The following is a 139,386-nucleotide window of genomic DNA, read 5'->3' on the forward strand; positions in this document are numbered from 1 at the left end:
AGCTGCGGGAGCTGGGCTCAGCCCCGGCGGGCAGCCCGCTGCGGCCGCTGACGCACAAGCTGCATCTTAACTCTTCCCCCGAGGAACGTCCCGGAGTTTGGAAAGAGCCCTGCCGGGAGATTTATAGGCTGGTGGATGCCTCCGCGCACACAGGCTCACGCAGGCACTCGGAGCCCCGCTCGGGGCCGGGGGGAGCCGCAGGGCACGGCTCGATGACTCGGCGGGCACAGGGGCTGCTCCTCGCTGCTGGCTGCGGGTTTGTTCAGGCTACCGACAGCGAGAGACTCCCGGAGTCATCTCTTTCCTGTTCGTTCCTAGCTGGGGTTATCGCTGGGAGCAGTGGGCAGAGAAGCGAATGCAGGTCGGTGAGGGATGCGGAGGGAGTTTGCCCCGTTAAGGAAGCAGCAGGGCTGGGACTCGCCAGGAGCCCCAGGGTCACCCCGCTTTGATTCAAGCTTAGCAGATGACAGAGATGTCCCTTTATGGGGGTGGCTGGGAGGGGACCTGGTGGCCACACACGTCCCTGGGTCAGCAGCTGTCCCCGTTATAGATGAAGCCACTTGCTGGGCTGGGCACTGCCGCAAGGACTGGAGCTTGTCACAGCCCACAGGGACTCTGCCCATGGCCCCACCACTGACCTGAGCTGGCAGTGCCCAACCAGGGTTATGTCAGGAGAAAGCTGTGCTTCCTCCGCTGTGTCCATGTGTCTGTCCCCAGGGAGGGGAAATGGCTGTAGCATCTGAAAGCCATATCCTGCAGTGTATGTGAAGATGTGTTTCCCTACAACATCCCACACAGTCACGATGCCAGGGGACAACTGAGTTATTGCAGTACACAGAGACACCTGGCCAGCTGGAGGGGCTGCTTGCAACGCCTGTCCCATCTTCCTCACGCCTTGCTCAGAACCAGCATGGGTGGCCATGTGTGACCTGCAGCAGGGCTCGCTGCTCTCGTCCCCCCATGCTACAGTGCCCCAGGTAAGCAAGGTGCTGGCCTCCCTGTGCCTCACCAGATTTAGGTTCACCACAGGCAGGTTTGGAACCAGAATCTGGCTCTTCAGTTGCATGAAGAGGAGCACCAAGGCCAAACTCCCACTCCTGAGCTGGCAAGGGCACAGAGATGGAGTGCAGAGAGGGAAGACAGTCGCACAGCAGCAGCAGGTCACTGCTTCTCATCCCCACAGCTCTGACTGGGACAAGAACTGAGGATCCCAGACCCATAACTCATGTCTGGCTGCACCCAGCTGCCCCAGAGACCTGCTGTGCAGTACAAGAGCAGACCAGGAGCTCAGGGAGGCACAGAGCTGAGTCTGGAGCAGGGATAATGCCCAGGTGCTGAGCTGGTGTGCTATATCAATACAGCCTCATCCTGCTGGGAGCCTCCAACAAAAGACCCCTTTGTATATTTGTCTCTCTCATAAAGCAACTTGAGATGCTGTGGGACCTGGGGAGCTGCTGAGACGTGTGCCAGAAGGGTATTTCCATCCATTCCCCACCCAGCAGGTGGGATGATGGTTGTGCCAGTGAGGAGACAGGGAAAATGCAGCTGAGACGTCTCTGGCCCCACTGCAGCACTGCTGGAGGGGATCCCTCAGTGCAGAGAGCAGCAGCACCCCGTGAACCAGCAGGGCTGGGTATCCTGTGGGGGGCTGTGCTGTGCTCTGGATGGCACTGGGTGGCAGGGTTGCTCCCATAGCCCTCTGATTTTCCAGGCTGCCTGTTGTAGGGGTCTAACCAGCTCAGCTTCACCTTCCAGCACCAGGTCACCCCAAAACACCAGCCACCTCTCCGCAGGTGCTGGGCAAAGTGCCGTCCCCAGTTTGCCAGTCCTGGAGACACCCCTGTTTCGTGTTCATCATTGGATACAAGCGTGTCAGCTCCAGGGCCAGAGGCAGGGCTGTGCTTCACGCTGCACTGGGGGGCAGACACTGGTGCTGCCTCCCTCCACTCAGCCCCAGATATCAAATCTCTCATTAGCAAGGCTGGTAAAGGCAGTTTCGTTCCCAGCAGATTAAAAAGGCAGACGGGGACATGCTGCAGTGATCTTAACTGGGCAGACTGGGAGGTGCAGCCGCTGCCAAGTGCACACTGAGGTAAGGACACTGTGGCTGTGCTGTAGAGAGGGTGGCTTTTAATGATCTATTATTTCACAAAAGACAGAGCCCTGAGCAGCAAATACTCATCCAACACTGTGAACTGCAAAGCTTTTAATTTGGGACTTTTTTCTGAGTTTTTGTCTCCCTGGGGGCTGGGGGAGAGTGAACCCACCACAGCTCCCTCTGCCACACAGCAGCTGATCCTCTGCGCAGAGGCAAGGCGAGGGTTTTGTCTTGGGTGCAGATTGAAAGCACTGCTTAATCAGCACTCCGCGAGACAATCCAAATTCCAGGAACTGGAAGGGGTTTGTGTCTCTGCCAGGCGTAATATCCTGCAGCCCAGACTGACCTGGCTGCCAAAGCACACGGTATCTGCAGCGAGGACCTTGCTGGGAGCCAAGAAGCACATGCATTCAGCTGGATACAGCAGCAGCCGGCAAATTCCCCATTTTAATGAGCATCAGGGGGAACAAAGAAGATAAATCACTGGGTTCAAGCATTCTCTTGGCAGAGACACCCTCTGATGCTTTTATGACCAACAGACAGCAGCTCGCTCCAGAATAAGACATAATGGGACTTGCAGGATTTCTCTGTCATGTTTATTTCTCCCATCTGTTGGCTTTGGTCATCACCCATCACCCACATTCCAAGGTGGCAGACGGTGACATGAGCCCATACAGGACTGAGCAGGGCTCTGCCTTCTGCTGATGTCACGATCTGCTGTGGTCCCTGAGCTTCCTGATGCCTTGAGCAGGTTGATGTGGATTTCCATAGCAGGAGCCTTCTCTTTACTGAGATAAAATAAAATGAAACCAAGGTCCTGTGTGAACAAAATTTTTCCCTGGGCAATGCACAAACCCTGTTGCTGGAGTAAAACATTCCCCTCCTATCAACTGACAGAAAGGCTCATTTTCCATCTTTGCTGAAAGATGTTCCTTTCCCCAAGTGCCACCCCAAAACATCAACAAGAGCTCCAGCTACCTTGGTGCCCACCCTGGAAGGGAAGTGGGGCTTTTGGTGGATTTTTGTGTTTCTGGAGCTCTGTAGAGGTCCAGCACATCCAGAGCTTGGTTCCGCCTAACACATCAGGAAGAGAGATCTTCTTTCTGACTTGGAGTTTGGAAGATTTGATCTCCACGTCTTGTGACTTGAGTAAACCCAGGCTGAGCTCCTGTATGTTCTTTTGTGATTTCCCAGGAGTGAAACGCCTATTGAGGAGTAACACAACTGAGATCAGTCCTGAAGTCTAAAGACTCCAAAGTCATCCTTCTTCCTACTTAGGAGCAGTTCCTTCTAAATGCTGTATCCCTTACTGAGCTAAGCTGAACCTTGGAGGAATAGCTACTGTGAAATCTCATACTGAAGGTGACCATCAACAGGGACAGGAGTGCTGGAGCCTTTCATACAACGCCCAGCACATCCCTCTGCTTCAGGTGCAGTGTCCTCTCATAACCCACAGCTTCTGTTTGTGTATTTGCTAAGGTGAAAAAACCTTTTCCATTTTATATATAGTGATGATGTAGGGAGCCAGCAGTCGAGAGTGTGGGTAGGAGCCTGCACGTGTGGGTCTGACCACCCAGGCTGGGCTCAGCAGGGCAGCACAGAGCAGCCTTGCCCTCAGTCTGGCTCCTGACCCCTCTCCAAAAGTGACCTGGGCACTGCAATTAGCTCCTTTTAGTTGTGCAACTAGCCAGGACTAATGCTTTCTAGTCCTGAAGTAAAAACCACTTGTTTTGGGGTATTAACTAGGGTGTCCCTCAAGGCTGACACAGTCCTCCATGAACTCCTTGAGGAAGAGGTGGGTGTTAGCCCCTCATCTCTCCCCACAACACCTGTGGCACTGTCAGAGCTGTGGCCCCACCACCAGCCAGCGACTGCCTGCGAGGAAACTCTGATGGCCAAAGGCTCCAGCCAGCACCAAGATATATTTGGAACCTTTGAAAGGTGAGAAATTTTTCCACTAGATCTAGAAATAAACATCTCTGAAGTCAAGCTCTGTGGACAGTAGTTGCTCGCAAAGGTATTTTTTTTAGAGTAACTGGACTAAGTTTAGAAATTCACTTAAATAACACGGAAGCTCCTCTCAGCACAATTTGGAAGATAGTTAATTTTCTGCTTGCTAGTAAATGGTTGCTTTGCCTGGTGCTGTGGGTGTGTGATGGTCCCACTGCACACTGCCAAGATGAGAAGAAACTCTCAGCTCAGTGGGAAGAGGGACCCATCACACCCTGAGCCAGCTGAGACCATGACAGACCCAAACCTTGGAGCTGAACCTCAGCTGTGACCTCCTCAGCAGCCACAGCCAGGCTGGGTCCTGAGACCCCCTGCCCCACAGCAGTGCTGTGCCCACCACCCCATCCCCACTGCACACCCACACAGGTGCAGCCCACATCCAGCTGTGCCCATGGCCACGTGCCAGAACCAACAGCCCTGGAAACATGGTGCTGGTGGGGTTTTTACTGTGCTGCTGCCAGCTTTCTGCATGGTTGTTTTCCAGGCTCAGTGGTGGGAAACCCATTGCTCACACCCAGAAGTCCTGGTGGGAATTTCCCATCTCACCAGCCTGCAAAAAATTAATCATCTGGGGTGAGCTGAGATCATGTCTTTCCTCATCATCTGACACAGTAAGTGCTACCTGTGAAATGGCTGGGAGTGCTGTGGTTCCAGGAAAGGGCTGGATCAGCTGCTGGGCTGGGACTAGTGGATCCCAGCCTCGAAAGCCCAGACCCAGGGAAGTGAAGTCAGGACATTCTGGCAGCCTCACCGTGTAATTTTCTTGCTTGGACGGGGGTGTGTCACAGTTTGACTGCAACCCCTGTGTATTCACTCCATTCCCTTTTTTTCCAAGACCAAAACTAAGATAGAAACTGAGCACCTGGCACTGGTTCACAGGCAGGTTTTCTGTGGCTGCACAGGGAGGTCTTGTTCCCATTGCTCCTCTTCTTGGGGTGGCCCCATTGCTCACATGCCCAGAACTCCACTGGGGCACCAGCAAACACCCTCTGACCATCCCACCAGTGCGAGCTTCCTTGTCTCCAGCTGAAAAATGCTTTCACTGTAGAAAAATGCTGCCAGTGTTTGTTTGGCTCAGATTAAATGACTGGGGCTAAAAGAGATGCTGCTTTTCCTCCCTGCCTCTGAAGGAAGAGGGCGATGTTTGCAGTGTTTTTTTGTGCCATGGGATGTTGGGATGGGTGTAAATTCTCCCTGGGGCAGGAAGGAGGAGATGCAGCTTAGGTGGGTGATGATCATTCAAAGTCTGGGGGGATTTAAAAGCAGGCTCTGGTGAGAACAGGAAGGTGGTGCCTAACGAAAGATGGAGCACAGGAGCTCTCAGGGGCATCCAGAAGTGATTAAGGAACTTTGGGCAGGAAGGACGTGCCTACAGAGGCTCTGGGTATATTAAAATTTATTCACAAGGCTAGGAGCCAGAAGTTCAGCTCTCCCCAGCAGTGCTGAAGCAGAGCGAGCACCTGACAGGTGACACGGGGATGAAATCTGGGAGCTTTTAATCTCCTGAGTGACACTGAGCAAACCACTTTCCATACCTATTTCCCTGCCCAAACTCTCCCATCTTGATTGATCACATCTACCAGAGGGCTCTGAGGGGTGCCTGTGCCCTGTCCTGCATCAGAGCCAGTCCTGCCTTTTCAGGTGAGCAGGGCAGGGCAATGCAGGATTTCTGCAACATCTGCCAGTTCCTGGCATTGAAGCTGAAAGGAGCCTGTGATATTTTTCCTCACTTTTAAAATCTCTTGCTGTACCTGCACATCTTGGGGCTTCCCAACTTCTGCCTATGGAAAGTGAGAATTTTGATGGACATTTTGTATTTCCCCTCCACTCTCCCATAAAGATATATTGTGAATCTTTGCCAAGAAATTTCCCTTTTCTTGTGGGATTTCCAAGCTTTCCCACATCCAGATGGCTGGGTCCAAGCCATTGGATTTCTCTCTCTTAGACGTGAAATTTCTCAGGTTCAACCATGGAGGCTGAGAAGTTTGCAGCAACCACTTTGCTCAAAGCTAGAAAAAACCTGGAAGAGCAGAATTTGAGAACTCTTGGGATGCTCTGCAAAATGGGATGATTATCTCTACATCTCTCTCAGAAGGGAGATATTTCTCAGGGTCCTTCCTTCCTTACCAGGGGACATGCTGACATGTGAATCCCAGGAAACTCTGGAAGTGGGACACCTCATCTGAGGATAACTGCTCTGAAGTTAGTGTGAGTGCTGGCAGCTCCACTGTCCGTGTGTCCAGCCTTTGAAGGACAGAAGGAGCAGCCCGTGTCCTTCAAAGACACCTTCAGGGGTTTGCATATTCCCAGCTGGACCCTGTTACGGCCCCTACACTTCCTTTTGTGTTTTTTAACATCCAGTTGAAGGTTTCTGGCTGAGAGAAAGGAAGGTATTGCCCCAGGGGCCATGTCAGAGCAGTGAAGGTGCAAGGTCAGGTTTGGGCAGGGAGGTGAGGAATTAGCTTAGCCCCATCCATCTGCATTCATCTCATCTGGTGCTCAGCTGTTTCTACTTTTCCCCTTCCCTTTTTCTTATTTAAGCTGCATTTTCATGCTGTGCTGATAAGCAAGAGGAAGCCTTGGAGCATCGGTGGTGGTTTGGTGTTTGCATCTCCCCCTCCACTGGCTGCTGCAGTACAGACATCATGGACAGAGTGGTCCAGCATAGCCCTCTTTCAAAAACAAACACCCTGACTCCCACTGCAATGGCTTGCTGGGACGTCAGAAGCCTGAAGTTGATAAATTCATGGAAGTATGAAATAAATTCATGGAACTATGATGGTGTGCCTCCTGGAATAGTTGACTCACAGTGTTCATGGCTGAACCTGCAGCAGCAGGTGGGATGTACAATGTGCTCTGTGAGCAGCTGATGCCCATCTGGAGTAACTGGTATCAGTGAAGCTGCTACAAAGCTACAGCAGCAGGGCTGGTCTTCTCCCCAGACAAGAAAAGAATCTTCCCCTCTGCCTGCACCAGTGATGGAAAGGATGAGGTGTGTGCAGGAGTTCATGGGCCGTGCTCTGCAGTGTTTTGTGTCTGCCCACCTTCCCAAGTGGTTCAGTAAATCAACAAGGCTCCCCTCTGTGCCTGCTGAAACCCCTCCAGCTGTCTCGCACAGATGCCCGTTGAGGTGATCAGGGGGGTTAATTGACTCTGACAAATATTTACCTGTTTTTCTGGGTTTACAGAAACCTCTCTCCAGCCCCAGCTTTGAAGTGCAGTTCAAAGCCCCAGCAGTGCTGACGTCTTGGGAGGATCCAGCTCTCCCCAGCGTGCAAAAACTTTCCTCTGAAAAGAGGGAAACTGCATCCCCCCATCCTCCTCCTTGGGCACCAGGTGCAGTCCTGGCATTTTCCATTACCTCACAGGGTCCTGCTCATCTTCCCACCCCAGAGCAAGATCTGCTTTGCCAGTTGTCTGGGGACTACATTAATTTATCAGCCCAAAGAAAGGCCTTGTTCCAGCAAAGAGGCAGAACATGTTACACATGTATTTTTGTTCCTAACCTCTGAGTGGTGTCAACAGAGATTGGGCTGAGCTGCACATCTGTGGTGGGCTTATATTTTTAAAAAAATATCTTATTTGAACTGTACAAATAAACACTTGTGAAAAGAATCCTGTTTCTTTAAGTGAAGTTGGTAAATGCTCTGATTTAATTAAAGCACTAGGATTTGGCTTTAATTTTATTTTTTTTCACCAGAATTAAAGCTAGAGGAGGAAAAAAAGTTGTTTATTCTCAGAACAGGTAGAGTTGTAGTAGGAGGAGCACAACATTCATCACCTACCTCCTCCTCCTTGGCTGTTGGTGACGGGCTGGTCTCTGTGCATTGTTCACCACCTTCCTTCCACTTGGTAAGGTGCAGGCTGAGTTGCTGTATTTTGGGAGATGCTGTGTGCCTGGCAGACTGGGATGTGATTCCTTGGTGGAAGCCAAGAGCAGCCAGGCTGGTCCCCCTCACACTGAAAATCAGGGCCAGACTGTAATGACCCAGTAATGGTCCTGCAGCCCCTCGTGCCTGACAGTAAAATGCCAGGAGATGCCTTGGAGAAGGTTCAGAAGCTCAAGAACAGAAATTTCAAGCTCAATCTGATCTTTGGGAGCATTTAAGCCTACTGGTAGTTCTTCTGTTCACGGGGCTCCAAAAATCCTGCAGATGATAAAGGTAAGAGTCCTGGATGGGAAAAAGTGTGGAAAACTGGAGCCCAGGCATCAGAACAGCTCTGAGCTTCTTCTTGAGGCAAATTCATTCCTTCCCTGCCCTCCCCCTGGGCATTGCTCAGCACCCTCACACTGACACATCCTCTGGCCTCGGTGCCTTCCTGCCCCTCTTGTCTTTCAGATGCCACCCATGGTTGTTGACCATGCCAATAAATTCCATGGTCTGGGGCATCCGGGTTTCTTCTGCCAAAGGTTGAGATGTGGGGCAGCCCTGTGGTGAAAGAGCATGGCAAGGTTAGCAGAGATGTTGAGCCCACTGAACACAGGGAATGCATGGGTAAAAAAAATGAACAAATAACTTTTAAAAATAATAATTTGTAATATTTGTAATAAAAATAATAATATTGTAATATTAATTTGGGCATCCAAATTAAGCCCGTGACAGAATTGAGTGCACTGGCTCTTCAGCACACCCTTTGAACATCTTTGTAATTATTATTTTTTTGTCTGCAGAGCATTTCAATGGTCATTGTGGTCAGGAAAAATCCAAATTTCCAGCCAACACTTTTATCATTATCCAAGCCAATAAAGCACAGATTAAATATTATGTATGTATATATTTTCGATTTATACTTAAATATTTGTAATTATATATTGGACTGAAATAGCTCATGTTTTGTGGCTGGCTGTACCTGGTATCCGGTCAAGGAACCAGGACTGTGAACTGTGGTCCTGCAGCTAATCAACACAAAGTCACTTCCAGATTTTACACTCTGATTCTTTCCTCCAAATATATAAGCTAAAAATGCACCAGTGAAGTTTGAAAAGTTCATATTTCTGAATTTGAATTAATAAGCATGGACCATTTCCTTCCCATATTTGATCAGTTGCAATAAATGGTAGTTTCTCAATCTAAAAATAAAAATAAAAATTAGAAAAAAACAAACAAAAAAACCCAAAACAAAACAAAACAAAATACACCAATGTTTTGGTACAGTAGCTCAAGGCCTACCCAACAAATGGTTTCACGGAAGTTGTCGTTGAGTTTTGTGTGGTCTTTAGTCTATTCTTGATAATCCTTATAGAAAGAATAAATGGGAACAAGAAATAATGCTTTTAGTGCATGGCTAACAGGAAGGTTAATTGGTCTGGGCAGGAGTTAACTCCCAGTAGCTGCTGCTGGGAGAGCACTGCCCACTCAGCCTACAGGGAAAAACTCCTCAGCAGCTATCCCTGAAAGACAACACATCCAGAATCAAATTAATTCAAATGCACAGGTGTGGGGTTCTTTGGCAAACACGGAAGGTTTGAATTATGTGTTTTGGGAAAAAAAGGGGAGTATTTCATCAAGGAGCTGCAAGTGCAGCCATCACAGCTGCTCAAGGAAGTCAGGGAATTAGAGATAAACACGAGTAATTACAACCATTTTATGTCCAAGTGCATGTACCCTTAATCACATAAATTATATACATTTTCACATGTGATCTCACCCCCACTTCATCTGCTAATGGGGTCCTTAATCTGTATTCTAGGTAGAGTAGCTATTTTACATCTTTGTGAACTCTGCTAATTGTTAAGATCTTCAGACTATTATCACAGCCCTCTGCAACCTCACCATTTTCTCTGAAAGACATTTAGGAAGGAGAAGACCAAAATCTCTCCCTTCCTCTGCTCAGGGTGTGGGGACACAGAGCCTAAGGGTCTGTGGCTGGGGAGGGAGTTTGTCAGAGCCACAAATTAAACTCAGCTCCTCATGCTTGTCACAAGACCATTCTCTCCTGTAAATCACACCCTGTCATTAGTCTGCTCTGCTGTGATCTGGCTGTGCCAAACAAGAAATGTAAATATTTTGTAGCATGAGGTATTAATTTTTAGCATTAATAAATTTTGCACCACTGAAAACTGAATTGGTTCTTTCTTATGCTTTGCCCCATATACCAAAATATTTTGATCTTTGGATGTAACCACCAAACCTGCTGCAAATTCCCTACAGCTCAGATCATACCCTTCCTATTCACTTGAGGAGAGTTGGGGGGAAAATGTGTGACCTGCAGAGGTTTTCAGGCTGGGTCTTTCTGGGCTCAGTCTGACTAAATTCCCTGGGGTCAATTTCCACACCTTCTTCTAAAACTCCTGGGGTTTCAGGACAAGGAAACACCTTTCCCATTTATTTGGGTGGCCACACCAAAGGTGATGTGTTACCAACACATCACCTCCCTTCTGATCCCAGCCCAGCATCTCCACTGTAAACAGCACATCATCCCCTCCCAGGTCAGCCTTGGCTCTGCCTGGACCGATGGCAAACCTGGGGCTGGTAGGAAGAGCATCCCTTCCCATCAGAGACGGGCAGCAAAGATCCAGGCCAGTGTGAGAGAAATGCTGCTATGCCTCCACCCTGGGCTTCATTTCAAAGGCATCACTGACACAAGGGAACAAAGCCCGATATTCTTTTAATCTCCTTTCCTAAGCCAGCAGTGAATAGAGGAGGCTTCGGAGCTCAAAGCACTGAGGTTGATGGACAGTGTCTCAGCAAAGGGCCAAAACTATCTTAACTTCAAGCTTAAGCTCCCATTAGGCAAAGAAAATACAGCCCAAATTATGCTTATGTAGCACCTCTCATGCAAACATCCCAGGACACTCCGGGATCAAACTCAAACACAATCAATCATGGAGATGTGAGCAGTGCTCACCAAGGAAAACAGAGAGCAGGGGAGGCTGGGCAGGAATGAGCACCTGGCTCCCCCAGGGAAGGGGCCCCGGGCAGGCAGGGATGGCTAAGCAGGTGCTGGCAGGCTGTGGGAATTGCTGGGAGGGGGAGGATGAGCTGGGAAGGTGTCCCAGATCCAAAGGGGCTGTTACGCCGGGGTAACTCATCCCCAGCGAGTGTGTGGACACAGGATGGTGGCTGTGCCAGCCCCGGCAGGCTGGATGCTTGGATGGGCACCCACCATCTGCTCCTGGTGCCCCTGGAGCACACCTTCCCTCTGGGGCTGACTGGGCTGTGAGAACCCACCTTACCCCAAACATAGGTCAGAGAAGAACCATTGCTTGAGTTTGGTAAAAAAAGTTGTGTAGTTGTCCCTCCTTCTCCTCACAGCATCCTTCTTGGGCCACAGCACAGAGCAGTGAACCCAGAAATCTCATAAAGTGATTCCTATTTAGCACAGTCAGGAGTTTAGTTTGACTGTTTGAGCTGAGATTTCAGTTCAAATGTCTTGGTCCTGTTCCACAGCAAACCTCCCAACCTTTGCCAATTTTTTTAAAATGTCAGGACACGTCCTGGCTGGGACACTCACCACGGCTGAACATCCTGCAGAGCTTTGTCAAAGGACTGAATAATTGAACTCTGGTAACTCATCCTGTGATGGCTTTAAGGCATAATCAGCTTTTCAGTAACAATCTTGCCACTTTCTAGCCTGTAATATTTTTAAAAGGCCAGCAGGAAGAACTTGTGAGCAGGGATCTTGTGACACTGAGGAGTGAGGCTGGGACCCCACTGCAGCATCATTTTCTCAGCATCGAGGTCACAACAGATCACAAATACAGCACCTGAGCAAAATGCCATTGTCTTTCAAGAAGGTCTGAATTTCTCCACAGCTCATTTTAAGCATGCAAATTAGGTGAACAGTTGCCCTGGGCTCCTGGAAAGGGCTGCTAAGACTGTCTTTCCACTGACTATGTTGAAACTGGGGTGTCTGCTCCCAGACAATGAACCTCAGTTCTGCAGAAGCTATCCACAACGAGACAGACTTCTTTGCACTCAAAATGATTAACAGATAATTAACAGAATCACCAAAACAAGACAAATAAAGTTTCCAAGCCACCTAATTATTTAAAATAATTCCTAGCGTGATTGTTCTTTCTCTAATTAATAGTTGATACCTCGTGAACTCTATGAACAGGAAAGATTTCCCCCCAGCCTGCTGCAGCTCATAAGTGAGGATGCTTTTTTCAGCTCTGTTGGATCCTGTTTCAAATCTCTGCTCAAGGAGCTGGGACCTCCCCATTACCTGTCCAAAGAAGTGTCCTGAGGTCTGGGTGACTGGGCATGAAGGGACAAGGCTTACCAACCCCTCTTCAGATCTGGAAGTTGTTTTACAGCTCCTAATGATTCTGTCCCTGTGCATTTTAGAGGCAGAATGGGATTTCTCAAAGAGAAGCAACTTGTTGGAGGCCTTAGTTCAAATTAAACCAGAAAAAGGAATTACTCACAAACCAGTTTTTAAAATCAAATAGTCTGATAAATTTCAGCTTCAATCAGGCAGGGATTTGGTAAGGTTAAGGAAGAAGTTAAGGCAAAAGCCACATCTACTCTATCTGACAAGTTAATTCAGTTTAGTATGGTTTATACCTGTCACGCCTTGACCAAGTATCCATAGAGCTTTTTAGGACCCTTCTGCAATTCCCTTAGAACAAACCTTAGTCCTTGATTATGAATGAAAGCTTTATCTGCTGCTTTGAAAGACCCAAATTCCACTTCTCTGATTCTTTTACAGAGGTATGGCAGTCGGCTCCTCAGAAGGTCTACTGGACTTGGCTTGGTGCTCATGGCAGCAAATACACAGCCTGAAAGTGGAGATTTTCTCTAAATCTGCAGAACACCTGGACCCAGCTGAGCTTTGCTCATTGCACTTGAGAGAATCCATGATTTACAGAGATAATCCTCAGACATTTCAAGCTGGGCTGAGGATAGACAACATTTCCAGCCCATGCCATCAACTGCATTCATCTGGAGCAGGTGCCAAGCTTACGAAATCCCCCTGCGTGTGGCAGGCACCACAGCACGCTTCATTAGCAGCCAGCCCAGCAGCTCCCACCTCCAACGCTGCCACTGCAAACAGTCTGCAGATCACAGCCCCAAACCTGGGCAGCAGGGGAGGCGAGGTTTCAAAGGCAGAGGGGATTTAGGCAGACAATGAGGGACTCTGTGGAACCTGCTCCCAGCCCCTCTCATCCTCACTCGTTTGAGTGAGCGCAGCTGCCTGTCGTTTCTAATTCGGGGTGCAGTGCTGGGGCTGGGAGTGCTAGACGTGGCCGTGGCAGTCTTACTAAAAACAACAGCTAATCAATTGCCAAATGCCATTTACCCTGGATAACCTCCTTAGCCCAAACCCTCCATATCTTCCGGGGGTGCTTTGATGTGTTGTTCTGCTCTCTCAGCCCAGATGTTGTCATAGATTTGCTGACGATGACGGCAAAACAACTTTGAAATGCTCTGGAAAGAAATACTTTCCCATCCTGTCTCAGATAAGGTCTGCTTCTCCTCCCCCCCACCACTCTCACATTTTTCTTACTGAGGCCATTGGGATGAATAAAGGCTCTTTATTCATTGAGCTGTTTCTCTTCTCGCTGATGCATTTTTTATATTTTAAAAACTAAGCTGGAATGACAGCAGCAGCTGTTCAATAGATGAAATAGGTCTCAAATACCACAGTGACAGCCAGTGTTTGGACACCACTTTCAGCCATAAACGTGGATAGTGAAAAGGCATAGGAGCCTTAACAGCTCCAGAAATAATTTCTCCCTCCCTCTAAAGCACCATGAAAAATTAAAGCCCAGATTTTTTCATTAATATCACAGTAAGACCCTCTTTTTAGATGTGCTGGTACCCTACTTTGCCTACTTGCTCTTCTGTAGGGCAAGAGAAAACAGCCTCAAGTTGCACCAGGGGAGGTTTAGATCGGAGATTAGGGAAAATTTCTTCACCACAAGTGTTACAAGCACTGGCAGAGGGTGCCCCAAGAATGTGGAGGGGTCATAATCCCTAGAGGGATTTAAAAGATGTGTAGATGTGGCCCTTGGGGACATGGTTTTGTACAGGGCCAATGTCCTCGGGCACATGGTGTGACTCTCAGAGCTGTGCTGTGCAGGGTTGAGAGCTGAAATCAGTGATCCTTATGGATCCTTCCAACTCAGAATATTCAGTGTTTATAAGAGTCTATGATTCCATGGCACTGGTGCTGCAGCCCATGAGCCCTTGGAGCATCTCTTCTGTCACCGTGCTCTGGGAGCATCCTGCTCATCTGGGGGGAGATACAAAAGCCCATCTGTGCTCTCATTTGGACAGGCAGGGCTGGGAAATGGATGTTTCTGAGCACAGCTTTATTCCTGTGACATGGACACACTGCAAGGTGCCGCAGATGGACCCATGTAGATAGATTTGTGTGGATGGGTCTGTTGGGAGGGGTCTGTGTGGATCCGTGTGGATCCACATGGATGGGTCTGCATGGATGGATCCGCATGGATGGATTCATGTGGATGGGTTTGTGTGTGGATCCATGTGGACAGATCTGTAATGCATCATGGATGGATCTGTGGGAATGGGTCCATGGGGATGGATCTGTGGGCATGGATCCTTGTACATAGATCTGTATGGTTCCATGTGAAACCAGGCATGTGGATCCTTGTTAATGGCTCTGTGTGGATGGATCCATGGGCATCTGTGAGGATGGATCCGCGTGGATCTGTGTGGATGGATCTATGCAGATAGATCCATGCGGATGGATCCGCGTGGATCTGTGTGGTTGGATCTGCGTGGATGCATCTGTGTAGATCCATGCGGATGGCTCCATGCAGATAGATCCATATGTATTGGTGTGGATGATGGATCATTGCAGATCCCTGTGGATGGATCCCTGTGAATGTATTCCTGTGAATGTATCACTGTGGATAGATCAGTGTGGATGGATCCGTGTGGATTACTGTGTGAGGATGGATCCCTGTCAATAGATCGCTGAGGATGCATCCCTGTGAATGTATCCCTGTGGATGGATCGCTGAGGATAGATCTCTGTCAATAGGTCCCTGTCAATAGAACCCTGAGGATGTATCCCTATCAATAGCTTCCTGTGGATGGATCCTTGTGAATGGATCCCTATCAATAGCTTCCTGTGGATGGATCCCTGTCAATAGATCCCTGAGGGTGGCTCCCTGTCAATAGATCCCTATCAGAAGATCCCTATCAATGGATCCCTGTGGATGGATCCCTGAGGATGACTCCCTGTTAATAGATCCCTATCAATAGTTCCCTGTGGCTGGATCCCTGAGGATGGCTCCTTATCAATAGATCCCTATCAATAGATCCCTGTGGATGGATCCCTGAGGATGGCTCCCTGTCAATAGATTCCTGTCATTGGATCCCTATCAATAGATCCCTATAAATGGATCCCTGAGGATGACTCCCTATCAACAGATCCCTGAGGATGGCTCCCTGTCAATAGATCCCTATCAATAGATCACTGTCATTGGATCCCTATCAATAGATCCCTGTGGATGGATCCCTGCCATTGGATCCCTGTCAATAGATCCCTATCAATAGATCCCTGTCATTGGATCCCTATCAATAGATCCCTGTGGATGGATCCCTGCCATTGGATCCCTGTCAATAGATCCCTATCAATAGATCCCTGTGGATGGATCCCTGCCATTGGATCCCTATCAATAGATCCCTATCAATAGATCCCTGTGGATGGATCCCTGCCATTGGATCCCTGTCAATAGATCCCTATCAATAGATCCCTGTGGATGGATCCCTGCGGGCGGTTGCGCGCTCAAGGCCCCTCCGCGCGGCGGGCGCGCTCCCGCGGGCTCCCAGCAGGGGGCGCGGGGCCGCGCTGTGGGGGCGGTGCCGGCGGTGTCCGCGCGGGGGCGCGCTCCCGCGGGCGGGGCCGCGCCGTGGGCCGGGCCGGGCCGGGCCGGGCCGGGCCGGGCCGGGCGCTGTGGCCGCGGCCATGGAGCGGCTGGAGCGCAGCGGGCGCTGGCTGAGGGCCGCGCTGGCCCGCGGGCGGATGCGCCGCCGCCTGCCCGTGCTGCTGCTCGCCATCGCCGTGCTCGGCTCCGCGCTCAAGGACAGCGACCTGGTGCCCGACACGCCGCTGCAGAACAAGCGCAACCCGCTCAACGTGTGAGCAGGGGCGGGGGGGACCGGACCGGGCCGGGCTGGGCTGGGCTGGGCTGGACGGACCGGGCTGAGCTGGGCCGGGCCGGGCTGGGCTGGACGGACCGGGCCGGGGGCCTGTGCTGGCCGCGTGTGCCGCGCTGGGCCGGGGACTGCTGCTTCAAATGATGAGATTTCCTGTTCCCGACTCAAAGGTCTCAAAATATCGGGAGTTTGTTGCTCAGTCTTCATTGGAGGAAGAAAAAAGGGTTGTTGTTTTTCTTTTCCTTCTTAAGCTCGCAGATAATTCCTCGTGTTTGAATAAACTGACTATTTCACTTTCTCTGGCAGCTACTGACAGGACCCGAGGGCATGACCTGAAGCTGTGTCAGGGAGGTTTAGGCTGGATATTAGCAAAAGGTAGCTGAGCACTGAACAGGCTCCCCAGGGCAGTGCTAACAGCACCAAAGCCGACAGAGTTCAGCATTTTGACATTTTGGCAGCATTTTTTCAGTGCTCTCAGGCACATGGTGTGACTCCTGGGCTGTCCTGTGCAGGTCCAGGAGTTGAACTCTGTGATCCTTGTGGGTTCCTTCCAACTCAGCATATTCTGTGATGTTTGTGATAGTTACTGAGCTGATGTAAAACCCAGCTGATGGAAATAGGTCTTTTAGCGTCTTTCCTAAAAGCAGAGCAGCTGCCATCCTTTCCTAGCACTTGGGCAATGATCTAACTGCCGTAGTCATTCTGTGAAACTAGTTTGAGCATTTTGAAGGAAGCAATGAGCTGGGATGAAGCTCATGTGCTGTACATCTGCAGGTCTGAAGGTGAAACTGAAATTGCTGTTTTCATCTGTGACTTGGGAAACTCTGGACTTTACTGATTCAAATTTGTGATTTGCTGACATGTGAGAGGAGCTGCTTTTAGTGTGATTGGAAGAGCATTGACGGGAAACACTTAGAGAGAAATTTATCTTACAGTAAAAGCATAGTCCAGTTCTGCCTTTTAAATAGAGGAAGGTCATCTGTACTGACAGTTCCTGAAGCAAGTATTTTTCCCTGCAAATTACTTAACCTCCTGGTTTGTCAGCAGTAACCTTGGTAGCCTTTTTTGTTCTTAAACAAAATGGGGGCTTTATTTTCAATTACTGTTCCACTAAAGCAGCTGTAGTTGCCACACAGGCATCACTTCTGTAAAATTAAAGAGTGAAGGAGGTACTCCTCAAAATCCTGGGCAAGGCCCTGACAGATTTGTTAGGGTCATAAGGAAGATGTAGAACTCTGGTTTGGCTTTGCCTTTGATGGTCAGGTGAGGATTAAATTATGACTGTGTGTCTATCCATAGCTCAGCCACAGAGCAGAATTCAGCTGCTCTGTTTTCAAACTGGACTCTGGGTAACCAAGGGACTGCACAATTCCCTCTCCCACCAGCTGATTGAAGGTGCTGATGGGAGAAGCAAGATCCTGGACTGTGGCCTCCTTAACTCATTAATAAATTCACTTACACATGCTTCAGTTTAAGATGTGAAAAGAGAACGAGTTACAGAATACTATCCTCTGTTAAACAAGATATCAACACATCATCAGCTGTGTTTCAAGATTTTGTAGGCATCACAGCAGAAGTTTTCAGGGCAGAGAGTGAATTTAGAGATGGAAGGATTTGTGTATGCTAAAAGAAGGCTCTCATCAATTGAGAGGACAACAAAGGAACAGACACATGGTGCTGCTTCATTTCTTTAGAAGGCCTTGAGAGAGGAAAAGCTTCACAGGCTGATGAGGGGAAAGAGCCAGCCCTTCTGGCTGCCTTAAGAGGTTGATCTTATGAAAGGCTTTGTAAGCAAGGATAATTGGGATGGTGGAAGAGTCAGAGAAGGGGTTACTGTGGTCAGGGTTGCAAGCTAAAAATACATTCTTTGCAGCTGCATTTTGAGTAGGGCAGAGTTGAGCTGGTTTGTAGGGTAAAAGCGATTACAAAACTGAACTGCAAGTCTGCTGCAATGAATGAGGGCTCTGGGTCCAAGGCAACGCTGCCTCGGGAACAAGTACCTGGCTGAGGAAGTATTCAGGTTTTGGGCTTGAGGGAAGTCCTGGGAAGAGGGTTAAGATTGTAGCTAAGCTGTGTTTTGAGGGGAGGGCACAAATCTCTAATTCAGATCGTTCTGAGCACTGACCTTGAGCACTTACTCCAGCGCTCGCCCCACTGCTGCGGCGTTTCACACGTGCTCATGTCTCCTTTGCCTTTCCTCTGGCAGATACTTCGTGAAGGTGGCCTGGGCTTGGACGCTGTGGCTGCTGCTGCCCTTCATCACCCTCACCACGTACGAGCTGGCCCGGAGCAAGTTCCTGTACGGCCGCACCAAGAGCGCGCTGCTGGTGCTGCGGCGCCTGGGCGCGCTGCTGGTGGGCACAGCCGTGTGGTACCTGTGCACGGGGCTCTTCCTCTACGTGGAGAACCTCACTGGGGAGTGCTCCCTCCAGGCCAAACCCGGCCAGCCCCCCCGGCTCTACGCCTCCAAGCAGGAGTGCCGCCAGGACAGCGGCGTCTGGAACGGCTTCGACATCTCGGGGCACTGCTTCCTGCTCTCCTACTGTGCCATGATGATCCTGGAGGAGGTGGCTGTGCTGGAAGCACTGTCCGTAGACCACAAGTCCAAGCTGCGTGTGGTGATCAACGTCCTGCTCGTTTCCCTGTGTTTCCTCGTTGTGATCTGGGTGTTCATGTTCCTCTGTACTGCCCTGTATTTCCATGACTTCAGCCAAAAGCTTCTCGGTGTGCTGATAGGTCTGTCAGCTTGGTACGGGACATACAGGTTTTGGTATTTAAAGCCCTTTTCTCCTGGACTACCTCTTCCAAATATACCTTTGAGTTCAAAGAAATACAGCTATAGCAGATAAAATAAGGTTTGGAATGTTTTAGATTTTGCTTTCAGTACTGGAGTAGTTGAATGTAGGAACGGTTACTGTATTTCCACTGTAAGGAACAAGGTGATGGGTTGGAGGAAACCAGACTTGTACTAGCCATTGGCTGACAGGTGGTAATGAGCTTCTTCCCTGGTAGAAGAAAAAAAATTGGTGTTGGAAGAGGTTTGCTCTTGTTTAGGAGCTGACAACTGGGACTGCCAGCAAGGAAATCAGAATCTGTTTCTCTTACTAATGAATGGAGAAGCAGACCTAAGGCTAAAAGAAGCCTTTGATCTTTAGGAGTGTGATTTATCTCAGTTAATTCTTTCTCTTCTTTTTTGAATTATGTCAAGATATTGTGGATGATCCAAACCTCATGCTTTTTTTAATGTTCCTATTTGTATTGCCTTATGGGCAAGCTCTAATAATCACAGTGCTGCAAAGCATTGCAAAAATATCAATTCTTGTGAAAGCAGTTCTCTTGTGAAACTGGAACATCTCATGTTCTCAAATGTTAAAAACACTAACTTGCCAGACATGCTTCTGCATAGCTGCCTGCACCTTCTGCAATAGAGAGTAAATCTGAAATGCAATGTCTTAAGCAGACTGTGACTCTAAATTCATGCCTGCCTCCAAAAAGGAAACTCTTGAAAAAACAAGCCTTAACTTTCTCCTTAGGTGAAGTAGATGTAATAATATTTTGTCATTTTATTCTTAACACTAAAAAACCCAAACTCTTTTCTGTTTTGCTACGAAGTCTAGTGTGAGGAGTGGGGTTTTAATTTTTAAAAAATGTAATCCATTGCACACTTCACAACAACAAATTCTTTGTATTTGTTCTTTCTTCTAGAACAACAGTGGAATTCTGGTGTTCTGAACAAGCTAGCTTATCCTGCCATTTTCCAAATAGTCTGCTTGGTAATGAGTGAAATGCATTGTTTATCCTGGGAGCTGCAAAGCAGAGTGTGCTTGAAGCAATATTTGTTCTTGCAATACCAAGAAGCTATTTAATTTTGATTGCACATAAAGCTGTGGTCACTTTTGATGTGGCTGGAAACCCACTACTGAATAAAACACTGATATTAGATAATGAATAGGGGTGAGGTGGGTTTGCTCCTCTTATCAGTCAGATGTTTAGCATAGTTTTTATCTCAAAAAGCTTTTTATTATTTCATGAAGGCTCATTCATGATGCTGTTGCATGAAGTGTGTTTGACAGTGATGACAGGACAGCCAGGAAGGTCTGTGGGCAGGGCTGTGGGTCACCTCCACTGACCCCACAGTGGGGTCACACACTCAGAGTGACTTTTTCTGGATACAGGCTGTGATGCTCCATCAGGTAATCTTGGCACGTTTTGCCAGCTCAACCAGAGGCCAGTTCTGAGAAGAGCTAAATTCACTGGAATTCCCACTGAATTTGGTGGCAGGTGGAGCTGTGTGTATCCTTAGAAAGAACAAATCACCTCTCAGAAAGAAGCTGTCCAGGGGGTTATGTATTTTCTGTCAAGCTCCTCTTGGTTTTGTATTAAATTGCCTTTTAAGCTGACTCTTTGAAAATTGCACTGATTAACTCATATTGGGTTTAACTAAATTTGTTTAAACAATGCAAATTTATTTGCAGAAACTCTTTTGATGTAATTTAAGACTACTCCCAATAGAGCTAAGCTAGACCGCAAGCTACTTTCACCATGATAAAGGATTATATACCCAGAAGGTTTTATGATAAATTTCATTAAGTTACTATTTTAGGTTATCTTTATGTAACTTTGCTATACAGACAAGCCCTTGGAACAGGAAATGCTGTTTACCTAAACCAACTGACTTGCTGAAATGATGTTCATTTTCACAAATGTTTTGTGCAATCACTGTGGATATTTCTGTCCACTTTAACCCGTGTCACGCAGATTATTTTTTTTATGGAAATAATATAGGATACGGTTATTCTCTTACTTAAACAGTGAAAGAAAAACATTTGAAAACTTTATCAGTGTTTGTGTCTTTGAGAATCTGTTCCTGATGTCTATAAAGATGCTGTTGTTGCTCTTCACTTCCTGGATGACCCAGTCCCCCAGAGTTTGTGTGACTCCTGAGGTGCCTGATCAAACTGGCACTGGAAGTTCTGTACTGTTTGAAAGGGTTAACAGAGCATGGGTTCTCAGGAATACAGGGTTTTAAAAAGAAACAAAACAAAACCCATGGCTGACTAAAGCAAGTTTCCCAATGTGTGCCTGTTGCACCAAGCAGTTCATTTTGTGGACATGGACATTGGTTTATTGTAGCAGAGGGAAAGCCTAATCCATTGAAATGTATAGGAGAACTCCCATGGGCTGTAATACTGCTTGGAAATTTGGAAAACTTGGGGTCTTTCTCAGTGCCCAGACACCATGGGCCAGCTCTTGGCTCAGAAGGTTCTCTTGTGCTCCAGACCTTTATTTGTGCTTTTTGACTCTACTCCAGAGTAGGGATCTGTGTCCTTGTACTTCACCTGGAAACTAAGGGCTGCAAATTTCTTATTCACATATTTGCTATCACATTTATCTGATTTCTTTCTCTCTCACAAATTTTATCATTAAAATAAAAGTTGCAGCCTCTCCAGAACAGATTTGCAGCCAAAGTGAAACTGGTGGGAGCAGCAATATTTGGTATCCTGTGCCAAAGGCACAAATCAGCTGTCAACAGGTATTACTGGTTTGTTTCAAGTGTTGGGGTGGGGATTTTTTTGCTTTTTCTGCATTAAAGTATTCCTTTTGTTCTCACAGAGCTGTCTTTCTGTCTGTAGAATTACCTAGGGAATTTGTGTCTCCAACATCTTACTAGCATATTTCAACATCTGTCTGCTAATCCTTCATTGCCTGTGTTTGGCCTGTTTTGTGTGCCCTGTTTCACAGTTCTTCACAGAAGCAGCATTTGACCTGACTGTGTCGCCAAGGCAGCTCTTGGTGCCTTAAACATTTTCCTCTGCTGGGAACAGGTAGAGCACATTGGGAAGAGAAAGGGCCTTAGGATTCATTTCACTCTTCACTTTCCTGGGACTCTTTCAAATGTTTGTGTCACTGGAGGCAAGATCAGGCAAACAGGAAAGTTGAGGTCTTTCATAAGAGCCATGTGAGCAGTTCAGACTTTAAACATGTCTGAACCTAGGGTTTGATTCTTCCTCAAAGTTTGTTCAAAGCAAATGTGATCCATGAATGCTTCACTGGTGCTAAATGATATTCCTGGTTTCCCAACTGATTTGTGTGAGCTGAAACTTTGAGTTGTGGGTGGCTGCAAAAAAAGAATCCTGTTTTCTGTTTTGGTGTGTGGCAGTTGGTGACAAAGTGAGAAGCACCCAGTTAGGCCCTGGGATGCACTTTAATGGAAGAAACTGCTGTGATACATTAAATATTTTGGGAAATCAGTCTTTAGTTGTGAACACAAGTCTACGGTCACTTCACCTAATTTTTCCTCTGTAGCTTAATGTCCCTCAAACCAGGACACTTAAGGTAGCTCCCTGCAGCTTCCCTGCAATCGACCTTTTCCAGCTCTTTGATCACCTTGTGTTACCTCCTTTCACTCAGAAATCTCTTTCCTGGGATTATTTCTTTTCATAGCTTCATCTCTCCTCCTGGAGCACAGATTAGTAATAAATGCTCTTCACCTCTCCTGGATGTGCGCTCGCTCTCTCAGTATTTTGCCTTCCCTTCTTTGAGGCATTTTGCAAAGCTTAAGTTGAAAGTAATTAATAGACACAAAAAGGCTGTTGTGACTCTGAACTGCTGTTTAACTGTTGTTAAACAGAGCTGCTCTGTCAATGTACTGGTGGAAAACCTGGAGAAAAGCACATGGTTTATTCATTGAAGCAGAACTGGACCTGCTACGTTTGAGTTCATGGAAGGAAAAAGGGTGATGTGACAGCAGAGCTTGATGCATTAGGGGAGTTACCTTTGTCCTTCTCTTGGGGACCAGGTGCTCTCTTCAGTGGAGAGTACTTGCACCCAGGTGCTTAGCAGGAAATAATTAATTTAGATATGGGAAGAGTGCCTTAGTGCATAAATGAAGTACGGAATGAGAGCATAAAGTTTAAAAGCTGAAAAAGCAGACATGGAAATGGCTGTCAAGATTGAGTGCAGTCCATGAAATCTCAGGCAATTATGTAATTGTAATATTTAGTCTGAAAGGTTAGTTATTTTTAAACTACCCCCTGTCCATCACAAAAAAAAGACAATGCCATGTGTTTGTAACAAGCCAAATAACTCCTCTAGAAAGCTTTGGGGCTGAATGATGAGCCAGAAAATGAGCAGTAGGGGAAGAGCTTTACCAGCCTTTCAGGAGGGTTGGATATCACGGGAAAGCATCACTTGGAAAAATGCCCTTTCCCTGTTGTGCTCTTCCTGACAGTGTGTGCAGTGGCAGGAGATCTGTGGCAGAGCTGAGGATCTCCCCACGGTGAAGGCTGAGGAAAGGAAAATGTGCAACAAGAATAAATGCTAACAATTACTTTTTTCTCGCATCTCCAAAGCCTTTTTCGATGTCCAGCCTGGGTTAGCTCTGCAGGTCCAGGCTGTGTATTCCCTCAGTCACAGTTGATGTCAGAGCAGGAACGAGGCATATCCTCAGTGTAAATGTCAGCTCTTCTGAAATGCCTTCCCTGGGTCCTGCCCTGCCTGCAGAGCTCCCCATCCCATGGGGACTGTGCCGAGAGCTCACACATGGTGTGACCATCTCTGTGACAGGCTGAACGCCGTGACTCAACCCGAGGAAAATCCAGCTCAGGCTGTGCCTCACAACACGCGACTGTGATGGAGAAAGCCGTGCAAAAGCAGTGGAAAATAAGGATGATGCTCAGCCCACAGAGCCTGTTGGCCTTATCCAGATGTGTGAATTGTTCCCACACATAACAGAAATGTGCTGTTGGGAATGGCACCCTGCCCTCTGCAGGTTTTGCAGGTGATGGGAGCGAGCACGGGTCTGCTCTGGGCTTGGTACAGCATCACTCTAGACCACAGCTCTGTTGCTTCAGCTTTGTCAGAGCCTGACCTGATCCAGTTTTTAGAAGAATGAGAGTGATAGAGGTTTGAGGTTTTTAATGATATTTTTTCCCATTGATTGTCATAGTTTGGAAGTTAGGAGGAAAAATCCATACTGGTGGTTTTCTTGGTTTATTTTGTTTACCAGAGATTTTTCTTTGTTGTTTTCAGAGATTTTGTTGTGTTTTGTTTTTTTTTCTTGTGGGCAAGAAGAAAAAAAACAACAACTTGCTATTGTGTAGTGCTTGGATCCAAGGGTATGGAATGGAAAGAAATTGCTTGTGGTAAGCAAAAATAGAAGAGTGTTCAGGAGGCTGGTGGTGGAGTGACATGACCTTGTGATGTAAAGAGCATGTACAAAACAGCACTTAACTATGCAGGATACTTGGTTCTGTGTCAAGAACTGCCTGCAGCATTACACAGCACCCTCAAACCTGGTTACACTGTTCTGATTGCAAAGTAGCTTTATTTGGATAACTCTCCTGGAGCTAAAAAGGATTTAGGTCGCTGGAGAGATGAGGTGCTGGTAGGAAAGAGCTGAGAAGGGAGGCAATGCAAGTAGGGGGATGGATGCTGTTATTTTTAAAGGAATGTTTTAGAAGTCATTGATCTGTGCTTTTTGTTAAGAGGTTTTTAGCAAGATTCCATCTCCTTCCTTTCTCAGCCGTTCTTCCTCAGACAGGGGGAACTGGAGGTGATGTGTTCACTGATGCAGAACCTGACAAGCCAGGGACTCCTGACAACAGGAATGTCTCTGGGAGATGGTCATGCATTGCCTGCTGTCTGTGACAGCAGAGTGACACCACAGAGTCCAGGGCAGAGCAAAGGGGTAGGACAGCAGAGAGGGATGAAGAGAAAAAGGGCTGAAAGTAGATATTGTGCAGAGGGAGCAAAAAAGAAAAAAACCCACTGTAAACTCCTGAGAAGTGGGTGGAGGTTGACATTTTGCTTGTTGAAGCTCTTCAGCACTGAAGTGGCGTGAAAATGGAAATAATCTCTCTGCAGGTAGAGCCTGTCCAGCAGCACACAGGTACACAGGTACTGCTGCAGTGATGGACACCTGTGTTCTGACAGAGCAATTCTTCATCCTCATTATTTATGGCAGAGCTGCTATTCCTGCTTCCACTGAGAGCTGCTCAGTGCAGGCTGTTTTCTCTGTTTAATCCTCCAGAGGAAAGCAAGTTAAAAGGAGAGTGAAAGACAACAATAGTGAAATGTCCTTTGGGCACATTTGGGGATCAGCACCAGGGGAAAACCAGGAAATGCATTTGTCATGAATGTGCCTTATCAGACAATCCAAGTCCCTATGTGTTTGTTTTTATTACTGCTTATTACTTTGGATTCAGTAGAAATGGCTGGGTCTGAAACATCTGCAATTTGACCGAGGCCATGCTTTGGGAAATCTTTCAGGTGTACAAAATCTGTTCCTGTTCACTACCTACGGAGATGTTTTCACTCTCATTCACTCCTTAGGCACTGCTGCTGAACTGGGGACTTTATTCTGTCCCACCAGGGCAGAAGGAGCTTTGCTACAGACTTGTGTAGCAAGAGCAGCTTTGCTGTGAATAGAAATTGCCCTTTTGTCCTCAGGTATACCACAAGAAATTGCAAGTTTGGGGTTACAATAGTTAGCTCTTAGCTTGTATGTTATTTCCTGTTTCTTCGGGGTTTTAATTTTTATTCTGATATGATCATATTTTATATTATCTCTAGCCATCTGAAAATACTATATTCATATTATACCATATTATTTTAATCCCATGTATCTTTCATCAACCTGAGGGATTTAGTTGCTGTCATTGCCTGCCTTGTGGATCCAGTCTGGGTGGTTTTGGCTTTGATCCTAATGTTTGGTGAATGCCACCAAACACAACCAGATGTTAAATATTTTCACAAGCTTTGATGTTTTCTGTTTGGTGTTATGTGGGGAAATCTTTAATTGACTTTCATGGCAGAGAGGAAGGAAGGAGCAGCTCTTACCTCTTCCCTCTGTAGCCTGAATTCTGAAACTGCAGTCGGGTAGAAAGGATTTCTTTTTTTTTCATTCAAAAACAGAGGAACACTTGGCAAATAATTTTTGACAGGGCCACCAAATTGTGACTAGATATTCTTAGGATTCTCTTGATCTCAGTTTCTTTGGCAAGCTGTGAGAGTCTCTGTGGTGTGTTCCTTGTCCTCTGGCCAGATTGGTGTTGAAGTCCTTTTTTCTGCATGGAGAGGTCTTCTCCATCCCTTGCCAAGCAAAGGAGAGCACTGCCAGCAGTAAGGCTGATATGTACAGTTTCCATTTTCATAATCGAGTCTTTTGAGCACATCTGGAAGGAGTAAAGAGATTTCAGAAGCTGTAGCTCTGCAAATGTGACCTCTGGGACCCTGTTACACAAGAGGCTTGGGAGGCAGGAGGGAAAGACCCTGTGTCATGAAGCTGCATCTCAGGGGTGCTTGAACTTGACATAAAGCCCCTGATTTTCATCCCTCTGATAATTAAAAGTTCCACACATCCACACAGATACAGATTTTAAAGCACTGAGGTGCCTCAAAGCACATTTGTCTCTAAAGCACAGGGATTTCAAAGGAGAAACATTTGCTTGGGTAAATAAGTACATCTAGAGCAAAGGAGGACCCTGGCTGGGATTGGGTCAGGCACACAGGAGTGTTGGGTGCAGCATGCAGCAGGAGCCATTCCCTCTTGTCTAAAATATAAAATAGCCCCTTTGGTGCCTCACCTTCCAGCCCTTCCCCTTGGGCACTGCTGTTACCCACACCTTGCTGATAGCAAAGAATAAACTCCTGGAGCAAGAAAACAGATTTTTGCCATCATTTTCATATTTCTGTGTACAGAACATGCCCTGGGCAGTGAACAGGCCAGTGTCTGGCTCATGGCCAGGTCGTGCAGTGGGCTCCCCTTTGCAGTGGAACTGGAGCAGAAAAGGTCTGATTAAGCTGAAATCAGTCGGAGCAGGAGCAACTTTTTATGATGACAGCCTGTAATCACCACAGGGCTGCTTATAGCAATGGGCTAATCTGGATTGACTGGGGCTCTGCCATTTGTTCTGAGGCATCTCACACATCAGTCCAGCCTCTGCCTGCCACAGTAATTGTCTTTTATCACTCTCCACGATTGCTTTTCCCTGGAGCAAATTTCTGGTACTTTTTCATTACCAGGGCAGGAAAACAAGGCTTAGTGATAGGGAGTGACACCAATTTTTTTTTTCAATTTTTTAAAATTTGGTCCAGAACAAAGGCTTATTATTGACTATTTCTAGCTGTTAACCTGTACAAAATCCACCATTACAGTATCAGTAGCTTCCCAGCAGCCCACAGTACAGCACTGGTGACAGCTCTTGTCCATGCCTTGTTCCAGCTGCTGGATCTGCCTGGTTTTCTTTCCTAAAACAGCTTTTCCTTTCCTAAAACAGCTGCATTTTAACAGTGTTTTCCAAACAAAACACACACCTATTTTCTCCAGTGTTTAGAGGTCTGATTTACTCCATGACTTTAAATTTATTCTGTGGTTTAAAATACAAAAATAAGTAAAATTAAGGAGCAAAGTAACCAGCAGCAGTCTTGCTAAGCAGCTTCCTTCTGCACCATTGTTGGGCTCAAATCCTAAGAATGGAGGAAGTATTCGCAGTCCTTCCCTCTGGGTTTCTTGGCCTTGTAACCCATTAATGTTCCTTTCTACCCCTGGTGTGTGCATTTCATCAGCTTTTGGAGATCACCAGGGAATGTGGTGGAAAGGGTAAAATCCTGGTAAGGGTTTCATTTTGATGTATCTTTATAAATCTTTTGGGGGGGGGGGGGGGGGGGGTTCATCACCAGCTAATGACCAAAGAGAGGATAACCCATAGTTCATTTTCTTACACCTTTAAGATTCAGCAAAAGGGAGGAGCTCAGGGCACTGTCCTGCCTCCGTCTTCGTAAAGAAAGAAAATAACTACTTCTTCTCAAGTCACCAATTCCACAAAGCAAATACTGAAAGCGTGTGGGAGAATGAGTGTCTGCAAGGTTTCCCTCAGCAGCCTCAGCTGCAGGAGCCAGGTATGCACATGCAGGTGGTGGATTTAGGTTCTCATACACCCATTTTAAGTGCAGCCCCAACCACAGGGGGCTAACAGGGAAAACACAGAGCCTCTGCAGCTACACAGCCTGTTGTATTCCAGAAGCCTGTCAGACCAGCCTTATGACAAGCACCCTATAAATGTGTGCATTTTGCACTCCCTATGTGCTCATCCCTTGTAATTCCTGCTAAATATTCCCAATTCTGTTGCTGCTGGGTCGTATCAAAAGGTCCTGGGGAAGCTTGCTGCTTTCATATACATAAGGATGACATTTGAATCAGAGGCAAATGCAATTCCTATTATTTCAGCCACACTTGGCATATGTTCCTAAGCCCTGAGATGCAGCATGGCTCCCAGGGAATCACTGGATTGCCTGGAAATCCAGCAGGCTGAGCACTGACAGAAATTAGTGGTTGGAAGAGGAATATATATAATTTCTATGCCAGTTTTATACCAGTGCAGTACATGAGCCAATGCACAAACCACCAGCACATCCCACTGCCCTCAGGCATGCCTTGCACTAGGACCAGAAGGACGTGGAACACATTTAGAGATGCAAAGCCATTAGTCCTCCCATATGGTTTATTGAGGATCTCAGTTTCCAAAGCATGAGTAGCAGTGAGGCCTGTTATTCTTTCCAGCATGCAAAAGGCACAAGAAAGTCATCAATGTGATTCTGTGCAAAGTGTTCCTAAGAAAACACACAGCGAGGAAATGACAGAAAAGAGCCCCCAATGGAAGAAAGCCAAGGCGCCTTCGGGAAAGTGCTGAAAAGTTCTGAAAATGGTTGTACTTTTTCAGAGTCCAAATATGCTCAGTTGGTGAAAGATGCTTTGCAAATCCGTGAAAGAAAACTCAAGAGACAGAGCCAAAAGGCTTAAAACAATAATCTCCTTCATGTGCCAGAATTCAGGATGAAAGTCAAAATGATTTATCTCAAGAAAAAAGTGTGGCAGTTAAAGACAGACATGAAATTCCTTAAAAAAAAGCCCACCAAAATCAGACGTAGAAAGTGGATACATTCTAAGAGCAGCTCAATAAAAAATATTCCTTTTAATGAAAATTATTTTTAAAATGGATACTTGAAGAACAGAAATCCACCTTGACTGTGACCAGCTACTGCACCTTGCTCCCAGGAAAGCCTCTGAGCATGACAACACAACGCCTTCTAGAAGAAGAAAGTCCCCACTACCTGCATGTGTGAAATGTGGCCAGTGAACAATTCGGAAACACAAACACACAGGACCAAGTATCCAAGTCCCATTAGTCAACTTGGGTGTCGGGAAGTCTCCTGGGATTGCTGTCTCTCCCCCTGGAGCTGGCTGGTGCTGGAGGCAGTGCCACTTCCCTGTGGGCACGGCTCAGCCCGTGAACCCTTGAGCCTCTCGTTGGAGTTGAATACTTAAACCTAAAAAAGGCATTTACAAGTTGACGCTTTGTTGTTGTTGTTGTTGTTTGTTGTTTTCTTATTTCCTTGCAGTATAGGTTTCTACTTCTAGACTATGGAATGTTACATTAAACAATATAATTATTCATTACCTTGCTTCAAATTTCGTTACAGTTACTGAGGCTTCATCATAACTTCACACAGCACAGAGACACCAAACTAAACACCAAGCAGTCAGCACTAGATGTATTTTTTCTTTAAGTACCAATAAGCAAAATATCCCATTCCCCCCAGAGATCCCATCAGGAAGGAGGCTCCAAGGAAGGAGGGAGGTTTCCGCTTGACCAGCCTGAAGGCATTGGGTACCACTGCAGAGAGGAGCGTGGTGTGTATGTCTCCCAAAACTTTCCTGAAGGCAAAGCGTTTCTGTATCCTGTCAAAGAAGGACTGTAGGTTAGGTCTGCTGCCATCTTCCCAGTATTTCTTAGAGAGTCCCAGAAACTTGAGGCGGTGCAGGGTGGCTCCTAACAAGACATCGGCCAAAGTAAAGACACATCCGCAGAGCCAAAGTTCACACTTCTGCCCTGGAGAGAGAGGAGACAGAGCAAAGGTAAGAATCCCTTGGGTGGACACCTAACACCTTGCCCAAAAGGCACATAGGCAGGAGCATTTGTATTAGATCTGGGGTGTTTGTCCCCAGCTCTCTGATGGAGCTCAGAGCCCATCTACCAGTGACGTGATGGAGGGTAGGGGGTGCCAAAAGCTGGGAATGTGAGACTATAATTTATAGCCCATGTGAATAATCAAATTATTATCAAATCACTGGCTGCAAAGTGGCTCTGCTGCCTCTTCCCCAAGTTAAGAGCAGCAGCAGATGACATCCTCCTGTACCCAGGAAGTCCCTGGAAAAGAGCCCTCTGCCCCCCTTGAAGGATGATGCCGTGTAGTGACCCCTTCCTCTGTGTCAGTGCTCAGGGAGACAGCAGTGTCTGCCCTTGGCTGCACCAGGAGCTGTTTCAGGAGTGTCACGTCAACTTGGCCTATTTTAGGGATGTGAGAAATCCTCAGGAATCAAAACCATTTGCTGGGTGGCCTGGCTGCTCTCCCTTGTGTGCTGCCAGAGAGGTTCTGCCTTTGTTCTCTTTCCTGTAGAGGGACCCTGCTCCAGGACACCAAAACCAGCAGCACATGTGTGCCAAGGCCAGGCTTTTGGGGAGACAGAGCTCAGGGTTGAGACCCCCTGATAATGTGTAATCCTGGAAATAACCCCACTAGAGAGACATCCAAAAATAAACCAAGCTGCTGTTAGGATGGAAAAAGCAGCTTCAGGCCAGGATATTGTTAAGCACTCCCCCAGTGCCCTTTCAATACTGAAGAGCTGGGCTGGGATGGAGCTGAGGGAGATGAAAGAAGGTGCAGGTAAAGGACATCAGAAGGGACACAAAAATCCACTCTCAGTCAGCTTTGCTCCAGTTTCCTAATTCTGGGGCTCTTCATTGTCCTGTGGCTATTGTATCAGGAAAGAGAAGAGAGGCTCTGGTATGGCACCTCAGTACAGGCACTGCTGCTGCAGGGCTGCAGGCAGGACCAGGCTGGGGCAATTACGGGTAATTAGCAACCCTCATTTGTAGCTGCTTGGCAGCCTGCCAAATCGTGCTGGAGGCACTGCCTGAGTGGACAGATTGCCTGTGCCTAATTAGTCAATAAATATTTTCAGTGACTAATGATTTGTGGGGGTGTTGCAGCCAGAGCTTCTTGGGTGCGGTGGGGATCGTGTGGGTGCTTCTGCTCAGAGGAGAGGGGAGCAGGGCTGAGGCAGCTGCCTCAGTCCCAGGCACTGCTGCAGGTGAGGGAGAAAGCACATGTGAGGATGGAGACTTCGGGAGAGAGCTGTGATCCACCCCTACCCCTCCTGGCTCTGGGCTTGCACCCATGCTGAGGGCTGGACCCCAATTTGGGCTGCACCAGTCCCTTGCACCCCTGCCCAGCACCGGGTGGGGTAGAAGCTCAGGCAAAGACAACTCTTCCTCTCTGAATCCATGGCAGCCCCAGCTGGGATCATCCTGTCCCAGCTGAACGGGGTGCCTGTGGCAGGGGTCTCCTCCCACCCCCCTCCCGCCTGTGTCCCCAGCAGCCTGGGCTGCGTGCGAGTAGAGCTGCTGCACTGCAGATCCTGGGAAGCTGCCAAAGTGGTGATCATGCCCACTGCTGAGATCCTGACCAGGCCATGGGCACGCTGTGGGGGTTTGGGGTTCTGGAGCAGAGGGCAGGAGCAGCACACAAGGACTGAAGGCATTGCAGCACCTGGGTGCTGGCAGCAGCAGCAGGGATCCCTCTGCCCAGGCACCTGGGATGTCCTCCCAGGGCACCTCATTAGGCTAAATTCTGCTGTCCCAGTCCTCACACCGATTAATGACTGTGTTTGAGGAAATTAGGGCAAGGCAGGATGCCACTGTGAGCACATCAGGGCTCTTGGTAAAGCCCCAGCCCGATGCCCTGCAGGGCCCGACCTTGGCACCTCCAAGGACCCTCAGTGTGACCTAGAGAGTGACGCACGGCTCCCCAGGGCCGAGGCTGGCCCCGAGGGCAGGGGCAGCTGTGGGACCATCCCCTGAGTAACTGTGTCTGGGCCCTGCTCTGCATCTGGCACCGTGGTGCTGGCAGCCCTCCCGGGGCTGGGGTTCTGAGCCCTGCCAGCAGTGGGGAAGAGAGGAGGAAGGATGGTGTCATCCAGGGGTGATGGCAGGACAAGTGCTGCCCAGCTGTGCCCAGGTACCCCTGACTGCCAGGGCTGCTCTTGGCAAGCTCCCAGCACCGTGTATTTGATGTCAGGGATGGCTGGTGTCCCTCTTTCCCACCTGCTGGCATGTGACGCAGGTTCTATAAAGGCTCTCCCCTCCAGAGCCCCTCACATTCCTGCCCATGCACCTCTGGGATATGCCACAGCCTGGTGATGTGAGGACACTTGGATGTGGCACATATCCCCATCTCTGCACTTTCAGCTCCTCGTGGTGCAAGTGCTTGGGGCCAGCCTGCTCCCTCCTAAACCAGACAGAGCATCAGTCTCTGTCAGTCCCTTGCTGGGTAGAGGGCACCTGCCATCACCTGGGGTGACTTTGGGGCTCCCAAAGAGCACCCATGAGGACCGGGGTCCTGCTATCCCCTGTGACAAGGGGTGCAGAGGTGGTTTGCGAGAGGTTAGTGAGAACATGGCTGCAACAACATGAGTGTACCCAAAACCAGGAGAGCCCAGTGACAGCCTCAGACCCACCAGTGGTTGTTCCATGGGAGATGTTCATCAGGTACAAAGCTTTTGGCTTTTTCTGGTGTTGTACCTCAGCCTCGTGTGGAAAAGCACTCCATAAACACAGCCCAGTGCCTACCTTGGTATTCCAATTTCCTTTTCTCCAGCTCAGCTTCAATCTGGTCTAGCACCATCCCAAGTTCTCCAAGGATCTTCTTCAAGTAGTTCACATTATCGTGCTCCAGGATCTTGGCCTGGGTGGAGAGCAGGGTTAGAATGGGGAATAAATGGATGCAGGGACACAAAGCATCAGGTGCCCATGGCAGGTTTTTGGGTCATGTTCCCCCAGCACCAGAGATGTGTATGGCTTTGACCCACTCACCATGAGCTTCTTCTGCTTGGAGAGGTAAGGCTCAGATAGCTGTGACTCCTCTTCGTGGTCCAGCTTCATCAGATCCGTGGTGGCATTTGCTAAATGTCCTGGGGGGAGACAGAGAGGCTGGGTGATGGGTGCCTGATAGCAAAACACCTCATCCTAGTGTAGCACCAGGAAAAAAAACACCCCAGAGAGCTAAAAAGGGCCAATTTCATGGTTTGCTGCTGCTGAGATCCACGTCTGAGGGCATGTGGCTCTGTCAGCCATCCCATCCACTCACACAGGGCAGCACTGGCTCCAAGGTATGGCCAATCCACCTCCCTGCAGTAGATCCCAGCCTGGGAGTTTCAGAGGGAGTTTCAGCTCTTCATTTCCCCTGCTGGATTCATACTAGAGGTGCTGAAAGTTCTGTCTGTTTCTTACTGTTTTAAGAACAGCCCTGAACTTGCCCATAACCTGGCTCCTGCAGCTCCATCACCAGCAGGCTGAACTTTGGGATGTCTGAGCTGGCTGCCCACACCTGGGTGTACATTCAGAGCACTGGGACAGGGAGGGCACAGGGGAGAGTGCTCCCTCCTGGCTGAAGATGTCCTGCCCTTGGTGTCTGGGGATGCAATTCCATGGTGTGGAGCCCATCATGAGCATGGGAAGAGATGCTCACCCCTCTGCCTCTCTAGGCATAGGGAGGATGGGAAGGGCTTTGTGCAAGGGATTTAAAGTAGGGAAAGGAGCAGAGCAAAAGGAAGAAAGGAATCCTAGAGGCAGAGTAACACCTAAGGGATAGCATAAATTACCCAAAGCTGGGCTAATGTCTTCCTGCCAGGGACCATCTGTCTTTCCCTCCTTGTTCCCTCCAACAAGGGAAACCTTGGCTCTGCCAGTGTGCTGGTGCGGGAGGTGCCAGGGCTGGCTGGGGTGGGAGCCAGCAGCAGGCTGTGCACTGCCATAAAATGCTGAAATTCCCTGTTTTCTTCCACGAGCTTGTTCTTGCTAAGGCTGCCAACCAGCTCTCCTGGGGCTGCAACTCAGATGGAAACCTGGATATTATCCTAATTTCATTCCCCTCGGGAGAGTCTGGAACCTTGGTTCACCCTCTCCTTGGGACACAACCACATCGATTTCCCTTGGCACCCACTGCAACAGGGCAGCTAAGCCACTGGCTGAGTGCAGAAGGTGTGCTGGGGAGGAAGGACACCATCAGCCCATGGACCTGCTTGTACCCCTCCAATGGCTTGGGAAAAATGCCACCAGTGACGAGGTTTGGACAAGGAGATGTGTTTAGGGACCTCGGCAGAGTGCTGGGGAGATGATGTGAGGCAGATGGGGGATGAAGCCATCACAGCAGCACCCTTTGGGGAAGGGATGGGCTCTGACCTACATCAGCCCAAGGTCTGGAGGTGGAGGTGACACTTGGAGACATGGGGAAAGCTCTCTGGGGCGGGTGTTAGCAGAGGCAGGGCAGGCCACAAGCTACACCTCAGCAACTGCCTATTTCTCTTTGTGCACACATGCATCCACCTCAGCAGAACCATCTGGGACCAAGGCAACTGAAGGGATGGGGGTGGGAACAGTGTTTTTTTTTTCTATGGGCTTTGCTTGGAGCCAGAGCCTAAAGGAAGGAAGGTGCCAATACCCTCCTGACAAGGTCGCTTTTCTGGCGAGGAATTCTCTCCAGGAGCAATCCCTGCCATCGAGTTATATTAAGCATCGTCAATGTTTCATGAGAACTTGAAGGTCAGGTACACAGACTTATGCCGATTCATCCACTGCCTGCAGCTCAATCTGGCTGCACTCTCCTGCCTTTGCCCTTAGAGTTATTGGAGGGAGAGGGACAAATTCCTGTGCCCCAGAAAGAGCTGAGGAGAAGCCTATGGGGGCATGGACACCCCCTGAATTACGAAGTCTCTCTAGGATGCCTGCAATTCCCAGATCAGCTGCACTTTGCCATTTCCCATTTCTGTGCCTGCCTGCTTTGGGAGAAAGGGGAGATGAGCAGGAGCACGGTGGCTGGCTGGGCAACGGAGCCTAAAGGAGCCAGGGAACCCTGGGCAGCCCCACTGGAAAGGCAACTTACTGCGGATCTCAGCGGTGGCGTACTTTGGGATCATGGAGTCGGTGGTGAGCTCGGGGTGCAGGATGCAGCCGTGCGTGTAGGCATCCATGGGCAGCGAGTCCAGCAGCTCCCGGTACTGCAGCACCCGAGAGTGCAGCAGGCTGCCCGGCTCGGGGATCAGCTGCGGCACGTTCTCTGCAGGGCAAAGGCAAAGGTGTTAGCAGCACCTGCGAGGGCAAAAGCACTCGTTAGCAGCTCATTAGCCTGCTCTGGACAGCGGTGGGCTGGCTGAGGCAGAGCATTCACTCAAATCTGTCATGCTCTGCCCTCTCCCTCCCTGCTGCCCATCCCGGCCAGGAGTTCAGCCAGCCCATGCCCTGAGATGAGATAAACCCGCAGGGTAACAGGGAAGTGTACAGTTGTCATTACCCAGCCCCACAGCCCCCATGTTCCCTGGGGTCAGTGCAGCCAGCCCCGAGTCTCCACAGCCCCTCTGAATCTGTACACTCTAATTTCACATCTCTTAGAATGGGAGAAAAATCTTCCTTGTCTGCAGAAGAGAGCTAAAAGATAGGGATTTGAGTTTAGGATCTCCTGAGTTACATTTTCTTTACTCCAGTGACAGGAGTACCAGAAGTACCTCATTCTCTTAGGCTTCCTTGAAAATCCCAAAAATGTTCAGTCGGAGTAGATGACCAAAGGAGCCCAGTGTATCATCCCTCCATGCTCAGCCAATGTCTCTCTCAGCTGCAGGAACATCCCTTGCCCTGGCTGGCTCTGCTGCTCCCTACCTTGCTGGGTTTTATTAACTTTCCAAGGATGGCAGTTTGCACTGTGCCTTTTATTACACTTTCAGCTCAAAATACGTGGCAGGTGACAGAAGCGGCAAAACGTTGCTCTTGTCTCCCCCAAGTTTTTTAACTCTCCCAGTTTTTTAAGGGATCATGAATGTTTATAGTGTCTGCAGAAAGCAGCTCACAGGTACTGAGTCAATCCACCACTGGGACTCTGACTCTGCTGCCCACATCCTGTCTGCAACAGTGGGTTCTCCGTGTGCCAGTGTCTCACCTGAGTTAGGTCACACTGGCAGAAGAGTTTTGGCAGATGTGACCAGTGCAGGCCCTTGTTTCAGGGCCTGAAGTGACAGCTGTGCTCTGCCCAGCCCTGCTGGTGGCAGGAGCTGAGCTGCAGGCATGGCAATGCCTGACAGGGAACTTGCCTTGACATTGTCGTGCCTGCTGGTGCCCATGGCTGGAAGAGAGCCAGGCAAATTTTAGTACGTCCTGTACTGGAAATCTCCTCATGGCTCTGACCCGGACTGCCCCAGCTGGAAGGATCCACAGAGCTGTTCCCACTGTAGACATCAGTGTCACTGTCCCCTGAGCAAAGGGAGCTTTTGGTGGCTCCTCCCTGCCATGGGCTGCTTGCTGCCTGGGCTCCAGCTCTCCAAGTGGGGATTTTCCACCCGAGAAAAGTGACCAGATGAATGAAACAATAATCGACCTATAGCTTGTGTGCTCATTCCACAGGGCTCCTGGCCAGCACCCTGGCTGGGGCTGAGGCTGCGAACAGCACATCCAGGGGGACTGCCCCATCCCGCAGGAAGATGCAGCAACCACAATGAAATAGTGGTGTGATGGCCACCAGCCCAGTCCTTCAGCACGTTCCAGGGAGGTTCTTCATTGGGATGGCTTGACTTGCCTTTACATGTCACAGCAACCTACACAGAGGGGCTGCTGTTGCACTCTATGGCTGTGCAAGGGGGTGCAGACATTGCACTCTTGCCTGGAAGAAATATTGCCCTGGTCAATTCATCAGTGTTTTCTAGGCACTGCAGTGTCCTAGTCAGAAGTACCCTCAAATGTGGCTTATTGGCACTATTCACTGGTATTTTGGGGGAAGGAAAACATTTCTCCACACAGCACCTTTTACTGATAGCTGGCTCCCAGTGTATGTAAGCAGCTGATAAAAGCCATGCTCTTAGCCCAGGGGAAAACGTAGCTCAACAAAAATACCTGGTAAAGGCCTTTTCAAACTCTACACATTTCTGCAAGGGGGCTGATTCCCCCTCAGATCAGCACTGCCACATCCTGGTAATGCTTTTGGCAGCTGCATTGCTGGGTGATAGGACGGAGCAGAGCATGGAGCAGGGAGTGATGCCTGCAACCTGGAGCTTCCCCTCTCCATTTCTCAGCAAAGAGGTAAGAAACTGCACCTGGCTGGAAAATGTCAAAGACAGGAGTTTCCCAGCGCTCGGACAGCTCTGTGTCCCCCTCCTGCTGGGGACAGCCTGTTGTCACATATGTCAGACCACCTGCCCTTCGCAGAGACCAGGTGAAGCGGTGCAGGGACTGACACTCCCTGTGTCCCTTGGCGCTGGGGCCGCTGCCAGGCAGGAGAGCAGCTGCCATTCCCTAGGACCTGCTGCTGGTGTAGGACTCTCCTGATGGGGCCATCCCTGCTGCCCCACTGGCGAGGGAGCTGCGTGCCTGCACGGAGCAGCAGCACAGTGGCGGGGCCGGGAGAGGACAGCAGCTGAGCTGGCAAGGCGCCCTTGCTTTGGGAGCTATTTTGAGATGTTTTTGATATCTCTGTTGCAAGGGAATGGATGCTGGGGCGAACATCGTGATGCAAAGCCCGAGATCCCTGCTCAGCTTTGAAGCCTGCCCAGTGGGTGTCCCAGCCCAGCAGCCCCCAGGATTGGGGGAATGAGGGTGAAGCGGTGTAAGGTGCCAGGGAGAGGCTGCTCATGGCAGCTGCCGAGGAAAGCTGACTTTGAGCTCTGTCTCAGCATCTCGGGGTGCTGGGTTCAGCAGGCCACTGCCTGCAGCCCTGCTCTGGGGGGAATATGAGCTTCCCTCTCCTGGCTGTCCCCTCCTCTGGGTTTGTGTCATATCATCCTCCCGTGGTCCTCAGCACCACTGGCTCTTTTTGGCTTTAAGGAGGCTGTTTTCTCTGAGGCACAGCAGCAGCAGGGACAGTAGGGTCCCCTATCCATGGCCCAGGAGCCCTCGAGGAAGCGGGGAGAGGGGCAGCAGCACATGGCTTAAACCCACCTTCTCTCAGCAGAGGCCCTAATAGCCCTTTATGCAATCACCAAAGTACAAATGTGCTGAAAGTCAGAAGTGTTCCCATGGGCTGGGCTCCAGTGGGGCCTCTGGTGAAATGCCACCAGGCACCATGAGGACTGAGAGAAATTTTCTGGTTTGGAAGTGTGACTTCCAGGACAGAAAAAGGGGTATTCAGCTACCACACCTGTCAGAGCCCTCCAGAAGGGAATTTCTACTGGAAATTCCTCCATTTCACAGGAAAACATAGAATTCTGGAGAGGGCTGTTGGTTTGCTGATCTTCTGGGGTGAAGATAAAATGTTAAAGGAAAAGTAGATTCGTTTAGCAAATAGAATCTGGACCAGACACGAACTTCCTCTGAGGCACAGCCCAACCTTGCATTACCTCCCGTGAAGTTCTTCTCCATGTAGTCGATGATCTGGTTGTAGTCGCTGATGATGTTGTCCCTGTGGATGATGACAGGCACCTCCTCGCCCAGGTTGAGCCGCATGAACCAGGGCTCCTTGTGCTCCATCAGGGGCATGCTGACATCCCGCTCCTCACAGGGCAGCCCCTTCTCTGCGATCACCAACCTCACCTGGGGTAAGCAGCCGGGGAGAAAGGGCTCAGCCCCACACATCAAGCTGGTCTCCAGTACCCCCTCCACCCCATCACATCCCAGACCCTTCCCTAAAACTTAAACACAGTGACATGCCGGGATCACCTGCTTGCACTGCAAGAAGCCAAGCAGCTGTTGCTGTAAAATCCAGGCAGCCAAGAAAGAATTTGTTTTCCTGGCAAAGAGGGGATACCCAAACCCATCCTGTCTTCTCAGAATCATGACCCATCTTCCCTGATCTTGGTGGCCTGTGTGAGGGGCAGAGGAGCTGGAGGGCTGAGAGCCAATCCCTCAGCAGTGCGTGGAGGGAGGCAAGAGCTCCCCAGCTGGGGGGGAATGAGTGATGCTGCTGTGGACCCCAGCATAGCCCAGCACATACCTGAGGAAGAAAAGGAGGAGGCAGAGGAGGAAGCAGAGACTGCAGCAGTGTTATGCCTTGCACGTGCACCCAATGAGTCTGGCAGAAGGAGACCTGGACACTGACTCATGTATGTCCCACTCTCAGGACTGGACTCTAGCTTTACCAGCACGTTTTGAGCAGGTGCAGGCTCTGTTCCATGGGAAGTTCCCGGCAGCCCCTGTGACCCTGCACAGCATTCCTCCTCCTCTTCCTCCTCCATATTGACATCAGCTTGAGAGATCACCCAGCACCTTCACACCTCTGTGTCAAACCTGCTGCCTTCCCCTGTCACTGCCCTCCTCCAGCCCTGGGCCAGCCAGCAGCACGGTGGGGGTGGCACCTGCACAGCTCAGGGGTGGGACAGGTGAGTCCAGCCTTGCAGAGGGGCAGGAGTGAGGCTGGATGTGGGACACCATCCCCATCCCCACCCCAATCGTCAGTCCTCAGGGCTGATCCTGCTGCACTGCTCTGTGCATGAGATGGTGTTGAATATGCACTCAGGGAGGGAATTTTAGGCTTCTGGGTTATAAAACTGTTATGAACTAAGTATGTCAAACAGGAAAAAAAAAAAAGCCTGAGGGGTATGTGAGAAAGCCATGATTTACAGAACCACTGAATAAGGGAAAAATACTCATTTTCATACAACTAGCAGCAGCTAAAAATACAATTTACCAATTTAACATATATAAGCATTTCTGTGCGTACTTCAGAGTTCCTGGGGAGTTAGTCATTCATTATTCACAGGACTCGCAAGCTATTTTTTTCTTTTAAAGTCAAACAAGAGAAAGCCTGGTTTCCTCAGCTGCAACCCGTTCCTGGCCTTTTCCTCACAGCTGATAAATAAACCTCAGCCAGTAGCACCGTGGGCTATCCAGCCCCAAGCTCCCTGTGCCTCCTTGTTCTGCTATCAGGAGCTGAAGGCCTGGCAGGAAGGAGACAGCTGCTGGCCATGAGGCTGCCCAGGCTCCCCCGGTGCCTGAGGGCAAGGGGAGCCCCTGCCAGCACCCCAAAAGGGGATCCCAGGCCGGGGTGACGAATCATTCCTGGGGAATTCCGCGGGGAGCCGGGCGCGAGCATCCCCGCCAGTGCGGACCCCGAGCCCGTCAGTCCCGGGCTGCCGGCGGTGGCGGGGCCGACCGTGTGCAGCCACCCTGCTGCATTGGGCATCCTCCCTCCTTTGTGTCTGCACTCAGGAACGGGCACCTCTGCCCCGGCCTTCCCGCTGGGCTCCGGAGCTCGGCGAGGCCCTGGCGCCGGGGAGCTCGGTGTTCGCCACCCACCGCTCCGAACGGCCCCATTCTCCATATGCTATTAATGGCTTAGGGATGATGGGGGGTTTGGGGCCGGGGGAGAAGGGTGGGTTCGGTACGCAGCTGCTGTGCTGAGAAATGAGCACGTACTATTGTCTGGAAAACAGGATTTCTTGCTGGGGTACCCCGGGAATAGAATTTCCAGGGCAGTGCTGCAGTGTGAGGGGTGAATCATCGCTGCGTGCTGGGGTCCGGGATTCTCTCCCGGGCACCAGCTTGGCTCGGGGCTGCCTCTCTTCTCGCAGCACCAGGATGGTCCCGGGGCCCGGCTCTGCCTTTGTCTGCTCTCCCGGCCACGCCAGTGTGGGGCTGGGAGCGAGCACAAAAGCCGAGCAGGTTGCCGGTGCAAGCCGTGATCCCAAAGCAAAGGCAAGATTTGGCTGAGCCCCCCCACCCCGTCCTCATCCCCATGCCTATCCCCATCCCCATCCCTTCCCCAGGCAGGTGCTGTTAATTAAAAGGTACAGAGATGTGCCTGGCCGCGCGTTGCTGCCCCGGCCAGCCACGGGGCTGAGCCCCTCGCTCTCCCCCGAGTGCATCCATCCTCCCCAGGCGAAGGGATGCCCTGGGACCTGGAGGTGATTCTCGCCCGGGAGCCCGGCCGAGCGATTGTTTCCTTTACCTTTTGTGAGCTGAAAGACTGGGTCCAGTGGTACAAAACCAATCTGTCCTGCGATTTGAGAGCGGGGTCTGTCGGGTCGTGATTTTCCTCCCCCTCCGTGGATTTCCCCGCGTTGTTCTCCAGCGCCGAGATGGGCCACCAGCTGCAGTTGGTGGGAGTAACATTATTGGGAGTCGCCATGACAGCGAGCGAGCGAGCGGGAGAGGGACGGGGAGCGAGCGGCGCTAGCCCAGCATCACATGGGCTCCTGCCAGCCCATCGCTCCCGGGGCAGCTCGGGCTGCCCGGCTGGGGCTGGGGCTGGGGCTGGGGCTGGGGCTGGGGCTGGGCTCGCAGCCCGGCCCCGCTCGTGGCGGGGCTCCCACGGAAACGTGCAAGCATCGCTTCAACAGAGGACTCAGCAGAGGAGGTTCCTGCCTGCCTGCCAGCTCGGCAACCCGGGGCAGCTCCAACCCCTGCGGCTCCTCGAGAACGTTTTTCAGCAAAGATTAGGAATTTTTTTTGTCTGCTTTTGATATGGCGGTTGTGTAATAAATAGCCACAGTGATGGACACTTGGCTTTAAAATGCCTAGAAGGTGTCGTGCTTGCCTTGCAACCTTCGCGGAAAGAGTCAGCAATGGCTCTTTAAAGGTATTCAATTATTTTTGGAGAGCACAAATTAATTTCTGTCTATTGGGTGTTATGTAGCCCATACAGAGGCAGAGCCCAGGAGCCTTTGGTGTGCACCAGAGCCCGGGTTGCCTGCCCAAACTGGACAAAGTAGGCACAGCTGGAGGTCACTTCCAGAATTAGCAAGGTGTGTCACAATTCCAAACCGGCCAGGAGACTCGGAGAGCACTGGGGCTTCTGGAACTGCTGCTTCTGCTCTTCCAGTCCCATGAGCATCACCCAGAGGTTTGCAGGCACAGGTGTAGGCAGCTGAATACAGTGACCTGGACAGCTGGACTTGTGCTTTATGACACTTGGCTTTGTCATGCCCCATCTTCAGCAATCTGGGAGCCTGGAGATAATTTCCCACCCTTGGAACAATTGTCAGTGCCAGGGGATACAGCCAGCCCAGTTCAGGGGGTTGTAGGGGCAGGTTCAGGTAAGGATGGGGTGAGAGCTGTGTAGCACAGGGAACCAGCCTGTGTCTCAGGGTGTGTGAGAGCTCTCAGTCTCAACTACTGGGTCTGGTGAGGATAGGAACAGGAAGTTTTGGAAGATCTGGGTCAAGTAGGGAAACTGAGGCATGTTTCACCCAGGACCACTGGGAGGGAGCAGGGCCAAACTGGTTCCCAGCTGCATAAATACAGTGCAAGGAGCAATGTTGTAGGGAGTGGGAGATGAAAATGGGTTATTTGTTTGTTGTGATGTTCTGCTCCTCAGGGTGTGCAGGAAGGTGATGGGAGGGGTGGGAAGTGCTGTGCTCTGCCCTGGCTCCTCCCTGTTCTCTCCCCCCAGGAGGAAACAGCCCCCAAAAACAACTTCTCTCCCCAGCCCCGGTGTTCCCAAGTCTCAGAACTGTCCTCAGGGATACTGATAGAAAGGTTCTTGCTTGGCCTCTGCTTTGGGGCTGCAAAAATGAGGGAATACTGAGCTTTGAAGAGCTGGCGCCTGCAGCACCACCCTACCCTCGGCTCCACAGCTTCCCCTGCTTGCAAGAGTCTTTGGGGGACTCCTTGCACTGGAAGTGGACCCGGTGGGTGTAGAAAAGGCAGGGCGCAGGTTGACCAGGCAGCAGCCGTTCTCCTTAAGTCGCTGTCCAGAAGGCCCCATCTAGTGGTACATGTTGTGATGAATTAATGCTGCGCCGTGGGGAGTTAAACAGGACATGTTGCTGCATCCCTCTGGGTCCTGCAGGTACACGGTGCCTCTGTTGGAACCTGTTTATTTAGCTGGGTTTTGGCTGGCTAAACTGAGCAAGGCTTCAAGGGCATGAGGGGTTCCAGCCCACTTTAGGGGTGCCCTGACCTTGTGTGACCTTGAGATCGTCCGCAGCTCTTCAACACAGCCTCCCTGACTGCCAGAGGGGTCGGTGTGGGGCTGCCCCATGGGATGCTGTGCGCTGGCAGAGCCCTGGTAGAAGGTGCCATCGGAGCAGGATTGTGGCTGCTGACAGTTTGGAAATACTGAATCCAGGGGAAGGTCTCACCTCAGAGCTGATGCAAAGGTTACAGAGATGAGAGAACAGGAGGATGGTGTCGGTCACAGGACTTTGCAGGCACAGAAGAACCTTTCCTGTTTTAGGAGAGGCTGGAAAACAGGCTCTAGAAACGGCTCAATTGATTTTATTTTTTTTTTCCCAGTGGCCTGATTCAGTGTCTGCCAATGTAAAGCTCAGCTTGGATTTATCTGGCTTCTCTAAGGCAAGAAAGAAATGTCATTGATCCAGGGTGCCCTTCTGCATCCTTCTTCAGTTGAACTAGTCCTGAAACTAGAGGGACAAGGACTTGTAAAGTGCTGGGAGTGGGGAAGCTGCTGGAAAACACCCAGGCTGGGTCTGCTGATATAGGAAATAGAGAGTTGGGATCTGATTAGAAGTCCTGGGAGCACTGCAAATCCACTAGTGCTTTCTCAGAACTTTTCAGAAGTATGCTGTAGATTGACTGCAAACAGATCCTAGAGCATCCACACACAGAAAACATCCCCCAGGCTTGTTGGGGCAGGTACAGCAGCAGCTGGGAGCAATAGGGCTGCTGCATTCAGCACTGTTTGTACCAGGGCATCTCTACTCATCAATCAAGCTAGAGGTGCTGTGCAGGCATTCCCGAAGATGCAGTTTTCCAATAAATCCTGAGGTTTCAGGCAGGCAGCAAAAAGAAGTTACTGCATTATCAGAGTGATATGGATGAGCTAAACTGAGAAGGTTTTGATGGAAACAATAAGTTTGGGCTTCTCTTAGGGCCCATCACTCACCCCCAGGGGTTGGTCTGTGCTGTGCAAATGTCAGCAGCAACGTTCCAGTACATTTGCTGCAAACCTCACAATTGCAGTCACAAACCAAAATATCTGCCCTTGCTGTGCCACAGGCAGCACTCAATGTGCTTAAACACTGGCAAGAACAGGGGTTCAGGCAGAAAACAAAATGACTGAGTTATTGTGTTTTTTTCCCTTTTTCCTTCCTCCTTCACTAGCAGTTAGTCCAGTCCTCCACAGGACACCCTGGAAGTGTGCCCTCAGAACCTGCTCTCAGGCTTTTCCCCCCACCTGGCCTTCTGGCAACCTGAATTCACTTCTCTGCCCTCAATTTCAGGCTAGATCTTGTACTAGTTTAACCTCCATTATTTCCCCAGTTCCTCCTCTCCCCTGGACACTGCAGGTCTGTGGCACATTTGCAGCTCCACAAGTGAAAACGTGCCCTTCCAATGCTGTCAATCCATACTGGGTTTATGTAACACCAGTCCAGACACTTCCTGGGGTTCTGCACACTTTATTGAAAGAGCAGCACAACAGAAACTGCCCCAAGGTGACCTTGACCAGGCTGCCACTCCACATTTCTACAGAAGAGCCTCGCTCTGCCCCTTCATAAGGCTCCACATGCAAGAGGAGTGGGGACAACAAATACCAGGCTTAAATAACCATTTTTGTGCATGTGGAAGAGCTGTGCATCAACTTCACGCACATGGACTCTGGATCAGTGCTTGCCAAGAGGCAGGGAAACTGTTAAAAGGGGAAAAACCCTCTGTCTAGCAACAATTCCCATGGTTTTAAAGAGGGCACAGAACCAAAACACGAATAAAAATAGGAGCAGATACCCTCTGCTGAAGCAGAAACAGCCTTCAAAAAATAGCAGCAACAAAGATAACTGGTACTAAATATTTATGTTTAAAAGCAAAGTACATATGATACCAGATTTTCTGTAGGGAGAAAGAAGGGGAAGTGGAGAAAACCCAAAGTGTGTGTGGGTATTGAAGGCTAGTGCTGGAAGAGGGAGGCGACATGAGAAAATGTAGAAATCATTTACATTTGAGTAAGAGCAAATACTGCATGCTGAATATATGCATGAAGCTTAAGAGCAAAATTAGTTTTAGTTGTATTATGTATTTTGATTTATTTGGATTTTAAATCTCAACTTCCTGAACTTGTAAATGTTAAGGATGGTGAGAATAAAATCTACAGTGGTTATCATCTAGAATGTCTGAGCCTTCTACAGCACAGAATACAAGGCCAACTGTCCACATCTGCTTTTCATCTATTTTTATACAACTGCTTGTGACTCCTTGGCTTGCTGACCACTCATTTTTTCAGCATGCAAGTAAAAATTACAGTACTTTACTCAGACATGCTTGTTGAGCATGTACAGCTGACACTGAAACCTGAGTTTTGTTAGTTTTTTTAATCAGAAGGTCTTGTGGGAAGATGAACGTAAGTCAAATTATTCAGACTTTAAGTTGCTGGGTTTTGACAAACATTTATTAATGCAAGTCTCGGCAACAGAATTTTTTATTGCAGTATTTTCAACCAGCAGGAATGTCATAGCTCTACAGCACAAAGCCAGGATGATACACGTCTTGTTCACCCCCTTTCCACACCACTCTGTGTATCAGATGTGCTCAGAAACATCCTGTAGAGATGGTTCCACCTTCTCCACTTCTGAGACTGCACAGCCCAAAAAACCTGGTAGCCTGCTTTACTCCCCCCTAAATTATTCCATCTGTAAAGCACAAGTAACAAAATATATTTTTACTTCTAAGAGCTTCACTTATCTGCAGAAAAATAGAACTGCTTAAAAGTGAGAGAGTTAGATTAAGGAAGGGTCCAAGCACACACCCGCATGTTCTGGACCTCTCAAAAAATTTGTAAGTAATAAGCATTCACAACTTGATCCAACTAAAAAAGGAGTCAGCTAGTGTTTGAGGGAAGGAGATTCATCCTATCCAAAATGCTGAATGCCTTCTCATCCTTCTCTCTAAAGCAGGATAAGGAGGATGGAACTGTATCTGTGAAACTTTTCTCTAAGTACTGAGATATATTAAGAATGAACATTCCAAACACTTCAAAATATCAGCAAAAAAAACCTAAAAAGTTTTTTGGTTTTCTTTTTTTTCCAAAACATAGTGAAAACAGCATACAGAGCTTCAATATCCACAGCACAAACCAAAAACCAAACAGAGCTCATTTGATCTAGAGTGCTTTTGTTAAGGTGTGCAGAGACCTTAGTGCATTCTTTTTAGAACTAAGCTCAGAAACTATATTTATTTTTTCATTTTATTAGAAAACTAAACTGTATGAGGCAAAGAAACATTTAATCAAACACACAACAGTGAAAACATGGCACTGACAAGGCAATTAGCCCAACCATTGTAACAAACTCTGCTTCAGGATTCTCTATTGCTTACAGTCAAGTATACATCATCTCTGCCATGTGAGACATTTTCTTGGGAATATATAAGTAGTATTCCATGTATCCCGAAAGATCTTCAATAGTCACGTCATCCACAAAGGCTCGAGCTTGCTCAGAACAAGACCTGGGAGAGCTTGCTGAGGCTGTCCCAGAGGGAGATCTGTTCTGGAGGGAGTGGGCATGGACCCCCAGGACTGCCTTCTCGCACTCGGACAGGACGCTCCGCAGGCCGGAGAAGGAGTACACCTCCATGGTGCACCACTGCTTGCACTGGCACTTCTTGTCCGTACAAGGGCACTGCCTGCTGTTGCTAAGCATGGATAAGGACTGGAAATCTGAGGTTTGCTTAGAACACAAGCTGTTCTCAAAGGATGAGGAGAGAGCAGGGCAATTCTCCCCTCGCTTCTGCAAAGGCTCTTCGGCAGTGAGAGCTTCCAACGGTTCAGTTCTGTCGTTACTGGCCTCACGGTGAGAATCCTGCCTGTCCTTCGTACCACGTTCTGCTGGGACAAAAACATCTGAGCTGATGACACCCTTCGAAGTGTCTGCCTGGGGTTTGTGTTTCAGCTGGCTGTTGGCTTTCGTGTTGCAATAGGTGAACTTGGGAGGGTGCAGGACCGGAGACTTGGAGCGCCGGCGCCGCGGGACCCTCACCGATCCTCGGGAAGACTTTCTCACACACCTGCGGGGTTCAACAGGTGAGCAAGTGGGTAACTCCAGAATCTACACTACAGCCCAGTAAGTTCTGAAACGTGATTAAAAATATTTTACAAGATTATTTTTCTGCTTGGAAACACAGGATGACCGGTCACTTACAATCTCTGACACAAACTGTGGAGAACTCTGAAGAAATTCGGGTTCCCCAAAGGAAAGATACATACAAGGAACCCTTATCCAAGGTGCTTCCCCCCAAGTCTTCTGCCTTAAGCAAATGATACTCTGTCATCCCAAATTGAACTGTAGTGCAGAACCTGCATCAGTTGGAGCTGCTTGCAGAGTCACACTGAATATCCAGGTACTTCAAAAACAATAAAAGAACCCAAGAGTGAGGTGAGAGGGTTTTGCAAAAGTTTAACACTTGCAGAAAAGTACTACTGATGAAATCAACAGAAAAGAAAGTTTTGGGGACCCTCTCCAAGAGAAGATACAATATGGTTTTAAAATACTTTGATGAAATTTCCTTAAGAACAATGTATCACTTATCATTTTGTGATAGAAAGGAAAGATATCTTGAAGCAACTAATTAACAACAACTGGCACTGAAAGCAGCCTGCAACTGTTCAATGTGTCACATTTTACCCATGCCACGCTTCCTTGGAGCTGACAGTCTGCTGCTTGGCTCCATCCGTGGCTGCTCTTGTCATTGTTCTGAGAATTGTCCCGTCGCCCACGGACAGAGCTGCAATACATCTGGGTAAAAAGGGAAATGACACATCACAGAAATGCTGAACATATGGCTCCAGAGGCCCACATTCAGCCTATGTGCTTTGGATGCTCAGCTAAGCCCATCAAATTTGCTGTACTGACTCCCTCTGTAGACAGCGGGAACAAACAGGACCTTACAGACATTTATCCAACCCCTCTTACTGTACTGGCCTCATCAAGTGGCTAAAGATAGGTGAGATGAAATGAAAGACAGCCAAAATGCCCAGAGGTTGATGTCATGCCCTATTTGTACTAAAATGATGCATTAAAGGAATGTAAACTCAGGTTCCAAACGCTCTTGTCAGACAATAGTCATTAAAGATACTCTCCTACTCCTCTGAAATACAAAGTCAGGCACCTGCAGCAGCAGGCTGAGGGGGAGTCAGTGGAGAATTGGATGAGGTACAACAGGCAGGGACAGATTCTTGATTTATTTAGTTCTTATTACATTTTTGAGATAAGCATGAAGTGAAAAAAGCATCTGACCCTGGAGGTCTAGATGACAAACATAAATGTCTCAGCACATGAATCTGTATTTATAGTTACGATGGCTGCAGGTGTGATTTGGAACATGGGAAATTGTAAGAAATGAGGCTGAAATTCTAGCAAAGAGCCCAAACACTCTGCCCAAAGTCGATCTTAACGGATTAGTCACAAGATTTGAGCTGTTCACAACACATGCCTGCAAAACAAGATCTTTTTATGCCTAAGATGTCATCAGGAATCAACCAGAAGCCCACACAGTCTGCCAGTGGTACTACATCAAAAGTGTTATGATTAATAACCATAGTTCCTTGATAGAGAACAGCTATTTTTTTCCACATTGCTCAAAAGACCTCCTGAAGTAGAGGGAATGAGAAGCAAAGCAAAATATATTTCTGCATGCAGAGGAAGTCCTGAATTCACAGTGTTGATGGCTGTGGGGATGAATTCACTAGGTAACACTGTCAACACAAAACTTCCTCTTGTGTTCATAAATTCCCAAAAGACTTCAAGTGAACGGTCTCAGAGTGTTAGACTGCATAATTTTATCAACTCTTACACTACGTATTATCAGCACACCCAGTATCTTACTGAGTAAGTTTTTAGTGTAAGAATGTCTGCAGACATTTTATTCCACAAAATCCCCTGAAATCAAAAATGCTTAGAGCTCATATTTAGCCTGACTCTTCCCAGTGAGACTGGGCTCCCCAGCACACTCTGACGTGCTGGTGCTGTTGTCCAGATGCCTTCTAAGCAAAATTTTGTGCGCTAAATAAAGGCTTATAATGTGGCTGCAGACACCAGTGTTTACAGGACAAACAAACAAACAAACTCTATATCACACCAGGTGACTACAGCTACAACAGTTAAAAACAGGTTCACTGCTTAAGGTGAGTCTTTTCATGCTTCCATTCAGTCACTGTGTGATTTCAGTTGGATATTAGTCAAAATTACTCCATAATAAACTACTGCTTTGCATATTAGACAGTTATAATAACTGCATTTCATCTGAAGTGATGCAGTTCAGAGAGCAAAGAACCTTTCACCAAATTACTTTTTCATTTTGAAATATAAAATAATAGAAAATAAATACAAATGTGTAATGAAGGCCTGACAAATTACACTGCCTTTTTTGTTGCTCACTTACCCTGCTGCATCCACTCTCAGCTTTTTGAACGCTGTTTGTAGACTCTCCTCCTCTTCATCTTTAGATTCCAAGTCCATTGATGTGCTCTCAGTGGGTAACCAACCGTGCCATATAGAATAAACTGAAACACAGAAACTGGGATTTGACACTGAGGTCTGAACACACGTGGTCTGTACAAAACTGACTGACACCATGACAGGTGCTCGTTCTTTCCGCGGGCAATGCCACTGCCTTCTGACCAGACCTGCTCTGGGCTTTTCACTGTGAACTCCAAGGTCTGAGTTTTTTGGAACAAGCACAGCCTGTGTTAAAAATACCAAAGTGCCTTTTTATCAACGGGTGAATACAAATCCTGGCAACCTATGTAACTTTGAGCTGTGAGCCCGGCACCTGCAGCAAAGCTTCAGAGAGCTTGCAAGAGTCACAGGATGGTTTAGGTTGGCAGTGATTCCTGGAGGTCCTGCTCCCTTGCTCAAGCAGGGTCACCCCAAGCGGTTTCCCAGGACCACGTCCAGGTAGCCTTTGAATAACCCCAAGGAAGAAGACTCCAGAGCCCCCCCGGACAGCACGTGCTCAGGCACCCCGACAGAAGCGTTTCCCTACGCTCAGACAGCGTTTCAGTGCCCAGGCACCAGCGAGCAAAGCTTGACCGTTCTGTGCGCCCACCCTGAGGGCATTTCGCACCTTGCTGAGATCCCTCCCGAGCCTCTTCTCGTCAGCAGCAGCAGAGCGGGGGCGGCCGGGCGCCGCCCGGCGCGGGGCCGGGACCAGGCCCGAGCCCGCCCGAGGCTCCACAGCCGCGGCAGCCCAGCGCTCCGCCACCTGCCCCGGGGCCTCCCCTCGCCGCCCCGCCGGGAACACCCGCGGCGGTCCCTCCGCTCCCCCCCCGGCCCCTCCGCCGCCCACTGGAGCATTCCCCAGCCGCGCAGGGCCGGTCCCGGGGGGTCCCGGGGCCATCACTCACCCACCGCCGCCCGCTCGGGGCGCGCAGCACAACAGGACGTGACGTCACCGCCCGCGGGGGCGCGCCCCGACCCCGCCCGCCCCGCCGGGCGCGCGCGTGCGCGAGCGAGCGAGCGGCGGTTCCGGGGGCGGCGGAGGCGGCGGGCCCGGCCCGCGGAGCGCGGTGAGTGCGGGTCCCGTGTCCGCCTCCAGCCTCGGCCCCGTCCCCACCTCCCTCCTCATCCCAGCCCCCTGCGCGGGCCCCACCTCGCTCCCCCGGGGGGGGCCGGTGGGTGTCCCCGCGGCGGGACCTTCCCGCGCGGTTCCTCCCGCCACCGTCCCCTCGTGAGGGCGGAGGGCGCTGGGGAAGTCACGGCCGAGCTCTGCAGCTCTGGGGCTGCTGGGCGGGAAGGGCTGGGGAGGGAACTCCGAGCGGTTGAAAACGTGGAAAATAAAAATAAAAGTTGCTGTCCCGCGGCCCGTGTGCTGCCCCCCCGGGGCCGCGGCCCGGGTTGGTGCCGGTGCCTCGTCCCGCGCTCAGCTGGGTTTGTAGTGCGCTGTTACCGGGGGAATAGCCGAAAATCAAATAGGAAGGAAAAGGTATGCGTATTTTCCTGGGAGGTAAAAACCGTAAGTTTCGGCGTGTTTTTTGATACGGTAAACTTTGGCTGGTTTTCACAGTAATTCATTTTTTTTTATGTGTGTGCTAGTTGGCTCATGCATCTAAAATGATTAAACTTACACTTTATTATCACCCAGTGAGACTTTTATCTAAATAAATTCCACATTGTTTTGAGGGTTTGCAGTGTTGGTGATGAAGGGCAGCACGATAAAATACTTAGTGTAAAAACTGGTACTCTGTTTTGAGTGATGTACAGTGATTTTAAAACTTTTTGCTTTCATCTTCCTGCTAAGATTATATAATATAGGAGGTTGCTGTTTGAAAGAAAAAAAACAACTTATGTAGCCTGACGTTTTTTACATTTCAAAGAATCATCTGAGGATGACTTGGGGGCTAAGGAATAGAAGTGGAGGCCATCTGTTTGACCAGAGCAGTAATACCTGGTTAAGAGAAACTATTAAATTGTAACTGGCTCAGACAAGCATCATGTTGTCAATGTTTAAGCTTCTTCCTCTCCTGTTTACTCCCCGTCTGACTCATTGGACACCATGTGCCTTGAAATTGTTATGATACATCATCCTTCTGTGTGTGTCATAATAGCTGTCTGCAATCCAGGTGAAATCACAGCACAGTGAGCAGCCAGAAGAGCAGTGGGGAGAGCTGCCACGTCCAGCTGGAATGAGAGGGTGAGGGAACAGAGATTACCCCTGTCCCTCTGCGTAAGGAACTGAGCTGCAGGGCTTCAGCTCTCAGTGAAGAGAGAGTTCTTTTCCTTGCTACAGAAAAAAAAAAAAAAAAGCTTGTACGGGGCTTTGCACTTCCTTTTGCTGGAGTTCATGAGGTTCTTGTTGAGGTCCCACTGGTGTTTCAGGCACTCATCCCAGTTTGGTGACATCAGCAGATGTGGTTGGGGTACCCTCACACATCATCCAGTCAATGGAGATGTTAAACAGGACTGGACAGTCCTGACCTGGGGATACACTGCTAGTGCCTGACCTCCAGCAAACCCAAAGAGCATCAAACTTAGAAAGATTTGGGATCCTTTGTAGCTAGATTAAATGATAGCCAGGGTAGATTAAAAAAAATACATCAGCTATTTTTTTTTTTATTTAAAGCAAGGCTTCTTGATTTTTTTTCTTTTTTTTTTGTATTTGTTTGCATTTATACTTATTCACAAGCTTATAATGGAAATTTTTGACAGCTATTTGTAGCCATAATACCATTTTCTGGTAGGACTGCATAACTCTTGCTGGGACCTAAACATCACAAAGTTTTGTTTGGCTTAAAACTTTATATTGTTTTAAGAAAAATCTATTGGTTTATGTTTTTGAAAAGTTTGTGTGTAACACTGCGTCCCAAATTTGGAAAGAAGGGTTGTAAAAGTTTGACTGTTTCTAATGGTTTTGTTCTTTCTCACTTTCACCTCTTCTACAATTATTCTGATATCACTGTAAGACAAGTGGAAGAGTCTGGCTGGGCTGTAATGTATGTACAAGATGCTGTTGACACCAGATTTGACTTTGAATTGTTAATTCACCTACAGTTGTACAAGAGGCTGTTTGTTTCATTCTTGGGTATCATAAAGCTTGTTCTGAGTCAGCTTTCAAAAATGTTCTGCTAGAATGACCTCAGCTTTGTGTGCTCAGTGTGCTGTTTTGAGTTTATTTTCAAGTATTATGGTGCTGCTGGGCAGCTAATGCTTTTAACAGTGATTTGGCCCTTATTTTCATGTGTCTTTTTTCTGTTTGTAGCAGTACATGGTAATTCTATCACCTTCTGGCCATCCCAATGATGAAATCAGAAGCTAAAGATGGAGAAGAGGAAAGCCTGCAGACAGCATTCAAAAAGCTGAGAGTTGACACAGCTGGGTGAGTAACACCACAGGAAGGCACAGACTTGACATCTTACAAATGGACTCCAAGGGAACACCCTTGCTGTGAAATTTGAGGGAATGAGGTAATTGCAAAAGGTTAGGCACATAAAGCTTTCATTGTAGTTAAACAGACTGAAGTGAATTCACTACCTGCAGAGTGCACTTCTTAAGGAATTGTAAATTGTTTGATTGCTGTCTGCTTGCAGCAGGTTTGAAAGAAACCTCACAATCATGATCAGCTGACAGTGTGCTTGAAATGAATTTTGGCATGAATCTGGTTGCCAGAGGTTACCAGTACTAGAGTCAATAGGACTAGAACTCTGCTGTGGAGTTTAGCATATTGCCATGGTTCTGAAGGCCTGTTATGAGAATAAAATCACATCTTTTCCCAGGAGAGAAACTTTCTTTCCATGTCAGTAAGGGAGGGAATTAGATTCAGTGCAGGATTCCCACACAAACTATTTTCATTGCTGTCACAATTTCTATTTATAACCAAAATCACTACATAGGAAAGAATGCTTTTTGTGTTGTCTTGGTTTGTGGAGATCTGGCACATGGCACTTACCTTCACTGTCCCAGAATACAAGCACCACGTGTCTTCTGTTGGTAATGATAATTTTTACCCAAAATTAAATAAGGGAAGGCTTCCACATAAAGTGTTTTTTTCTCCTGACAGATGTGCACCATTGCACATTACTTGTAGAATCTGGGGTCTCATAAGATGTTGTCAGTGAAATGAAAGGGTAGATAAGGCAGCATCAAGGTGGTAACTAGAATTACCACAGACCTGAGATTATGGGTAGATGAACTTATAAAGTTATCTTTTGTTTAATTAAAGTCATTGGTCATGAATTACCTCTCATTTCTTCAGTATCTCTAGTACCATCCTCCAGCTGGGAATATTTGATTACTTTGGAGTTTTTGCTGGTGGTTTTTGATCTTGTGTTCTGTATAAATTGTCCTTTAATTGGAAATTAGTTTGATTGATAGTTTGGATTATTTTAACCCCATCCCACATCAGTGTGTGGGGACTTATTTTCACTTTTCAGGGAATCCGTCCTGTTTACAAACTAGTTTAGCTTAGGATTTGGAAAATAAATTTCTTGGGATTTCCAGTGTGATATGTGAAGTTACAACTTCACAGAATTGTTCTCGTGAAGAGTCCTTCAAATTGGGAGTGTGGAATGAATTTATAGCGCCAGAAAAATTAGCAAATGTACTAAGGCCCCTGCCTTGAATAGAAGCTGAAGGTCTGACACAACTCTGTGACTCAAATGATTCAACTTGCAGGAGCATGAAGAGTTTTAGCTTATGTTGACAGGCTATGTTACACAGAAGCTTAAGTGTTCTTCAGCTAAACAAAGTCTATTTATGTCCAAAGAACATTTATTTTTAGGAAAGAATGGCTTATTTGTTTCTGGAAAAAGAGACATGTTTCTTCAGTGATGGTGTTTCTGCCCTGCCCTCTCCTGGGAAGCTGAAATTTGGCCATTGTGTGTGTTTGTCACTGACAGTGGGGCTGGCTCTGCCGTGGAGCTGTGAATGGCATCTCTTGGTCAAAGGGTCTGTTATACAGACCTTGGAGGTAGGGTGTGTCAACACTCATCCTTCTGATTTGGGGCTTTGTAGGTAGGTCTTTTAAGATGAGTTCTAAATAATTTGGAGCAATATTTTCTGGGGAAGAAAATGCACAAGGGTTTATTTTCGTAATCATAACGCTAACTAGTGTAGGCTGTTAACTCTTCATTCTGTCTCTCACAGATGTACCACTTCTCTCTCTGTGGGTGATGGGACAAGTCCCAGAGGAGTAGTTAGAACAGTGGCAGATGAAACCAAGCCTAAGAGTGCGTGTGCTTCTAAGGAAACCTGGCATGGGTAAGAGAAGCTTGGGATAGTCAGACTATTTCAAATGATACTGCATTGAAAAGGAATGTTAAGTAGACAGTTTCTAGTTGGTGCCCCTCTAAACAAGGGACCTGAATTGTCTTTACCAAAGAACTTAAAATACTCACACCACCTTTTTCTCTTCATATATGACTGCTTTTCTTTACAGTTACATGAAGTGAAAGGAAATTGGTCACCTATAGGTGGCTAAACATTACAGATCTTTCTCAATGCAAATGTGAGCTGCTTGGTTTTGAATCAGACAATCATGAATGCATCTCTTTCAGTCATTGTTTGACACTGCAGAAGCTGTCATCATGCCTTGGGAGCTAGATTAAAATAAAGAGTTGGTTTCTAGAGTATCTCTGCAGAACTTTATGTTCATCTGAAACAAAATCATCCTTTACCCTTGATTCATTAGTTTTGCACTCCTTTCTTGTGCTTTGTCCTTGTTGTAGAGATGATTTTGTTGTCTCACATGCCTTACTCATTTTCTGACCTTTAAAGCCCACTCTCTATGAGATGCATTTCTGTGGTGTTCCTTTTATATTGTATACAACTGCTTGTCTACAACTAAGTCAAATTCCAAGACAGCAGAATACCCTGAGCAAATACTCCAAACCTAAAGCTCGTGCATGCAATATAAATGCAGGAGAGATTTTTGCCCAGTGTTACTTATAACCCAGCAATAAGTGTTTTGGTGAACCTTCGTTCCCTTTGTGTCTTTCTCTGGCAGGTCTGTGAAGAAGCCCTCGAGAGGAGTTGTGAGAACCCAGCGTCGCAGGCGTTCCAAGTCTCCAATTCTTCATCCTCCCAAGTTTATCCATTGCAGCACGAAGTCACATTCCACATGCAGCCAGCTGGTGCAGAAGAGCCATGCTGATGGCCAGGAGGACAGCAGTGGGTTTGGGATGCCAGTCCCAAAGGAAGCTTGTGCACACGAACGATGCAGCGTCACTCCGGACGTTGGCCAGAAGGGAGCTGATGAGTCTTTGGCAGTTTCTCTTGCACGGTTGACGTCGGAGAACACGCAGGAGAACCCTCCAGCTGCAGCTTCTCCAGGATCCAAAACAAGCCTAAAGACTACAGAGCTTTCTGACTTCCAGTCTATGTCCCAGCTGAACACGGGTGAGCCATGTGCATGTGCAGATAAAGCCTGTCAGTGCAAACTGTGGCAAGATATGGAAGTGTACAAATTCTCTGGCTTGCAGAGCACCCTCCCACTGGCACCTGATAGAACGGTTTCTGAGGATCACTCCCAGCCTGTGCCATCAAGAACTCCCTCAAGTTCTCCACGCTCTTGCTCTGAGCAAGCCAGGGCCTTTGTGGATGATGTGACAATTGAAGATCTTTCAGGATACATGGAGTATTACTTGTATATTCCAAAGAAAATGTCTCACATGGCAGAAATGATGTACACCTGACAGCAACAAGCACTAAAACCAGAAGGGTGGCTGGTTTAAATCTGCCCTCAGGCACATCATGTGAATATGCAACCCGCTCCCTGCTCACTGTGCTTGCAATAAAAACACTTCTTTGCATCTCAGCTGATGTTGATTATTTAAGCTGGACAAACAGTTTTGTTTCAGCATTATAATTTAAGCTTGGAATAGATAGTGTGGTAAATGAAATTAGAGCATACTTGCCTGTACTTAAGAGACTCAACACTTAATTCTACTTTGTTTCCAAAATCATCTTTTTGCTTTGTTGGAGAGGAGTCCCTAGATTGTTTGGTGATTAGAGCTGTTCTTGTGAGACACCTGGTGTCATTCAGCTCCTTTGAAATCACTTTGACCTCAGGTTGTAAGACTCAGGCTTGTGGTTTTGGATGCTTATGCCTCTGATTTTATTTCATAAAGGAACGTGACCATCTCCTACCCTCCCCTAGGTACTGTTACTGGAAAAGTGGAAAGCAAAGCTTTTACTGAATTTCCAGCAGGCCTTAGAGACTTGTCTGCAAGAGAAATCCCCTGCATTCTTCAGGGGAGTTGCTGCTGTGGTTAACCAAAGGAAAAGTGAAGGCATGGCTCTGCTCACTGTATTTGTTATGGTGAGCAAACCAGAATTTGCTCATTTCAGTGGTCTTAATTCATACACTGTCTATCAGTTTTGGGGTTTTTTCAGTTCTTTTCTAGCCTGCTCTATAGGACCATTATATGCCTTCCTTCAGGCATTAAAACCCATAGACTGGAGTGAACAGTTGTCAGTCGTAGGGAAATCTTGAGCTCTGTGTCTGCACTCCAGTCTTGCTAAACCACTGTCACTTCAGGTGCCCTGTCCAGCTTTGCATTCTCCTGGAATTGCTTCAGAAGCAAACATAGTGTGCATCAGCACAGTGTCTTTTCTGAGTGTCTGGCAAAGGAGCATCCCATCCAATAATGTAATTTGTTGAGGGTGAGAAAAGCTGTGTTTGGTTTGTCTTTACTGTATGCAGTACCTCAACTTTCTGATGTGTAAGATGTGGAGAAGAAATGGAGACAAACATTTTCCTGCAAAATCATTGGGTGTTACTCCAAATGGCCATGTGAGTTTACCTGTTTTGCCAGTTCTGAAGTGTCACCTGCACCATGTACAGTGTACCTGGGTCCCACATCTCTTTCCATGCTCTGCAATAGCTGCATTTCTGACACCTGTGTTCTGAGTTCTAGAAAATTTCATTGTGACTGTTGTCTACAAAACTGGGCTACAAAATGCAGAATGACTTTATTTCTCAAATAATTATTCTTACTTGTTCTCAAATGCAAATTCCAACCACAGCACCGTCGTGGAGCTGAAAGTGCCTTTAAAGACTGCACTGCTTTTTATAATTTCATTAATTGGTGACCACAGACCTGTACTGCAGGGTTTAGGATTGCTCTGTCCACTGTTCAGTACTGTGTTCAAGTGGATTGAAATCCAGGAGATGTAAAAATAGTAGAAAAATGTGAGCTGGTGCTGACTGTGAAGGGACACGAGCAGTACCACTAGAGGTCAGCCCGAGGCTGGGGCTGGCTGCTGCAGCAGGCTCAGTCTTTGGGGAGAAAGGGAATTTTTCTGAGTGCAGCTCTGTGTGGTGCCTTTGTGCACGCAGACTGTCAGTGCTTTCTGAAGTGTGTGTGGGTTTGTTGGTGGTCAACAAAAGCTCTTTAAATGCCAAAATCTGCATAAGTTATTAATGTTTAAACAAAGTGTGCAATCAGTTCACAACTGTGCTGTGTAATTAGGAAGAGTTGCTAAGTAAATAATTACACAGTGCTGAACTTGGCATCCTCTTGGGACAGTTACAACATCTTTGGGCTTATAAGTGCTGGAACACAGTGCAATAGAAGACCATGAGTTGCTGCAACCGCTGCCTTAACGCTTTCTCTTCTGTTACCACAAGGTGTTTTCAGATGTTTTGGTCTTCCCAGAAACCATAGAGTAAAACCTTCTGGTTTTGCTTTGAGAAAATGAATTTATGGCCCTTAGTCATGCAGCAGGAACCTTGAAAACTTGCCTAAGCAGTCTAAAAACTACTCAAAAATTCAACTTGAGCCAATTTCAAAATCTGACTTTTTTAAAAGAAGGCTTTAGCAGGCTAGTTCTGCCAAATGGCACTTCTGAGTCATGTTGGGGTCCATTACCAAAGAACTCATTGCTTCCTGTGGCTGAATAAAAGTCAAGCTCTTTGTAATTAATTTTCTGACTTGATCCTTCTCACCTGTGCCTGCAGGTGTTCTGTGTTTATGTGCTGTCCATACACAGAGCTTCTCTTGCAGTCATATATTGTGTGGTTCCTCTATTCCTTTTCTTCCTGGAAATGCCAATGAGGAAGTTGAAAGTTGAAAAACTGAGTCCAAACCCACCACTGTCTGTGGCAGCTTTGCCCCAGAGTCCCATGGGGTTTTGGGATCTCCCGTGGCAGGGCTGATAACACCCCACAGCTCCTGCAGCTTCTCAGCGTGGTGGTCAGTCACAGAGGGTCATTTCTCCGTGGTCTTGCTGGGACGGGCGGTATCTTTAGGAATGGGACGGGTGTGCTGGAAGAAGAGAGGGCTTGGATTAGCCTGTTGCCTGGTCTTTTAGTCCTTGTCCTCTGCCATCTGTATTTGATGACATTATTGCACGCAGGGTGTCCTGTCACTACTCCATGTGTCTATGATCTTTTCCACACAGAATGAATTACGCTGCTGGATGTTAAACAGAAGGAAATTTGGGAAGTTTGTTGTCTGGGAGAGAGGGGTAAATGACTGAACTTCTTTCATTACCGTAAAGCAGCTCTGAAGTCGCTTGGGGAGCAGCAGAGGGGCTGAGTGAGCTGCACTCGGGTGACGGCTGTGCTCTTACTCCGTGTTCTGCCTCCGCCCAGCTACACACGGTGTGAGTGACCTGGCCCCGGGCGCTCCGTCCTCGCATCCCGCGGGGCTCCGGCGGAGCGGGACAGCGGCTGCCGGCCCGGGGGAGCGCGGCGGCCCCTTCCCAGGCTCTATTTTAAGCAGACATTTACTTTCCCAGCCTCTTCTCCGCCTGGATCCCTGCCCGGGGCGGGGAACGGCGGGTTGTGTCTCTCCCCTCTTCATAAAAGGGCCCCGAGGCGGGGGCCGGGCTCCGGGGGGTTATTTTTGGGAGCAGCTCCTGGGATCCGATGGCCTTGTTAGGGCAGCGCTGACCTTTCTCCCGGCGGGGGAGGAGAGCGGGACGGGACGGGACGGGACGGGACCCCCATCCCTTCCTCCACTGCGGGGATCAGGACTGCCAGCCCTTGGCCGCCGCGGGGAGCGGGACCCCCATCCGTCCCTCCGGGAGGGCGGCCCATGCCCGTGCCCGCGGGGCAGGTACCGGCGGCTGTCCCTACGGGGGGGCTGGAGCTCGGCCCGCCCTTCTCCCCTCCCTCTCGTCCAATTTCTCTCTCCTCCCGTGCCCCAGCCCCTCGGCCGGGCCAGTCGAGGCAGGAGCGGCCGCTCTCGGCGCCCAGCCCGGTCCCTCCGGGGATGCGGGAGCCCCGGAGCGCTGCCCCTGGGAGCGCTGCCCGGCTGAGGGGCACCGGAGGGCACCATGAGCGGCGGCAGGTTTGATTTCGATGATGGAGGCGCCTATTGCGGGGGCTGGGAGGGGGGCAAAGCCCACGGGCACGGCATCTGCACCGGCCCCAAGGGCCAGGGCGAGTACTCGGGCTCCTGGAACTACGGCTTCGAGGTGGTGGGCATATACACGTGGCCCAGCGGCAACACCTACGAAGGCTACTGGTCCCAAGGCAAGAGGCACGGCCTGGGAATCGAGACCAAAGGACGGTGGGTTTACAGAGGCGAGTGGACCCATGGCTTTAAGGGACGGTACGGAGCGAGGCAGAGCATGAGCAGCGGAGCCAAGTACGAGGGTACGTGGAACAATGGCCTGCAGGATGGCTACGGCACCGAGACCTACGCTGATGGAGGTAAAAGGGTGGCTCCAGAGGGAGTGGGAGGGGGACGAACAGCGTCACACCCAGCCTGTGACAACGCAGGTTGCATGTTGTCTCTGCTGAAGGGCTGACCTGGTCCTGTTCCCCCTAGTGAGATCTAGACAGGCATAGTGTTCTACAATGGTTCTACAGCGAGCCATTGGGGTGCTTCAGTCAAGAAAGAGAGCTTGGGGTGCTCCATCTCATCAATGTGTGCGTGCCCCGATTTTCCCAGCTGGGCACAGCACACGGCTCACTGTCTGCGGACACGAGGGAGGAGCAGCAGAGCATTGCCCCAAGCTGCCTTGAAGCGTCTGTTTTGGCAGTTAACACCAACCAACTAGACTATGTGTAGTCTTTGACTCCTGGCTCCACAGGGACTGGTTATTGCACCTTCTGGCTGAACCAACCCAGAAATTCCCAGCCGGCGCACAACCACAGCGAGCCGTGCGCTCGCTCACCAGGCAGCCAGTTGTGAATGTTCTCGTGTGGGATATAAGCCAGCCACAGCATCCCAGCACGCTTTTCCTATGCATCAAACACTGCCTGCACGCCTCTGACGGGCTGCCTGCACATCTGTTTTGCCAGAGTTTTGATTGAGTCCATCTAAGCTATTTAGAATATGTAGCCACACACCTTTCCCCAAAATAAATCCATTTGGTTATTTGGAAGGTTTCAACCTCCACTATTATACAACTGCACCTCGTAGTCAGATATTTGTTGCTCTGTAAACATTTGGTCTAATTGTGTTCTTGCATTAGTGGCAATTCTAGGATTAGAAACATTGCGAGAATTTCTGTGCAAGTATTTTTGTAGCTTTTCAGCGTTGTAATGTTCTGGGCTGCCACATTTAGGATAGCTAAATAGAGAGGGTGATTTGAAAGAAATACACTTCAAAATATGGATCAAAATTGCATCTATATTTATCTAGGACTGGCATTAGAGTAGTTTATAAAGTAAAATGACTATAATATAGGAGTTAGTTTATAAAGCAAAATAACTACAATATAAATCTTCAGAATGAAAAGAATCATATTTATAAGCATTAGAATAATGGACTAAGTCAAGACTGGCTTTCAGGGCTGTTTTCATAAATATTACTCAATGACTTGTGTGGGTTTGTGGTTAACTTTAAGATTGGGAATACAGTCTTGAAGTGTACCCACTTTCCTTGTGCCCTTGGATGTTGTAGGTACAGACACAAACTGACACATCTCTCCAGCTCCTTAAATTTTCCCCCTTCTGTCCTGTGGCCATGGAATGGTTTAATGGGTGTAGGTTGCATGCACAGAACCTGCACGTGAGGCCATAAGATGAGCAGGTGACATGGAAGGAGTGCTCCGATGAGTAAAGAGCAGCAATCAGGAAACTCAGCAATGGCTGACATTGGGAATTTCATTCTGGAGACGTCAAGGTCTCCTTTGAATTTGCACAGCTGCTTCCTAAAATCCTAAAATCCTTCTAAGGGAGAAGGGCTACTGGAATTCCAGTTAATGTTCTAGGGGAGGATTTTGAGTGGTAAGACTTGAAATAGGGTTTTTTTAAATATGAGACTGAAAGCTTGGGACAGAAGAGTGGAAAGAGGAGCCAATGCTTTCTCCTGTAAGGATATAGAATATCCTGCTTCTTTCAGCACAACACTCCCTGGGGTGTTGTCCCACATCCAGGAACGTGCCAGCTGCATGATTCCTGGTGCCACTCGAGGCTGGCAGTTTAGCCCTGATCCATGAAGTTGTGCCCTGCCAAAACACTGAGCTCAGCCCCACGAGGCTCACAAGGGTTGTGCTGGGGTGCCCAGTGGCTGCTCCATGGGCTGGGTCATCACACCCTGGCTGATCTGAGCTGTTCATTCAATGCTTGAGCTTCTCTGATGGCACAGAAACATGGATAAAACTGCAGCAAAAGCCAAGGATCACCATCCAGCATCACATCTGAAGGACAGGGGTGGAATGGTCTCACTGACCTGCAGGACCTTTTCCTCTTTTGTCTCCTCACCTGCACACAGCAACTACCTGCAAGATCCAGATGTGGTCAGACTGCTAATGGGACCTGTTAATGTTTGAATTTAAGGTTGCCAAGACAAACATCTGGAAAGGCTTTGGATATCTGCCGTCCCTTGAGTAGGGGACATGATTCCCAAGCCCCTTGGAAGCCAGCCACACAAGGAAAAGGGCTCTGGGAATGTGCAGCCCTTGCCAGGTCATCAGAAACTTTAGGTCACGGTTGGACTGCTTGCAGATTTCAGGGAAATGTAGCTGATTCTGATGTTATAAAATAGACTTTAACTTTATATATATATATATATATATATATACACATAAAATTTACACTTCAAAATACAATTAAAATATACTTATAGGGTTGTGTGTGTTTGAATCTTGTGTCTGGCCAAGATTTTTTTAAAAAAGCCCAAATCTGGAGTGAAGCTTTTTGAAATCACATATAGATTTTTCATGTCTAATAAGAACAAGGGTCATGGTAAAATTTAGCCTAGGCATTGTGTGGGTTATTTGCTCTTCTCCCCACTACCAAAAGCCTATTTTTGTGAAAGCTATGGGAGACTGATGGCTTTAAGAAGCCTTCTGTAACATGGATTGAAGTCAGACAAGGGGTTCAGAGATCTTTGTGTGGCTGGGCCGATACAATGACATTCTGATTTGTGTATCCAAGCTGGATATAACCTGTGTGTGTGCTCTGTCACCAGGAAAGAGCTCAGAGCCCTGAAGAGGGGCAGAATGCTCTGGCTGAAGCAGAGAGTGAGTGAGGTTGTGAAAGGCATAGTGTGAAGGAACTCATTGTTCTGCAACGTAAGCTATGAGTAAACATGTAGGTATTTGGCTTTGCCCAGTGAGTTTTGTCCACGCTGTAAGGAAAGCCTCATTTTTTGGATACTTTTATGCATTTGACTGTGAGTCAAAACCCTGAGTCAAGTCTTACTGTAGAGAAAGACCTCACTGAATCATGCTGCATACCCATGATCCAGCCCAAAGCCTGTCTTTGCTGTACAGATAACTGTTTGTATGTATCTGTACAGGGGAGACAAACATCACTTGAAATCAATGCAGCCACAAAAACCAACTTATTTTTGATACTGCAATTTGTTCTCTAGGGTAGTAAGGAAAACAGTAGTGTCAATTAAGCTTAGGGAAACAATTAGACCAGTCAGTGATCACAAGGCCGCAGAAGAAGGGAAAAGAAATGCAGAAGTGATTTACTGGGGAGATGAAATGGGTGATTTGGAGCAGGACAACTCCTCCAGGTGGCAGGACAAGTGCAGTGGAAAGGGGCCTGGACTGGGACAGAAGGAATAGCATCCATGGGATTGAGCTAGGAAAGGAGAAAAGGGGCCTGGGAGAGCCACGATGGTGCTGGCTTTTATCTGCTGCCTCTGTAGCAAAGCTCCTGCCTGGTTGAGTGTGACCCATGAATTAATACAGTAAATTTTTTTACCCCTCTATGTGGTTTAATTTGTCTTTCTTTTCCAGCAGAACCCATCAGACAGTACTACTGGCACCAAAAAAGCAGCACACCGTTTTTGGTGACCTGTCCTGCTCAGGGAGCTGTGCATCATTTAAATTCCCAGACCACTTACACCAAGTTCTAACCTGCCTGTCAGTGCAGTATCTGGGTGACAGCAGGAACTGTAGGGCAGGGATGTGATTTGAGCTGTTTGCATTATTTACATGGCTGTTTGTATTATTTACATTCATCACTAATTATATGGAAGCCTTGAGACAGGCTGGGAAGTGTGTCCCTGCTGGTGATGGGATCTTGCTGCTGGGCTGGAGGGCACTGGGAGCTGAAGCTTTTGCATTGGATGCAGCTGTGCACCATCCCATCCTGCTGCTCTCACCCCTTTGGAGTGTTTGGAGGTGAAGGCTGCAGGGATGTCATTTCCATTGATCCCACTATTTAATCCTTCCCATCCTATGAAGTTACCAAGGCAGCATCACCTGCTTTTGGTTGGGGCTCTGCACAGGTGATGAATCGTATTCCTGGGGGTTGCAGAGAAGCCAGTGGTTTTTGTCATTAGGAGAAGTAAAATGTAGCCAATAAAGGATTATTGGGGCCCTGTCCCCCACTAATCACACCCTGATGAGATGAGGTGTCTCTGTCCCATTGCCCTGATGAATCACCAGGGCTGAGAAGGCAGGGAAGTGGGCTCCCTATCCTAAATAGAGATTGACTTGTTCCACATCCATTGCTGTTTAATTATTTTTTACAGAACCTCAGATGGGTGTGAGCTTGTGGCAGCTGTGTGCTGCCCGTGCCCCCTTGCCCAGGCTGTGTGGGTTCTGGGCTGTGCTGGTGGCTTGGAGATGTGCAGCTCTGCTGCAGAGAGATCTTGCACAGCCCCATTTTTTGCTGAACTGGCTGCACTGGGCCATGTTGGTGAGGCAGGGCTTGGCTCTGCTCAAGCCCTGCGTGCCCTGACTCACAGTCACTGCTCCCTACAGCCTTTGGCTCCACTCCAGGGCTGCTTTATGGTCCTGCCCTGGCACGGAGCCTCAGCCAGGTAGGGAATGGCAGCATGACAGGGACATGGCAGTGCCTGCTCAGCCCGCCTTGGCTGGGCAGCCGTGGGCGCACCGTCGGTGTCCTCCGTTCATCCAGGCAGGGTTGGCAGCTCTGGTCACAGGGATGATGTTGCTTGTGCTGTAGGGGCTGAAATCAGGGAGCAGAGAGCAGCCTGCAGAGCTGGTGTTGAACCCCGTGTTGAGGGTGGCACTCCGTGCCTGCTCCCTGGAGACCCGTTGTGCCATGTGGCTTTTCCCACCCAGTTGGCTCTGGTGCTGTTGAGGGGGGCAGAGTGGGCTGGGGTTTGCTGGAGTGCAGCAGCTGCTCTGACCTGACCCCTGAGGAGTGGCTGAACCCCCTTAACCTGCGAGGCTTTTCCAGAGTTCCTTTTCCAGGGAATTAACATGGCGGCATTACCAGCTGCAGCCTGATACGTGTGAAGTTGTTCCCATCCTAGGAGAAGGTCTCCAATGTCACCCTGATCATGTGTCAGCCCTGCTTGCTGGCAGGCAGGTGGGATGGAGCACTGACCTCACCAGGGAGGGACATGGGGGCACTCTGGGGGTCTCTATAATTTCAGTTTCCACTAGGAAGATTCATCACCATTTTATGGAGAGGGATTTGGAAGCACGGTGAGGAACATGCCCAGATGCCTGGGATCTCCAGTGATGGTCCTTGACTCCTCACTCGTGTCCAAACCCATGCTTATTTTTCCTTATTTTTCCCTAGAAGAGCTTCAAACTCATTCAAGAAAATGGAAAATGGCCAGTTGCTCTGGCAAGTGGCTCCCCATGTCTGGCTGCAGTCTGCAGATACCATGTACTACCTGAACCCCTACGTTTTTGTAGGGGAGACCAACTGTTTACAGGGACCCCATAATCCCCTGTGTCACAGGGTGGGCAGGGGCTGGCTGGGGGCAGCTCACCCAGGGCAGCAGCTGCTGCTCACTCGGGCACTTCTTGTCTTTCCTGGCCCTCAGCACTGTAAGTTAACACTCCACAGGCAGGTCCAAAGAGGATTTCAACGAAACCTGAAGCTTGGGAGGAGAGATTATGCTGCAGAAGTGGCCTGGGAGACTGTAAAATATGCACTCCCACGATCACCAAAGAAGGAACTGGATTTGCTCCTTGGGGAGCAGGGTCATCTCTGGGCTCAGTAATAGTGTCTGAGGGGGGAGATGAATGCCTTGAAGAAGGCTCACCCCCTTCCATCTTAGCCCAGCCCTGGCTGAGCCTCCCCAGGACTGTAGGAGTGTCTGCTCTCCCAAAATCATGTGTCTTCTTGTAGGTCACTGCTTTTTGCAAGCCAGGTTTACGACATCTGTCTGTGAAAATACCCCCAGTATGGCAGACCCTTCATTTACATGAAACAGCAGCTGGGAGAGTAAAGGAATAGAGTGGCCTTTCCAAAGGTGTTTGTGCTTCCCCATCACCCTCTGCCTGTGCCCCAGGATGAGGGAGCTGCTGGCAGTCTCTGTTCCACAGGCTGCTGGTCTGGGGTGGCCTATTCCAGGCCCTGTAATGGCAGGAGCAGAGAGGAATGCTGCCTTTGTTTTGGGTGGTTTCCTGGTTTCCGAGGCAACTGCATCTATAGACTAATGACAGCCAGGCTGAGAAGATGGCTCATCCCAGGCTCATCCCAAATCCACAGGGCTCAGGCATTTTCTGACCTTTCCTGTGCTGGCCTGGTGGGTGCTGTGGGTGACGGCTGCCTGCTGCCCCACCAGCTGCCTGCCCTTCCCAGGAGCCCTTCTCGTGGAGCCTCTGATACAGCTAATTTAAGTCTCTTAGCATCCTGGTGAGAAAAGTCAGAGTGGGGATCTCCACTGTGCTGGAGCCTGCAAATATGCTCACCTTTGGAATCACAGGGTCTGGAGAGGAGCAGTGTCCCAGTCCTTCAAGGTGTCACTGCCAAAGTCCTGCTGGTTCTCATCAGGGTCCTGTAGCCAAGGTGCAGCCCTGGCCATGGTGAACACGGTCCTTTCTGTGTCTCCCATCATATGACACCATCTGCCTTCTTGAGCTGGGTCTGGAGGAGTGGGGTGGTGCTGCTTTCTGGGGCAGAGCTGAAGGAACCCCACACAGAGCTGCTTCTATCCTCCCTTTTTTGCCCATCTCTTGCTTTGTGCAGTGTGGCACAAGCCTTGATCTTGGGAACTCAGAGAAGCCACGTGTCAGCACCAGGGTGATGTGGCTTCAGGTACCAGGGCTGTCAATGGACATGCAGGATCCTGACTCAGGGGTCTGGAGCGGGTCCTGGCAGCCTGCAAGGGACAGACTGCAGAACAGGCTCAAAGGGGCTGTCACCAAGCCGAGGAGAGATGCGCCCAGCTCACAGGCCCGCTGGGGCTGCTGCCACACTCCGCACAGCCCAAACTCCACACGGGGGGCTGCCTGCCGCTCCCTTCCCGGGATGAACATCCAGATCCCGCACAGTAAGCGGCTTCGGGTTTGCAAAGCGTCCCCCTGGTGCCTCGGTCCCTTTGCAAAGGGCTGTCAGGCTCTCGGGCTGGCGTCCTCCGCTCTCTCGGCACCGACGCTTTCGAACGCGGGCGAGCGCCAGCGGAGCTGGGGTCAGCGCGACCCCGCAGCTCAGCTCCCTTCGCTCTGCCGGACCGAGCCGCTCGTTCACGCTGCCCGTCTTGTCTCCGCAGGCACGTACCAGGGCCAGTTCACCAGCGGCATGCGGCACGGCTACGGCGTGCGGCAGAGCGTGCCCTACGGCATGGCCTCGGTGGTGCGCTCCCCGCTGCGCACATCGCTGTCCTCCCTGCGCAGCGAGCACAGCAATGGCACCCTGCCCCAGCAGGACTCGCCCGCCGCCAACCCCGACAGCCTGCCGCTCTCGCCCACCATCACCCGCGGCGGCTTCGCCCTCAGCCTCTACGCGGACGCGGAGGCCGGCAAGCCCAAGAAAGGGGGGCTCTTCCGCAGGGGGTCCTTGCTGGGCAAGCTGAAGAAGTCCGAGTCGAAGTCATCCCTGGCCAGCCAGAAGAGCCGCGTCAGCTTCCTCAAGAGCGAGAGTGGGATCAGCTCGGCTGCCAGCGATGCCACCTCCACCGTCAGCCTGGGCGAGGGCGCCGAGGGCGAGGAGTACACCCCGTTCGAGTCCGACATCGACGCCACCACCACGGAGACCTACATGGGCGAGTGGAAGAACGACAAACGCGCCGGCTTCGGCGTCAGCGAGCGCTCCAGCGGGCTCAAGTACGAGGGGGAATGGCTGGACAACCTGCGGCACGGCTACGGCTGCACCACGCTGCCCGACGGCAAGAAGGAGGAGGGCAAGTACCGCCACAATGTCCTGGTCAAGGGCATGAAGAAGCGTGTGTTACCCCTCAAGAGCGCCAAGATCCGGCAGAAGGTGGACAGGAGCGTGGAGGGGGCTCAGAGGGCCGCGGCCATCGCCCGGCAGAAGTCAGAGATTGCGGCATCCAGGTGGGTGCTTGGAGCTCCAGCGCGCAGGTTCCCGTGGTGACGGTCCCGTCCTCATCCCATGCGTTCGGGAGCTGTCCTTTTGCTCATCCCCTTTCCTGTCCCCCTGCGGCCCTGGTCCAGAGGGGAGGTGCTGGCCACCAGGGATTGTTACCAGCCCTGGCACTCAGTGGGATGGGAGCGTCCTGATGCTGTGTCCGGCTGTCAGAGCCTCTGGGCATTGATGTGGGGCAGCATGAGAAACAGAGGGTTTGATCCTGATAAATGCAACAGGCTTGTGAGCAGCCAGATGTGTCCCAGACAAACTGGGGCTGACCAGAACACAGTTTGGCCCTGGAGCCCCCAGTGTGGCTCTGGGGGAAGTTTGTGGGATGCATTAGGGTTGTCAGTTTTAGCAGCTGAGTGTAATTGCTCCACTGTCCCTCCTGGAATGGAGGAGAGAGGAAATAAGAATGGCTTCAGAAATACGTCTGCCTGGAAAGGGCAGGGGAAATTCTCCTCCTCCAACTCACATCCCTGCCCGTGTCCGAGCTGTGTTGGCAGCATGCTCCTCCTGCAGCATTCCTGCCAGTCTCAGAGCTGACCTGACAGAGAACAGAGATCAGGGAGCCTTTGCTCCTCTCCTCTTCCTTGGGGAAATGTGGTCATTACAGTCCTTGAGGCTTCACCTGACCTCACCAAGAAAACCTCACCCTGCACAGGCTTTCCTCAGCTGCTGGGCAGTGGCTGTGACTCCATGGCTGTCCTGTCTCACTCCTTTTAATTCCTGTTTAATTATCAGTTACTTCATTATCAACCAGAGGAGGGAAGTAAGCAAGGAGGACACCTATTCCCAAACCCCATTCCACTCCTTGGAGAAACCCCCACTTTATTCTCCTGGCGGCCTTTTCTTCTTCAAACTTTTGTGGGGAGCATGATCAATTTTTTTTTTTTTTAATGAAAACCCAGTTGCCTCAGGGACTGGTGGAGAAAACCCAGCAGTATTGCAAGTGAAGCTCCATGCAGGGCCAGCTAGGATAAAAATAACAGGCTGGGGTGGTGTGGGGCCCTGGATCCTTCTGGCAGGGCAAGCTCAGCCTGACACCAGCCTTGCTGTACCCTGGAAAAGCGTGTGGCCATGGCGTGAATAAGGAGGCTGGAGCTGCAAACACTGCTCCCTGAGAGCTTGGCTGGTTTACACAAACCTCTTTTTATTATACACTATTTACACTTTGGATCAAAAGCGGCTCTGCAATGTTTGCAGTCAGGGGCTGGAATGCACCCGCTGCCCTGGCGGGGGCTGCATCCCTCCCCAGTGTGGCCAGGGAATAATTTCCTATTAAGGAAACCTTGGAGCTGGAGGAAATAAGATGTGGAAGCTGGTTTCCTCCAGGGAGCCCTCAGCCAGCAGACCCTGCAGTGGTGTGGCTGCTGGGCAGGGAAGGGATTTTCATGCTTGCTGGCAGTGTGGAACCCCAGTCCTGTTCCTGCAGCACAGATTCCAGCTGAGCTGGACCTGCTGGGAGAGGGGAATTCAGGCTGCCTGTCCTGTAAACTGTAACTCAGCATTTCCATCATGATTTATTCCTGGTGTATCTTGCTCAGGGCAGAGCTACTCTCTCTACCTGATGCCTTTTGTAAATCTGACTCGTGCTTTCCTTCCTCCTCCTTTCACTTCAGATTTGGGGTAGAGAGTAAATCTACGTAATTTTTCCTGGAGAAGGTCCTTAGTTTAAATCCCAGCTCTGCCACCAGCTTTTGCTTTGGCCTTGAACTTTGCCTCAGTTTCCACACTCAGGGCACAGTAATTGCAGACAGATTGTGAAAATGGATTACTACAGTTTATAGAAGGGCTGCACTATCATTAGCATTGCCTGAGCTCATAACTGTGAGGTGGAGCTTTCTACATGCAGCATTTATGTTTTTCCTCAGATAGCAGTGTGTCCCTTACCCAAAAAAATGCCTTTGAGGCTATACCCATCCTTTCCTGGGGGAAGATATGACATTTCTGCATGTAAGATTATTACTAGGTGCTAATTATAGTACTCACCAGGTGGGCTGTGCAAATTCCCAAATACCTCTACACACCTGTGCTGTTGTACATGGATGTTTGAGTTTCATTTGCTTGTGGCACTTGGGTGAGCCCCTTGCAGAACTAAACTGCTGTACCATCCAGCCTCCTGCTGTCTGGGGGTGAAATGCCAGAAGAAGGCCAGATTTCTCCCTTTTGCACCATAAAAGGCTCTTTAGGGATAGAAATTCTGAGGAAAACAAGCCCAAGCACTGGAAGCTGCCTGGGCCATCTGCACTGCAGGAATCCCAGGCACATGCTGAGCTCTGAGGTGCTTGGCCAGGGCTGTCAGCAGCCCTGAGGGGTGCCCTGTCTGTGAGCTTTGGACAGGAGAGCAGGAAGAGAGCAGCCAGGGACGATGGGCAGTGCACTCGCCAAACCTCCCCTGTCCCATGCTCTGCCTCCAGGGTGTCCGAGGCACCAGGCTGCTTCACAGCTCCTGTCCCACCTGCTTTCACTTTGGGTGTTCCAGCCAGGGCTGTGGGCAGTGCCAGTTGCTGCCTGTCCTACTGCCTGTGCTGCCCTGGCCTCCTCAGCTCCCTCCTGAATCCTCCTGGGCTGGTAATCCAGCTGCTTTCCCAGTTGTGCAAGATGAAGACATCATCTCACTGTCAGCTGAGAGAACAACTCTGTTTTTCATTATTTCAGTGGAAATCATTTGGCATGGGGCCATGCAGCCCATCCAGGTCAGCCAGCTTCACCCCACGCAAAGCCCATTGGTGCTGCTCAGATGTTGGGTAAAAGCCCTGGGCATGTCTTTCAGCAGCTCTGGGGATCAGCCAGAGGGATGGAGCTGATGGAAGCTGGAGTGTGAATCCTCACCCAAGCTGCTCTCACTCAGGAGAAAAGTCATCTTGGAATGCAGCCTCTGTAGCAGCTGGCAGACATGGCTTCACTCCTGCCCAGGGGTAGCCACAGATGGGTGTGGGGTTAACACAATTAACACACACCATGTGGTGTTCATTAGCCCTGCCCTGTACTGCCGGTGCTCCAGGACTTGTCCTGCTGTGATCCCAAGGGTCTCCTGTCAGAGCTGGGACATGGCTGTTCTGCAGTGCCAGGTGAAGGCACCTGAAGGTCCCTCCAACCTCCCCTTTCCTGCTCTCCATCCTGACCAGGACTCCTTTGAAAAACAGTTGGGATGGATGGGAAGCGTGGGGAGAGCCTCGGATCACAGCTGGGGCTTCACCTCCCAGGAGCTGAAGTGTACAAACTGGCTGGAGGACTGTGAGGAGGGGACTGCCTACACCAGGCCATGGGTGAGCTGGTTCAAAGCCATGCTGAGGTGTGAAACAGCTGACCTGCAGCTTTCTGGGCACAAGGGCCAGTACAGAATAGGGTGCTTTGTACCCTGGGTGCTTGATGCTCCTTGTGCCTGGGGAGCAGCATGTGTTTGCCTGTGAAATGAGGAGGACGGTCCCACAGAATATAGGGGGAAGAAGCATGAAAATGGTTGGCTCTTCATCTCTTCAGAACAGATGAAAATAAAGTAAGAGGAAGGGCAGGACTGTCTGCAGGGGGAACCTTTGATTTTTTGAAGCCTCTGTGCTCAGTAGCTAGGCAGATTTTACAGCAGTTTTCTTTCTCTCTGGTGCTTTTTAAGGACAAAATGAGTGTAAATACTGCAAATCCCACCTCTGTCCCATTGCAGCAGTATCTGACATGGTCTGCTTCTGCACATGGTTGTGCTTCCCAGTGACTTGGACCAAAATCAATGGAGACACTTGGCCATGTGTTCTGCAAGGCACGGGTCTGGCCGAGCTCTGAGATCCTTTGAATGGTGCATGTCCTGGCAGGAACACCTCAGATACATCTGCTGGATGTCACGGGATCAATAGGAAAGCAAGATATTCAAGGCTATAATGACTGCTGTGCTTCACCAGTTTGTCCTCATGTGCTGGCCCTGTATCCCCTGTGTGGTTTATGCCTGGAGCGTACAACTACAAGTGAATGCATTTTGGATTTATTTTTGTTTTAATGCAATATCAATAGATACCCGTAGGAATTTCTAGATTGTGTTCTGAAGCGTGGGGTATCAATTGCTGGTTCTGTGGGTTTTCTCATTAGGGTGAGCCTGGGCTCTGTGGAAGCACAACAGAGCTCCAGTGCCAGGCATTAGATTGATGTGGCTTCCCCGCCACCAACACATGGGCATTGCTCACAGTGTGAGCTGTTGCCTGGTTTTGAAGCCTAAGTTGATTTTCTATCCATACCTATGACTTTGGGGCACATCTTAGCTCTCCCTTCAAATAACAAGAGCACTTGACAGCTCCAGTATCACTTTCCAAGCCTCTTGTGCCTGGCTGCATTCCCAGCAGCGTCGCCGCCGTCTCCCTGTGCTCAGCATTTCCAGGCTGCGTGGCCGGGCAGCAGCGAGCATCTCCTTGGGGAACGCGGCTGTGTGGTGCAAATGACGTCCCAAAATCGCTGGAGTCAGCAGAGGCTCCTGACTAAATAAGGGCAGGCAGAGCAGGGCTTTATCAGCATGGCCTGAGTGTGACAGCTGAGAGCTGGGCTGGGGCAGCCCACGCTGCTGGGGCTCGGCTGCGTGCTCCCACTCGCAAGGTGCTTGATTTGGCACAGCTCTGCCTTTGTCCCCGCTGCTCTTGGGGGTTTAAACTGCTGGTGGGAAAAGTGGGCAACCAAAGGGACAACTTCCCGAGGCACCTCTTTGGTGAGGCATGGTTTGTGTCCAGGGCAGCTCTGGGCTGGTGGCCACGGTGGCCTTGGCACTCCTGGGGATGACAGCACAGCTCAGCTTCCCCTGAGGCCAGATTTCAGACCTGGGATTTTAGGCCTGTTGAATCAAACTTGGGGTTTGCTCTAAAGAAAGCAAAAGGATTTTTTAAAAATGTGCTTTTAGCCAGAGGCACAGGCATTAGACACCTCAAGAGTTCAGCACATTCCCAGACCTTTAGGTCTAAAGCCAGAGAAGAGCAGGATGCTCTTGGCCATCCTGTGAGAGTGGGCAGCAGCAGCTGTGGCTCAGGACAGCCCCTGCCAGGACAGAAGGAAGCAACTGATCCTCCTGTGCTCTCCCAGCCTCACAATCTCTCTGCTCCAGGACTCCACACCTCCGAGTGTGATGGATGGGTGTGTAATTAGGAGGCAGCAACAGGCAGGAGATGGGCAGAGCTTTTCCCAGCCCCAGGTGGGTTACTGGCTGCTATTTGCCAGGGAGGGACACAAGAGTTGGGAGCAGCATTTCTGCAGCTGTTTGATCAGACACCAAAGATCACAGGTGTCACAGCCTAGAGCTCTCATGGGGCTTAAATGGCAAGTGCATGGAGGTGCAGGGGGGCCAAGGACTACCCCTCACCTCCCCATGGAGTGCAAGAGTCACTCCTAGAAATGTACCACCACACCAGGAGTGGCCTGAGCTGAGCACAGCTCCTTGATGGCTGGGTATTCTGGCTGCTCCAGGAATTCTGGCTGTCTTGCAGCCTCCATAATAGGAATCTGCATCTTAGTGCTTCCATGGGCAAGGTTCAGAGAGTTAGTGTGCACATGGACAGGGAGGAACAAGGGCAGCCACATGGCTCCCTGCTATAGCTGAGTGCCAGGACACAGTATTGAGGGGATGGATGCTCCTCAGTCCTGCTGTCCCAGTAAAGATGTTTCTCACAGAGCTCGGTGTGTTTATAAAGAGGATAATCCTGTTTCATCACCCTTGGTTAATAGAAACCCAGTTGCTGGCATCTATTTCTGCAGCAGCTGAAGCCCAAGGCTGGGACTCTCCCACTTTCCGTGTGGCACAGCAGTCTCCAGCTCTGCAGAAATATTGCTGCTTTCAAACCTCTGCCTAATCCTCATTCCACCCATGCACTGGAGCCGTGCAGGGAGAGGGCTGTAGGGTTTGGGTGAGCTCTTCTCTTTTCCTGATCCATTGTGGCCATGGGGACAAGCAAGCCCCAGTGCTGGGGTCTAGAGCCAAGATCAGACACCCACCCCAACTGTGGGGCACCCACAGTGGGGGCTGTGTGTGAGGCTCTGTGGGCTGGAGGGATTCAGTGTCACTGGGTGTGTGATGGTGTGATGCCTTCATCCCCTTCTTCCAGCCCTCTCCCAGAACAGCCTCATCCAGGCTGGCTGCAGTTCCAGCACTGACACATTTTTGGCCCACCGTGCTCCTTAGGCGGGATGTGCTCTGACTCTGGAGGAGGGTGCACAGCCTTATCTGTTTTCCACCCACCTCACATGAATTTCCTCAGGCACTTTCATGCCTTATTAGGGTAAGAAGGAACATGCATTTTCAGTAGCTCCAAGGAAAAAGCATCTGCTGGAGAGCACACAGCTTTCTCCAGGACTTCCTGGGTTATCAGGCTTGAGGCAAGCGAGGCTCTGTCTTGCAGGGATCCCCTCAAGAGCAGCAGAGGTTGGATGGCAGGTTGTCAGCCCTAGGATGGGTACAGATAGCCAGACAGACAGGGAAAGTGGAATTAATGGGCTGTTCATTCCGACCTTGTGGGAAATCCTTATCTCAACAGCTTACGAACACAGAAAAGGAAAAATGAAGTGTGACTTTAATATGCAAAAATGACTGTAGAAAATGAGAGTATCTTGTTCAATTGATCTGCTGCTGCTTGAAACAAGAGGACTCTGACTCCCATCCAAATGCTGGCAATGAGACAGAAAGGAGATGGGCTTTGAAATAATTGAATTCAATCATGCTTTGCTCACAGGTTGTCATCATTTCAATGGAATGTGAAATAGCCTTATCTTGAAAAACAAATAATATTTAAGTAAAGCCTCCAATTTAAATAGAAAGCCTGTGATGCAGAAACCTTCCCTTCTCCTGGAGGAGGAGCATTTTTTTCAGCTTATTCAGGTGCTGAGCCAGAGCCCTTTGGCTTTCTCCAAGTTTTTATCATTTTGCCCCTGCAAAGGCTAATGATTCTTCAGTGAGGGCTGATAAGGACCTGGTGTCCCATCTGCCTGGGTGCTCTCAGCAGCCTTGGGCACAGGTGCATGGGAGCTGGAGGCACTGAAGTGTGGGACATGGCCTGGGTGCCCTCCCAGCTCCCAGCTCCCTCTCTTTTTTTTCCTGGACCTCAGATCTGTGAACATCAACTCAAAAGATCTACAGGACTGGGAGAAAAAGGCTCTTACTTTAAATTTTGGTAAGCAATTAGACTTTTGGGCAAATGCAATATTTTAAAAAATTTGCCTTCATTTCCTAAAAAAAATCCCAATTTTCTTTTTCTGACTGGGGAAAAAATCCCTACAAACCGGATACAACAGTTGCTCACTCTTTTGGTTTGGATTGCTGAAATCTTTGGATTGCTAAAACTTTTGGTTGAAAAATACCAACAGTCTTAGAGTGAAAGCACAGACTTTCTGACCCATTTTCACGCCGGTGGATCTGGCAATCTGGTAAAACACACTCCTCTGTTTGGCAGAGCCTGGGGCTGGGTAGGAGCTCCTGGGTAAGGTGGGCTCCCTCAAAACAAATGTCTGCTGTATCCCTGGTCTTTCTTGAAAGTGGGAATTCCAAGGGCAGGGCAGGGAGCAGCCCCTGCTCACTCAGTGCAGGTACAGGCAGGGAGGAAGGAGCACATGGGGGATGGAAAGACTGAAGGACCCTGATTGCATATATGCTATAAAGATGTTTTGATGCACTAGTCAGTGGGATAACCCAGCTCCTTTCATTTTGCAGTGTTACCTAATTAAGTCAAGGTCTCCAGGGCATTTGCTGACCCCCTTTGGTAAAGGTGTCCTGGAAGCTGGAATAAATCACTGGCTTTTGGGCATAGCCCCAAGGCTGTGCTGCTCTGAGGGACCTGCTCCTGCTCCTCGGTGCTCCTCTCAATCTGCACCCAGAGCAGCAGAGTGGCCCTGAAAACCAGGGGGAGAAGGAGAGGGTCCAGCTGGCTGCTGCACATCCCCCTTTTCCCAAAAATACCTCTGCAGTTGCTCTGACAAGCTGCTCCCAGCCTGGCTGTGCTGCCTGTCCTGCCCATGGTGCAGTGTCCCTGGGCTCTGGTGTCATCCTGGTGCCAGCATCCCTTTGAACCCGCAGGCTCTGGCTTGCCCTGCTCCTTTTGGAGCCGGCTCTGGGCAGCTGTCGGCTGCATCCTGGGGCTGTGGGGGAAACAGAGAGCAGCTGTGGGCTGTGCCAGCCCCACGTGCTCCTCACAGCCCATGGGCTGCCATGTGGGCTGGCACAGCCAGGCCCTGGTGCCTGCTGGCTGCCCAGTCCTGCTCGGCTCCCGGGGCACTTGGGTTGGCAGAGACTGATGGAGCAGATCTCCCATACGTGGGGCTGGGATGAGTAGGTTGTCATCTTATTGAAGACAGCTGCAGATCTGTCTGCTGAAAGATTAATATCACTTTAACTGTTCCAAGGGGAAGTATCCCTCAGTGAAAGATGCAAGTGGCTCAGAGCTATTTAGAGCTAAGGATAGCATTTCGGTATTTTAAAAATTCACCAAGTAATCATAAAGGCTGAGCTTGTTAGGTGGCAGGGAGTTCTGCCAGGCCCGTGCTCCTAAAGCACTGCACAGAAAAGGATGCTTCTCTCTGGGCTCAATGGCCTGGTCATGCCCTTTCTGTGGAAGGAAGGAGAAAAGGTCTGATTTATCCAGCCAAGTAGCATGGGTATGTACAAAGTGCTGCCACTTCTGTGTAAGTGCTGGTACTGAGAGGGAAAAGCTTGGGGTATCTCATGATCTGCTCTGCAAGGTCAGGATAGTTTCTCTTTTTGGCTTTCTGCTTCAGTAGTATGGAGGTCTTTCCTTTAGGATGCAAACTGTGTTGATTTATGCTTATTTCATGTTTTAGATCACACTTTGCAGGTGCGGAGCCCATATTATAAAGCAGCAAAGGCTCATGCACCCCAGGGGTGTCAGAGTGGAAGTGGAGTGAGTACATGCATGTGAGTGATGGAGCAAAGGGAACATGAATGGTACAGCTGTCTGTCAGGACAGGACACCCGTGGGATGGGATGGATAGGTTTTACTGAGGGCAGGGAAAGTGGCATGAGAGGTGAACTGAAGAGGGATATTCAGTCCCATGGGCTGGTTACAGGCAAATGAGGGTAGCAGAGTTCTGCTGGTATCTGTGTGCAGGTGGAGGGAGAGGGAGAGACACAAACGAGATGGATTGGGACTGAGCAGGAAGAGAGGGATGCTCCAGCTAGAAAGGTGGCACAAGTGTGTCAAATGGAGCAGCCAGAAAGTTCTGTCCTAGTCAGGATGTAGAATCATAGAGTTCTGGAAGGGATCTTTAAATGTCATCCAATCTCAGCCCCCGCCCAGGTGTGTGCTGGTCAGGTCTGTGTCCTCTTGCCCTTCACAGCGTGACCACAGAAGGGACTGTGTTGCCATTAACAAAAACACTTCTTCAGCTTTCCCTTGATCCCTTCTGAGTGCTGCAAACATTTCCTGCCAAGACAAACAATTATTTTAAGTTTCTTCAGAAGGACAAAATTATTCCTGCTGGATGCTGGAGCAGGGATTTGGCTAGGAGTGGAAAAGCCAGTTTCCAGGAGATGGGAGTTCAGCAGAAGACTCTCTTCCTAGAACTGACTCATGAGTTACTTTTGCTTAATGTCTTCTAGGCAGCTCCTAATATTAAGAATGGCAAGAATCATGGAACTGTGGAATGGGTTGGGTTGGAGGGGTGTTCAGCTGATCCTTGCTCAGAGTTTGCTGAATCAATGGGAGAAGGGAGACCCTGGAGAAGGAAGGACAGTGAATGTTGGGGAAGAGAGTTGAACTCTTCCCCTGTTACTAGCTGCAAGGTCATTTCTGCATCTTCAGGCACCATAGCCCTGTGTGGTATTTGCAGTATTCCCTGCTAATTCCAATTTCATTTGCAGTCTAATCCAATGTGGATGTGCAAAACCACATAAACTGTCCAAAGAGACGGGCATGCTGGCTCGGGTTGGGCCTCACCTGTTAGCACGGTGCTCAGCTGCGGCTCGTGTGTCCGTGGGGGATTTTAGCAGCAGTTGGAGGAATGATTCAGGCCGTGTTTCTGGGAGATGGCCAGGAAGCACAGGAGTGGTGCTCTGCCCTGCACTAGTACAAAAACGATTAGAGCATTAGAGCCGTGCCAGAGGAGCAAATAAAGCAGCAGATGCATTTAACCCTCCCGTCCTGCTGGGGTGTGAAGCCCGGCAGCTGCTGTGATCCAGCCGGGAGGCAGTGGCAGCAGGGCTGGGACAGGGGCTGCAGACATTGCCCACATGCCTCTCCTCAGCTCGGCTCCGAGCTGCTGCTCCTCCTTGCAAAGAATTCACTGGAGCTATTTTTAACAGCCCAGGGAGATGGCTCAGGATGCAGTTGGGAAGTGCTCATCCTGGCAGCGCTGTCTTTTGGGATGAGGAGCACCGGGGTGGGTTTGTAAAGGTCCCTCTTTGTGTTTATTTCCTCCAGCTGGATATGTTTATTGTTTGTAGCTCATTTTCCAGTACTGCCTTGAAATGGGTCTTTTGGATTCTGCTGCTGGCTGCTCTAAAGCCCCTGGGTCTGTGTTTCAGTTTCCTGCTGAGCTCCTCTATCTCCAGACTTTCTCCTCTGCTGTATTTTGAGGGGCTGTTTACTGCACAGTTACTGGGAGCTGACAACACAACAACAGTAAATAAAAACGTGGCTCTGATTAAAGTGTGCCTGAATAGCATGAAATTTATCAAGACTGGTGTTTCCTTTTTGCAAAAGCTCATTCTGCTTTGTGAGAAGATCTTAACATTGGAAGAATTTTTTCCTCTTGCACGTTTCACTTCTGAGGTTTGAAAAAATCACCTCTTGACCCCCTCAAACCTCTCTGGGTTTTTTCTTTCCTTAGCTCCTGCTCCTGGCAGACCCAGGCCAGGGGGTGGGACAGGCTGTTGTGCTGCATGTGCTGGGCTCTCTCAGGGTGGCTGGCGTTTGTCTTCTGCTTTGCTGCCAGGGCCAAGTTTTCCTCTCTGCTGAGCTCCCAGGCTCTGCCAGCCACACAGATAAATAATAAATTCAGGGATACTAGAGGCCAGTTAGATGTTATTGTTATGGCTGGACCCTTTCCTCTAGGCTGGGCTTTATCACAGTGCTACTAAACCCTCAGTGTGGATTTTTTTGGAGGGCTGTGAGCAGCACTGCATCCCTTGGTGCCCTAGGGATGTGGGGCTCAACCAGGGAAGATGAACTTAAGACACCGTGCCATGTCTCTGAAAGCCAAATGTTCATCACCTGGTTCTGCCAGATAAATGATCTTAGCAATGGAGCCAGGATCCCTGCTGAGACCAGGCTGCTGGCTGTGGGAGCACTGCTCTCCTGGGATGTGCTGGCTGTGGGAGCACTGCTCTCCTGGGATGTGCTGGCTGTGGAGCACTGCTGTCCTGGGATGTGCTGGCTGTGGGAGCAGTGCTGTCCTGGGATGTGCTGGCTGTGGGAGCACTGCTCTCCTGGGATGTGCTGGCTGTGGGAGCACTGCTCTCCTGGGATGTGCTGGCTGTGGAGCACTGCTGTCCTGGGATGTGCTGGCTGTGGGAGCAGTGCTGTCCTGGGATGTGCTGGCTGTGGGAGCAGTGCTCTCCTGGGATGTGCTGGCTGTGGGAGCAGTGCTGTCCTGGGATGTGCTGGCTGTGGGAGCAGTGCTCTCCTGGGATGTGCTGGCTGTGGGAGCAGTGCTGTCCTGGGATGTGCTGGCTGTGGGAGCACTGCTCTCCTGAGATGCTGATAGGGCTGATGTGTGGTCTGCTGGAGTTGCCAGATTTGGAAATGCAGCTGTGTTGACTGTAGTCCCCCCAAATCAAACACCTCTGGATGACTTTGCAAGCAGGGGGACAGGAGCAGAGATCAGCTGTGTCCCACAGAGTGACAGCTGCTGTGGAGCAGTGCAGGATGCCAAAGTTGTGCTGCTCAGCTTCTTGTCACCGCTCTGCGTGAGCAGTCTGGAGCTGCCCCAGAGTGTCCCTGCCCTCACACCCTTCATGGTAGAGCCCTGCTACTCATGGGGCTGGGGTGTCTCACAGTGATGGCTCAGCTCCCCACCACCCACATCCCCATCCTCACTGTAGCCTCTGCAACCTAGGCTGGATCTTCTTGGTCTTGTCATCTCTCCATCTGCAGGAATTGCTGTCAAATAGCATCCAACAGCTTCTCTGGAGGAAAGCAAAACTCCAGCAGAAGAAAAGCAAAACTGGGAGCTACTTCAACTTCCAACATCCCCAGGCTGTTCTCCTGTGCTGTCCTCAGGTCTGGGGGAGACCTGCTGGGACAAAGCTGAGGATGCAGGAGCCATCTGCACCCACTTGGTGACATGTCCAGCTCTGTCCTTACTAGTGAGAGCAGACCCCACATGTAGTGTATTTCCAGATTACTTCTTTGGGAGCAAGCACTTGTCAGGAGCTGCTTGCTGTTCCCCCAGCTGAGGCCAGCTGGCTGCTTGTCTGGCTGGGAATTGGTCAGGATAGCATCTGCCTGGCTCAGAGAGCAGCTGAAAGGGAGAATTTTATCTCTTGATGGTGAATCTCATCCTCCAGGAACAGCAGGACAAAGTCAGGGCCTGGAGCACGTCCTGCCAGGATGAAGAGCTGGATCCTCCCTTCAAGCCTCTTCCCTGGGGCTGGCGCCAGGCAGGCTGTGTGCCCCAGGCACAGCACACCCAGCCCACTCTGATCCCCCAGGAATGGAGAGGACAGACACATCCCCCTTGGCCCCTGCCAGATTATAGTGGAATTAATCACACTGATTATATGCTACCAAAAAAGGAGATGCTTTCTCTGTTCAGAACTGGCTCAGACCCCCTTCCTGCAAGCAGCAGCCTAAAAATGCTGTTTTCTGCCTCACCATGTCTCTGGGTTTTTCAGGAGCTGTATTAATTTGGGATAAAAAGACCAAGAATGACTGCAATCCCAGGCAGCTGAACCTGCAGAGAAAGCAGGGAGATAACGTGTGAGTGTGGGCAGGGAGGTGAATCATGGCTCCAAAAGAGTGGATTGTCATCCCAGGGAGGGACAGGCTGAGCCACAGCAGCTCTGCACTCTCTTCTCTATCGCAGGGCCCTGAACAGTGTTTTTGGCCCCCTGTCAAGTCACACTGTTGCCAGTATCAGTTGGGATTGATGCCCTACTTTTAGTTCTTTCCCTGCAGCTACTCAGAATGGCATAGGTATATATCTTCTGTCATGTAAAGGGTCTCAGAACAGCACTTGTATTGTCTTTTCATTACACCTGTTGAGTATTTCGGCTTCAGCTTGTCTTGTCTCCTACTGCATCCCAGTTTAATGGGAAGGAATCAATCCTTCAGTTCATGACTAACAGTCCAAAAATTCTGAAGTGTTTTCAGTGCAGGAATGAGAACTGCATCTTTCCTCCTTTTTTGTCCTAAAACATGACTACTTACCAACCTGCATCTGAAAGGGGCTCATCAGACACCCTAAGACCACATTAAAGATTGTAATTTAGGGTGAATTGGTATTTGAGGAATGCTAACTGCTTCTCACTCAAATATATGTGGATTTGTATGTGAACCAGGGAATATGGGGAGCCTCAGAAAATATGACACTGAGAGCATGGGGAAGGCAGCTCTCAGTAAGACCTGAGCGCAACAAAGCAGCTGAATATACTGTGCTTCACCTGCCCTTATTTTTAAGGTGCAACATTGCTGTTTGAAGTCAGCTCCTTCCCAGACTGTGAGCATCTGGGCTGTAAAGCCAGCCCTGCTTTTAGCAAGAAGATCACAGGGCCCCGAGCATGAGGCATGTAAGGAATATGACAGCTGGCCAGTAAAATAACTCCCACAGCCTGTAGCCCTATGGAGCAAGGAGGAGATGTGCTGGGAAGGAGCAGAGAGGACTCAGAGAGCCAAGCTGAGAGGGGGACAACAGCTCTGGTGAGATCAGCCCATCAGGCTGCAGGAGTAAAGGAGCCCCTGGTCAAGGCATGTTGTTTGCTGGAGAACTGCAAGAGAGAAATTCTGGGGAAAGCCCATGTTGTGTGTTGAGCAGGGGCACACTGCCTCTGGCAAGGTGCAGCAGTGACACACGCAGTGCTGGTGACACGTGCAGGAGTTCAGCCACCAGAAATGCCTGTGAGATGCCTTGGTCATTCCTCTGAGCAGCACAGAAACGAGCCCATTCTGCAGTGCCTGCTGCCTCACTGCAGCATATGAACATGCTCACATTTGCAAATCCACCTGCCCTGTTCCCTATGTGAAGCCTGAGCATCTGGGTCCCTTCCATGTTGAAAATCTGCTCGTCTCTCCCTGAATGAAAGGTTTTGGGTCATGTGGGAAAATGCTGAGTGCTGTTTTGCCCGATGGGCTGATCAGTTTTGGTGCCAGCCAGGGTTTGCTGTGTGAGCTGGGATGACCTTGGCTCAGAGGGTGCTCACTGTTCTCCCCTCTTCTCTCTGCAGGACGGCTCATGCCAAAGCCAAGGCTGAAGGGTCTGAGCAGGCAGCTCAGGCAGCCAACAACGAATCAGGCATAGCCAGAATGATGGCCAGGGAGCTCTCCCCAGACTTCTACCAGCCAGGTAGGATCAGAGGCATCTTCCAAAGGGGTCTTGCAATTTGCATGGGGAATCTGTTCAAGTGTTTCACCCACTTAATAAGTTCACAAGTTGCCCTCCTGTCTATCCTAAATCCTCTTTTGCTCATTTGCAGCCAGCCCCTTGCTGGCTGATTTGCTGTCCTCCTTACACCACTTTTATTCACTCTGTTACCATAGCCTGGAGGAGAACCCCACAGTTTCTTAGCTTCTCATGTTTTTCCACACATGGAAGCCCTCAGAACACCAGGCAGGACAGGCAGCAAGCTCGGGGCTATCTGCAGCTCTCCTGTAGATATATATCCCTTGTGGATTTTTCTTGGAACAGTGTTGCACATTGACTCACAAACCCATATCCTGTGGGCCCTCAGAACAATCAAACTCTGCTAATTAGGGGTTGTAATATCGTGTAAGAAATCAGCTAATACAAAATACTATTTCCCTGATTTTCTATTAATTTGTTAGCATCACTGCTAATTATTTGACTGGGAAAACACTTGGGAGGTTCCTTCTGTGAGACCAAGCACTGAGAATTAGTAGATGGGAAGTGTAATATTAGAAGCAGCATTGTGAATGCCATTACTTCTCCCTGGACTGAGTTAGCTAGAGATATGATCTTCCTGGAAAACTTTCCTTTACAGAGGGCAAAGGTAATAACAGGGCAGAAAATAAAATTCCAAGTGCCTACGTTTTCATCCTGTCTTTCTTATTATCTGGATTTATTGCCTGGAGTGAGTGTCCCACGGTTACAGAGGCAGGATCACAGGGACGATCACAGTGGTAAAACTGGGGATAGAAGTGAAAGGTTGACTCCTGCTCAGCAAAACCTGATACCTGCCCCTGCTCTGATTTCGGTGCCTCTGCATCTCCTGCACCACACCCTGGCCCAGGGCACACAGTGGGAAATGGGAACAGCTAACAGTAGGTGCCTGGTTGGGGAGAGTCATGCTGACAGATTTTCCTAAATTCCCTGTACTCCCGCCTTGTCCTGCACCTACGAGCTGGGGAAAATCCGTCCTGAGGGCTGCTTCTTCCTCCCCGGCACCCAGCAAGGTCTCTTGGAGCTGACTTTGAGTGGGGAAACACCAGAGCACCGGGGTATGGGCATGAGCCAGCCCGTGGCACTTCATTTAATGATGGCTAAATGGTGCTTGATCCTCACATAAGCTCCCACCTGCCACTCACAGATCTACATTCACCCTTTGCACACTGGGCTATTTATAGCACAGAGACAAAGGAAACTGGAATTCTTATGGGAAGGTTTTGGACATCTAGCTAGATTATTTTTTCCACCCATAGCAATTGAATGAGACAATTGAAACAGTCTCTTGGGGCAGCCTGACCTCCACTCCTGCCTCCTCAGGTGCTGGATCCTCTTGCTGCTGTTATGCAGGGCCTCACTTGGCTCCTGGCCTCTCTCAGTGGCCTTCTGATCTCCTGATGCATGTTATTCTTCTATGATTCTTTTAAACCTGTAAATTCCCAAAGTGCACAAGAATTTATCACTTCTTGCATGGTTGCACCATCCAGAAACAGACAGTAGTCCAGCCTAGGACTGAGAGCTGCTGTTCACACAGCCAGGAGAGCCCAGCAGAGTTTGGTAGCTCTATTTCTCCCTGCTATCCTGGCAGACTGTGTTGTGTCTGGCACAGGCAATCCTGCTCAGCAAGCCCCATATCCCTAATAACTGTTGAGTCCTGAAATTCAGTTAGGGTATTATTCCTAGTAGCTTAGAGAAGGATGTAAGCCAAAACCCTTGCTGAAATGTACTGGGAGATGAAGGTGGGGAGGTGAATTTGTGCCCTCCAGGCAGTTGGAGGTTTTTGTGTTGTAAACTATTCAGGAAGAAAAGAAAGCAGCAGGAAAGAGCAAGGAGCCTGGAGCTGCAGGCAGCCTATTTTGAGGGGTCTGAACAACTGTTGAAATGGCTTCCAAATAATTCACTTGAAGCCAGAAATAAATGGCCCTGAATGGGTCACCTGCTGATTGACAGGACTGTGCAGGCAGAGCAGAGCAGCTGAAATCAGTGCCCTCCTTTCCCCCACTGCCCCTCCGAGTGGAGGCATTGCCTGCGTGGACAGGAGGTAGCAGTGTGCAAATCATACCACTGACTTATGGAAAGGAGCACCCAGCCAAATTTCCCAACCAGACTCATGTCTGCATCAGTCTTTGAGATGGAGGAGATGAGGGGAGGAACCTTAAGACAGCCAGAGACAATGTGGCTCCAGGATCTGTGTTGTTCAGGAGCACAGAGCAAGCCCTGTACATCTGCACTCATCACTGAGGTTCAGCAGAATGAGGCCAGAGCAGGTGCTTTGCTTTCCAAGAAATTTGCAGTAAGGTTAATAAGAAGTAAAGATTTAATGATAGGCGGACAATTGAAGTGAGGCAATGTTGCTAGGGACTCACAAGTCAGTGTGTGAGATGAGGCCAAAAGGAAATCTGAAGCCCTGAGTCACCTTTCGTGATGGTGCCAGGTAATTTTGCTGCTGCTGTGGAGCTCAGGACAGACAAGAGGGCTGTATAACTTCCAACCCTGTTCCATATATAAGAAACATGTTTTTCCTATCATGATGGATGGCATGCAGATCATTTGGGGATCCTGCCTTTCCTGATGACACTGGTCATCCTGTGTATGCTGCGAAGTTACCATGCTATTTGACACCAAGGAAGCCACATGGAAGAGTTTCCTAGCCATTGAATAAAAAAACCCACAAAGTTCATTGGGAAATGTATCCTCCTTAGCCTCAACATGACCCATCTATGTGGCCACAACAAGCTGGGTTGCAGATTTTCATTATTTTCTTTAACCTTATCTGCAGCTCCTGCCTGTTCCTTCAGCTCCTCCCAGCTGGACAGCCCACAATAAGTCTTGGAGCCTTCTGGAGTTCCTGGAGGAAATTCCTCCTGGCAGCAGGGTCTGGTTTGGGAGTACCTCCTCTCCTAGACTGCAGCCTGGACCCTTGCACCATGGTCCCCAAACCCATTGCTGCTGGGGACACAGCCACTGAAGCTACAGTGATGCCAGGGCATGGGGTACCCTGCTGTCCCTCATCCCAGAGTAACTCTGCTTTGCCTGGGGAGGTAGTGGAGTCACCGTCCCTGGATGAATTTAAAGAAAGACTGGATGTGGCACTTGGTGCCATGGTCTAGTTGATCTGCTGGGGCATGGGTTGGACTCGATGATCTTGGAGGTCTCTTCCAACCTAGTTATTCTGTGATTCTGTGACTCCTCACACCAGCCCTTCTCTCCACAGGCCCCGAGTACCAGAAGCGGAAGCTGCTGCAGGAGATCATCGAGAACGCGGAGCACGCGGTCAACATGGAGGAGGAGGCGCCACGGCCCGAGGCTGCCCCGCCGCCCCCCACGCCACCCGAGAGCCCCCAGCTCCACGAGCAGGAGGAGCCGCGGCCCCGCGCCAGCCCGGCCCCCAGCCCCGCCGCCACCCCTCCCGAGGCCAAGCGGGCCAAGGCCGCCCCCGGGCAGGACAGGGCCCTCCGTCCGGGCAGCTGGGCCGAGGCGGGCGGGCGTGCGGGCGGCGGGAGCCCAGCACCCTCAGAGGGCGAGGGCCGCCCGGCCTCGCGGGGCCGTGGCCGTCCCGCCGAGCAGATGGAGATTGGGCCGCTGCAGCGCATGGCGCGCGAGCCCGACGTCGAGCTCTTCAAGGGCTACCACAGCTACGCCGTCCGGACATCCCCGGTCACCCCCGCCACGGACTATGAGGAGGAGCAGTTCCCCGAGAATGAGCCGCCCTCCCCGGAGCCCCGGGGAGAGCCCCAGCGCCGGGGGGGCACCCCTGGCCCGCCACAGGGCCGGGAGGAGAAGCCACCGGTTGTGGCAGAGGCCAAGCCGGAGCCGCCTCGGCCCAAGGAGCCGCAGCAGCGCCCCAGCCCCGAGCGCAGGGCCGGAGGCCGGGCTGAGCCCACGGCTGACAGGAAGACTGAGGCCAGGGTGTCAGGCCGGACGGAGCCCAAGGCAGGGGCCAAGCGCGGCCCGGCCCAGGCGGCAGCGGTGGCGGCACAGAAGGCGGAGGAGTGCGAAGAGGTGACGTGGGACATCCCTGGGAGCCTCCTGGGACCCACCTTTGCCTTTCCTTTATTGTTCCCCATGAGGTCCGGCAGGACCCAGAGGAACTGGGGCTGCACTGGGTGCCAAGTGGTGCCCGGAGGCTCTTATGGGATCCTAGAGCCCGCTGAAGGAGAGTTTTGGTATCCCCCCTCTCCTGCCCTGCCCGCATGCTTGGCTTGACATTCATAACCCTCCTGTTTTGACCTCCTCTCTTTACCTGGGCAGATACGCTTTCAGACACGTTGCATTTCAAAATTTGTACAAAACCAGGCATCTTCCAATTAACTTTATCCACTTTTCTCACCTTCTTTTCCCACCCCATTGCCAGCCAACTTGGATGTGAAAGTTGGGGGGGAAAAAACAGGAAAAGCTCAAGCATGTTTCTCTTTTACCCATTACATTTACTTTTTTTGCTGTAGGGGTGCCTCATGAGCTGAACTGTGGTGTTGAATCACCAGCCAATTTCCCAGGTTTAAAATATAGTCACTGAAACTCAATTTTGCTCTTAGCAAATACAGCTGGAAACTCAGACATTTTATTAGCCCTCTGAGTCCCATCTTGCCAGCCCTTTGGACATAAATGATTCTGATGTGACTTTAGAAAAGCATATCTTGGAAATACTTTGGTGTGATATTACAGCAATCTCACATGGGTTCATTTGTTTGGGTTTGGAAATTGATGATCTTCAAGGCCCCCTTCCAAACCAAAGCATTCTATGACTATGACATTAAAAATGACAAGTTTACAAGCACAAGCAATGTGGATGCAGAAGGGAGTTGGGAGCAGCAGCCTGACATGGGATAAGCAATTCATGTTCCTGTGGTCACGGTCTCCTTTAATCTAATTTAGCTGCGAAAGAAGTCTGATTTAACCTCCTTCAAATTAATTTGCAGGGAAGAAGTAGAAACAGGACAGGGTAAACATTTCACTAGTTTGAAATTCAGGCTGTTTGTTAAGTGCCAGATTACAGTGCATTGGGAGGAGGTGATTGTGATAATTTTGAACAGCAAAATCAAGCTATGTCTGTCTCCTCCCCTGGAGCTGTGATGTGTAATACTCTTTTTTGGATTTTTCCTTCAGGGACCTAACACAATCGTGATCTGCATGGTCATCTTACTGAACATTGGTCTGGCCATCCTGTTTGTACATTTTTTGACATGATGAGCCTCTCTAACAAGGTAAGAAGTAGAATGAGATTTTATCCTCAGTTTGTAGATGTCACTGGATGTTTTAAAGTTGTATCACTTTTAATAAAATGTCATAAAATTACTGCATGAAATGATTTCATAATTTCATAAATTTTCTGAAGAATGTAGACTGTGTTGATGCGATACAGTCCCACCATATATTTCAAACAATATTTCAGTCAAGGCTGAATCTGACCCTTGTACCTCATGTGAACATAACACAAGAGACACCTCTAAGCCCCTGAGAGGGTACGGGGCTGCTTTCCTGGGACCTCCTGGGGGACAAAACTGCTCTGCTGGGCACTGCTTTCTGTCATGTTTTTAGTCTCACTCCGTCTGCACAGGTGAAAGCCTTGCAGACAGCTGTGGTGATGTGTTGGTCATGTGTTTTGCTCTCCCTTGACTTTCCCATTTATCTGTGTCCGGGACAGGCGTTGCTGCTGGTGGAGACCTCAGACCTTGGCGGGGATTAAAGTTCAGCCACCTGGAAACACCTAAGAGGAGGACTTGAGATCCCAAGGTTGCACTGCAAACATCAACCTTAAACGAGAGTGTCTGAAGATCAGTTTCCTGCTCCCAGGCTGTGGCTGGTCTTTGCAATCTACCAAGGAAAAGCCAGGGTTTCTGCACTGTGGTCTCCTCTTTGTTGTATAAAATAGCAGTTGCCTTAAATTGTTCTCACCAAAGCCATCAACTGTTCTGCCATGCCAGGGATGAGGGATTTATCTGTAGCTGTAGGAAAATGAGTGAGGTCTCATGTGTGCACACTGATGTGTTTTGTAACTCCCTTGGTTGACTCGGTGTCAGAGATTTTCCAAAGATTGTCATCCGTGGCATGGAGATGAAGCAATACAGCAACCAGAATGACTCATGAGAGCCGCGCCATGGCTCGGGGTGGACGATGCTGCTCTCCGTGCTTGGAAGTCATCCAAAGGGATGAACAAAAAGTGTTTCCTTTCCCCTGTCACCTGGCATCATTTTCCATGTATGGAGGACTGAGAGGGGGAGCAAGTTGAAATTGGGCTTGTTGAAGTGTGACCTGAGTCCTGCCCATGGCAGCCCATGCACCGCAGATGGGGCCGTGGGGTGGGGTGTGAGGGACTGGTGGATCCGAAGCTGTTGGTGCCTGTGAGGGTGCTCTGGGTGGAGATGGGGCCTCTTTTGGGACCAGGCACCATCCAAGCCCTCTCCTGCCACCAGCAATGCTCTGCACAGAAGCGTCTTGCAGTGGGTGGCTTCCCGCTGTAACGGGAAAGGCAGTAGGTGCGCTGAATTTGTTCCTTTGCCCCTTTTATTCTATGAAAATGTTGTGAGTTACAGTGAAAAGGGTGTTCTTGCTGAAAATGCCTCCGTACACCTGCAGGTTCCTCCCCTTGGTGTGCTGGGTTGCAGGAGGGTCCTGGCCTCTCATTGCACCCAGTGAACAGACTTTCCAGCCAGAGGATGCAGAGTGGCTGTCGTGGGAGAGGTTACCTTATTCCTGAAAGAAAAAAGATGCAGAGATGTGAGCAGTGCAGTGTATTTGGGTGTTGGGCTCAGAAATATGCAGCAGCCAGGCTTTGAGCAGTGGCAGAGTACAGTGGGGCAGTTGTAGCTGTTGCTCGTGTGTGCAAGGCTGAGAGGCCTGAGTGATTTGCACCTATTTTCCCAAAGCTGCAACAGGGACTGACCTTTGGAAGAAGATTTTTCCACCATGATCTGCTCTGATCCTTAGCAGTGCGAGCTTAGAAAGTCAGCACAGATGAAGTTACAGTTTAGTGTGAGGCTGAGTGCTTGGACATGTTTCTTCCTTCTTTTAAGAGCAATGTGTATTTTCTATCCCTTTTTAAGATAATCAGAGATGTTATTTATAGTCGGTTGTGCACCTCTGTGTATCGTGAAGTCCCACAGCACAGGACTGGGTGGGAAAACCTGGCTGGACTGGAAAGAATGGGGAAATGATAGTTAAGGAAAAAGTCAGATGCTTGGTCTGCTTCAAAGGTCAATCTGAAAGGATTTCAGAGACGGGGTGGCAGACACACAGGGGATTACACTCACTGGAGACACGGGGCAAAACCTGCCTAATTTAACTGCTCTAGTTATGGCAGAAGAGAGTGAGAATAATTCAGTACTTTTTTGTGAACCAAGTCTATTTTTTAACCTTATTCAGCTCAGGAACATTGCCACAGTAGCAAATACGTGGTATTAAGTGTGGGGGAAGCGAATGTGATCCTTTCCTAAAAGCCATGTGGCTGTACCAGTCCTGAGAAAGCTGTGCAGCATCATCTACACTTCCACAGAGCATAGTTTAGTAGCAATTTGCTTATTTTCTTTTTTTTTTCTTTCCTTAAATATAAATGTATTGCAAACCCCAGGCTCTGCTGCCTTTGATGTTTTATCTCCATTTGCTGGCATTCACTTGCCAACTCTGCAGCTTCAATATACCAACTGCTTTTATTCACCACCAAGATAATTTCCATTGAGAGACCTGAGGGGCTTTTATTTATCACTAAGCACAAAAAGGAGTGTTTTCCAACAGTGCTAAGGTAATTCCTTCCCCCCCACCCCTATTTTTTATGCATGTGATATACACTCAGTAATGTGCTTTCCTCCTAGTAACCTTCTGAGAAAAGTAGGTAGATTTGCTTTTATGTGATGTATAGCTGTATCCATATTCCACTGAGATATGGATATATACACATAGAAAGAGAGCCCCTTAGGGATTTCATTTTCTTAGATGCAAAATACCAGATTTACCTCAAACTGCATGCTTTCAAAACTGACTAGGATTTTGTGTTATACTTTTCAGGTCTTACAAAGATGCAGATACCTTTCACTCTTCACACAAAAATACCTTTATCACAGATTTTGCAAGCTGTTTACTACAATCTGTGTACTACTGTCCAGAGTTTTCTGTCGGTTGTTCTGCTGGATTATGTGCAATAATAAACAGTTATCTGCTCACTCTATCCATGTGGATTTTTGCAGGGGAATCTCCAGGTTTCTTTCCATGGTGACATACTCACTCCAGTCTTAAAGCAGAGAGTAGTGCAGAATTTCACTGGTGGCACCTGGATGTGTTTTAGCTATTTCTTAATTATCTGCTTCAAAATTTTTGCCTTTTTTTTTTTTTTTTAATTGATGGGGGTACTTTGCAAAGAGAGTTGTTTTTCACTAACTGCTTTTAGACAGCCTTTAAGGACCCTGCTACTCTCTGAGCACACTCCATGTGCTCCCATCGCACTGGCCTCTGGCAGGGGTTGCAGAGGGCCAGGGGGGAAGGCAGCTTGCTGGCCCAGAGCCTGCCCAGGCCATGTAGATGGCTGCTGACAGGTCCCAGTGCTGCCTCCCGACCCCAGGGCTGCTGCCAAGCTCATTCTGAGCTGTGCGTCACTGGCTGCTGCTGCTGGCTTTGGGGAGGAGTGATTCTCCACTGCCTGTGCCCCATCCTCTCGCTCAGCCTCTTGAAACAGCCCGGGTGAGAGGAAAGCCAGGCACGAGGCACTGGGAAATGGCAGCTGGGTGATTTATGGGGGAGGATGGATGAGCAGAGCCCAGCTCCAGCCCAAGGCAGCAGGGCCCTGGGGCCTGAGGAATCCAGAGTAGCTGAAACCTTCAATCCTTTTTCTATTTCTGGAGTGTCTCTCATGAGCAAGATTGGACTGTGCAGAGAGGCTGCTGGGACGCAGGCTCAGCCTTCATGGGCAGGAGTGCTGCCCCTGGCTTCTGTGAGTGTGAGGGGTCTTGTGGCAGAAGATGTCATGCTCTGGTAGAGACTTAAGGAGCGGAGTTTGGTGAAATGATGGCTTTACTCTCCTCTGGGCTTGCTTTGCTTCTGGATGGAAGGAACCAGCTACACCTCATTCATCAGTCAGGGGCAGCAAGGTAACTGGAGCCTTGTGCACATCATAAATCTCAGGCTGATGAATGGAGCAGGTCTTTGGCTCATGTGTTACAGGGGCAGTAAGGGAGGGAGGTGGCTCCGCTGCTGGAGCAATGGCACATTGCCTTAAAAGCATTAATAAAGGCAGAACAAAAAGTCTGCAGCTTCCTCAGGGTAGGGGGGGACAGTGCTGGGCTCTCTGCCTCAATAGCTGCTGTTTTCAGGGATAACGTCCCACAGTGTCCAGCCAAGTGTCCCCAAGGGCAGCAGGGAGGTATCTGATATGTGAGAAGCAGGCTAAAGGCACTGGCCTGATCCTGTGTCGAAGGGCAGGAGCCTTGCCCTCCACTGGTGGGAGGGAAGGTGCAATCTGAGCCCCAGTGTCCCCTGACAGTGACCTGCCCAGGCATCCTGGGGACAGCCACGCTGTTCTCCACTGTCCTTGTGAGGCATGGGGGCTCTCAGGAGCCACCCTCTCTTTTGGTCTTCATCTTTGCACAGGAGGAAGGGTCAGAGCTGGGGTGAAGGTGACCCTGACACTGAGAAGGTGCTGAAACATGCAGAAGGGTTCCTGTGGTCCTCTGTGGCCCTGGAGCCAGGAATGGGTCTGGCTCCACGCCACTGCCTTTGCTTCAGGACCCTTCCTGGAGGAAGCTAGCTTGAGGCCCAAGAGCATTAATGCATCAGGGAACAGGCACCCCCAGCAAGGGCATCCCGTGCCCAGCCTGGGGCTGGCAGCGAGGGGCCTTATCGTGGAATCCTCTCCTTTGGAAAAAGTTGCTTTTAATTTACTTCCTCTGAGCAACCACCCACACTGTGCCCACAAGGACAGGATCAGTCATCTTGGGAGCCCAGTGGGTCCTTGCTGAGGACCTCAAAACCATGTTAACACCAGCACCAACCCAGGGCCTTCTCCTTGAGAGGGAAAAGTTTTTATGGGCTTCACAGATTGTGTTTTCAGGCATTAATTCCCTATTGGCAGAGCAGTGAGCAGCCAGTGGCGCACTAACAGCATCCCCTGTCTCTATAGAAACAGCACGCAATTCATGGAGTGGTTATTATAGAAAATTCATCAATTATAAAGCACAAATTGTCCTTAATAATTCTGCCCATCACCCAAGGCACAGGGACCGGTGGTGTTGCCATCAAGTTCCTTCCCTCAGGCAGTATCTGGGAAAGCACCCCAGGTTTGGGGCACAGGCAATGCCTGCCCATTGAAGTCTTCACTTGACCCTGACAGGACAGAAATGTGTAGGGCTGGTTAACTGCTAAACTGAGGGTATTTTAATAAATTAAAGTCAGTCCCACGGGACTGGCAAGCTTTGATCCCCTATATGTTATGTCCCAGGGCAGTTCTGGAACTTCTGCCTTGGTTTGAGGAGCCAACCCTGGAGTGAGTGCAACCCTGGAGGCAGGTCTGGGGGCAGCACTGGCCCGAGAGCCCTCCAGAAGTCTTGGGAAACAGGAATTGCAAAATAAACAAATAGCTGTGAGTGATTACATTCATATTGCTGCAGGACTATCCCCAGGTTTTATTAGCAGCTCTTCAATTTTATGATCTGCTTGAACTAATTAGTTCAAGGAAACAGCTGGGGCCAGACCAGATTGAATAAGGGCTGTATCTGATTCTTTCTCTAATATGTGGTCCACCCTTTCTTATGGCCCTTAAAAATTTAAGCAATTTTCAGCATCCTCTTTGGTGATCTGAATATTATTCATTTAAAGGTATCACTATTTTATCTTAGAAACATGGTTTGGTACCACAGAGTGGAAGCCTGCTCTGGTTGCAGAGAGGTGCTGGATGCCCTCATGATCTTTTAATTGCTCTTTTTAGGGAATTGCTGATATTTTGTGGGTCACTCCATAATTTGGCCCAGGAGCACTGTAAAAAAACACCTGTATGGTCACTCTCCTGTGTCACAGACTAGCATCAATGCCCTATTTCCCCAGTTTCTCTCCACCCAAATTTAGAGACAAAGTAAGAAGACAACCTCATAGGGGCTTTAACTAGAGATTTTGGTAACTTACTTAAATTTGTGGGGTTTTTTGCCAGAGTAAATAACCCTTGCTGAGGTCCCATCCATGCCTGCATACAGGCAATTATTGTGTGGCCTCTCTCACTGGGACCAGCCAAATTCGGGTAAAATTGCTGGATGTGGTGCTTCCTAAACTAAAACTCCTTGATGAATGTCAGGAGCTTCAGCCAACCTATGGTTCTTCAGGCACAGGAACCCCACTCACCACTCTCCCATCACCTCTTCCCCAAGCCTCTGCCTCCTCCATCCCCCTCTCTGCACTATTCACAAGTTCTTCCCCTCACCCCAGGGCTCTGCAGCACTGCCAGGTCCCTCCTGTCCTGCCAAGGGACTGACTTGTTTGTAATTGAAGAAACCAGATGGTGTTTTACCAGGTTAACAACCCCTGAAAGGGCAGGGGTTAGAAATAATGAGCTTTAATTAGGAGAGTAACAGGTTAGATCATGTTGAGTTGCACTTTAATGTGATACATTACTTAGGAGCAATAGATTCTTTATTTGCTGGCATGTTTATAAACTCGCAGCCCACACTCATGCTGTTGAGACAAATAAATTCTGAGGGTAAAATACAGCTCGAGACTTTACAAGCAGGGTGAGATGTTGCAAGGTACAAGGTAATGCAGGCTGAAGCTTCAAGGGAGCTCTCTAGTTTCTTACAAGGAATTAAGGTTTTTATTCAGACCCTGAACATTCAAAGGAAATCACAGCGATGAGTTATTCCTTTCAGTTCCTTTCTGCTAGTGATTTATTTCCCAGCAACATGCATCTCTCAACCAGGATCTCCTTAGCAAGTTGAGTGCTGACCTTCTGCCTCCGCTTCCACCTAAAAGTCTCTCAGCTCTTCCTGAAGTGTCAGAATACATGCAGGGGGAAGGACCAGGAGCTCATTCCTCATCTACAGAGTTTAACACTCTGGTGCATTTGTTGGAGACCTCGTGGTTCCAGGAGAATTTATCTGCCAATTAATTCTCAAAAAATAGCAGAGAGTCATGCAGTACTTGGCAGCTAAGAGCAGAAAGGGGAGATGAGAACCAGTTTTTAATTTAATCTCAAGTATGTTGAACAAATATTTCAGAACTATCAATTAGCTGTTTGCCTAAGGCTAAAATTTAAATAAGAAAATAATGCTTTTAGGGTGTCTCCATCTGGGGAGAAAAGCAAAAAGGGAAAGAGTGAAGACAGGAAATGTGATGAGGAGGTGGAAAACATGTTGCTGGAGATACTTCGGAATTATCCGAGATAATTTTTAATTAAATTAAATAATTAAATTTTAATTAAATCTGCAGAGATACTGCAGAGATCAAGGCTGTCTGTCAAACTGCACATCCCATGCCTGAGAAGTGCCTCAGGTGAGGTTGCAGGTGGGTTTCCAAGCTGTGGCAGTAAATTCTCCTCTCACATCCAGCTCTCTGCACTGTCAGCTTCAGGGTGAAGGGCTGGAGGACACAGGACAGCCCATCCTCGAGAAGATGCTGCCTGTGCCCAAGGCCCCAAGGAGGCACCAGCACTCACCCAAGGATCCCCTTCCCTCTCTTCCACCTTACCCTGATCCTTACTGCTCTGATTTGTCTGCACCTGCTTTTATCAATGGCTTGTTCTGAGCTCCTAAGGAAAAATCTGTTCTAAGGGGGAAAAAAGTCTGTACTATAAAAAAATGGATCGTTACAAACAAATCCTCACATTGTTAGCAAAAACACCTCAATTTTCCTCAAGAAGTAAATCCCAAATCTCTGTGCAGAACTTTCTTAACAACAAGAAATAGGAACTCTGTTCCTAAATTCACATTATACAATATACACAAAACAGTGCAAAAATAGCATGAATCCTTAAATTCCAAATGCATTATGTTTAAAATAATTACAAAAAGCCTGTGTTCTCTGCCCTCATCCTATATGCATTTTAGGGGCAACATAGATGGTTTCATAACATGCAATATAGCAATCATACATGCAAAACCTCCCTACACACAACAAAATAAGTCCTGGACAGTTCTAACACACTAAGGGGACTTGAGCTCTTGTCCTGACTCACCCAGCAAAGTGATTTCCTGTAGATGCAGAATGGTTAATTAACATCTTGTGCCCTTGAAAATATCACACACAAATATCCACACATAGTGGATGCAAAATTCTAAGCTCTTTTAACACTATAGTTTGGTGAAAGCCAGTGTTGACTAGTGAGGCTGCATTGGCTGTTCAAGTAATACTTCACAGTCACTTGAGGTTTCCTGGTGGCAGACACTTGTTTTATTTGGCAAGAGCCCTAGGGTTTGGCTCATGTGTAATCTTTTTGGTTTTACTCATAGTCCACATAGTCTCTTGCAAGTCTGGGGCAAGTGTCCTTGGACTGGTCTTCTGGATACTGCAGAGTCTGAGTATCTACTTTGCTTACAAGATGACAGCAGCATTAAATATTTGTGTCAGTAGTCACAAAACACTAAATGGACTTTACAAATTATTCCCAAGAAATAAGAGAATTCCTTCACCTGCCATTGAAATGCACCTGTAATTGGGGCAGAGAGCAACACTGCTCTATGGTATATGACTACACCACACTGGGGCTTACAGGACAAGAGTACAGTTTCCAGCTGAAGCAACCAGAGGAATTGGGATAGAAAACGTAAAGTTATCCAAAAGAAACTCAGATCACAATGTTGGAAGTACTTCTGTTACATTAGGGAGCACTCATTATTAGTTTGTTCATTATTAGTTCATTGTAGCAAATCCATCCGGTCTGTACCTTGGGTTTCTGTGCTACCAGCACTGCATTGTTTCCAGAGACATGACATGAGGCTCATGAAACCCAGCTTTGGTTATTCCTAATGTAGGAGTCTCCCCCTGAGAGTCCCTTTACGGTCAACGGTCTCATATCTTGCAGGCATTAATCTTCTCTGTGGGGATGTGTAATCCTCACAGGAGAATGCTGAGATGAGAGGAGTGAAAGTGCTTAATTGTTCCCATTAACTACAAAAGGTCTCTAGAGGAGCAGCTTCCATGGGGTGTCTGTGTTACAGGCATGTCCATTTGAGTAGGACAGACCCATTCTAAAACGGGGTGTATTTTTTCCTTCTGTTCCTTTCAATTCCTTTCAATTCCTTCAATTCCTTTCAATTCCTTCCTTGGCCCAACTCAGCACTTGCACATAACACAAAATGGGGTGGCATTGCCATATTTAACAACAGATGCTTTAGGGATGCTAAATGTTGACATGTGCTTAACACTTGACCAAACAAGAATAAATTAGTGCTAAGGAAAAGCAAATTAATTTGCCTATAACAATATGTTTTGTTAAGTGCCCTGAAGAAGAATTGAATGAAGCTTGCTGCAATGCCAAAGCAATTCTTCTTGGCACTCTCCCAGCACAATGTGTACAGCCTCACAGCTCCCACTGCCTGTGTTGTTTCAGGCTCACAGGATTTGTTTATTCTTCTCTGCAGGTGCAGGGAACCTGCTCAGATCCTCCTGCTCGGTGGGGTTGTGGTCAGAGCTGTTGTGAGAGCAATCCTTCACAGCACTGTAGTACACCGGGGTGATGGACGGGGCAGGGTGCCCAGCACTCTTCTCCTGGCACTTGTATAACTTCCTAAAGGCAGCCCTGAACTTCTGTGACATGAGGTTGTAGATGATGGGGTTGATGGCGCTGTTCAGGTAGATGCACAGGCGGCAGAAGAGGAGGAACCAGGTGTTCAGGTACGGAGGGTCCACGAAGGAGTTCACCACCACCAGCGTGCGGTAAGGCAGCCACAGCACGGCAAAGAGAGCCACCACGACAGCCAGCATCTTGGTCACCTTGGTGAGGGGAGAGGCAAAAAGAGACACAGCCAGACGGTGCTAAATTTCCAGCAGAGCTTTCCCACCTGGAGCACTGGTGCAGACAGCTAGTTTCTCTCTCTAAGCTCTGAAAAGGAACACCCAAGCCGTGGCGCTGTTTCTTGATGAAACAATTTTCATCAGGAAATAATCTTGCATTAATAAAACCAGAAATTATAGGTTGTCATCTACCATTGAAGAGCCTCTAAATCTCTTCAGAAGTAGTATTCACCATCCTTGAAATGGGCTGGGATAACCATGGGAATGTCTGTACCAGAAAGCAAATTTCAAAATTGCACATAACAGTAAATGAATGGGGGAAATACCTGTCTAAAAGTGGGAACCTCGGTTTTAGGCATGTCATGGGATACATTTCATATCCTTCCCTAGGGTTTCCTGGTTTCTTACACCACCTAGATTGTTCCAGGGAATAGGCTCCTGGTACAGAGCAACCCTGGAAGCAGAGGAGACTGTCAGGAATCTTATATTACTTGTGCTAATATAGGGCTTACTTAGCTACTTACCGTGGGTTAGTTCAATTTTCAGCACACTAGGGGAGTACTACATAAACATATTGGGAACAAAAAGAAACTGAAAACTCAGAAGTGAGCAGTAATTACAAGCTCAATGTAAGCTTGTTTAGGAAATGGGGTTTTTTCACTGAAACACCAGTCATCCTAATAATTTCAACAGCTATATCTGGTAAGTGACAACCCTCCTCAAACAGATACTAACACGTCCCCAAGGAGGAAAGTATGACTAAACACTGATGCCACATGCATATCCAGGCAGTGGTATTTCAAAAGTCAGAAGGGGAGTTGTGCAATAATCCAGTTCTTAGTATGGACATGAGCACTGCGATCACATTCAGAGTCTCTCAGCTTTTCTTGGAGTGTTTTTTACTTCAGCAAAATAAACTATGCCTTCCTGTAATGCCAGGAGTAGAAACTGGGAGTCATTACTTGTGGCAACAAAGCTTTCCCTAAAGAAGAAAGGGACTATTACCAATCTGTGGCCAAAATAGAAGGGGTTTACTGCGTGTGGTTTAATGGAAATGTGAGGACACGTCCAAAAATAAGATCTTGCAGTGATACAGTGAGTGCTGAGGCTGTTGCTAAGATTGAAGCTTGCTTTCTGCCACAGTTTGTCGCCTTTTGGGAATGAGAGAACGCACAGTGGTGTCTCACAAAGCTGTGTCCAGCCTCTGCCCCTCTTCTGGAAGCCACAGATGCTTCCCCCCAGCCAGTATCCTACCTCCTTGGTCCTGCGCCATCATTCTGAGTTGCAAATCCTGTTTTTTTTAGGAATCCCACTCCCTCTAGTGGTCCCTCTCCGGGAGGAGAAATACGGACTTGGAGGTGTTCGTGGAAGTGATAAATACAGCAAAGCTCACACCCTGTGTTGTCCTGCTCAGGATTTAGGTGCTTTTAGAAGCACCAGTAAGAGAACAGCAGCATCTTCACACCTCAAAAGCAGTGCAGTTCTGGGGCTGTGTTGGACCACAGCCACAGAAAATCTCCCTCAGCCACCCAGGCAGGGGAGAAAAACAGGAATCTCTGAGAGGGCCCCTATAGGACCTTTCCCAGGGAACTCTGGGCATGGGGTCTGGAAGAGCCAGTTCCCCTATAGAGAGACCAAGGAGAAATGCTGATGTGAGTGCCTGTACTCTGCTCAGAGGCACCTCCTGAGCTACACACACCCACCAACTGGAAGCCATTTAAAACTGCTTTACAGTTAAAAAAACTTAGTGTCATCTTTATTCCTTATGATGGCAGCACTGTGATGTCAGGCCGTTCAGGGGAAGTCTTTGCATGCTAGGATATTTAGGGAGGTGAGGACAATCTCGAGTAAACTTGTGGTGTAACAATAAAGAGAGCACAAGAGGTTTCCAGGAGCTGGAATGCCCCAGCAGCCACTTGTCCAAGTGATGCTGGAGCATGTTGTGCCACTCCATGGCACAGCACTGCAGGGGGAGCAGCACAGCCCCCCCAGCCCCCCCTTGCTCTGGAAGGAGAGATCCATCAACCAGTCCTTGCTGCCAAACACCCTGCAGCATCCAGTGATCATGGGAGAGCAGGCAAATGCTTTTGAAGAAGTCAGCCCTTGCTTTAAACCTTCCAGAGAAAAAGAGAGGAAAAACTGAACTGGAAAGATTTAGAAGTTCATGAAGAAATACATGTCCTCTGAGCTGCCTGCTTCCCCTCCATGACCTTGACTCGTCTCTCCTGAGGAGTGGAGGTTCCTGTGCAAGGCAGGCAGCAAGCTACTGAGCTGCAAACACGAGGACTTCAGGGCAGGCTGGAGTCTACTTTGGGGTATCTGGAAATCACTACAGAACTAGTGATTTCAAGGAATCGAGGCAAACTCCCAGATTCAGCCCTTTCCTTTAAAGGAAAGCTGAATGGGCCCTGCCTATTCAGAATGGGACTGTCCCATATCTAGATACTGACCTGTCCAGAGAGATGGGACATGAGGCAGTGCTTGTCCATGTGAAGAGAGAAGGACAAGCAATGAGGACGGAAGGGCGGAGGAGAAGGATATGGGGAGATAGCAGGCAGCTGAGAAACACAGGAATCACCAAAAGGCAAACACACCGCTATGACACCGAGGTGACTCCCCCAGCTGCACGGACTGGGGGGCTGCAGTCAGGACTGGGCTCCAAGGGAAGACAGTTCTCCCTTCCCTTTGTTCCTTTAAATCTGAGTTCACCTGCACAGGACGCGGTCTGAGAGGTGAGTCCCACTGGCATAATGTGATCCAGCCATCTCCTCCTCGGGGAGGCGATCAATAATTAATTAGCCAGCAAAAGTACCAGCACTCCTGCCTGTCCCCAGCTGTCCTGCTCCACCAAGCCCGACCAAAGCAGGGGGAGCCCATCTTGTGCTGCCAGACCCCACAGCTGGGCTTGAGGAGCTCCTTTGCAGCAAACCAACACTCCCCACTCCCTCCACAAAGGGAAACAAAGTGCTGCGGCACCTCGGCACCTGCCAGAACGCCCCTCGGAGCCCTGGCAGAGCTGCCAGCGGGGAGCCCCTACCTGCTTGCGGGAGCTCAGGGCGCCCCTGCTGCCCCGGCAGGAGAGCTTGAGGGAGCTGTCCTGGTGCATGGAGCCCAGGAAGGAATGCTGCGGGGTGCCGGCCAGCGGGCTGACGAAGAGGATGCGGGCAATGAGGCCGTAGAGGACAGTCGCCAGCCCCAGCGGGATGACATAGAAGGCGGCAAAATCCAAGAAGTAAATGGGCATGTAAAGGCTTCTGGAGACCCGGTAGCCGCAGATGACCTGCGCCCCATCCGAGAAGGTGACCTGGGTGGTGTCCACCAGGAAGAACCACATGAGGCAATAGAGGGAGGTGAAGAGCCACAGCGAGGCGATGATGCGCCTGGCGCGGGACACGGTGCACAGGAGCTGCGCCTTGATGGCGTGGCAGATGGCGATGTACCGCTCCACCGTGAAGGCAGCGATGGACCAGGCGGAGATGTTGATGCCCAGGTACTGCAAGTAGGTGATGCACAGGCAGCCGGCGTAGCCGTACACCCAAAAAGCCACCACTTCGGAGATGTTGGGCAGCCCGGCCGCCAGCAGCACGATGAGGTCGGCCACGGCCAGGCTCACCAGGTAGCAATTGGTGGGGGTCACCATGTGCTTGGTGCGCAGCACCACCAGCACCACCATGGCGTTGCCCGCGATGCCCACTCCGCAGATGAGCAGCACCAGCAGGATGGTGACCACCTGCAGCTCCAGGGGCTGCCGGGGCATCCTGCCCAGGCTCTGGTTGCCGCTGCCCGAGCCGTTCTCCATCGCGCCCGCAGCCGCCGGCGGAGCCCCGCGCACCCTGCGGCAGCAGCGGGGACCAGGGGCTGCCCCGAGCCCCCTCCCCGCCTTCCCGCCCACCCCGGCTCCTCCCTCCCCTTTTTTCCCACCGTTCACCCCAAGTCTTGCAGCCGCTCTGCTCCTTGCATCCTTCTCCTCTGCAAGCTCTCCGCCTGGAGGGGAAGGGAGCGGCCAGGATCTCCCCGGGACCCTCCAGGAGCTCCCGTGAAGCTCCCGGGACTGTCCGGAGCCCTTCAGGACTCCCCTTAGCCGCCGGGACCCCCGGGAACCACCAGGCCTCCCCCAGGACCGCCCACAGCCCCCAGGGTTCCCTCGGTCCCCGGGACCCCGCATCGCCTCCCGCAGGCATCCCCCGGCTGCGCCCGCCGGGTCCTAGAGCACCGCTGAGGAGGAGGAGGAAGAGGAGGAGGAGGAGGAGGAGGAGGAGCAGGAGCAGGAGCCCAGGCAGGGGCTGGGGGCTGCAGGTGAGAGATCCCAGGATGGGGAGGTGCAGAGACCCCAGCACTGAGTGTGACCCCGGACTGTGGGTGCCTGTGTCCCCAGCCGAGGCACAGGTTCTCTGTTCCTCCAGGGCAAGGAGGGCTGAGGGTGAGCAGTCCTTTATTCCTCATCCTCAGGAGGATGGGAGCAGAGTGATACCAGTGAGATCCACAGCCTTTCCTGTTTCCTTTGGGCTAGGGCAGAGGAATGCCTTGCCTGGACTTGGGGTAGTGACCTCCTTGTGCTGTCTTTCCTGTAGCCATCCCTGTACCAAGCAAGCACAGTGTCACTTCTGAGGAAGAAAGCTTAACCATCCTGGACTGAGAGACCCCAAATCTTTCCAACAATGATGCTGGGGTATCTGGTATCTCCCTGGTGGTCAGGTTGGGAGATCCAGTGTGTCCCTGATGGTCAGCAGTAGCCACAATTTGCTGCCAGCTTCATGCTTGCTCCTGACATGTCTGCAACCTGTCAGAAAATGCATTTTAAAATTGAAAGAACAATTGTGATAAGGGCCCCCAACCTCTGGAGTGGAGGAAAGGACAAGGGGAGAACTCCCTTTTTTATTAGATTAGATTTCAATTAAAGGCAGATGTGTCCTGTTGATCTCAGAGACTGAGGCACATATCCAAAATGGGAAGGATCCTTCTGATGCTTGGTGATTCAAGTCCAGTGTTTCACAGGCAAATTTTTAAACCTGGGTGGATAAAATGCCTTTTGCCTCAGCCCAAGGAGCAACACTCTCTCCCCAGGCTTTTTCTTGCTGTAGCAAACAGTATTTTCCCCTTTGCTCTGGGAAACCTTATGCTGCTCTTTGGCAGACAACAATCCATGTAGTTTTTCACTACCTCCCAGGATATTTCATTCACCTTTGGGTCGTTGTTAAAGGACAATTATTTTCTTCTTCTCTTTCCGTTTGGTTTCCTAGGGCTCCACTGGCAGCCTGCACCAGCTCCTCTGTGTCCCTGCCAGCTTCACACCCCTGCCCTCTACAGCCCCGGGTTTGGGAGGCATGCCAGCTCCTGTCCCTTTTTGCATTTTTGTCGGGAGGACTGGGAGTGTGCGCACGTGTTTGCTCACATAATCCAAGGGGTTGTGTGTTTTGGTGCTCCGGAGCGACTCTAGCACAGACACAGTTCCAGCACTTCGTCCCACTGCTGCTGTCTCACAGTGGTGCTGGGGGCCCTCAGAATGTGGACTGTGTCACAAAACTGTGTGTGGGAGAGGAGAAGGGACAAACCTGGCATAAACTTCCTAAGAGGGACGTTGGGGTTCATTTGCTTCCTCAAACCCATTCCAGGAATTGGCTTTGTGGGATCAGGAAATAAAACCAAGACAAACTCCTGCAGACACTGGAAAAAGCTTTGTTTTGGTTCAGACTTGGAACACTGTACAGGATAATTGCAGGTAATTATTTCCTGGCTGCTTTGCTCTGTGGCACTGACAATCCAGCAGTTACTAGTGCACATAACAACAGCATTAAAGCACCCTGCTGAAAAAGCTCCTCCTGCCAGTCCCTGAGCTGCTCTGTGCCATCACCAGGCTGGGGGAGGGCTGGGGGGGAATGTGTGTGTGTGCCCAATGCACCCACTGGGGGATTTTGTTGTCAAAATTGTGAGGTTTTCTGTGATGACTGGTTAATATTCCCTTTACAGACTCCTTCAGTAACTCTGATGTTCAAGATATGACTGAGGTGTGTATTTAACAGGCTACCCAGCTTGATATTTATATAAAATATTTCCTTCCAGCTTGACTTAAATCTAAGTGTTTTGATGGCCAGAGACATTGATTTTTTTTTTGCTAACATTTCATGTTTTGTTCTCTTAACACACATCAGCATTTCCTTCTCTGCTGGCATTGCCTGACACTGCCATCCTCTGTGAATACCTGCCACCACCCACTCCCTGAAACATCAGGAAAGAGAAGTCCTCATTTTCCCCAAATGGAAAAGGCCATGTTCCTGGGTGCTGGCAGGGCTGTTTTTGGGAAAGGGTGTCTGTGCAGCTCTGTGGCCAGGTTAGCAGCACTCTGCCCAGGCTGGATGCTCAGGCAGCTCAACACTGGCTTCAGGATATCCAAGAAGTCTTCTTGCAGCTCATCCCTCTCACACAGCCTCAGTAGGCAGCTCCCTTAGTCCTATGAATAGAAAAGAACTCTTAGGCTTTATATATTAAACAAACAAAGCTAAAAGAAAGTGATCCTCCTACCTAAATCTGTGAAAAACTTCTTTCCATTCCCTTGGGCTTCATTGCTACAAATATTAAACCCATAAAACGTCTACTGTCAGAGCTGGGGCACAGAGGCTGTGTCCATGTGGTGCCAGTGAATGTGAAGAAGTGGAATTACAAAAACCACAAGTGGTTTTGAGACACTGGTTACAGGGTTTAGGACTCTAGGCAATGGCCAAATTTTGAATTGCCAGTGATGGTGGGGAAGTGATTCCCACTTCTGCACTCCTGCAGCTCATCAGGGACCAGGCAGGAAGGTGCTGGTGGCTCTCTGAGCAGCCTGAGGGCTGACAAGTGCCAATAGACATGGGGTATGAGTCAGTCTGACAGAAGCAGCAGTTATTGCTCAATCAGAAAGGCAAAGGAGAGAGAAGTTCTGTCAAAATCACCTTCACATGCCTCCTGCTTCAGAGTCAGAGACAAGAAGTAAATTTCTTTGGGGTTTTCTGGGTTATTGCCCTCAGAGATCAAGCAAAAAAAGGCATCTGTCAAGAAATCAAACAGATCCAAAATCGATCTGGGTTTGTGCTTCATGAACAAAAATGTGGGAAAAAAAGCCCTTGGTGGTTTTCTACAGATTTCTGTGAACAGCCCTGGAGGGACCAACTCCCAGATCTGGGCTGCATCACATCTGTGCCAGTGATGTGGAAGGGAACAGCATTATGGAAAGCACTGAAGACTGAAGGAATGGAAAGCAATTAATAGGAAGGCAGTGATGTGGACTTCTGTGGGTAAAAGCATTCCAGGCTTGAAGATGAGAATATCTTCAGGCTCTTCTCCCAGCTAACAGGACAGGCAGCATTTCCCATGGGGCAGGGGGTGCCAGGCCTAAGGAGTTCCAAACTTTTATTGTAACAGCCAGCCCAGGGTAGTGCTGTCACAAGGACAGGATGCTTCTCCATGCTCTCATGAGGACAGGGATAGTTTTTAATTCCAGGTTCAGGGAGCACAGGCAGGTCTGTGGGTCATCTCAGGATCCTCTCATCCCTGTCTCACTGGCAGTTTCCTTTTGGCTTCTGGGTACCTCTCTCTCTGGTTTGTATAATCTCTTTTGAAGATCTGTTGCTATTAAATCTGTAATGCACCGTGTCTTGCAAATGCCTTCAGGACACAAAGGAACTGGTGATTTTTCTTCAGCTAATAACTATAATTTGAGCTTTTAAAGAAAGTAAACTGAGGCCACTTTCACAAACAGGAAAATTATCCCTTCCCCTGCTTCATTGCTGTGTTTGCAGTCTGAGACCTCAAGGAAAAAGCCTGTCACTGCCCAAAATTATCAAACAGATGAAAACAGATATTGCAAATGAGGAGCTTGGCTAGGGCCAGCCATTCACAAGACTCTCATTTCTGAGTATAGTTTATTTGTGAACTGTCCCTACTAACATTTTAATAGGTGCATCCTTCAAACATCGCTCCACGTAGCTCCTGGAAGGGCTGAGCAGCCTGAATAGTTAAAAAAATAAAAATCGGCAGCAACATGCATTGGACTGATTTGATAAGTTGATAAGTCAATGAATCAAAGCACTGGAGATTTATCAAGCTCTGCACAGAATACCAGAATGGGAAAGGATGAGCTGTGCAGAGCGTGGAACACAGTGTATTTTACAAAGCCTGTGAAAGCAAACACTGTCACCCTGCGTGCCAGGGATTCCCCACCCTGTGTCACCAGCAGTGCTGCTCTGGGCTGGCTGTGGGAGCCTGCAAGTGTTATGGGAGAAGGGGCCCAAAGTGTCCCCTTCCCTTCCCTTCCCTTCCCTTCCCTTCCCTTCCCTTCCCTTCCCTTCCCTTCCCTTCCCTTCCCTTCCCTTCCCTTCCCTTCCCTTCCCTTCCCTTCCCTTCCCTTCCCTTCCCTTCCCTTCCCTTCCCTTCCCTTCCCTTCCCTTCCCTTCCCTTCCCTTCCCTTCCCTTCCCTTCCCTTCCCTTCCCTTCCCTTCCCTTCCCTTCCCTTCCCTTCCCTTCCCTTCCCTTCCCAAAACTTCCCAAAACTTCCCAAAACTTCCCTTCCCTTCCCAAAACTTCCCTTCCCAAAACTTCCCAAAACTTCCCTTCCCAACTTCCCTTCCCAAAACTTCCCTTCCCAAAACTTCCCTTCCCTTCCCAAAACTTCCCTTCCCTTCCCAAAACTTCCCTTCCCAAAACTTCCCTTCCCACTGAGCCCAACATCCATGGATGGCATCACCTGCACACCCCAGGGCCCCTGCAGGACTTGGGCATCAGCCACAGCATCAGGTCAGGGTTCACAGTTCTTGCTGTCACCAATAAACTCTGCCACCCCCTCCAGTGTGCTCAATCCTCCAGGAAATCCGCCTGGATAAGCAAAAAGAGAGCAGCAGGTGGAAGCATTGGCTTTCAGGGTAGCATAAAGAAATGGGAGCACTGGGAGTCCCAGACTTGATATCTGTAAGAGGAAACTGTGGTTTGGGCAACCAAAGCTGAGCCTTTGCCAGAACCAGCAAGGCTTGGAGCTGTGCTGTGAAAAATAACACATCTTCTGCTGTGTTTTTGGGGCACCGTCTGTGACACATCCCACCTCAATCCCCCATCCCAGTGCTCATCCCGAGTGCTCCCCTCCCAGCCTGCAGGGGAGGATGTGTCTGGAGTCAGGACAGAAATTGGCAGTCCCCAGAACAGTAATCAGGGTGGATGAATGCTGGAGGGCATCCTGGGGGGATAATAGCCACGATAATGCTAAGGGGAGATAAAAGCTCTTCATGCAATATTATGAAAGAATAAAACTCTGACAGAACAATTAGACTGTAATTATGGGTTATTTAATATTCTGTGACATCTAAATGCCAACACCGTAACTCTGTAACAACAAGCACTTGGTACAGCACACTCTGCACACCTGATAAGCACAGCCCTGAGAGAGCACAGCAGCCTCCAGCTCTGCTCCTGCTCCCCATCCATGCAGGCAGAGCCATGATGTGCATCAGGGAGGAAACACGAGCCCACCCTCACTTGGTATCCAGGTCTGGACTCATACCATGACTGGATGTCACACCAAATAACTGTGACAAAATGGGGGTGACAAAATGCTCCAAGTCCTTAGCTGGCAGTGGTGAGAACACCCAGGAAACACTGGAATTGGTGTCTGTGAAGTTCTTCATCGCTGAACTCCTTCACTGCACCCTACACAGCTGTCTAGGACATGAAAGGACAGAAAAAAGCCTGACTAAAGCTGACCTCTCTGGTCTTGCTGCTGCAGATCTTTCCCCCAGAATATGTCTCTGATCCATCAGCCTTCACTCCTCAGAATTGCACTGGTTAGCCTGAAAGAACAGATGGTGAAATTGCAGCAGCTCTTCCTTCTGAGGAGCCTCCACCCAGTTTGTGGATTCAAATATTTTTTCAACCTTTCCTGTGTGTACTGCTCATTGCAGTGTCCAGACAGAGGGCAAATCTCTCCCTGCTGTTAGAGGAACTTATTCAAATGCCAGAGAAAACTCCTTCCTCCCATCAGTCCCATCAAGAGCACCATACTCATCTCCTACTGAGCCCAGGACCACACATGCATCACTAGCTACTCCTGAGAGAGCAAAACTCATATGGTTTTAGGCATCTACTTTTAGGAAAGGTCTAGGTGGAACCGAAGTTCCTCCCTCCCTCACTGTGGCTGTGAACCTGGCATTGCTGATGCCCTGGCAGTGCAGAGCATTGGGCAAATGGAACAATTTCTTCCCTCTCCTGGTAAAAGGAAAAGGTGATTCATCCCATCCCAGCCACAGCCTTGGCTTGACCTGCTCTTTCCTATAATTCACGGAGTTCCTACTTTATTCTCTGAACAGCTTAATCCCTAATGCAAAAAGGGAAGTTTTCAGCCTTTCAGCTTGGCTGTTTCCATTTCTCAGCCTAATTCAAAGGAAAACCTCTCATCCAAACCATGGATCACCCCTCACTAGCCAGGCCTTTTTATTTTAAATCTCTTGGGAAATAAATTCACAGAATTGGCCTCTCTCCTTTCTTGGATATGAAAGCATCTCCCCAGCTGTTTCCAGGTGGAATGAGAAATTACAGAATGTTCCACTGGAATAGCATCTAAGAAATGTAGGAAATCCTGGTACCTTTTCATGTTCAGTTTGTGTGTTGAAAGCATTTTTTCTGGAGATTTAATCTTTGCTCATCAGCAAAGAAACACAGAACTGCCTCTGCCTCAGTCTTTGGTTAGGGCTTGAGGGATAGAGGTGAACTGATTCCATTTCCTCAGCATCTCCTCAATCTGCCAATGTTATCCTGTGAACCCCTGGAGTTTCTTTCTGAAGTCACACACCTCAGGGTTTCTCTGAGTACCTGAAGACTGAGAACCAGTGATGTGCTCAGAGTTCTGGGAATCTGGGGCCTGAGAAATATGCCTGAAGGATTGGCTTCAGTATCTATATCCCAACTTTTACAACATTCTGGGATAACCACTGTTGCTTCTGCCTTATTTCCACTGTTTGTGTTGCAGGCTGAAAATCGGTTACAACTAATTTGGAAATTTTCTATTGCAAAATGTGAGGCATTGAGTTCAGAGTGAAACCCTGACAAAATCTGCGGATGAAAGAGCCAGGATTTGAGAAATTCTCACTCTGAATTATATGTAAAATGCTATGAAGTAGCTTTTGACTTTTATTTCTGTCCATTAATATTTCCTTTTCTAAAATTTGGTGCATGGAAGTGTCTCTTCTCCATTGCAATTACAGTGCAAATACCACAGATAGGATAAATGCAATAAAAAATGGAATTTGGAAATACTATACATAGTATTGCTATCTAATAGTAGTATTATATAATAGAGATACTATTACTATCTAATAACATTATCAGATAGGAGAAACGCAGTAAAAATGGAGTTTGCATTAAAATCAGAAAATACTTCTGGAGAGAGGTTTTTGTTTGCTTGCCTCTCTGCTCTGGTAGATGCAGATTTGTGGCTATGAATGAGATCTTTCCTAGAGACTGACTGAGCTGGATTATTTACACTTGCACCTCAGTATATTAAGGTCATTCATTCTTGCCTCATATGGCCTTCAGCCATAAGCAGGAACTCAGCATGTGTTTTACTTAATATACCTGAAGCTGAGGAAATGGAGTCAGTTCACCTCCATCCCTTCACTAAAATACACCACAAAATTCCAAGGGAATCAGGAGCTTCAGAACTTGTCCTGTGTGGGAGTATCTTTCTGTCCCCTGGATTTATTCCACTGGTGGAGGGAAAAAGCAATCCATGGGCCTTTCTCTCTTGTGATTTTTTTTTTTTTTCTAGATAAGTAAGAAGCCTCAAGTCTCAGTAAATGCAAAGCAGAAGCCAGGCAAGCAGACCTGCCTAGCCCACCCCTGTGTGTCCTGCCAGGCTAACAGCTCCTCTTGTGGTGGTAACTCCTGGGAAGAATGGCAGCTGTGGATACAGACCCAGGGCCACATCTCCACTGGTGGCAGCTGCAGCAGATTTGGGTGAGTGACAAGCCCCTGGCATCAGCAAAGCTGGGGCTGCCACTGGCACCATGAGCAGCAGAAAAGAAGTTTGGTGCCCGTCACCAAAGGCTCCCCAGCCCCCTCGGGGTACCCCAGCCCTGCCCTGCCCATGGCAGGCAAACCTCTGACCCTGACCTTTCCATGGCACCAATACCCAGAGGCAGAAGGCAGCAGTGCTGAGACGCTCGCTGCAGCCAGGGACAGCGGGTGGGTGAATGAGCAGCAGCAGCACTGACCAGCAGGGATTTCCCCTGGAGGAGGTGGACACTCAGGACCTGGGTGAGTGACACAGGACAAAGCCTCGCTCCCCATTTCCTCCTGCCTGTGGGGTGGGAGGGATGTGCTGAGTGAAAACAAAGGCAACGAGAGCCCCCATGAGCAGGAGTGAGGGTGTGAGAATGAGGCTCTGAGGGATGAAAGTCCCTCAGCAAATAACGAGACTTGTACACTGGTTGTACTTAATAAAAAAAAAATGTTAATAAATTAACATTTCTTTCTTGTTAATCTGTTCAGCATTTCTCTCTTGCACCATCAAGCAAACCCAGGCAAGGCAGCTCACCCCTCCAGTGGGCAATTCAGCCTTATAATGGTAATGTTTTCTGGTTTGTCACACCTTTATCTGGCTAAGGAACAATGCCTCTCAGGAGAGCAGAGCAATTTCCAGCAGCTCTGCCTCCTGCCGGTTCCCCCTGTCTGGGGAGAACGTGACAGCCCAATTTGGCACAACATGGCTGATGTCAAAAAGAGAAATCTTCCTGAGGAAAAACTCCTTTCCAGTTGTTCTTGTTGGAAGACAACATGCTGCTCAGACGGTTTGCTGTCTGAAGGGTTTCTCTCCTCCCAGCTATTTGAACACCCAGCTCTAGATAATTTCAGCTGCTCAGTTTGAAATCTTTTTACTTTCACCCAAGCAATAGAGCACAGGGCATTTTCTACAGAAACATCATAACAAAGCCCCCAGTTGCTGTGGAGGCATAAACGTGCTTGGATTAATCACCAGATCAACAGGGCATTAAAAATCCTTGGGAGATGAGTTCACCAGGGTTTTGTTAGACAGATGTTAAAAAAGTATAATCCAAACATAGTTGTTTCAAGTGCCTCAGAAGATGAGAAAATTCAGTGCATCTGGCAGCAGCTACCACTTAATTTCTGTCATTTAATCTCATTGGGGTGCATTATGTCAAATAATTACCTTAATGTTGACTTTAATGGAAGAAGGAGGGAAAATAATAGACATGCTTCGAAGAAATAAAGCTGTGAAGTTGCTTGGTTTTTACCCTGGCAGGGATTTATCTCCCTCTCCTCTGGCTCCTGCCCTTGCATAGGTGTCCAATCTGCCTCTCTATCAAAAATAACACATTTCAGATGCTGCCCAAGTGATGAATTTATTAATTTGGATACAATAACACAGTTTCTAAGACTGAAACCACTCAGCATTTAAAACCATGAAGTCAAACCATTAACCCAGCACTGCCAAGGGACCATTAAAACATGTCCCCAAGTGCCACATCTATGTGTCTTTTAAATCCCTCCAGGGATGGTGACCCTACCTCTGCCCTGAGCAGCTGAGCCAGTGCTTGATAAACCTTGAAGAATTTTTTTTTTCCTAATATCAAATCTAAACCTCTCCTGGCACAATTTGAGGCTGTATCCTCTCATCCTATCACTTCTTACTTGGGAAAAGAGATTGACACCCAAACTGACCTTTATTGACTGTTCTCACTCTCTTCTGAGGTCTTGCAGCTATTTTATTTGTATTTTATTTTGAACAGCCATTTCAGAGAGATTTTGTAAAGCTCTCATGTGCTGATTTCCACCACCACCCATGCCCAGGATGTACCTCTCCTGTTCATATTGATCTTGAATTTACATCATCATGTTGAAGTGACGTTTTCTTTGGTGAATAAACTATCTTCTGAATTCGTCCAGTCTACCCAGGTTTCTGTGCACAGAACCTGAAAGAAAAACTCATTGAAAATTTAATTAATCAAGTCAAATGACCTTCCCTTTTTGTTGCCTGAAGGTATAACTTAAGAAAGAAAGGAAGTGTGTACTTCTTCCAGCATGGATGCTCCTTCCTGACCCCAACTCCCATGTATTTCTCAGTTAACCTTGCCCAGTGCTGCAGATATGCAACAGCTGACTCCAGACCTTCTGAGTATTTAAAAAAAAAAAAGCATAGCTCATTTTTTCTCAAATTATTGTAAAAATGTGACATTTCAACAACTTTTTTTTTTTTTTTAGTATTTTTTTCCCCAAGCTCCAAACACTTCTCCAACTCTGGAAAATGAAATGTGCGATCCTGTGGCAGAAACCTGTGCTGTGGTGTCAGGCATCCCCCTGACTTCCAAAAGCAGCACCCTTCACAGAGTTTTGCTCCTTGCTGTGCCTCCTGGCCAGTTTCCTGTACAGGTGAAGCACTCTCCTCTCCTCCCAGCCCGGGAAGAAGGAGGCTGCGATCTGCCGGCACAGGCGGCGGGCGTAGGTCTCCAGGAACACGGTGGTGTACAGGATGCAGAAGAGCAGCCCCAAAACGAGCAGCACAGAGGGGTTGGGAGGTGTGGGAGGGCTGATCCTGCAGCGGGCAGAGCTGAAGACCAGATGATGGTGGTAGGTCCTGTTGAAGTCCCTGAGCAGTAATTCCTCGGAAGGACGCCCCAACATTTTGAATAGAAAGAGCATGAGCCCTACTTCAACCTGAAATAAAGAGAGTTAAAAAGTAAATACGATGTGAAGAAAGCAAAATCAACTGATTACTACAGCAACATCTGCCTGGGGGTGTGGAATCACTGTTACAGCACTAAGAGAAGGACACTATAGTGTGTGATCACTTCAGGCTGAGTAACAGTGTGATGTGTAGGCACTGAGTACTGGGCAGGGTGAGAGCCAGTCCTATCTGTCACCTTCACCCACTGGTACAGACATCATAACAGCATTCACTGTATGGGATTTATGGTGAAAGACATCACCCAGACTGTGGTGTTAGTGGCTGAATATCTGAATATTAGAGGCTTTTTCTAAGCTCTGACTATTTTCCTGTAAATCCATCATAAGCAGGTAACTGCACAAAGGATCCTGGGGCTGGGGAAGGAGGCAGGTTGTGTGGCAGAACAGGGAAGCTAAAACACCAAGCCCAAGAATACTGAAATAGAAACTGAGGAGGTTTGTGGAAAGGATTGCAGAGGGTGACAACAAAGCCAGCAGGCAGGGATTTCTACAGAGAAAACAGCCTGTGCAATAGGATGAGGAGTCATCCTCAGTGTTCATCAGCTTCCTCTTCCTTTTGGACTCTGCAGTGGGGGGACAGTGTCCAAGGGACTCCCATTCCTCCACCTTGCTCAGGGAAGGGGCCTGGACACCCAGGGACATGGCCTGCCTGGTGCTAGCAGTGTCTTTGCAACGGGAGGCACTGTTTGCTCCCCTCCAAGCTCCCAAAGGGCTGTAACTTGCAGAGTGTGTCTGCTGCTATTTGATGCACTGGGAGGAACAACTGAGGTTGTGCCACTGCCTCCTCCCCCAAAGCCTGTTGCTCATCCAGCTGGCTGCTGGGGAGGGAAGTCAGCATTGTGTAAATAAGAGAATAAAGACTGCAATCCCCACAACCACCTCCCTGAAGATACACAGAGTGGGGTCCCCACATAGAGCAGGGCAGGACAGGACACCCCAGCACTCACCTTGTATTTGATGTTGAGGGTGACGGGCACTGCAGAGAACTGAGCTGCCTTTCTCACCGCCGTGTCTGCCACGCTGAACGCAAAGTGGTCCACGGCCACGACCACCAGCATCAGCATCAGGGCCACGGTGACCAGCATGGCTTGCACGAGGCACAGCACCACTTCTTCCCAGGACAGCTTCAAGCCTGTTGGTCGGATGAGTTTTTTGGATGAGCCCACCAGGAGATGAGCTGCTCTTCTGTCCTCAGCTAAATGCTCCAGCTTCTTGGTGATGTAAAAGTTGTCAAAGTGGAGGTTGGTGAGATAATTTTTCAAATACCAGGTGGACTCAAAACATAGATAGAGTGTGAAGAAACCTGCAGCCAGTCTGTTGGCTACTCGTACAGAGTCTTTGACCAGTACCTCAACAGACAAGAACTCTCTGCTAATTTTCTCACCAGCAAGGTGCATTTTTTGGTAAATCAAGGAGCTGTTCTGAAGCAATGAAAAGCGAAAATGTCCATTCATAGGCTTATAAATGGAATGAATGGTTTCTTGGATTGCATCCCCAAACTCCCAGGAAACTGTGTCGAGCAGAGCAGTTGAGTTCAGAAGGCTGTCAGAGGAATTCTTGCAGATGCACTTAATAACCTGCAGTATGGTTTTAATGTTGCTTATGATGTTGGGTGTTATGTTCACCACTGCAATCATGATGCAGGTCGAGAAGAGAAGCTTCCGGCCCTGTTTGGTTCCTAACGTGGGCATGATCATGCTGAAGACACAACGGGCAGGATGCACCACAAAGAGAGTCAGGAGAAGGAGCAGGCTGAAGGAGATGGCCACGGCAACAGAGAGGTGCCAGGAGTACTCCAGGGAAGCAAACATCCAGTTGTAAAAAAGGCCTCCTGTCACTACTGTAATGCAGGAACACTGCAGAAACAAGGTCCATAGCTCTCTGCCATCTGCTGGGACAGGTTTGGAGTAAATCCACCACAGGGCTGCCATAGTTCTGTGCACCTTTGGGAACAGAAAGTCTTCACAGTAAACACGGGCTCTCATCCTGGGAGAAGAACAAGTACCTGGGTGTTAGCAGAGGAAGTTCATAAACACTGATTAGGGGCTTTCTTGAGATGATAATTTATGGGGTTTTATATTGTCCTCCTCTGAGTGCCTCTAGTCTCACCCTTCTCTACTTCCATGCTAACTTCCCTGAGTAGCTGGGGCTGAGATCTCCTCTGGAAGCAGCAGGACAGGGAAGTTCAAGGTGTTTATTGAAAAGTAAATACTAAATACAATGCAACTGAAAACATTAAGTTATTCTATAAAAAACATAATAGAGTCATTCTGAGGTGTCACCTCATTGGCAGTGGTTGAGGCTTTAGTGCTTATTTAGAGGCTGTGGGAGGGAGAAAGAGGAGGCTGCTGGCTTCTGTGGAAATTGTTGACCAGCTCTGTATTTCAAAGGTGTTACATGGGCAAGAGGCAGCTGAGTGGTGCTCTCCCTGCCTCTTAAGAGGAGGCCAAACACAAATCTACATGTTAAGGGTGAAAAACAGAGAAAACAGTTTCACACTGGAGCTGCAGTGCCTGAGGAAGTCTCCAAGGACAAGAATTTGGCCACTACAGACAGGATGAAATGTCCCATAAAGCTATTTAAATGTCTAATGGAAACAAACATTTGGGAAAGAGTATAATTTCTCAGGCCTCACATCTGGAGTGACTCTCCAGAAACCAGAAAATCTGGAGACGAGCCTGTCCCAAGGGTTAAACCCAGCCAGGCAATCCCTGTCTCCCACTGCTGGACAGCAGCCTCAGCTATCCCTTGAGGGACAGTTTTAATTAGGAAAGGAGGTTTTCTGTGGAAAAGCCATACAACAACTATCAAGACAGAGAGAAAGAGAGGGATTAAAGCTGACTACATACCCAGTGGCAGTGAGGTACCCCAGACTTGCCCGAAAACTCTCCATATTCCAGTGCCTTATTGCTCTGAGAGAGGATGCTGGATGTAGCTGTTGGGAGAGGCAGGGTAGGAAACCAAGGCAGCACCAGAGAGCCAGGACTCAAAACCCAGGATGTTTTAAGGCAATTCAGATCAGCAACATGGCAATCCCTGAAGCGTGCAAAACCTGGTGAGTGAAGCCCAGGGAACAACAGCACTAGAGAAGAGCACCAGGATGCACAGCACTGCTGGGGCTTCACACTTTTTCTGGTCTTACTCTTATTGCAGAGAAGGCTTATTTTAATGACTCATAGCTGAAAAAACATTAGTCACGTGGGCTGACGAAGATGGAACAAGGATCATATGGAACCTGGGGTGTCATCATTTCTCGTGGGGAAATCAGATGACTACTCCTCACACTGCCCACCAGCAAGCAGCAGGCAGGGCTGGCATCTCCGTCAGAGTGAAAGGGACCTTTTCCTCTTTCAGACATCAGTCATGGCACAAAGGGCACAGAGAATCCAGCAACCCAGTTGGTAACTGCTCAACTGCTCTGACAGACTGCTGCTCCCTGCTAGAACTGCGTGCAGGGTTCACAAACAGCGTCAAGGTTCATCCCACAGTCCTAGCAAAGGAAGAGGAATTTTCAATCTTGAACCTTTCTGAATTCCCTATAGGCAGAAAATCTACTGCAGAGAAAGCCCAGCCACAGTCAGGATTCCCAAACTGTTGAGAAGCTCCCAGATATACAGGCCAGGATGTGCAGTCCCCAAGGGACCAACTCGCTTGGCTCCCAGGATGTGGCCAGCAGAGCCCAGATACCAAACCTGCTCACCTGGAGAGGAGGACCAGCCACGGTGTTTGCTCCTTGGTTATGAGCTCAGGGGTTACAGGAGCCTTCCCTGGCTCCCACCAAACCTGCCCTTTGGCCAGACACTCTCATGCTAAGCCACCATTTGTGGGCAAAGGTGACACAGCTCACTCAGCTGCCACTGAGCCCATCCCTTATGGGGACCTGCTGTCCCACGCCAAGCCCTCCCTCCAGCTGGGAACCACGGGGCCCCTGGGATGTTCTCATGCTCCCCTGGGCAGGAAAGGGCAAAGGGCTCGAGGTCAGCCCTGTCCCAAACTCCCCAGGGACAAAGCACATGAAGCTCTGTCATCCAGAGAGAGGTGGGAGAGCAGCACCTTCCCCAGGGGACATGGCTGGACCCCATGGCAGTGGCAGGCATTGGAGGACAAGGAATGACGAGCACAGCAGGCAGAGCAAACCTCTGCCCCCTTCCCGTGCCCTTCCTGCAAGCACCAGTCCCTTGTGCCCTTGCTGCTCCACTCAACAGCTCTGCTTTAATAGCTGGAGGTTTTGTTTTTCCTGTGTGGCTGCTGGAGCAAAGCTTTCCTCCTGGTGCCCTGGAGCACAGAGAGCAGAGGAGAAACTCTGCCTGGCTCCAGCTGGGAAGAGGCACCAGCCAGGCGGGCAGGAAAGAAAGTGTTGTTTGTTTGGAGCATCCATAGCAATGGCTTGAACAGGCCATGAATTAGGTCTTGAATTCAATGTGCACTCTATAAGGGACTAACCCAAAACCCCATAGCTGGATCCTGCAAGGCTCATCAGCTTCTGCTATCACTCAGCTCCTTCCTCGCTCTACTTCAGAGTGAACCGATATTAGCATCAGTCCCTGGGACCCCATCCAGGCTACGCAGGCAACTTTCTGGGGCAGAAAAAAATGAATTTAGCAATAGGCTATACAGAACAAAAACCTCTCAAGTCCACATTGTGGTGTTTTCTGAGTCTGCTACACCATCTGGCAAAGGCACCTGAGGTCTGTGGGGACACTGAGCAGCAACTCTGGCATCACCAAGAAGTTTTTGTTTGCAGTCATACTTAGATTTTCTCCTCCGTCTCTACTCAAAATTGTTGTCTTCCAGCTGGACCTACAGCAAGGCCATAAATGTGGGGCAACTTTGATTTTATACCATGAACGACCTGTAAATGAGCTAGAAACCTAAATGCCTAACCTTCCCCAGAACACAATGAACAAACTGGCTTTGCAAAAACAACCCAACAAACAAAACACAGCAGCAAAAACCCCAAACACCAGCGTGTATGGTCATAGGGATACCTGGAGAACGGCGGGTGAAGGCTGGGAATGGGAAAGGGGTAGGACTGGGACATGGAAAGGCAGGACTGGGACATGGAAAGGCAGGACTGGGACATGGAAAGCCAGGACCACTCATCGCAGCGAAGCAACTGTGACATCTTGTGGTCACACTCTACTCAAGGAACTTGAAGTCTGGCTCATTTTGGTTATGAAATAAAATACTCTGTGGCTGAGACAGTTCTAAGGAGGAACACTGTGTCCTCCTGGGATGCTCCAAGGTGCCTTTTCCCACCCTGTGTCATTTCCAGATGGTATAAAAGGAATTTGCTTTCTTGACAAGCTTCTGTCTCTGTAGAGCTCAAGCTCTAAAATTTTCTAACATCACTGATTTTGACTTTTTAGCACTACAGGAGGAAACTGAGCCCCACATGCCCATGAGCAGCTTGCTGGAGCTGTGAGACAGCAAAGGATTCCATTGGCAGCACTGCCAAGAGGCAGAGCCTGCTTTTACCTGGACTAGGGACTGTACCCACAGGACAGAGGTTTTAAACTCGGTTCTGAGTGCAGACTGCAGTGTTTGGGGTGAGCCTGTGCCCAAACACCTGCAAGGTCAACCCATGGTGACAGTGTCACCTTGTCGTGGTGACAGGGATGGGATGGGGTGCAGTGCTGTACCCCAGGCAGAGGGTGGGGTAAATGAACTACACAGCTTAAGAAAATGGCTAGAGAAAGAAGATGAATGAAGGGCTAAAATAGAATGATTTAACTCTGAAGATAATTCTCCATGGCAGTATCATCAGCACCTGTTGATCACAGTTATTCTGCCCATTTGAGAAATTGAGGGTGTGGGAAAGATGAGCTTGATTAGGGGTGGTTCTTTGTTGGTTAAAATCACTTGCAAATGAACGATTTACAGTAACACAGAGCCAGATCATGTCTTCTTAGGTTACTACTATAGAAATATGGGAAAATCCCAGCAATATCCTAAAGGGAACCAAGGCTATCTAACCTGTAATAGCTGAATTCCCTATCATGCTGGACTTTCATTTGTTTCATGATTCTTTCCCTGCCTCTCCTGAAATTCCAGCATCACTGCTGAGTGCAAACTGAGGAGCACAGCTCTGGACTGTAAGGACCAGAGCCCCGTGCTGTAAGGACCCACGGAGCAGCTCCTCCGTGTGAACAGTTTGTAAAGCAGCTCGAATGCTTCTGGGATAAAAGACAACGACAAAATACTTTCCTACTATAAATAAACCAGAATTATTTTCCTCCAAGTGTCTCAGGAGAACATATGGATGTTGGTCCAGGACTGGATGGGGAACATCAAAGGAGTAAAGCTGAGATATTCTGGATGTTGAATTTCAATGCGTGAGTGGCATTTCCTGTTAATTAAAATTCACAAGGAGGCTGCTAATGTGAATGGCTTTTGTGATGGTTGTTGGATTTTTACATTCCTAGAGAAATGGTGCATAGGCAAGCAAAGTTCCTTTAAAATAACACAGTCAAAGTTATAGAAGGTCACTACAACACTTGAAATACTCTTTCCTGGGAATTTTCATATCTCTACACATATCACAGACCCTTCAAGACTAATGGGGTTGGTTTGCCATTAAAAGCTGCTTTTGGCAAATCTGAGTACTAGCAGCAGTAAATGGAAACAGGAATTATTCATGCAGGCCTGTTCACCTTTGAACCCCAGAAATACTAAATCTTAAAATCTCTGCTAAAAAAAAAGAAAAATTAAAACTCAAGCATGCCAGTCCTACTCTCACAGATGCCTGGGTATAAAAGACCAGAATTTGGTAATGCTGTTGTCCATATGCCTTAAATCAGATCCTCTGGGGAGCCCTGGGAAACAGAGGGGCTGCTGACAGAGCTGGCAAACAGGTCTTGGACTAAAGAGGTTTAGGATCCAGGTGCCTCTTACAGCTTTCCCAGGTGTGCCAAGGCCTGGTTGTGGACCTTGGGTAAATCACTGGTCCCCTCTCTGCCTCATTTTGTCGTGTTGGCACAGAGATCACAACCCTGCCCTGGCTGCATTTGTGAAATTCTTCCTGATCCCTGGATAGACAGTGCCACAGGCATGCCAGGACACTGGAAGTGATTTTTGAAACAAGCTCTGTGGCCTCAGCTCTGCTTTCAAGCCCAGGGAAAACCATCCTGGATCCAATCACCGAGGCTGCACCAAGTCAGAGCTGAGACCATAAACAAACCTGCCACCCCAACATCTGCAAGGGAGCTGGACTGGGTCTCACCCATTGGAACTGTGGGATCCCAAAGCCCTTGCTGCCTGTGCTCCAGGCTGCAGGGCCATTGGCAGCTCTGTCCAGTGGCTGATGAGGATTCCCTGCAGCAGCAGCAGTGGCTCCAGAGGCTCAGGGCAGTGGGACCACGGGCACAGCCTGTTCCTTGACCCCTCATTCCAGTTCCCTCATCCCTGTTCCCTCGTCCATATTCCCTGGCCCGGGACAGCAATCCCATGCTGTTCACAGACAGCTGGCTCAGAAAGCAAGCTGCAGGGAGCAATTGTCCCTTCCCATTCATCCCATCTTTGCTAAGGCATGATGAGGAGCATCCAAGTAGAACGACAGTGCCCAAACCCAGCACAGCCAAGCAGAACAGGGATTTGGGGTATGCTCAAAGGCTATTTGGCAGAGCTGCCCTGAGATGCTGGGCCAAGGGTTTTCCCATTGCTCTGCTGCTTAACAGGACTTAACTGCCCTCCTAGTCCTCCTGGGGAGCCACTGCCCAAATCAGGGATGAAGCTGGAGCAGGGGGAGGCTCAGGCTTTGCTTTTCTCCCCTCAAACTACAGAGCAAACAGGACCATGTGATGTGCTAACCAACGTGCTTTATTTTAAGTTTTTCACAATCATTAAGGATTTTGTTGGAACATTAAGGATTTTTTTTTTTCTTTTAACTCGATTGATCAAAGTTCCACATTCAATTGGTTTTGGCGATTTCGGTTCAACCCCCTCGAGTTTCCACCTGCCACATCATCCCAAGGTAACCCCCACAGGGTAACACCTGCAGCAGCAGCTGTGGCTTGTGAACATCTCCCTGCCAGCCCTCCCACCTGGGGGTTATCAGCAGCACAGGAGCAGGGGGATGCACTGGAACCCTACCCAGGCCAGTTCATCTTGTCAGCTCCACCAGTTTACATTGTCAGAGAAACCGGTCCCAGCACAGGGATCCAGTCACTGAGCTTCCATATGACAAGAATCAGATCCTTTATCATTCAATCATCTATTTCAATGACTGATTATTTAAGTTCAATATTTTATATTCTTACAGAAAATAAAATAAAAATAATCGGATAAAACGGTGATTAAAATCACTGTCAATTTCCAATGCTTTCATTGAAAGTACCCAAACAATCTGATTAAAAAAGATGTTAAGAATCAAAGCCTATTTTTAAGAAATGTCAATAATATTCCAATGCAACTTGTCCACTGACCTGTGACTCAGTGGGTCATTTGTGAGTGAGTCAATCTCACAAACCTAAGACCGGCCACAGTTACCAATGGTGAAACACCACTGATGTCCAAAGTTACATCAGAAATTAATTTGGTCCCAAAACCCTCATCCGTGTACTCAGTGCAAAGAACCAGGCAGCAATCGCTGTCCCGGGTTTTCAAAACATTGAACATGTTTGGGAACAAACTGTGGCCTTCCAGTTTCCAAAGCATGGAGCAATGCACCGAGTCCTACCTACACATCTCCTGAGTCATCCCTTCACACACAAACCTGAAGAAATACTCTTCATCCTCCATGAGAGAATTACTCATGAGATAGCAATGAGACCCCAGCCTTACACCCTGCCAGAAGCCCCCGGCCACGCCGCCTTCTCCCCGGCCAGATTCTGATACGCTCACTCACGTTGGGTTGCACATAAATAATCCAGTTGCCTCCACCCTGTTGCCAGGGCTGCTTTCCAAAACGAGGTAGGGTATCAGAAGCTAGAGCAGCAAGGCTCGTCAGCTCTCATGGGGGGACAGGCATCTACCCAAAGATGCTCCGTGCTTATGGGTTGTCCAGTTAACAACCACCTGTGACAGAAGGACTCTGGGAGAGTCGGATTGGTACCTCCAAAAGGTGGGGAAAGATCTCCAGAGAAAATAACAAATGGATGTTGTGACACTGACCAGAATTTCTAAAAATAAAATTAAACCAGAAGGTCCCACACAGTGTGAGTGGCCATGTGGCTTTTCCTCCTGCGCAAACTCGGACGATTCCAGTGCCCTAGTCCTAAGTGAGTGAGTCCTTCCCTGGGGGTGGCTTTGTTCATATTTTATTTAGTGCACTTAAAGTGACATTTTCTACAGCTGTCACAAGTGAGGTGGCATTTTCTGCATGGATGTTGGCCCATGCAGGGAAGGTCCCCAGCTGGAAGATGCTCTTGGCCCATGTGTTCATAGCCAAGCTAAGAAGCAGAACTCCCATAAGATTCATGAGCAACCCAGTTCTTGCCTACAAAAGAAATACAAAGACAGCTGTTGAGTTTAGACTGGACATCTACAGCATGTGAAACACGAAGTTATTTGAATGCAAACATTATAAAAATGGAAGGCTTAATTGCTGTTAATATTAGCAACATTTAAGCAGGCTTAAAGCCACAAAGGCCATTCTGCAGCTGCTTACCAAGCTTTGATCCATCAAAAACATTAACATCTGTTTAGCCTCAGGAATGTGAGCAGGAACTGGGACTAAGCCTAATTTTACTCGTAAGATTTATTTCACTGGGCTGGGGAAATTTTCCTGCATCCAGAAACCTATGAAAGTTGAGCTGCTGATACTAGAGGAACAAGACAAGGGGCTGGGGGGTGCTGAGCACATTCAAGACCAGTTTTGTCAACATTTGGAGCCATGGTGACTTCAAATTTCAACTTCATACAAGCTCCTTCCATCCTGTGCCTTCAAACACTGTTGAGAACGGTATCAGACTTCTGTCTTCTCATTTTATTACATATTGAGGTACTAACAGTGCAGAAAAAATCCTTTCTTTAAACATGCAGGTTGATTGTTTTCATCATTTCATGTATCTAAAGGAACTTACCATATCCTTAACCATCAAATGTCCAGAGGAAAATGCAATTGAGTTGGGAGGTGTTGAGACTGGCAACATGAATGCATAGGAGCATCCTATAGTTCCTGGTATCATTAAATAGAGGGGATTTACTTTCAGACGAATGGCCTGGAAAACCAGAAAGGAACAGAAATTGGACCCTGGGGATTTGAGCTGACAACAGATCAATCAAAAGATGCAACTATCCAGTGCACTGTGCACAGGCCTATCCCACACTCTGTAGTGAATAATCACATCTCTCAAAATCTGAAGGATTATTATCCTTCAGTGCCCACTTTATGCTACAAGGCTTGTTGCTCCCAAGGGTTTTGAAAAGCCTGAAGCCCAGGAGCAGGAAAATTACCCAGTGCCTGTCCCAGCACAGACCCAACACAAACCTGCCTACCCAAGGGGCAGGGAAAGGAGGGGGCAGAGGATGAGTTGGTCTTGCCATGGGAGGACCTTACCAGCTCTGCCAAGACAGGCAGGAAGATGATAATAGTGGCAGTGTTGCTGGCAAACTCCGTGAACAAGGCGATGACAACGGTGATGAGGATGACAGCCACGGGAGGTGGCACACCCTCCAAGGGATGCAGACGGCCTCCTATCCACACAGACAAGCCAGACTCCTGCAGAAGGGGAGAGTAAAAACAGGAGTCATCCTCCTGCATGCCTGCAGGGACCTGGTCCTCTCCTAGAACTTGTTCTCAGGGTGTGTCGCAGCAAGCAGCTTGCAAGGGGTTGTGCCCTCCTTAGTTACGTGCTGTGTAATTGCTGCCACTTGGAGTTGAGAAATACGTCCTGTGAGTGTGATGACTCCATCGATACAAGTTTTCCAAAGCCAAATGAGAATGCCAAATGACAACCTGATAAAATCCAACCCTGTGGTCAGGATGGTACCACATGGGCCTCACCTCACAGCCCTTGGCCATGGCAAAGCCTCCTCCAAGCAGCAGGATGATGTTCCAGGGCACTGTCTCTTGGGCCTTCCTCCAAGTCAGCAAGGGCTGGGTCTCTGTGTTTGGTGCTGGACAAAGAGGAAAAGCCTGTGTCAAACACCCCCCCGAGGAGGAGCATCAGTCATGGCCTGACTGAATGATATCATGAGTCTGACAGCAGTGCTGAAACTCACTGACCAGGAGCTGCTGATCAAATACACATGGAGTGTCTTGAGTGAGCCAGCTAAAGGAGCATTCAACTTAGTATCAGACTAAAAAAAAATAAAAAAATCAAGCAATAAAGTTTTCTTTGAGGCTTTCTTGATTTAATATAAAATATCTCTCTGTAACAGACATGAAGATTGTCTTCACCAGATGGTGGTCCATAGAACGAGGAAATTTTCTGCCATTTGAATTACAAAATGTTATTAATTTTCCATTTGTCATTCAAAGGCCAGTGAGTTTTACAGTGGAGAGCTCATCTCCTCTAAAAGCCATTTTTAAATACATAATAAAGTGAGCTCTGTTGTATGGAAGGATGCACTAATGGGGCTGAATTTTTTTGTTGAAAAAGGGCACATATTTTATCCACAGGAGGCCTGATTAAACATCCTCCTGTGTACGGACAACACAACAAATGTGCATGACTCAGAGCAGCTGCTGTTCTGTTCCCACAGACCCCAGGCAATGCTCCACCATCCACAAAGGGCCTTCATCAGCTATTTCTCCACATTCAGATCATCTCTTATTCTAAACAATTTATGAATTAGAATTTGTATTACATCGATACTCAAGAAGACCAACCCAACACTTCAAAACCTGCTGGGGAGTTTGAGCTTGGGAGTTCAAATTCTAAAGAATTCTAGAAACTGAGGAAGAGCACCTGTATCTGAGAATGGAGAACTAGCCCAGCTCTGGCCTCTCAGAGGGGACAGGAGCTGTTGGGAAGTCAGACACCAAACCTCTGTTCCACCATCAGGTCTGCCTGATGTAAATGGGGTAAATGAGCACCCATTTCAGGTCACTTCATCCCACCATGGCATCAACCCTGGCAGCTATGTGAGCAACTGAGTCATTCCTGCCATCAGCAGCAGGGGAGTGACTGCTAAACCTCTGCTGGTACTTCATTAAACAAAAAAACAAAACAAAACAAAACAAAAAACCAACCAAACGAAAACAACAACAACAACAAAAAAAGCCCCTCTAGGATCAAATGGCACCTTCAGGCCACACTGCTTCACACAGCCAGTGCTGCTGCTGCAGCTCCAAGGGAGGAGAGCATTGCTTCTTGCCCCATGCCTGCTCTGCCAGGACACAGGCAAGCTCAGAGTTCCTGCCTGGAGGGGTCTCCTACTCACCTTTCATGTCAAACCACCACCTGAAGGAAGGTTTTTGTGAAGGGAAGAAGAACAGTATAATCACGATGGTGATTCCTGTAACTGCATCTGAGATAAACCTGTCCAAAAGCAGCAGAAACATTTGTAAGCACAAGCCTGTAGAATTACAAAGTTTATGAGAACAGGGATTTACCAAAGAAGATTACAAGTTTCCTTCAGGTTTGAACAATGCTTGCTGTTCACAGTTTTCTTTTTTAATGCCCTGCTGAGCTACATTTCCACCATGGCCTGTGAACCCCCAGAAAAGCTGCTCTACAGAAGTAGAAACCAAGATTTAATCCCCTCCACAGTCATGTTCTGGTTTTCTGATGCAGAGTTATAAGGACGAGTTTCCTCAGCCTATTGCAGGGAGGAAGAGAGACAGAGCCCAAACCATCTTATTTATATGAGGTCTTTGCAAAATGCTCTGTCAGGTGAAGGGCAAGCTCCATTCAGCAAAAAGCTTAAACATGTGTTAGATTTAAGGAGTATTAACTGATGAGGAAAAGGTCCATAACTATTATATTAAGGAAACATTTATCCATTTATCAAACTAGGATTTTATTTCAAAATAACCCACAAAACTATGAGGATCTTTTAAGAAATAACAACACCCTCTCTGAGCTTTAGCATTCCCTAACTGCAGTATCTATTCATCTTCACAAGGTATGGTTGTCACAGGGGACACAAACTTGGCAAACAGAGAGGGTAGCACTCAGAATCAGCTCCTGTCATCTCCCTTCAGTCTTCAGACCCGGTGGAATCAGTGGACTGCCTAAAGGACTCAGTATTTCATTGTAAATATGCCTATAAACAGCATTCCCAACATTAAATCTGAGGGATGGCCTCAAACAGACACATAACAACTTCCCACTAGCTTCATGCACCTCCTCTAGGGGAGAGAAAAAGCAACATTGGCTCTACTACTTGATGCACAGTTAATTTACTCCAGGAAACCTGAGTAATGGTGTTAAGCAACACAATCAGAAACTCAGGAATGTCAGTGACTGGGAAATGTTACTGCAAAATGGCTGAGTGGAATGAAAATAAAGTCTTACCCTGGTGCAAACAAGCTGGCCCAACCTGGAATGAATTTGGGATCCCTGGAGAACAGCATGATTGCAAACATGCAGAAGAAGAAGAAAATTGCCTGTTCTGCAAACCTGAAATGAAAAGAAATGAGGTTAAAATGCTGATATGCTAAAGGGGTGAATCCAAGCTAGGACAAGTATCCAGCTCCTGCTGCAGCATCCTGGCTGAGAAGTGAGGCTGATTTTCTAAAAACAGCTACAGTGAAACACTGGAACAGATTGCAAATCTATTTGCAAATACTGGTGTTTGCCAGCAGTAGTCTCTTATTGGAAGACATTAAGGAGAGGTGAGATGGAGATCGGGAATGTCACAACAGCTGGATGCAAGGCTGAAACTCTCTGGGTGTGACAGAGGGGAAGGGCCAAGCAGCTCCTCATGGTCATTCCTCTGACCTTGTCCCTCCAGGATGGCAGCCAGGGATGGTGACACTGCAGCTCAAGCAATACAAAAGGATAATTGAGATTCAAATTGTACATGAGACAGCAGGAACAAATTCCTCCAAGGTCAGAATCTAAACGCTGTCCCTTAGACACATGACAAACAGCAGGGTAAAAGGCAATATCATTCACTAAGTATCTAGTGGAGTTAAGGTTTAACCAAGGTTTAAGATGATGCCTCGAAATTCTATTTAAAATCTCTCTGAGCACAAGCAAGGGCATATAAACCCTTGGGAAGAGACTGCTTGAGCTGATTTTCAGTTATGGGGCTGCTAATCAAATTGGTAGAGCTCAGCTTAATGCACTTTCCCACTCCTAGATCTCAAAGTGGGACTTTGATTCTTTCAAAGACATTTTGCAGGCTGCTCGATAATGTACTGAATGGAACAAATAAACCAATTTCTTTCATTTACAGCACAGGCACAGCGAGCTGTCTTTGAAGAACCACTCCATGCTCCACACAACAGAAATAATTACAATGTCAATAGCACGACACAAACATCACTGGATATTCACAGCATTGCCCTGGGTATGAAAATATTATTTTACAGATGGGAAAACACAGACCATTTAAAGATAAACCCTACAGGTTCAATGATCTTCACTAGCCTTGGCTGCCTAAAATATCAGTGGATTGTTGGATATATGTAGGGCTGGATTTCTGGAGATACTCAGCTTTTCCTACTTCCCCCTTTTTTTAGCATTTTTCAGAATTCTTAAACTCATGTTTCTTTCTGCTGGTGCCTTACTCCAAAATATAATCCCCATCATGGCAGTTTGTACCAGCTTTTACTTTCCTCACTTGACTAGCATAGTTGAGGGAATTATTCAGAAAAAGTAATTTGTTCCATGGCATGGATCTGACTTCTTTCAGTATACTTTCTCTGAGCTTTAAGACTTCTTAAAGTATATCCACAATCCATATGATTCATATCCATAATATGATTCACCAGCCTTCTGAGCAAATGCCTACTGCTTTGCAGGACAGGTATGCACAAACCTTTGAAATCCAGCCTGTGTTGGTTAGCAAATAACACACACAGAACTGGGCTTGTTCCTGGAGCAGAAAAATCATAAAGACTAATTAAACAACCCAGCATGAATTCCCTCTATAACAGGAATGTTGTTCTTCAGAAGATTTGAGTGCAAGCTGCTATTTGCAATTATTCACGCTAGCAAAGGTGAGGAGGCTGGAACATGCAAAAAGCAAAGTTCAGCAGGTTACAAACAGACTGAGTAGAAATACAGGTATAATTTTCTTTAAAAAGCTCCATTCCCCACAGTCCTCCACTCTTAAAACAGGGTATTTCCAAAACAATTTAATTTCTTTCTCATTTCTATCCCAACTTTACAACTCACTTTGTTGGACCCAGTTTCTGATAGTCCTCCTTTATCACCTCCTTGGCTCGGGCTTCTGCATCCACTCTTATATTTGACTTTTTTGTTTTCCAGCCCCTGCCAAGAAACACAATTACATTTTTACAAGCATTTTTACATGCCTCTGACCTAAGTGATACATAGGAAATAATGCATTTTCTATGCAGCACAGGCAGGACTCTGTGTCCTTCTCCAGCAGTTGCTCTTCAAGGTTCAAAAAGCTGCACATCTTTGGCTGCTCAGTTTGTGTTATCTTCAATTATGAAGACTAACAACAAAAATCTCTGCTGAGATAAAGGTAATAAGTCTTTATACATCCTTTGTCTCTGCATTCATACAAAGGAGACCCTGCAGAGGTGAGGAAGTTTCCTCTCATTTATATTCTGAACTGTTTCCTCCAGCACGGGCTGTGATTGCCAAATGAAAGCTCCAACATTGCAGGATTTCCTTGTCTTCCTTCCAAGCAAGTTACCTACTTGGGCAGAATGACTAGGAATAGGGTAACACACAAAATTAATCTGTCCCTTCATTTCTCAAGTCACTTGTAATTTCCTGGGTGATTCCAGGATGCTGCTGAGGATCAACAAAAATGTGAAGAATTTCTAAGTGGCTGGGAATGTTAATGTGCTCCTGGCTAAGCCTCTTAGCCTGGCTGCACTGACTGCACACAGTTTGCTCCTTTGTAGCATGTGCATACAAATGATATATTCATATCTTGCACTCCATCTCCCATGTGCACATCACATCCCATGACACTGAACTTGGTTTCTAACACTGCCTGTGACCTTGATTAAACCTACAACCCCAAATTTCTGTATCAGATGCTTCTGCCCATCCCTTGGTCCCTGCCCTTCCTTAATTCATTTATTATTTCAAAGGGATATGTTGGCTGGATGTTCTATATAGACGAATGGTTGATCTTCAAGATCTTCAAGATTCTTCATGATCTTGCACTTCAGGTTCCTGGCCCTTTATCTTCTTGTTTTTTGGGAGGTGTTATTAACAGCCCATACCTCATCCTTTTACTGCCTTTGGGACTCAAGCAAAGCTGAAGCGTCACCTGCCTGTGCCCTGCTGCAGACACCAAGGACCTGCCCACAGACCAGGTCCAGCCATTATCTCCAAGCATCCCCAGAGGCTCCTGTGGAGCCTTGGCTGTACTTGTGGAGCTTTGCAGGTCTCCTCCACTGTCACCACGGGGGAATTCTGGTATCTGTGCTGGCCCAGCTCTCCCAGCACAGCCAGGCTTTGTGCTGGGGGCAGGAGCCAAAGCAAACACAGAGCAGCATGTTCCCTGAGCACCACAGCAGCTCTGCCTTCCAGGGGCTTTGCTCTTCTCTCACCTGAGGGGCTGAGGCTGTGCCATGCCCAGTCCTCACCAGGGGACGTGGGGATTCAGGCTGGGGTGCACACCAGCCCTGGCACACGATGTGAGCAGCACAGCTCTCAGCAGTGGGAGCCAGCCAAGCATCAAGAGCAGCATGCAGAGCCTCCTGAGAAACCCCACCAGCAAGTTAAGAACAAGCCTTTGGCATTTTCTGGATCAAAACTTTCCCATTGATCTTTTTTTTTCCCTATGTCTGAGACAATGTAAATATTTGGACACCTGTTCTCCTTTTCCCCCTCTCCCCACATTTGCATTTTAAAGTCAAAACAACAATTAAAGGCTTTTCTAAATATTACAAATTCTGTATGGTCCCTGGAGGAAGCAAGGCTCTGACTCTGTTGCTGTCACTTGTGAGAGTGTGGAGAGGGAAGAAGGTCTCCACATGAGCACCAGGGCAGTGCTGCAATTTCTTTAGGTTGTGCACACAGCAAATATTTACTGGAAAAAACATGTTATTCTCAGTTACAGATTAACATGTTGTTGTGAAATTTAAGTCCTGTTGTGAGGTAATCTGTTCCAAACCCAGGTTTTTGCCCTAAGAAGAAATCCTGTCTCTTTTATGGGGAAAAAAAAAAGATTTTATCATGGTCTTCAAAGTTAGATCTTGCTTTTCCTTCTGTCATTAAAAATCTGCCATTTGCCCTCCACAAGCCAAGGTCAGGCAGTTAAACAACCTTTAAAAATTATACATTTAACTGAAAGAATATAATACATACTCTGTACACACATTTCATTTGGCTAAAGTATATGTAACTGTGAGATAGCTTTAGAACTTTCCTATTGTATATCAGCTTTTTAAAAATAGATGACTTGTTATGGCCTGCTTGAGTTAGTTGTAAATTCCCCCACTTTCCAGGAGATGATCCTGAGTGATATCAGTAGATTTAGGATGAGAAGCATGATGAATACGTATTTAATAATGCTGATATAACCAGATTATAGATATGTATCGTGAATATCAACCTACCTCAGGTTAATTCCTCCATACAGGATGGAGATCCATAGCCATCCCATGAGAAGAAAAATCAGCATTAAAGGAAATGCAAACATAAACCAAGAACCAAAGTTCACCACATCACATTCTGGAAAATAACTAAGCAAATGGGAAAAATCAAGTTAATGCACGATGGGAAAGCAACCCTTCCATCCATGGGTAAACAAGCATCTGAAATCAGCAGTGAATATCCCACAAACCTGCCCCTGTGCATTTAAAAACTATCCCTGTGGCTGCCTTAGGAGTTATGTGCACCTAAGGAAACGTGAGGAGTGTTGTGCTGGGACAACTCCCAGGCCATCCTGACACCCTCATTTCACCCAGCCCAGCTGTGCAAGCCTGCAAGGAAAGATCTGGAAATCTTCTCCAGGTGGCCAATGCCTTCATACAAAGACACTCCTGAACACCCAGGATTAAATCCTGCTACAGAAACTGCTGGAGAGTCTGGACATGAACCTTGCAGGGATGCTGCAGTGCCCAGGACAGGCTGCATGTACTTCTTGTAGAGGTCAGCAGAAGTAAGAAATACCTGTGGGCACCTGGGCTGGCACAAATCTCTGTTCCTATGCACATAGGAGGAATCTTTTATGACTAAGAAAACAGGTCAGAAGTGGTGCGTTCATTGTTTTTCTTTCCCCCACAAAGCAGTAGCTATAATTGCTCACGAAGCACTAGATAGTGTGCTTCATCAAAACAGTTACCAGGTTAATTGTGGGCATGGAGTCAAGTCCCATTAAATTCAATGGTTTTAAAAGCATCAGAGAGGTGAAGCACACATGTCCCAGTTTGGCTGCCAGCCTGCCTGCCTGCTGCAAACCTGCTTATTAAGTCTAAGGCTGCTGCACTCCCTGCTTTCATTTCCCAAAACATTCTGGAAGGGCATGAATTTTCCAAACCGGCACTCTGCACAGAAAGGAATTTCCTACAGGGATGAAGAAGGTGTCTCTGTCTTGCAGGATTTACAAGGATCCCCAGGACAGCCTCCCATACCTCTTCAGCTGTCCCAGCAGGATGAGGTTTGGTGCAGTTCCTGTCAGCGTTGCTGTACCTCCGATGCTGGCTGCATATGGGATTGAGATGAGGAAACCTTTCCATATGTTTGTTTTGTATTCCTCCTCCTTCTTTAAGTCTGAGAGAGCATCACTGGAAAGCTCCTTCTCCTCCGCCAGATCTTTGCTTTAAAATAGTCCAAAAGAGAATCCGGTGAAAGCCCTGGTTTAAATACAGTGCAACCACTTCAGAGCCTTGACAGAAGGAAAACTCCCAGTTTTTAGAAATCCAAGCTACCAGTGTGCTCAAGGACACCTTAGCAGCTCAGTGCTGCAGAGGGGTCTGCTTGGTGAAGCGCCACACAGGACTGTGAGCCTTGCAGAGGACAGAGCATCCTCAGACCCATCCATGGGAGCTGGGGGTGCCTCTGCCTCGCCCAGACCCTCAACAGCTTGTAACGCTGAGCATGCAGTCCACAGGACTGCCAAAAGGAAAAAGAACTCAAATTTGATGGATTTTGAGGAAAGAAACATCTATTCCTGTGTTCCTGAAAAGATGCTTCCTCCCCATCCTTGTTATCAAAGCAGGGCCATCAGCAGTGTGTAAATCCTGAGGGGTTTTGCATCATGGGCTTCACACATTTGATGTTCCTGAGGAAACCAAGGCACAAATCCCCAGCAGGAGACACCTCTGGCTATGATTTCACAGTGGCTAAACAAAAACCTCTGTAATGATTTGGACATGCAGAGGGATGCTGGACACACAGAGGAGGGTTTTTATCATCAGGCTGCTAGTGACTGGGATGTTCGATATAATCAAAACATTGCAATGATTGAATTTCAAATTCCTAACACTTGGTCTAGCTCAGGGGACAATTCTCTCTCAACTCTCTAATACAAACTTTATAGTTAACTTACTCCTCAGTACTTGCCAGAAACTGCATCTCAGTTGGCACAGTGTAAAGTTTATTCTGCTGTAAACATGCTGAAAAAGAAAGATGAGGACTTTAAAACAGTTCAAAGCATCTAGAAAATTCTCCTTGAACCAAACAGAGGGAGAGAGGAAGCAACTACCATTGCAGAAGAGGGGCTGTGCAAATGAAGGATGAGCTCACACCAAGGGGATGGGGTCAGGAGCACCTGGCAGGGATGAAGGAGCCCACCTCCTCCTGCCACGGCTCCAGCCCCACCACAGCACCCAGCTTCTCCTCCAACACCCAGACACCTAGTTCCTTTACAGCTTTTGCCAGAGGCTGGCCTTCGGGATCTTCTTACACTGCCAAGACTTCCAGGACATCCCTTACCAAATCATGGGTTTTGGGGGAGGATTAATCATAAGTCATTCATAGGAAGAAACACTTTTTTTTATCTGTAAGGCAGGTTCCCCAAGGCATAGCAGGAGCACTTCCTGTCACTGAGCTTCATTCCCATGGGGTGACAATTTTACACCCTGCAGACATCTAGTGCAGTCACCATAAGGCTGTCATTCCTTCTTTAAAGACAAGAGTGAGACACATTCAGGGATTAAGTTTTGTACCAGGTCCTCCAGAAGCCACCTTGACAAGAAGGACCATTCCAAACCCATCATCCTTTCCACAAACAACAGATCCCACAGGCTGAGCAGCCAGTCCCAGTAAACTGGGAACTTCACACCACTTGACCACACCAACCCACGGGAGAACTCAGAAATCAAAAAATGGAAATGCAATACAATCACTCTCTGTTAACAGACCTGACATTAAGGCTCAGGGCATTTGTGGTCGTGGCTTGAGGTTGGAAGTTGTGCTACCAAACTCCTTTTCCCATGTTCCTCACAGGACTGGAGCACTTGTGAGTTTTATCCACCCTCAGCCCAGGTGGCCCTTCCCCACCCCTGCTGGCTCTGCTGCCTTTCTTTGTCCTCTCTGTGTGGTTTTGGGTCCAGAGGTTTGTGTGCCTGCACTTCCCTGTGCTCTGCAGACAGCTACAGATAAAGCTCAATTCCTGCTACTGCCACCCAAGCAATCCCCAGATTTCCTCGCACTCCTCTTGCCCAAAACCCAACCCCCTTCCACCCAATATGACCTAGAGATCTAGAGCATGGAGAGAAGCCAGTGGCCAAAGTCTCTGGACTCACTCACGTGTGCACCAAAGGCACCGTGCTCACTGCAGCTCAGTGAACCAAGGATTTTTGCAATGTCATGTTTTACACATCGCTAATTTACTGAATTGGAGTTAATTGCCTTGGACACACACATGCTGAGCTTTCATCCCAACCTTGCCACGATGAAGGGATGTAATTAGAAGGATGAACATTAACCCATGGTTGACTGTTGATCCCTCAATGGATTTAGCCCAAAGGCCTGAACACTTCTGTCCCACTCAAGCCCAGTCTTGCCTCTGCAAAAACATTTCATTCTACCTCATTCTTAATTTTTTTCCCCTGCTAAACTCAGTCTACAAGCCCAGCTGGGCAGGACCATCTGTGAGTTATCTTTCAAGGAAGGATTGCAAAGGTAACCATGGAAAGGAAAGCCAGGCCTGCTGCAGAGTTCTTCCTATGAAACTTGTAAAAGAGGAATTGAAAATTATTATGGGTCCATACGTCAGAAGAGACCAAAGATACCAGAGTTTGGACCCAGCTGTACACACTTCTCACAGAGCAGTATGAGGATTCTGTGGCCATTTCAGCAAAATACCTCATATACCCTAGAGGCAGAAATGCTTTTCCTAGATAATTTTTGTTTTAACGAGATTTTTACTGTTTCTAAAAGATTAAGAAGACATGAAAAGAAGTATTTCCACCTACTGAGGGATGCAGGCAACAGTGCTGTGGCCTCTACCTGCCAGCATTGCCTGGGATTAGGCAGTCAAACCAGGCAGCAGTGTCCAAAAATGCACATTTCCCACCTACCCCTCTAGAGACATAATTTCCAGGTCTGTGACTCAGTTACACCTCAAGCACTGAACGCAGTTTATCTGGAATTTGCAGAATATTCTCTAAGAAGGTGATTTTTACTGGGAGATGTTAAAGATGCTCAGAGAAATGAAATATTGCCAATGATGAGTTAGTGGGCAGAAGCAGGAGAGAGGTCAGGCACAGCAGCTTCCAGTTTATCATACACCTATTTCTGAAGATGTCAGGCAGAATTGCAGGGCCCACCTCCAAAAGGAAAGTTCTAGAAGCTGAAAAATATCTGTTGGTGTCAAATTTCTAACCCTGCTTTGATCCACGAGAACCAGCTGGGATTTCAGCCACCCAACCTCACTACCTGCTCTCTTTCATCAGCAGCCAAGCATGTTAAAGTGAACAAATTATTACACCCAGTTTTAGCTGTCAGTGGCACAAGAATGAAAATAATTGCTGATCTATAACATGCTGTCCACATGATTGAGCATGGACATAAGTGATCAGAAGCTTGAGATTCTCTCATCAGGAAAAAAAAAGTGTCATCAGCTGATCAGAGATCACTTAAATTCAGGCTGTGTGTGTGTGTAAGAAAAGTCCTACACAAAACTGGTTTCATACACTTGCTGAGATTTTTTGCTGTAAGCCAAATGCTTCGAAGAGTCACATATTCTTTATTACACTTTAAATTGTTATTTTTCGTCATCCAAATATATTTTAGCCTCCTGGACTCTACCACAGTGTTATGAAACCAAGTCAGTTGGCAGGCTGATCTTACCACATGCCATTGTAGAAGTTTTCTTCCACATACAGCTACCTTCACAAATAAATCTGTCTTTTTTGATGCACAGATCAAAATACAGATAGATTAGAAACATTTAATAAACTATGAAATTTATGAATATACCTTTTTCTCATCTGCACATCTCCACTCCTGAGTGTAATATCAAATTCATCACTTTTGACTGACTTCAGATTTAGAGCTTCCTTCAAGAACTCAGCTTTGCTCATCCATTCAGAAAGATTACAGCAAAGGATGAGTCTAGTTCAAATAAAAAGCCTACATGAAAATACAGATTTTTATGTACAAAAAGTTGTACATTTTACAGGTGATTCCTCCTACAGTTTTATCATAGATAACTTTTTAAAGCCTTTATCTCAAAGAAAAAAAAACACAAAAAAAAACCCCAAAAAAACAAGCCATCATCACACCATCACATGATATGCAAAGCATCACTTTATTCATTCTTCTACGTGCATGCCCCTCCCTTGCCTTTTCTGGTTTCTCATACCACTGCAAGTGTTGTGAGTCAAGGATGTTAATTCTGTGCTTAATAGTGCCTAGGACAAGGGGTTGAATCTTCCTTTTGTGTGTTCTCAAACTCTACTGTATTTACAGCCACAACTACACAGTCAGTTTCAGAGGCTGGGGACAAAAAGATTCAAATCAGACTGACAAACACAGAACAGGAAATTATAGCAAGGAAATCAGTGGGCTTGATTTTAATAGATGTGAACAGTCAAAAATTCATAAAGCAAACATGATAAAGCAACCTGGATTGCAAATATCTCATGATTGCTAAGTATCAATGACGAATGATTAATTATCTTTATTAGAGTGTGCACGTGTTAGAGTCTTCTGGGGACTCCTTTATCTGCCTTAGGACTCAGCAGGAACTAAGAAGCCATTGCTATTAAATCACAGAGGCAGATGAATTACCAATTAGTGCAAGAAGAAGCAGAAGAAGCTGTGACTACTCCTCCAGCTATCAGCAACAGCTGCAAAGGGGATGTCGGGATGTCATTTCTGGTTTGCTGTTTCTCATCACTGTCTGCCAGAAGCCCGAAGTTCTGGTACATGGCTTGTGAAGAGAGGGGTGGAGGAAAGCCTTACCTGGCCACACACCCCTGACCTATCCCCAACCTGCTCAGGAACGACACCAAACTGCAGCATCGAGATGGAAAAAAAATCACAAAGCACTTCATAGACAGATATTTAACCTGCCAGCCTTCCCTTGAATCCTTGTTTTCTCCTCCAGCTCAGGCTCCAGTTCCATGGGTGAACAAACAGGAAAACAAGAGAACACACATGTCCAGCTCTGTGTGCCACAGGGAGAGACCTGCCCTGCCAACTCACAGCACTCATCACCCGCCCTATGTACAGCCCTCCCTGGCTCCAGCTATCCCCACAGCATCCCTGCAAACCCCACCACCGCTGTCCCACGCAGCTGGACTTCACCCTGTGCCAGCAGCAGGTTTACGGAGCAGGTTGGCTGGGCATCACCCCTTGGTGGTTTTCCAGGCCACTCATAAGCATTGCCTCCTTCGTGACATGAGGAAGGGGCAGGATAAAAGGGAGTTTTCTGCCAGTATTCTTCCACCATGGGAATAAAGTGGGCAGTGAAGTGGGACCAGCCCTGGGACTGAGCTGCAAGCCAAGGAAATGGTGTTTGTGCCAGTGAAGTCAACAAAATGGGGCAGGTTTGAGAGCAGCAGGGCAGACCTCAGCTGGCTTATACTACTGCCCTGTCTCAGTTACCTTGGTTTTCTTCATTTTCCCTGTTCATATCCTTAGATGTGTCTTTCTCCCCAAAGAGGCTTTTTAAAATTGCATTTGCAATTGGAAGCATCATAGCAGTTGAGGCAGTATTACTTAACCACATGGACAGGAAAGACGTTGTCAACATCATCCCTAAGATTAGTCTGAAAGAGAGAAAAAAGGAAAAGCTGAATTTCTTCAGTTTGGCAAGTTCTCTGACACTTTAGGAGGAAAAGCTCACATGCAGAGATAACAAAACCAATACCCAAAAGGATTCTATGACCCTCCTGAAACTGGATGGAGCACAAGTATGGGGCTGAACCAAACAATTCTCCCTGTGCTCCACTGGCCCAAGGGCAGACAGCTGAACAAACACAGAAGCTGGAGGAAAGGGGGTGTGGACAGCCCCCAGTGTAGGAGCAGCACAGCAGAGCCTCTTCCCAAGCACCTGCAGCTCACATCCCCCATGGAGAGCCCCCTGCTCCCATAGTCACCTGGCTGGCTGGACTCCCACCAACATGAGGACCCGGAGAGCAATCCTGCGGTGTAAATTCCACTCCTCAATGGCCGAGGCCATGATTAAACCACTGAGGAAGAGGAAATTGGTGTCTAAAAAGTACTGTGGGCAAACTTTGTTAGATGGGAGGATCCCCAGGAAGGGAAAGAGGACGATGGGCAGCAGAGCTGTCACAGCCAAGGGCAGCGCCTCCGTGCACCAGTACAGGGCCATCAGCAGGATCACATAGAGACATCTTCCTTCCTGCAAAAGGAGGAGAGGAAAAGTGAGATGTGGCATTACAGAGACACCTTGTCACTTGGACACACTCAGAGAAGCAAAATGCTCCAGTTACTCCCTTAAGGATACTTCTCCCAAAAAATTTCCATCAAGTACAGCATCTTCTCCCCTACATTGTGCAAGGGCTTCAGGACTGATCTAAGATCACATTAAAACCCAAAATCCTCCTTCATTGCCTGATCTTCCCATGTGCTACAGGCTCGCAGGCATCAACCAGGGAACCTTTGGAGAGCAGGAACTGCCCCACAGTGTTGAATCAGGGCTGGTATTTCTGCTACCACGCTCAGGTGTCTGACCCATTTAATGTTTGTGCTTTCCCTCCAACTTCCACAGGGCATGCTCTGCAAGAACAGCCTTGGGAGATGTACATTCCACAGATTTGCAATAGGCAGCGCACAGAAAGGTTTCTTTTCTTGGATCAGCGTCTCCCAAGAGATTTGTGAGAACGTATTCCATGGCAACTCATCCCAGCCCCTACGGAAATCAGTAAATCAAGCACCCTGGTGTCACAGCACTTCCTGCAGGCAGGCATCGCCCGGCCTTGGCCAAGGCTGGCAGAAACCCAGTGCCCCCACACCACAGTGTGAATTCATCCATCCACCCAGGAGGCACAAACTAGACCAAACCCATTTGTCACTACGGCCAAAATAATGAGCAATGGAAGGAGGTCAGGAGAGCGGCCCCGAGCCCGGGATGGGAGAGCCCAGCACAGAACTGGGCTGGGCCACAGCAGGGCTGAACAGGGATATTGTCAGCAAGCACAGGCTGAGTGCCCACAGCGCTATAAATAACAGCTGAGAATCACTTGGAACCCACAGAACTATTTATTTTATCACTTCTCCAGCTAGTTGAGCAGGTTGAATCGCTACTCAAAGGCACCTCTGTCCCTCTGCTGGGACCTTCCTCCCCTGGACTGAGTCTGGGCTTCTGAGAGGGAGAGGATGGCTCTGCTCCCTGCCAAGGCTGGGAACAGCGTGGGCTGGGGACAGCGGGGAGCTCCATTTTGGGGATAGTGTGGTCTCAGCCACATCATTTGAGGGTTCAGCCAGGCAGCAGAGCAGGTACAGCACAGCCAGCACCTGCCTGTTCACCCACGAGCAATTTGCTGCAGGCCTGGGCTGAATGAAGTGAAAGCCAACGTGGATTTATTGTTCACTACATCTGCAAGTGAGGGTTTGAAAGGTAGACAAAATGATAGAACTCCCGATTTTCTTTTAGCACCCAGGTTTTGCATTCATAAGGGGTCCTGCTAGCAAGGCCCCAGCACTTCAGTGAATTTGGAAACACAAACACAGCAGAACTGAGTGTAACTCTCTTTTTTTTCATACATTAATTGTAGCAGTGTCAGTGCCTCAAATGAAGTGCCCAAGATTGGGATTTAAAGATCACTTTCAGACCTAATTTTAGATGCCAATAAAATGATCTATGAGAGTGTGTGAAGCAAAACCCTCAGGCTCAGCTCAGCCCTGGCACCTGGAAGCTCTCATGGGCTCCCCACGCTTCACTTCCCCCAAACCAGCAGGACCAGAGCTGCAAACCTGGCAGTGCTAAACTTTACAAAAATAAATAATCCTGTTTTAAAGTGTTTGCCACTAGATTAGTGATTTGATTTCTGTGCCAACTGATAATTCCTCTTTACTATGGTTCCTTTTATAGGCAAAGAAATAGCTTTGCTCTCATTAAGCCCTTTTCCATTTGATTTCCCAAGGTCATATGGATAATTTTTTTCTTCCACTGGCAAAATATTCTTCAGTTTCCTGCAAGGAAAGTTGCACCAAAGTCAACTTCAAAATAAAGACACTTCGGCTTTTACAGGAGTAGAGCAACTGAAAATATTTAACAATGATACAAGAGCATATCAGTGAAGGCTTTAATTGACTTTACAAAATAGATGATGTACAATTTAGAAAACTAATTATAAGTAATGGATATTTATTCTCCACTGTATGGAAAATGTCCTGGAAAACAAAGCAATGAGAGACAGCTTCAATCTAATAACTCCACTGCAAGATCAAAAGCCAAGGGATAAAACTGAAACAGGGCAGAAAGAACTGCTATGTGAAAGGCTTCCCTGAACTTTTTAAACCTATATGAATCAACAGGAGACCACTTGAAGA

The 139,386-nt window shown here is 48.6% G+C and overlaps 8 protein-coding genes across 15 annotated transcripts in view; 3 read left to right on the forward strand and 5 right to left on the reverse strand.

Moving 5' to 3' along the window:
• Positions 1-15,996: 15,996 nt before the first annotated feature.
• FITM2 (fat storage inducing transmembrane protein 2) lies at positions 15,997-19,834 on the forward strand. Its single transcript, XM_062505092.1, has 2 exons — positions 15,997-16,169; positions 18,394-19,834. The coding sequence occupies exons 1-2, from the start codon at positions 15,997-15,999 to the stop codon at positions 19,034-19,036; spliced, it is 816 nt and encodes a 271-aa protein (XP_062361076.1). The 3' UTR covers positions 19,037-19,834.
• A 9,901-nt stretch (positions 19,835-29,735) lies between these two features.
• On the reverse strand, positions 29,736-41,348 carry GDAP1L1 (ganglioside induced differentiation associated protein 1 like 1). 4 transcript variants are annotated; one of them, XM_062505067.1, is made up of 6 exons: positions 41,169-41,348; positions 38,623-38,815; positions 35,190-35,363; positions 33,122-33,219; positions 32,879-32,993; positions 29,736-30,079 (listed from the first exon to the last, which is right to left on the reverse strand). In XM_062505067.1, exons 1-6 carry the CDS (start codon positions 41,346-41,348, stop codon positions 29,736-29,738), a joined length of 1,104 nt encoding a protein of 367 aa, XP_062361051.1. The 4 variants fall into 4 exon arrangements, with proteins under 4 accessions (XP_062361051.1, XP_062361050.1, XP_062361052.1 ...); XM_062505066.1 differs by having other exon boundaries at positions 38,623-38,842; XM_062505068.1 differs by lacking the exon at positions 35,190-35,363.
• Positions 41,349-45,545: 4,197 nt separating this feature from the next.
• Positions 45,546-50,548, reverse strand: LOC134051360 (oxidative stress-responsive serine-rich protein 1-like). Of its 2 annotated transcripts, none has more exons than XM_062505077.1 (4): positions 50,514-50,548; positions 49,550-49,670; positions 47,794-47,904; positions 45,546-47,176 (listed from the first exon to the last, which is right to left on the reverse strand). In XM_062505077.1, the coding sequence occupies exons 2-4, from the start codon at positions 49,624-49,626 to the stop codon at positions 46,492-46,494; spliced, it is 873 nt and encodes a 290-aa protein (XP_062361061.1). In that variant the 5' UTR covers positions 49,627-49,670; positions 50,514-50,548; the 3' UTR covers positions 45,546-46,491. The 2 variants fall into 2 exon arrangements, with proteins under 2 accessions (XP_062361061.1, XP_062361062.1); XM_062505078.1 differs by lacking the exon at positions 50,514-50,548 and adding an exon at positions 50,234-50,352.
• A 72-nt stretch (positions 50,549-50,620) lies between these two features.
• On the forward strand, positions 50,621-56,416 carry LOC134051398 (oxidative stress-responsive serine-rich protein 1-like). Of its 4 annotated transcripts, none has more exons than XM_062505123.1 (4): positions 50,621-50,675; positions 52,865-52,981; positions 54,748-54,861; positions 55,607-56,416. In XM_062505123.1, exons 2-4 carry the CDS (start codon positions 52,902-52,904, stop codon positions 56,292-56,294), a joined length of 882 nt encoding a protein of 293 aa, XP_062361107.1. In that variant the 5' UTR covers positions 50,621-50,675; positions 52,865-52,901; the 3' UTR covers positions 56,295-56,416. The 4 variants fall into 4 exon arrangements, with proteins under 4 accessions (XP_062361107.1, XP_062361108.1, XP_062361110.1 ...); XM_062505124.1 differs by having other exon boundaries at positions 50,635-50,675; positions 52,868-52,981; XM_062505126.1 differs by lacking the exon at positions 50,621-50,675 and having other exon boundaries at positions 50,998-52,981; positions 55,607-55,998; positions 56,082-56,238.
• Positions 56,417-59,883: 3,467 nt separating this feature from the next.
• Positions 59,884-87,973, forward strand: JPH2 (junctophilin 2). The gene is made up of 5 exons (XM_062505082.1): positions 59,884-60,262; positions 67,440-68,223; positions 82,611-82,729; positions 86,001-86,788; positions 87,893-87,973. Exons 1-5 carry the CDS (start codon positions 59,884-59,886, stop codon positions 87,971-87,973), a joined length of 2,151 nt encoding a protein of 716 aa, XP_062361066.1.
• Positions 87,974-97,303: 9,330 nt separating this feature from the next.
• LOC134051457 (thyrotropin-releasing hormone receptor-like) lies at positions 97,304-101,507 on the reverse strand. The gene is made up of 2 exons (XM_062505195.1): positions 100,743-101,507; positions 97,304-97,684 (listed from the first exon to the last, which is right to left on the reverse strand). The coding sequence occupies exons 1-2, from the start codon at positions 101,502-101,504 to the stop codon at positions 97,304-97,306; spliced, it is 1,143 nt and encodes a 380-aa protein (XP_062361179.1). The 5' UTR covers positions 101,505-101,507.
• A 10,432-nt stretch (positions 101,508-111,939) lies between these two features.
• On the reverse strand, positions 111,940-115,319 carry OCSTAMP (osteoclast stimulatory transmembrane protein). Its single transcript, XM_062505333.1, is given in 4 exon segments — positions 111,940-112,036; positions 112,038-112,396; positions 113,374-114,412; positions 115,276-115,319. Coding segments are annotated over 4 exon segments (1,539 nt in total).
• Positions 115,320-121,676: 6,357 nt separating this feature from the next.
• The window catches only part of SLC13A3 (solute carrier family 13 member 3), a 24,681-nt gene continuing 6,971 nt past the window's right edge, over positions 121,677-139,386 (reverse strand). The window contains exons 2-13 of the mRNA XM_062504851.1: positions 136,968-137,233; positions 136,474-136,637; positions 131,966-132,032; positions 131,049-131,234; positions 130,032-130,157; positions 127,660-127,755; positions 125,830-125,934; positions 124,754-124,851; positions 123,372-123,484; positions 122,925-123,086; positions 122,449-122,586; positions 121,677-121,862 (exon numbers count right to left, since the gene is read on the reverse strand). Coding sequence (XP_062360835.1) covers positions 121,677-121,862; positions 122,449-122,586; positions 122,925-123,086; positions 123,372-123,484; positions 124,754-124,851; positions 125,830-125,934; positions 127,660-127,755; positions 130,032-130,157; positions 131,049-131,234; positions 131,966-132,032; positions 136,474-136,637; positions 136,968-137,233 — 1,707 coding nt within the window. The remainder of the gene's footprint in view (positions 121,863-122,448; positions 122,587-122,924; positions 123,087-123,371; positions 123,485-124,753; positions 124,852-125,829; positions 125,935-127,659; positions 127,756-130,031; positions 130,158-131,048; positions 131,235-131,965; positions 132,033-136,473; positions 136,638-136,967; positions 137,234-139,386) is intronic.

This window comes from Cinclus cinclus, chromosome 18 (genome assembly GCF_963662255.1).
Source record: "Cinclus cinclus chromosome 18, bCinCin1.1, whole genome shotgun sequence".
NCBI classification, from domain to species: Eukaryota; Metazoa; Chordata; class Aves; order Passeriformes; family Cinclidae; genus Cinclus; species Cinclus cinclus.

Coding starts and splice junctions, on each gene's coding strand:
- LOC134051457 (XM_062505195.1), bottom strand. CDS start 101,504: ATGGAGAACGGCTCGGGCAGCGGCAACCAGAGCCTGGGCAGGATGCCC. Junction 97,685..100,742: donor CCCTGAGCTCCCGCAAGCAG/GTAGGGGCTCCC, acceptor CCCCTCACCAAG/GTGACCAAGATGCTGGCTGT.
- JPH2 (XM_062505082.1), top strand. CDS start 59,884: ATGAGCGGCGGCAGGTTTGATTTCGATGATGGAGGCGCCTATTGCGGG. Junction 82,730..86,000: donor CCCAGACTTCTACCAGCCAG/GTAGGATCAGAG, acceptor TTCTCTCCACAG/GCCCCGAGTACCAGAAGCGG. Junction 86,789..87,892: donor AGGCGGAGGAGTGCGAAGAG/GTGACGTGGGAC, acceptor TTTTTCCTTCAG/GGACCTAACACAATCGTGAT.
- FITM2 (XM_062505092.1), top strand. CDS start 15,997: ATGGAGCGGCTGGAGCGCAGCGGGCGCTGGCTGAGGGCCGCGCTGGCC. Junction 16,170..18,393: donor AAGCGCAACCCGCTCAACGT/GTGAGCAGGGGC, acceptor TTCCTCTGGCAG/ATACTTCGTGAAGGTGGCCT.
- LOC134051360 (XM_062505077.1), bottom strand. CDS start 49,626: ATGGACTTGGAATCTAAAGATGAAGAGGAGGAGAGTCTACAAACAGCG. Junction 47,905..49,549: donor CTGAGAGTGGATGCAGCAGG/GTAAGTGAGCAA, acceptor CTTTTTACCCAG/ATGTATTGCAGCTCTGTCCG. Junction 47,177..47,793: donor TCCAAGGAAGCGTGGCATGG/GTAAAATGTGAC, acceptor TGAACCCCGCAG/GTGTGTGAGAAAGTCTTCCC.
- LOC134051398 (XM_062505123.1), top strand. CDS start 52,902: ATGATGAAATCAGAAGCTAAAGATGGAGAAGAGGAAAGCCTGCAGACA. Junction 52,982..54,747: donor CTGAGAGTTGACACAGCTGG/GTGAGTAACACC, acceptor TGTCTCTCACAG/ATGTACCACTTCTCTCTCTG. Junction 54,862..55,606: donor TCTAAGGAAACCTGGCATGG/GTAAGAGAAGCT, acceptor TTTCTCTGGCAG/GTCTGTGAAGAAGCCCTCGA.
- GDAP1L1 (XM_062505066.1), bottom strand. CDS start 41,348: ATGGCGACTCCCAATAATGTTACTCCCACCAACTGCAGCTGGTGGCCC. Junction 38,843..41,168: donor AGTCTTTCAGCTCACAAAAG/GTAAAGGAAACA, acceptor TGTGGGGCTGAG/CCCTTTCTCCCCGGCTGCTT. Junction 35,364..38,622: donor GGAGAAGAACTTCACGGGAG/GTAATGCAAGGT, acceptor TTTGCCCTGCAG/AGAACGTGCCGCAGCTGATC.